General features: G+C 47.5%; 1 protein-coding gene across 1 annotated transcript; it reads left to right on the top strand.

Annotated features, from left to right (window-relative positions):
* The first annotated feature begins 58,736 nt into the window (after window positions 1-58,736).
* Window positions 58,737-60,587, top strand: LOC137304567 (uncharacterized). Its single transcript, XM_067973215.1, has one exon. The coding sequence runs from the start codon at window positions 58,737-58,739 to the stop codon at window positions 60,585-60,587; it is 1,851 nt and encodes a 616-aa protein (XP_067829316.1).
* Window positions 60,588-144,179: the final 83,592 nt, after the last annotated feature.

Genomic DNA, 144,179 nt, shown 5'->3' with positions numbered 1-144,179 from the left:
GGATGCACGTTAAGAATTTTGTACCCTCTAAGCCTTTTACACTCTGAGTATCCCAGTTAATATTGGGGAAGTTGAAATCCCCCACTATTATTACCCTATTATTTGCACAATTTTCTGAGATTTGCCTACATATCTGTTCCTCTATCTCCCCCTGACTGTTTGGGGGTCTATAGTACACTCCCATCAAAGTGCTTGCCCCCTTTTTGTTTTTAAGCTCCACCCATATGGCCTCATTAGAGGAACCTGCTAATATATCATCCCTCCTTATGGCAGTAATTGATTCTTTAATTAATATTGCGACCCCCCCTCCTCTTATACCTCCCCCTCTGTCTCGCCTGAAGATTCTGTACCCCGGAATATTGAGCTGCCAGTCTTGCCCCTCCCTCAACCATGTCTCTGTGACAGCAACAATATCATACTCCCATGTGTTTATCAACACCTTCAGTTCATCCACCTTATTCGCAAGACTCCTTGCATTAAAATAGATGCCATCCAGCCTTGCCCTCACATATTTGCCCTGTCTTCCAAGCTGACTTGTTTTTTTCTCTATATTTGGCTGCACATCACCCCCTATTGTAGCTCCACTCTGTATCCCATCCCCCTGCCAAGTTAGTTTAAACCCCCCCCCAACAGTGCTAGCAAACCTCCCCGCAAGGATATTTGTCCCGCTCTGGTTCAGGTGCAACCCGTCCGACTTGTACAAGTCCCACCTTCCCCAGAAGCAGGCCCAGTGATCCAGGAAACTGAAACCCTCCCTCCTGCACCAACTCTTTAGCCACGCATTCATCTGTTCTATCCTCCTATTTCTATACTCACTAGCCCGTGGCACCTCATCTTCTTGTTACTCTTTTTCTCTGTTTCCTGCAGGGCAACGCAGGTCACAGCGGTCAGCGGTAACCTTGGAGACCTAGGCTGGGCTGTTGTGTAGCGGTCCCCCTGGTCTGCCCAAGTATTGAGGATGTCGGAGGGATGTCCCACCATGGCCCAGGTGGGAGTGTGAGCCACATTGTCCCTCTCCTCGTGCCTTGTCCCCAGGTGATACATGATGCCATGAGGTGCGGCCACGGGCCATAATCCTGGCCTCCAACCGTCATTCCTGGGGACTTCTTGGTGCTTCAGTTGGAAGATGAGGGAATCATGGGAGCTGTCAGGGTAAGGAACATTGACATGCAGGCCAGCTGGAGATTCAGGGAGGGGGGTCTTTCTATTCCTAAGTGGGGTTGCAAGGGGTAGGTAGGGTTGTATGACTCCGTGCGTACAATGGCGCCATGTGCTGGTGGGATTCCTGCCACAGGAGGGCTCTTTCTGCTGTTGCCTGCTCTCAAAAGTTGGCAATGGCCCTGGAAAACAAGGCATCAGTTACCTGCTTGATACACGCGTGCACTGAAGGTTTGCAATGTGACCGAGATCACTTGCACTTTCCTGGAAAGAGGCTGCCTGAAGGTTGATTCTAGCTGTAATCTCACCAGCCACTGTCAGCCGCCCCTGGGCTAGAACAGGTTGCCGGGTCTATCTGCAGGATCATGTGTAGTTCTGTTAGTCTGTGCAGGACCCTGAGCCTGTACACAGGAGAGTGTGTGTGAAGACAGGTCTGAGCTGCTAACACACCTATCTGGATTTACTCCTCTGACCCTCCCTCCCTGAACCTACAGGTACCCAGGTATACAACGGGATAGTCACAGCTGCACACAAACCATTGCAGCTGTACAAAAAGGCACAGATAAAAGATGCTGTGTGTCTTTGAGGAGACATCAGGAAGGGTAGAAGGAGTCCCCCTAACTCCCTTTATCCAACAAACCCAAAATAGCACAGAAGTAGAGTGTTGCTAAGAGAGACAAGAACAGCAATGTACCTTTAACGACAAGGACCCAACTGAAGGGAGCAGGCTGCCCTTGTAGTGCCTGTTTAATACGGTCACTCATCAGGCACTGCTCAGACTATGAGACAGTATTATGGAGAAGACGCCTAATGTACATGATATTCAGCCCTTCAATGAAACATGTGCAGAGTGTGGAGACTCCTGATCACACTGACATGGACGGTGCACATTTGTCTCGGAGAAGGGCTCAGGCCCATTAATACGGGTGCCCAGCACTTTGAGCACCTCTGACTGCATTATCTGCCCCCTCGTGTCAGAGTGACAAGAACCCTTCCACCTGGTGACAGACGGTGTAAAAAGGAAGAGAATAGAGCAAGTTAATGTGGGTCCCTTAGAAATTATAATGGGGAACAAGGAAATGGCAGAGTCATCAAACAAATATTTTGTATCTGTCTTCACAACAGAAGACACAAAAAAATACCAGAAATAGTGGGGAACCAAGGGGCTTAAAGTCATTAATATTAGTAAAGAAAAAGTACTGGAGAAATTAATGGGACTAAAAGCCAATAAATCCCCTGGACCTGATGGCCGACATCCGAGGGCTCTAAAAGAGGTGGCTGCAGAGATAGTGGGTGCATTGGTTGTGATCTTCCAAAATTCCCTAAATTCGAGAACAGTCCCAGTAGATTGGAAGGTAGCAAATGTAACCCCGCTATTCAAGAAAGGAGGGAGAGAGAAAACAGGGAACTACAGGCCAGTTAGACTGACATCAGTCATCGGGAAAATGCTGGAATCCATTATTAAGGAAGTGGTAACAGGGCACTTAGAAAATGATAATATGATTAGGCAGAGTCAACATGGTTTTATGAAAGGGAAATCGTGTTTGACAAATCTACTGGAGTTTTTTGAGGGTGTAACTAGCAGGGTAGATAAAGGGGAACCAGTGGATGCCGTATATTTGGATTTTCAAAAGGCATTCGATAAGGTGCCACATAAAAGATTGTTACACAAGATAAGGACTCATGGGGTTGGGGGTAATATGGATTGGATTGGATTTAATATATTAGCATGAATTGAGGATTGGTTAATGGACAGAAAACAGAGAGTAGGGATAAATGGGTCATTTTCAGGTTGACAGGCTGTAACTAGTGGGGTACCTCAAGGATCAGTGCTTGGGCCTCAGCTATTTACAATCTATATTAATGACTTAGATGAGGGGACCGAGTGTAATGTATCCAGGTTTGCTGACAATACAAAGCTAGGTGGGAAAGTAAGCTGTGAGGAGGACACAAAGAGTCTGCAAAGGGATATAGACAGGTTAAGTGAGTGGGCAAGAAGGTGGCAGATGGAGCATAATGTGGGGAAATGTGAGGTTATTCACTTTGGTGGGAAGAATAGAAAAACAGAATATTTTTTAAATGGTGAGAAACTATTAAATGTTGGTGTTCAGAGAGATTTGGGTGTCCCTGTGCATGAAACACAGAAAGTTAACATGCAGGCACAGCAGGCAATTAGGAAAGCAAATGGTATGTTGGCCTTTATTGCAAGGGGTTTCATATCATAGAATCATAGATTGCAAGGGGTTTGGAGTACAAGAGTAGGGAAGTCTTGCTACAATTGTACAGGGCTTTGTTGAGACCACACCTGGAGTACTGTGTACAGTTTTGGTCTCTTTACCTAAGGAAGGATGTACATACCTTAGAGGGGATGCAATGATGGTTCACTGGGAGGAGAGGGTTGTCCTATGAGGAGAGATTGAGTAGAATGGACCTATACTCTCTGGAGTTTAGAAGAATGAGAGGTGATCTCATTGAAACATGTAAGATCCTGAGAGGGCTTGACAGGGTAGACGCTGAGAGGCTATTTCCCCTGGCTGGAGAGTCTAGAACTAGGGGGCATAGTCTCAGGATAGGGGTCGGCCATTTAGGACTGAGATAAGGAGGAATTTCTTCACTCAGAGGGTTGTGAATCTTTGGAATTCTCTACCCCAGAGGGCTGTGGATGCTGAGTCATTGAGTATGTTCAAGGCTGAGATCGGTAGATTTGGACTCTTAGGGAATCAAGGGATATGGGGATTGGGCGGGAAAGTGGAGTTGAGGTCAAAGATCAGCCATGATCTTATTGAATGGCGATACAGGCTCGAGGGACCCTGTGGCCTTCTCTGCTCCTATCTCTTATGTTCTTAGCACCACACGAGGCTGCAGGTTCTGATTGCTCTCTAACAGTATGGATAACAACAACTTGCATTTATATAGCGCCTTTAACATAGTAAACATCCCAATGTGCTTCACAGGAGCCATGTGAGGTGATATTAGGACAGGTGACCAAAAGCTTGGTCAAAGAGGTAGGTTTTACAGAACGTCTTAAAGCAGGAGAGAGAGGCGGAGAGGTTTAGGGAGAGAATTCCAGAGCTTAGGGCCTAGGCAGCTGAAGGCACGGCCGCCAATGGTGGAGCGATTAAAATCAGGGATGCCTAAGCGCAGAGATCTCGGAGGGTTGTAGGGCTGTAGGAGGTTCCAGAGAGAGGGAGGGAGCAAGGCCATGGAGGGATTTGAAAACAAGGATGAGAATTTTAAAATCGAGGCATTGCTGGACCGGGAGCCAATGTAGGTCAGCGAGCACAGGGGGTGATGGGAGAACGGGACTTGGTGCGAGTTAGGATAGTGATAACGTTCCATCCTCATGAGAGCAACGGAATCGGACAGGGAAGATGAAGCATGTCCTTCACTCGTCAAGAATGAATTTATTCACATCGTTCATCAGTGAATCAAGCAGCAGATCACAGAGGCAAACCCGGAGGATGTATTCAGCGAGTCGGAGGAGAGATGACCGTCTAGTGGTGAAATAGGAGCAGGATTAGGAGCCAGAGAAGGAAGGTCAGGTAATAGACCAAGGTCCACCATGTTGCCTGACCTGCTGCTTTCCTCCAGGTCCACCCTTCAAATAGTCTATGGGAAAGAACATGCATATCAGTGACCGGAAACCATGTTGCCAGGTGATCTGCCTTCATTGGAGGGCCCCTCCCCCTCCCGCCTCCCTCCACCCCATTCACTGCACCATTGGCGGCCGTGCCTTCAGCCGTTTCGGCCCCACGCTCTGGAATTCCCTCCCTAGACTCCAGCAGCCTGGTCCTGCCTTCTCCCAGGACAGCAACCCCTGCCGGGCCTCGCCTCCCCGTCAGAGCACCGGGCTAGTGGAAAATGAGAGGTTCGACCAGGATGCCCAGGGGCAAGCTCCAGAGATGCTGCCCTGCGGAGGCTCCCTGTCAGGAGCGAGCGGTCGACCACAGGAGGTCGACTCGGCCCCATGATCCCAATCACCCGCTATGGTCCTGGCCCGCAGGCCAGAAGAAACCTTGGATTAGGTTAAAGAAAGGGACATGTGACCACCTAGGGGAAGCGAGGTGTGAGGAAAGAGTCCATTTTCTTGTCTTCATGTTGTATTTTGTTGTAATAAAACAGAATGTGCACTGACGTCGCACTTTGTTACTCTTGGAGCTTCGAGTCAGACAGAAAGAGTCCACTTACTTGGTGCTGACTTAATCAGATGACGAGTAACTTTCAAAACGGAATTGGATAAATGCTTGAAGGGGAGAAGATTACAGGGCTCTGGGGAAAGAGCAGGGGAGTGGGACTAATTGGACAGTTCTTTCGGAGAGCCAGCACAGGCATAATGGGCTGAATGGACTCCTTCTGTGATGTCTGATTTTATGATTCTATTATTCTATTGGCCATGTAGAGCCAAAGGGAGCTGGTGTGTTGACATGTTGTAGACTGTCCCTTGGACTGAGGGCCCTTTATTTGAAAGTGGAGGAGAGGGAGGCTCAGGTGTTACACAGACGGGAGGAGGTGAGCTCAGATGCACCTTTTCAGCAGTTACTGAGGAGCATCTGAGAGAGGTCAGGGTGCAGCGAGAGGTCAGGGTGATGGGAGAGGTCAGGGTGATGGGAGAGATCACCGTGATGGGAAAGGTCAGGGTGATGGGAGAGGTCAGGGTGATGGGAGAGGTCAGGGTGATGGGAGAGGTCAGGGTGATGCGAGAGGTCAGGGTGATGGGAGAGATCACCGTGATGGGAAAGGTCAGTGTGATGCGAGAGGTCAGGGTGATGGGAGAGGTCAGGGTGATGCGAGAGGTCAGGGTGATGAGAGAGGTCAGGGTGCAGCGAGAGGTCAGGGTGATGGGAGAGGTCAGGGTGATGCGAGAGGTCAGGGTGATGGGAGAGATCAGGGTGCAGCGAGAGGTCAGCGTGGTGCGAGAGGTCAGGGTGATGAGAGAGGTCAGGGTGATGAGAGAGGTCAGGGTGATGCGAGAGGTCAGGGTGATGGGAGAGGTCAGGGTGATGGGAGAGGTCAGGGTGATGGGAGAGGTCAGGGTGATGGGAGAGGTCAGGGTGATGGGAGAGGTCAGGGTGATGCGAGAGGTCAGGGTGATGAGAGAGGTCAGTGTGATGCGAGAGGTCAGGGTGATGGGAGAGGTCAGGGTGATGCGAGAGGTCAGGGTGCAGCGAGAGGTCAGGGTGATGGGAGAGGTCAGGGTGATGCGAGAGGTCAGGGTGATGCGAGAGGTCAGGGTGAAGCGAGAGGTCAGGGTGATGGGAGAGGTCAGGGTGATGCGAGAGGTCAGGGTGATGGGAGAGGTCAGGGTGATGCGAGAGGTCAGGGTGATGCTCTCCACCCTGTAGTTCTGATGATGCCTCCCCGGGAATGTCCAAGCCAAGACCTCTTTGTACATTAAACGTGATGTGGAGATGCCGGTGATGGACTGGGGTTGACAATTGTAAACAATTTTACAACACCAAGTTATAGTCCAACAAATTTATTTTAAATTCCACAAGCTTTCGGAGGCTTCCTCCTTCCTCAGGTGAACGGTATAGAAAAAATACCGTTTTTTCCACATCGTTCACCTGAGGAAGGAGGAAGTCTCCGAAAGCTTGTGGAATTTAAAATAAATTTGTTGGACTATAACTTGGTGTTGTAAAATTGTTTACAATACATTAAATGTGTGCAGGATCAGCAGGCTAGAACTGTGTGTGACTCACGATCTGGAGCATACTGCAGGGTCCCTCCTGACCTGCGTCGGCAGCAAAAATGTATCTTTAAGACCCCGAGGGCCCTCTCAATGACCAATCTTGTATATTGCGTGCACCTCCTGATTCATAACACTTTCCTCATGATATTTTACTGATAACATTCCCATTACATTTTTGGTGGTTTGTACCTTTCTTACTTTACATTATCTTGGCACTTGTACCCCCAACTCTCCACACCTTCGAGGCTATCCTGATCTTAAGATCCTGGTAAGCTTTAAATAACATGCACAGGATAATAGAACAAGAAACAGCCCAGTCTGTTAATTGCTTTTAGCTCCAGGATTAATCTCTACCTCCATAGAGTCTGTCACATTGCTGATGAGCAAATAGAGCATCACACCTTTGGAGCTCATTTTAAGTTTAAAACCATTACATGAATTGCTTTGATAAAAATGAGTGAGGAAGTGACTAACTGTTATATAATATAGTGATATATTTACAGTGGAAAGTCTATCATCAAACTTCTCAAGTAGACAGAGTAACAAAAAGATCACAACATTAAGGACTGAACTAGTCTCTCGCATATTAACTTTGAAATGTTCACCCAGGGTGAATCCTGACACTGTTTTACACATTCAAGATCTACCTCGGGATTTATCACGGTGGAAGATTGTAATAAAGACAATTTTTCTCTTTCAGGAGTTTTGGACTTGCCTTCAAGATAACAAAGCACTCCTCGGAAAGAGTTTCTGGGACTTCCTGGAATCTGAATCTCTGATCATTCAATTCGAAAGGAACTGTCGGCCATATACAATCTGAATCAATCATACTGCTTTGTTTAAGATTGAACAATTCCTCTCTCTAGATTGGAACTAACAAAACATTCGATTGTATCAAAGTAAGTTTGGTACAGGGCTCTGCAGTTGTTTTTTTTATACTGTCACTAGATTCAAAATAAGCAGCTACTAAATTATACCTCGACAAAAGTGCCTCATTTTTGTCACCCTATTGTTCGAAACCAGCACATTCTCTCATTCACCATAAGTAACCCCCAAGGAGCCCAGCTGTATATATCGTTCTGTTTTGAGGACGTAACACTTAAATGTGACAAAAGCAAAAGAATCCATGAAAAAGGGGGGAAAGGCTAATAACTTCCACCCTTGTCGAACTCCGCCTGGCTTTTATCCCAATGAAATTAAAGGGAACCATTCTCTTCTCCCGGATTACCAACCAGACCATTGTGTTTCACACGGTGTAACGCTGCAGTCCTCATAGAGCAGCACTCTCTGTGAGTGTCTCCATTGGAGATCCACCAGTGAACAAAATAACATTAAGGAGAGGTTGAGTAGATTGGGACTCTACTCATTGGAGTTCAGAAGAATGAGAGGCGATCTTATTGAAACATATAAGATTGTGAAGGGTCTTGATCGGGTGGATGCGGTAAGGATGTTCCCAAGGATGGGTGAAACTAGAACGAGGGGGCATAATCTTAGAATAAGGGACTGCTCTTTCAAAACTGAGATGAGGAGAAACTTCTTCACTCAGAGGGTGGTAGGTCTGTGGAATTTGCTGCCCCAGGAAGCTGTGGAAGCTACATCATTAAATAAATTTAAAACAGAAATAGACAGTTTGCCTCTCTCTCCTCTCTCTCTCTCTGTGCCTCTCTCTCTCTCTTTGCCTCCCTCTCTCTCTAGAAGTAAAGGGAATTAGGGGTTACGGGGAGCGGGCAGGAAATTGGACATGAATTTAGATTTGAGGTTAGGATCAGATCAGCCATGATCTTATTGAATGGCGGAGCAGGCTCGAGGGGCCGATTGGCCCACTCCTGCTCCTATTTCTTATGTAACATTGGATTTATAATCATTTTTTTTTCAAAAAATATACTTTATTCATAAAATTTGCAGCAGTACATACAATACAGTTCTCATATCACATTCCAAACATACACAATACAGATTATACAATTTGCAGGTTACGTCAAGTACAGTTCAATGAACACATTGGACATAATTACAGTTCATGACACTCTAGGGTGTCTCATTGCATCATACTCAACACAGATTATTGCTTACAGATTCATTACAGATTCATTACAGGTACATTACAGCAATTTGAATTTTACATTCTGCCCGAGGGGGTTTTTCCCTGATTGCAGCCCCTCGGTATACAATAGCGGGAAGGCTCTAAACGGTTGCCTTTCCCCACAGAGCCTTTGCGGCAGCCACACCCATCCTCAGTGCATCCCTCAGCACGTAGTCCTGGACCTTGGAATGTGCCAGTCTGCAACACTTGGTCGAGGACAGCTCCTTGTACTGGAAGACCAGCAAGTTTCGGGCAGACCAAAGGGCGTCTTTCACCGAGTTGATGGTCTTCCAGCAGCAGCTGATGTCTGTCTCAGTGTGCGTCCCCGGGAACAGCCCGTAGAGCACAGAAACCTGTGTTACGGAACTGCTCGGGACGAACCTGGACAGATACCACTGCATCTCTCTCCAGACCTTCTTTGCAAAGGCACATTCCAGAAGGAGATGGGTGACGGTCTCGTCTCCACTGCAGCCTCCTCGGGGACAGTGTGCGATGGCGCTGAGAGTCCGGGAGTACATGAAGGATTTGACAGGAAGGGCCCTTCTCACCACCAGCCAAGCTAGGTCTTGGTGCTTGTTTGAAAGCTCTGGCGATGAGGCGTTCTGCCAAATGACATTGACAGTCTACTCGGGGAACCAACCGACAGGATCCACCATCTCCTTTTCCCGCAGGGTCTCGAGGACGTTACGTGCGGACCACTTGCTGATCGCCTTGTGGTCAAAGGTGTTTTTCTGCACAAACCTTTCCACGAAGGACAGGTGGGGCGGAACGGTCCAACTGGACAGAGCGTTCCGTGGCAGCGTGGCCAGGCCCATCCTTCTCAACACCGGGGACAGGTAAAACCTCAGCACGTAGTGACACTTTGTGTTTGCGTACCGAGGGTCTATGCACAGCTTGATGCAGCCGCACACAAAGGTGGCCATCAGGATGAGGGCCACGTTGGGCACGCCTTTCCCCCCTTTCTCTGGAGATTTGTTTTATAATCATAGCCCATGTGAGGAGTGGTATCTGCTACTTTTACTGCTGTTTGAACGTATTCACGTCCTGCTGTAGAGAGTTACACTGGAGGGCAGTACCGGTGAGGCTCAGGCCCACAGGGACCATTGCTACACACGAGTGGGAGCCATACCGATGCCCTGATTCCGCAGCTCATGCTGTGCCATCAATTCCTTAACATGTCTGCCTCTCGCCATCTGAAAGCTTCCTGTGTAATTACTATTAAAATATTCGGCATCTCATTACAGATAGGCGTGTCTTGTTGGTTTCAATGAATATAGTTAATTCCAGTCGAAAAAAATTATCCTGAACTACATTAATGCTCGAATCTCGACTACTTGTGCTGATCAGAAGGCAACTATTTAAACCCGTTTATGTTGGGTCCTTAATAGTTTAACATCCATAACAGGCCAAAGACTCTGACCTTCACAAACTAACTAAGCAGGAACAGGCAATGATGTGTACAAGGTTAGTGGCCACCAGACAAATGATGATAAAATATATCTCAACGCTGAAACAATAGCTGTACGTCTTGTGTGACATATTGCACCACATCCAGGCTTTGAATCACAGAGCAATTTATTTTGAATCTGCATTAAACTATGTTTTATTGTTATAATAAAACAACTGCCACACAGAGGGGGATTTTATAGTGTCCAATCTTGAAGTTGTTACATTATCTTCACAGCTCAGAAATCATGGTATTCAAATCCATCCTTATAATAACTGTCATTAAAATAATGAAATCAATCTGAAAGGTATGACAATAAAACCTTGTCATGAAAATTTACAGCTTGTGATCAGCCTGTCACTCACTCTTGATAACTCGGCTCAGCCCCTCGATCTCAGTGTGTCCATTTGGTTCAAAGTTCTCGGTGACTAACGCACAGATATTGCGTGGTGTAATCGGGGGACAGTGAGTCAGAGGGTGGTACCAGGAGAAGGGGACGGGAAGGGGGTCAGGATAACAAGCATCACCCAAACTCCTAAAGTCCGCAAAAAAAGGCCCCACAATTTTATTTGTCAGTGACACAGATACAGGTGTGTGTAAAGCTACTTGGAATGTCTCCATCAAAACACTTCATGGACATCAGTGTGATGGCAGTTTTATTTGTCTGGTCAAGCAATGTTTCGATCTGTGACCTCAAACGATGCATTTTTGCCGCCAGCACCATGGTGACAGTTTCACCATACTTGTGCAGCGCCAATGTGCAATGGCCCAGTTGTGTAAGGACAAACAAGGCCACCTTGGACAGGAGGTTTCTCACTGGTGGAAGTTTAACACCAGCTGAGTCTGCCAGTCGTAACTTCTGAAATATCGAGGCAGATTTTCAACACGGTGCCCAGGCCGAGAGCTGGATCTGCCACTCGTCAACGCAAGTGAAAACCGGACGGTTTCTATAACGGGTGGCAGATCTGTAACGCCAATTGGACACTGGGAATCTGCCCCGTTTTATTTATAGAAAGCTGTGGCAGTTTGGCTCTCTCGCCTGTGAGTCAGAAGGTCATGGGATCGAGCCCCCACTCCAGAGACCCGAGCACATAATCCAGGCTGACACTCCCAGTGCAGTACCGAGGGAACGCTGCACTGGCGGAGGGTCAGCACTGAGGGAACGCTGCACTGGCGGAGGGTCAGTACTGAGGGAGTGCTGCACTGTCGGAGAGTCAGCACTGAGGGAACGCTGCACTGGCGGAGGGTCAGTACTGAGGGAGTGCTGCACTGTCGGAGAGTCAGCACTGAGGGAACGCTGCACTGGCGGAGGGTCAGTACTGAGGGAGTGCTGCACTGTCGTAGGGTCAGTACTGAGGGAGTGCTGCACTGTCGGAGGGTCAGTACTGAGGGAACGCTGCAATGGCGGAGGGTCAGTACTGAGGGAACGCTGCACTGGCGGAGGGTCAGCACTGAGGGAACGCTGCAATGGCGGAGGGTCAGTACTGAGGGAATGCTGCACTGTCGGGGAGTCAGTACTGAGGGAGCGCTGCACTGTTGGAGGGTCAGTACTGAGGGAATGCTGCACTGTCGGGGAGTCAGTACTGAGGGAGCGCTGCACTGTTGGAGGGTCAGTACTGAGGGAGCGCTGCACTGTCGGAGGGTCAGTACTGAGGGAGCGCTGCACTGTCGGAGGGTCAGTACTGAGGGAGCGCTGCACTGTCGGAGGGTCAGTACTGAGGGAGCGCTGCACTGTCGGAGGGTCAGTACTGAGGGAATGCTGCACTGTCGGAGGGTCAGTACTGAGGGAGTGCTGCACTGTCGGAGGGTCAGTACTGAGGGAGCGCTGCACTGTCGGAGGGTCAGTACTGAGGGAGCGCTGCACTGTCGGAGGGTCAGTACTGAGGGAGCGCTGCACTGTCGGAGGGTCAGTACTGAGAGAGCGCTGCACTGTCGGAGGGTCAGCACTGAGGGAGCGCTGCACTGTCGGAGGGTCAGCACTGAGGGAGCGCTGCACTGTCGGAGGGTCAGTACTGAGGGAGCGCTGCACTGGTGGAGGTGACGTCTTTTAGATGAGACATTAAACCAAGGCCCTGTGTGCCTGTTCCAATGGATAGGTGGATGTTAAAGATCCCATGGCATCATTTAAAGGAAAGCAGGAGTCTCCTGAGGCACTGGTGAATTGGCCAAAATTCTTCCCTCACGAAGAATTAACTAATTGGTCATTCAAGTTATTGCTGTGTACAAAATGAGTCCTGCATTTACCTGTTTAAAAACAGCGACCGACTGAACTGAGAGATGTCATGAGCAGATATATAAATATATACCTTTCTACTCACTTTGTTTCCCAGACTGAGCATTGAATGGTGTTTGAGGGACTCGTCTGATCGTTGCATGCCTCACATTGTAAAGGGGTTTGAAGCTGGAGAAAGTTAATCTTTTCTGAGACCGGTGGGCCCCACATGAGCCCCCGTCTATTGTTTGCTCAGACGGCTGCTTTAACCATTTGGCTGCAGCAGCAAACTTTCCATCTCACTGATTGTCTTTGCAATGAAAAGGAGGCTGTGCACAGTGCTGATGGCGGTGGATTAATCACTGGTGCTGCTGCACTGCACTTTAGCTATGGGCAAATCTTCGAAAGGACACAGTGAGTTAAAGCCTTCCAGCCTCCCTGCTCTGAAATAATTACAAGGTTGATTCATAAGAAATGACAGAATGTGGCTTTTTAAATAGAGATTTGAACTCGAGTTTTCACTCAATATTTATCACTGCTCCTCTGTTAGTGACATGTTTAATAAAAGACTCTCTATTGTACATATTATTAATATTCTGAGTACATGAATTATTATCTCCCAGCGCAAGTGAGTGTTGGGTTCTGAGGAACAGATTTGAGCTGCCGCAGCTAATAATTTAATATTCACATCTTACCGTTAAACCCAGCGATGAGCACAGTGCAATCAGTGCCTCCGCAGCACTGTCGGACTTTGTTGGGTTTCGGTGTGCAGATGTCCAGCTGACAATATGCTCAGTGTCGTTAGGACATAATGTGCCACACTAAAGGATTCATAACTGTGATATCATTATTGACGGCTGTAGCTTGCAGTGAGAAGCTGCTAATTCTGCGGTCAGTGTATATCTGACCGTTATGCGACAACAACAGCTACTTGCATTTATATAGCCTCTCTAACGTCCCAAGGCGCTTCACAGGAGCGATTTTCAAACAAAATTTGACACCGAGCCACATAAGGAGATATTGGGCTCCATTTTAGCACCCGCTATCGGGTGCGTTCCTGGCGGGGGGGGCTCCGAAAATCGGGGAATCCCGGAGCGGGTCGGGAGCCCGGCTCCGACCCGCCCACTTCCGGGTTCCCCACAGACGCGCCAACGTGCGTGCGCAGCCCCCGCATGTGGGACTCCCGCAGGCAATTAAAGCCAGCGGGGGGCCACTTGAGAGTATTTACCTTGCTATTTCAGGTCATTAACAGACCTGATTAAGGGAATATGTCAGGAGGGGTGGGATTTTAGAAACAACTGGGACTGTTTCCCGTACTGGGGGAAACACTCCCAGTTCAAATGGACGTGTTGCAGCCATCAGCCTGTGGCAGCTGCAAAGGTCCATTTGACAGGTCGGGGGGAGACCCTCACTCATTGCAGGAGGCCACTCTGTCACTTGGGACAAAGTTTGGCCGCCTCCACCCTCCTCCTAACAATCAAATTCACCAACTTGCACACTTACCCCGGGGTCCGGAGACATGTACCTACCTTGCGGACCCCCTCAGATGTACATCTTCCGGATGGGGGCCGCCGTAGCTGCAGTCATGACCTCCTCGGAGGGCGAACAGCATCACCAGCCTCACCAGCCTCGCCGGCCACCTCTGACATGTGGAGCGCCATAACACAGTGCTGTGACACATCCACCTGCACAGCAGGAGGGAGGGCTACCGCAGAGAGAGATGCGTTACAGGGGGCACTACCCTCGCCACAGGGTCTACAGACCGAGGCTCAGCTTCCTGGACCTCTCTGAGCAGCAGCGCACACGGAGGCTCAGAGTCACTCAACATGTAGTCATGGACATCTGCAGCCTCCTTCATGCCGAGCTGCTCCCGGCTGGCCCGAGCACCATCTTCTTACCTGTCGCTGTCAAAGTCACCACTGCCCTCAACAACTTCTCCTCCGCATCCTTCCAGGGTGCCACCGGGGACATCGCCGACGTCTCTCAGTCGTCTGCACAAAAGAGCCCTGCAAATACACCTACACCCACTCTGCAGTGACACAATGGGTGGCATCAGTTGTGGGTCTTCATAGTGATCCTCAGGAAAGGGCATTATTGCACAAACCAGACAAGATTCGCAAAGACGTGGCAGTAGTGGTGCCAATATAATATGTGATGTGAGTTGGTCAGAAATTCAATATAAGTAAAAACCATAACAAACCCTCAAACACCCTTGTGCATCCCCTTCATGTTCACGACACGTTTGCCTTACGCTGCCTACTGCACATATGTGATGCATGCCCTGTGGCTGCAGCACAGGTAGTGGCAGGTTGAGTGAGGCTGACTGTGAAAGAGATGCACGAGAGGGTGAGTATGAGATAGAGCCATGAGATTGTATGAGGATTGGGTTGAGTGGTAGTGGCGGGATGAGTACTGGCGAGGTGAGTAAGTGCAGGTAAGATGAGGATGAGGTTTGAGTGGGTATGAGGGGTGATGTGACAGAGTAGTGTTGGCGGTGCAGAAGGAGATGTGGGGTGGGGGCGGTGATGTGGCAGACGGAGTGTAGGGGAATGAGTAAGTGTACTCACTTTGGCTGACCTACTGAGGTCATTGGAGCGCCTCCTGCACTGTATGCAGGTGGGCGATATGTTGGTGGTGCAGGTGACCTCCTCTGCCACCTCGAGCCAGGCCTTCCTGGTGGCAGAGGCAGGCCGCTTCCTCCCGCCCGCCGGGGAGAAGATCTCTGTCCTCCCCCTCCTCCTCACCCCATCTAATGATACCTGGAGTGAGGCATCATTAAACTGGGAGCAGCCTTCCCCCTGGGCTGCTCCATGCTTTAATTTTTTCTATTTGTTGCAGCATCTGTCAGTGGAGGACTGCCCCTTTAAATAGAGCTCCTCCAGCTGACAGACCTTACTGCGCATGCACAGCCCGCCCGACGCGCAGATCAGCAGTGGGGAACCCGGAAGACCAGATAAGTGGGGGGCAGACTGATTTCGCTGGGCGCGTGCAATCGTCCCCCCGCCGCGAACCCGCAGCCTTGGTAACATCGAGCCCATTAGGACAGGTGACCAAAAGCTTGGTCAAAGATCGGTTTTAAGGAGCGTCTTAAAAGGAGGAGAGAGAGGCAGAGAGGTTTAGGGAGGGAATTCCACAGCTTAGAGTCAAGGCAGCTGAAGGCACGGCCGCCAATGGTGGAGAGATGAAAATCAGGGATGCACGAGAGGCAAGAATTGGAGGAGCACAGAGATCTCGGAGGGTTGTAGGGCTGGAGGAGGTTACACAGATAGGGAGGGGCGAGGCCATAGAGGGAATTGAAAACAAGGATGAGAATTTTAAAATCGGACCAGGAGCCAATGTAGGTCAGCAAGCACAGGGGTTATGGGTGAACTGGACTTGGGTCGAGTTAGGATACAGGCAGCAGAGTTTTGGATGAGCTCAAGTTTATGGAGGGTGCAAGATGGGAGAGGAGATATCATCGGGTCCCCTGACCTCAACCAACTCTCCTGTTCCAGTTCCCTTTCTGTCGGTGATTTTTCCGTGCTTAAATTCATCTGGATGTGGAGAACGTCCAGGTTGTTTCCATGGCAGCCAGTGACATCCTGTGACCCACCAGGAGACCCCTATTTGTCTTTCTCCAGTGCACTGCTATCGCGAGGAGCCCCACCTGAACACCTGGTGAGAACGGCCAAACAGGTAGATTGAAGGGACAATACATAGAAACATAGAAACTTAGAAAATAGGAGCAGGAGTAGGATATTCGGCACTTCGAGCCTGCTCCGCCATTCAATATGATCATGGCTGATCCTCTATCTCAATACCAAATTCCCGCTCTCTCCCCATACCCCTTGATGCCTTTTGTGTCTAGAAATCTATCTAGCTCCTTCTTAAATATATTCAGTGACTTGGCCTCCACAGCCTTCTGTGGTAGAGAATTCCACAGGTTCACCGCCCTCTGAGTGAAGAAATTTCTCCTCATCTCAGTCCTAAATGTCCTACCCCGTATCCTGGGACTGTGACCCCTCGTTCTGGACCCCCCAGCCAGGGGAAACATCCTCCCTGCATCCAGTCTGTCTAGCCCTGACAGAATTTTATATGTTTCAATGAGATCCCCTCTCATTCTTCTAAACTCGAGTGAATACAGGCCGAGTCGACCCAATCTCTCCTCATACGACGGTCCTGCCATCCCATGAATCAGTCTGGTGAACCTTCCCTGCACTCCCTCTATGGCAAGTATATCCTTTCTTAGGTAAGGAGACCAAAACTGCACACAATACTCCAGGTATGGTCTCACTAAGGCCCTGTATAACTGCAGTAAGACATCCTTGCTCCTGTACTCAACTCCTCTTGCAATGAAGGCCAACATACCATTTGCCTTCCTAACTGCTTGCTGCACCTGCATGTTTGCTTTCAGTGACTGATGTACAAGGACACCCAGGTCCCTTTGTACATCAACATTTCCCAATCTATCACCATTTAAATAATACTCTGCCTTTCTGTTTTTCCTTCCGAAGTGGATAACTTCACATTTATCCACATTATACTGCATCTGCCATGTATTTTCTCACTCACTCAACTTGTCTAAATCGCCTTGAAGCCTCTTTGCATCCTCCTCACAACTCACGATCCCACCTAGTTTTGTGTCATCAGCAAACTTGGAAATATTACATTTGGTTCCCTCATCCAAATCATTGATAAATATTGTGAATAGCTGGGGCCCAAGCACTGATCCCTGCGGTACCCCACTAGTCACCGCCTGCCACCCCGAGAAAGACCCATTTATTCCTAGTCTCTGTTTCCTGTCTGTTAATCAATTTTCAATCCATGCTGGTATATTACTCCCAATCCCACGTGCTTTAATTTTGCACACTAACCTCTTATGTGGGACTTTATCAAAGGCCTTCTGACAATCCAAATAAACCACATCCACTGGTTCTCCCTTATCTATTCTACCAGTTACATCCTCAAAAAACTCCAGTAGGTTTGTCAAACATGATTTCCCTTTCATAATTCCATTGATTTTGTATAATCCCGTTGATATTTTCTAAGTGTCCTGTTATCACATCCTTTATAATAGACTCTAGCATTTTCCCTACTACTGATGTTCGGCTAACCGGTCTGTAGTTGCCTGTTTTCTCTCTCCCTCCTTTTTTAAATAGTGGGGTTGCATTTGCCACCCTCCAATCTGCAGGAACTGTTCCATACTCTATAGAATTTTGGAAGATGACAACCAATGCTTCCACTATTTCCATGGCTCCCTCTTTTAGTATTCTGGGATGCAGATTATCAGGCCCTGGGGATTTATCGGCTTTCAGTCCCATTAATTTCTCCAGCACTATTTTTTTACCAATACTAATTTCCTTTAATTCCTCCTTCTCACTAGTCCTTTGGTTCTATAGCATTTCTGGGAAGTTATTTGTGTCCTCTTCCATGAAGACAGAACCAAAGTATTTGTTTAATTGCTCTGTCATTTCCCTGTTCCCCATTATAAATTCTCCTGTTTCTGACTGTAAGGGACCTACATTTGTCTTCACTAATCTTTTTCGTTTTACATACTTATAGAAACTTTTACAGTCCACTTTTCTGTTCCTTACAAGTTTACTCTCATACTCTATTTTTCCCCTCTTAATCAATCTCTTGGTCCTTTTTTGCTGAATTCTAAACTGCTCCCAATCCTCAGGCTTGCTACTTTTTCTGGCAATTTTATATGACTCCTCTTTGGATCTAATACTATCCTTAATTTCTTTTGTTAGCCATGGTTGGGCCGCTTTTCCTTTTGTGTTTTTGTGTCAGAAAGGAATGTATAACTGTTGCAATTCATGCATTTGTTCCTTAAATGTTAGACCATTGCCTATCCATCGTCATGCCTTTTAATGAAGCTCCCCAATCTATCACAGCCAACTCACTCCTCATACCTCCATAGTTTCCTTTGTTTAGATTTAGGACCCTAGTTTCGGATTGGACTAATTCTCTTTCCATCTTAATGAAGAATTCTCTCATGTTATGGTCACTTCTGGAACCCAACTGTATGACTAACTGCTTGGGAAGACAGCATTGGAACTGTGAGGCTCGTGAGCTAGCAAAACACTGTTAATTGTTGTCCAAAACATATTAAAATATTTAGCGTTGCATACGAGCATAGGAACAGGAGGAGGCCATTCAGCCCCTCAACCTTTTCAATCTCAGTCTTTAAAATTTCAATTGACCCCCAGTGTCCACTTCCTTTTGGGGGAAAGAGTTCCAGATTCCCTTTGTGTGAGGAAGTGCTTCCTGATTTCGCTCCTGAACGGCCTGTCTCTAATTTTAAGGTTATGCCCTCTTGTTCTGGACTCCCCCACCAGAGGAAATAGTTTCTCTCTCTATCTACCCTATTGAATCCTTTAATCATCTTAAACATCTCAGTTAGATCACCCTTCAATCTCCTATACCCCAGGGAATACAAGCCCAGTCAATGCAATTATATTCAAGGGACAGTATACGATAGTTAGTCAGCATGTCAGCTTTGACACTTTTACCTGGGGGTTTATACAGGCCGATCATCTCTCCCACGTTTGGTGGGAGAGTCACAATGTCCGTCTGAGGAACACGGCCCTTCCTCTCCTGTATCTGAGGATTACAGTCGCTCTTCCTTTCTCCGGTTGGAGAGTAAGATGAAGCATGGTGGGAGCTATGGAGGAATCATACAATCATAGAAGGTTACGGCACAGAAGGAGGCCATTCAGACCATCGTGTCCATGCTGGCCGAGAAAGAGCTATCCAGCTGAATCTCACCTTCCAACACTTGCTCCGTAGCCCTGTGGGTTACAGCACTTCAGGTGCACATCCAAGTAATTTTTAAATGAGTTGAGGGTTTCTGCCTCTACCACCCTTTCAGGCAGTGAGTTCCAGACCCCCATCACCCTCTGGGTGAAAAACATTCTCCTCAACTCCCCCCTAATCCTGCTACCAATTACTTTAAATTTATGCCCCCTGGTCACTGACCCCTCTGCTTAGGGAAATAGGTCCTCCCTATTCACTCTATCTAGGCCCGTCATAATTTTATACACCTCAATTAAATCTCCTCTCAGCCTCCTTTGTTCCAAAGAGAACAACCCCAGCCTATCCAATCTTTTCTCATAGCTAAAATTCTCCAGTCCTGGCAACATCCTCGTAAATCTCCTCTGTACCCTCTCTAGTGCAATTACATCCTTCCTGTAATGTGGTGACCAGAACTGTACGCAGGACTCAAGCTGTGGCCTAACCAGTGTTTTATACAGTTCTAGCATAACCTCCCTGCTCTTATATTCAATGCCTCGGCTAATAAAGGAAAGTATTCCATATGCCTTTTTAACCACCTTATCTACCTGTCCTGCTACCTTCAGGGATCTGTGGACATGCACTCCAAGGTCCCTTTGTTCCTCTACACCTCTCAGTATCCTCCCATTTATTGTGTATTCCCTTGCCTTGTTTGCCCTCCCCAAATGCATTACCTCACACTTCTCTGGATTGAATTCCATTTGCCACTTTTCTGCCCACCTGACCAGTCCATTGATATCTTCCTGCAGTCTACAGCTTTCCTCCTCACTATCAACCACACGGCCAATTTTTGTATCATCTGCAAACTTCTTGATCAAGCCCCCTACATTCAAGAGAATTGGTTGACAGACAGGAAACAGAGAGTAGGAATAAACGGGTCTTTTTTGGGGTGACAGGCAGTGACTAGTGGGGTATCGCAGGGATCAGTGCTTGGGCCCCAGCTATTCACAATATATATCAATGATTTGGATGAGGGAACGAAATGTAACATTTCCAAGTTTGCAGACGACACAAAGCTGGGGTGGAATGTGAGCTGTGAGGAGGATGCAAAGAGGCTCCAATGTGATTTAGACAAGTTGGGTGAGTGGGCAAGAACATGGCAGATGCAGCATAACGTGGATAAATGTGAGGTTATCCATTTTGGTTGTAAAAACAGAAAGTCAGATTATTATCTGAATGGTGATAGATTGGGAAAAGGGGAGGTGCAACGAGACCTGGGTGTCCTTGTACACCAGTCACTGAAAGCGAGCATTCAGGTGCAGCAAGCAGTTAGGAAGGCGAATGGTCTGTTAGTCTTCACTGCAAGAGGATTTGAGTACAGGAACAGGGATGACTTACTGCAGTTGTACGGGGCCTTGGTGAGACCACATCTGGAGTATTGTGTGCAGTTTTGGTCTCCTTATCTGAGGAAGGAGTGAAGGGATTCGCAAAATTTCACATGTTCCCCCCACCCCGAAGATTTATTGGAGTTATTAAAGAAACCCTGGTGTGACTGTTTTAAAAATCCAAGGTCTCTCAAAATGGCTGCAGTCAGACACATGGCCGAGGACCGGCAGATTTGAAATTGCATTCTCAACAACTCGGCAGGCTTCGTGTCTCAGACAGGTTTCTTTAAACAATGCAGCTGCATTCTAGCCCTGAGGCAAGCTATCAACATGGCCGGCCAACACATCAAAATTCGAGCAGGAAGTGATCGGAGGACAAAAGGTGAACCATCAAGGTACATTCGGAAAAATGGTAAAGCAGTTAGCAAACAGATCGATACAGGAAACGGCCATAATGTAAATGGGCCAGAGATGGGGTCCTTTGTCTTACGTTTCGTGCTTAAATCAAACAATGAAGCAAGCTGATAAGGTATGAAAAAAACCTGTTACCAAGAGGGTATAACTGGGGCTGCCCAGTATATCTCTGGCTTAGAGCTTCTTCTCTCTTCGCCTCTTGGCCCTATCCTGTCTGTCTGCTAGCAACTAAGAAGGAAGCCATCCAGTAAACCTCGCAACCACATGTCGACGGCAGCAGCAGGCACAGGGGCCAGGCCTTTTCATCTGTTTTCACCGGTGAGCATTAATTTTCTGGCTGCCACAAGACAGCTTAGCATAGGTGTAAGGTTGGGGGTTAAAGGGGATATTGCTAAACTTGTGATTTTAGAATTTTCCCTCGATGTGTCCGTTTCTTTCAACCCGATAAGTGTAAGACTGTATTACATCCATAGCGATTTCTTTATCTTCTGTATTATACTGTTTACCTTGTAGTTTTAGTTTTCTTATTAATAAACATTGGTTTTCCTTGTACCAATCCACTGGTCTGTTTGTCTGTCTTTGTTACCACTCGATAAGTCCTCAGCTCAGAATCAGGAAGGGGTAAGCGGTTCGCAACCGCACTGCGGGCAGGGCAGCTCAGGAAAACATAACTGGCTGACCTATTATAAGCCCGAGAAACAGTAAAAAAAGAAACCCCTTACTGAAATGGCGAGTCAGGCAGGAGCTGAGGCGAAAGAACATAAGAACATAAGAACATCAGAAATTGGAGCAGGAGGATGCCAATCGGCCCCTCGAGCCTGCTCCGCCATTCAATAAGATCATGGCTGATCTGATCCCAACCACAAATCTAAAGAACACAAGAAGTCGGAGCAGGACCCGGCCACATAGCCCCTGGGCCCTCTCCGCCACCCACAGGGCATTGACCGATCCGAACTCAGCTTCATGTCCAATTTCCTGCCCGCTCCCCATAACCCCTAATTCCCTTTACTTCTAGGAAACTGTCTATTTCTGTTTTAAATTTATTTAATGATGTAGCTTCCACAGCTTCCTGGGGCAGCAAATTCCACAGACCCACCACCCTCTGAGTGAAGAAGTTTCTCCTCATCTCAGTTTTGAAAGAGCAGCCCCTTATTCTAAGATTATGCCCCCTAGTTCTAGTTTCACCCATCTTTGGGAACACCCGATCAAGACCCTTCACAATCTTATATGTTTCAATAAGATCGCCTCTCATTCTTCTGAACTCCAATGAGTAGAGTCCCAATCTACTCAACCTCTCCTCATATGTCCGCCCCCTCATCCCCGGGATTAACCGAGTGAACCTTCTTTGTACTGCCTCGAGAGCAAGTATGTCTTTTCTTAAGTATGGAGACCAAAACTGTATGCAGTATTCCAGGTGCGGTCTCACCAATACCTTATATAACTGCAGCAATACCTCCTTGTTTTTATATTCTATCCCCCTAGCAATAAAAGCCAACATTCCGTTGGCTTTCTTGATCACCTGCTGCACCTGCATACCAACTTTTTGATTTTCTTGCACTAGGACCCCCAGATCCCTTTGTACTGCAGTACTTTCCAGTCTCTCGCCATTAAGAAAATAACTTGCTCTCTGATTTTTCCTGCCAAAGTGCATAACCTCACATTTTCCAATATTATATTGCATCTGCCAAATCTCCGCCCACTCACCCAGCCTGTCTATATCCCCTTGCAGGTTTTTTATGTCCTCCTCACTCTCTACTTTCCCTCCCATCTTTGTATCATCTGCAAATTTTGATATGTTGCACTCGGTCCCCTCCTCCAAATCGTTAATATAGATTGTAAAGAGTTGGGGACCCAGCACCGACCCCTGTGGAACACCACTGGTTACTGGTTGCCAGTCCGAAAATGAACCATTTATCCCAACTCTCTGCTTCCTGTTCGATAACCAATCCTCCACCCATGCCAGAATATTACCCCAATCCCGTGATTTTTTATCTTAAGTAATAATCTTTTATGTGGCACCTTGTCGAATGCCTTCTGGAAGTCTAAATACACTACGTCCACTGGTTCCCCTTTATCCACCCTATACGTTATATCCTCGAAGAACTCAAGCAAATTTGTCAGACATGACTTCCCCTTCATAAAGCCATGCTGACTTTGTCCTATTAAATTATGCTTATCTAAATGTTCCGTTACTGTCTCCTTAATAATAGACTCCAAAATTTTACCCACCACAGATGTTAAGCTAACTGGCCTATAATTTCCAGCCTTCTGCCTACTACCCTTTTTAAATAACGGTGTTACATTAGCAGTTTTCCAATCTGCCGGGACCTCTCCTGAGTCCAGGGAATTTTGGAAAACTATCACCAAAGCATCCACAATCCCTACTGCCACTTCCCTCAAGACCCTAGGATGGAAGCCATCAGGTCCAGGGGATTTATCCGCCTTGAGTCCCATTATTTTACTGAGTACCATCTCTTGAGTGATGTTAATCGTATTTAGCACCTCCCCCCCCAGAGCCCCCTGTTTGTCCAGTGTTGGGATATTCTTAGTGTCCTCTACTGTAAAGACTGAAACAAAATATTTGTTCAGCATTTTTGCCATCTCCATGTTTCCCACCATTAATTTCCTGGTCTCATCCTCTAAGGGACCTATGTTTGCCTTAGCCACCCTTTTTCTTTTTATATAACTATAGAAACTCTTGCTATCTGTTTTTATATTTTTTGCTAGTTTCTTTTCATAATCTAACTTCCCTTTCTTAATCAATCCTTTAGTTACTTTTTGCTGTCTTTTGAAGAATTCCCAATCTTCTATCCTCCCACTAAGTTTGGCTACCTTATATGTCCTTGTTTTTAGTCGGATACTATCCTTGATTTCTTTACTTAGCCACGGATGGCTGTCATTTCTTTTACACCCTTTTTTCCTCAGTGGAATATATTTATTTTGAAAGTTGTAAAATAACTCCCTAAATGAACACCACTGCTCATGTACCGTCTTACCCTTTAATCTATTTTCCCAGTCCACTTTAATCAATTCCGCTCTCATACCATCATAGTCTCCTTTATTCAAGCTCAGTACGCTTGTTTGAGAATCAACCTTCTCACCCTCTAATTGGATATGGAATTCAACCATGTTGTGGTCACTCGTTCCAAGGGGATCCTTAACTAGGACATTATTAATTAATCCTGACTCATTACACAGGACCAGGTCCAAGGTTGCCTGCCCCCTTGTAGGATCAGTTACATACTGCTCAAGAAATCCATCCCTGATGCACTCAATGAACTCGTCCTCAAGGCTGCTCTGCCCAATTTGATTTGTCCAGTTAATATGATAATTAAAATCCCCCATAATTATGGCTGTTCCCTTATTACATGCCCCGACTATCTCCTGATTAATACTTCTTCCAGCAGAGTTGCAACTATTAGGAGGCCTATATACTACGCCCACTAATGTTTTTTTTCCCTTATTATTCCTTATCTCCACCCAAACTGTTTCATTATCTTGATGCTTTGTCCCAACATCATTTCTCTGTATTACAGTGATTCCTTCCTTTATTAACATAGCCACCCCACCTCCCCTTCCTTCCTGCCTGTCCTTCCTGATTGTTAAATACCCTGGCATATTTAATTCCCAGTCGTTGTCACCCTGCAGCCATGTTTCTGTAATGGCCACAAGATCATACCCATACGTAGTTATTTGTGCCGTTAACTCGTCCATTTTATTACGAATGCTACGTGCATTCAGATAAAGAACTTTCAAATCTGTTTTGTGACGCTTAGTTCCTGCTTTTTCCTTTTTTAACACTTTACCTATTACTCCATACCTTCTGTCCCTTCCTGTTACGCTTTCCTCTCTCTCCCTGCTCAGGTTCCCAACCCTCTGCCACTTTAGTTTAAAAGTGTGTATCAAGACAGACAGTGGTGCGGAGGAGGAATCCGCAATGGAGATAAGGTTGTCTGCCTATGTGTGCGGCAAGGTAAATATCGCGAAAAAGTGGGTGGGCGATATGTTAAAGGCCGAGCGTCCCATAGATGCAGCCATCCAGTGGACAGCAAGTAAACAGTATAAGAAAAGTATTGAGAAGGCGGTCTGGCTCTTGTGTTTTAAAAAGCAGGTCTTTGTACTAGACCATGCTGTAGCAGTACAAGCAGCCAAGATTAAACAGTTGACCCTAGAGCTGCAGGAAAAGACAGCAGCCGAAGAGCAAGGGGTAGCAGCGCTCCAGGCAATTAGCCAAGAAAGGGCGCAGATGGCAAGGGACCACCAGGCAAAGGTAGAGCGCCTGGAATACCAGATCGCTGAGCTCAAAAGTAGCACTAGAGGTAGAATGGAACACCTGGAATACCAGGTCAGAGAGGCGAGAGGCAGTGAGGTTAGGTTAATGGATAAGATCCACAGCCTCACGCAAGAATTAAAAGAGCAGGAGGAGAAAGTAGGCGAGGTAAAGGCAGCATATAAGCTGGCCTGCGCCCAGGGGTTTGAGGACGCAGATCATCGCCCCTGCAGGCAAGAAATAGAACGTTTGGGCATGGCCTTAGCGAGGGCGAAGGGCATGGTATGCCTCCTTAGCCCGAAGGCGGGCCAGTCGGATTTTACCGGCAACCCAAGCAGGGAAGTCCCACAGGCAGCTCCCAGAACGACACTGGTTAGGGAACCAGAGGCTTCACGGCCATCACCCATAGCCCCGAGTTTTCAGGAGGTCTGGCAGCAAGGGAGGGTGGAGGATGAAGCATTAGGGGAGACCCAGCAAGCCCTGGTAGATAGACCAGGACCGGGACCAGTGTACCCCCTCCGACAACGGAGGTAGGGCCCGCCCGCCGATGGCGAGGACCTAGGGGCCATCCAGAACCAGTTTGTAGTGCCGCATGGCACCCCACAGCTCAGGGCCATGGTTAGCCATATCCCTAAGCTTACAGTGAGGGGAGACTCCTCTTTACACTTCCGTGAGATAGAGCAGGCAGCGTGCGTTAATGACTGCGATGAAGCAGAACAAGCAAAAATGCTGCTGTTTTCTCTGGGGGGTGACCTCCTCCAAACCTTATCAGATGAGTGCAAAATGGGGCAGAAAGATTACGAGGAGTTAAGGGATGAGATATTGGAGGCCATGGGACTAAATGATGGGAGTCCGTTCGCCCGGGTGGGAAGAACGGTACAGCTTCCCAGGGAGTCCCCACAGGCGTTCGCAGACAGGCTGTGGCCAGTCTACCGGAGCGCATGCCCGGGAATGCCAAGGCGGACACTCCTGAACAGAGATCAATTAGCCCACTGGCTCTGCTGTCTCATGACAAACTGCCTGCCCCAAATTCGAACACGAGCTGCGGCTTGGTTTGACCCCCGTAGCCCCCAGACCACCGAGGAAACGGTGATCCGCCAGCTCACGATAGCATTTAAAAATATCAGGGGTATCGAGACGCCCCAACCCAAGGGGAAAGTCCACGAGGTTAAACCAGGGGCCCAGCATAAAAGGGAATGGCACCAGGAAGGGAATCGTCCCGCCCAGGCTAAGTTAAACTGCTTTGGGTGCGGGAAGGATGGCCACTTGCGCAAAGATTGTAAAAACCCCTGGAAGGATACTAAGGGAAAGAATCCCACCGCCCCAGCCCAAAAGGCAGCGACGGGGGAGGCAGAGACAGGAATTGCCCCCGCTGCCATGGAGTAATTTTTTGAGGCCATGCGATCTTTTATGGCCAGCCAGGGAAGAATAGCAGCCACTACTGGTGTGGTAGCTCCCTCAGCCCCCCCTGACGATGCCCCGCTATGACTAGAGAAGAAAGCGCAGATCGGTCAGCAGGAGGTGAAATTCCTGGGCCTGACCGTCCGCGCAGGGGAAAGAGCCATAGACAAGGCTCGGAGGGAAGCGGTCCAAGAGCTACCGGTTCCCCAGTACTGTGGAGGCGAAAAAGCAGGCAGCTGGGATCGAACCCGAGGTTAGAAACCCCCAGCTCCCAGCAGGTCACAGCTCACAGGCAGCACCTGCAGGAGCAGTCACCCAGACCCCTGTCCAAACTACTCCCCCTCTCTTCTGGGACTCAGGTGGGGAGGAGGAGGAGCCCGAGGCAGGTCGTCCCGTCCCCGACCCAGGTTTTGAACCTGGAGAGGAAGACTCTCAGCCTCCGGCAGCAGGCAGCGAGGGGTTGCCTGTCCCCAGCTCAGACTTGGGAAGGGAGGAGCCACAGGGGAAAAGCCCCCAGCCAGCGAGGGCTGCGACCCACAGCAAGGGTCCGCTCGCCAGGGTAGCCCCACCAACAGCACTTCCTAGGAGGTCCCCTCGGACACCCCAGCCTAGGAAGGCATGGTCGCCGGCTCCCCAGTTTAAAAGGGCTACCTCCCGTGCTAAAGTTAAGTCGAAAGACAAAGGTCCTCAGCCAGCAGTCGCGGGCTGTGAGGGACCGGAAGTAAAGCTCAGTACAGCCAAGCCGCAGGGAGCAGCCTGCAGCAGTCCTGACAGAATTTGAGCTGGCCGCTCGGAGACGGGCGGCGGATGTATATAACTTTAGCAGTTAAGTTTGTAGTTTTAAGTTAAGATGTATAGGTTTATTATAAGGTGTGGAACCGTAATGTAATTTTAAGATGGAACCGTTCCAGTATTGTCTACGTGAGCCGAGGTCGAGGGACCCGCTCACACTTCACCCGAGCCAGGCAGCCTATACGGGGCCCGGCCTGATGTTAAATTTTATCAGTTTGATTTTTCAGATGGTGACAGAACCAGACGAAACACCCACGAGCTTTTGGACAGGATTGGGAGACAAAGAAGGGGTGTTTTTAACGATGTCTTAACTGGTTTTAACACGGGGTCTTCTGTCATCAACAGCTTAGATGACATCGAGCTGCAGACCCAGATTAATGGTTTAAAAATGCAATTGTACAGGGTGGAGAACATTGGTGTCATTCAGGGGGGTGCGCACGTTCGTTTCACAGCGGTCCCGCCCTACGCCATAAAGTGGGAGCATGGTATGACGGGTACTGACCTCTCGGGGTGCCAGAGCCGGGGATCACACATAATCCTGTGTCCCCAGCACTTGAACGCCTATTCAAAACCGCAGTGCGGGTTCAGAGCTGCTGACGTGAAGCCCATAAACTGCACCATGGAAGCCATGGCACAAGGCCATGTTCCCCCACAGGTGGCGTATATAGGAGGTGGGACATATTGCATCACCACAGCAGCGTCTCACTACCAGCACGGTCAGCACAGCTGGTGTGCGGTGAGTGACAGCAGTTTCTGCTTTAAACCCGAGGCAGAAGTTCAAGTGGCACAGACACGAGTTGTCCCCATCCCTGAACCATCCACTGTTCACCTCACTGTGAAAGAGAATTTCACCAACCTCCAAAAGTATGTAGCCCACTTTGGCTATCAGATCCCCCTCTCCCAGAACACCTCGTTAAATTATTAAAAGCAGTAGGGGTGTCCCAAAAACACTTTTACATGCTGGAACAGAAGACTGTCCAGATAGGGGCCGATATTCTGAGTATTACGACCCCACCCTGGTGGGACATCTTTGAGAATATAGAGGTCCCCTCCTGGATTCGTCTGGCATCACACGTGCTAGTAATCTGTCAGCTCGGGATCATCCTCTACCTGGTTTGCGTCCAGTATAGGAATAGGGGTCTCGAGGTAGTAGTTAGAACACAAAGGGTATGGAAGGACCAGGATGCTCGGGTAGACGAAACACCCGTGTGAGTTCGGGGACGCATCCCTTGCGAGTGATGGCAGCCTGTTTCATTATTTTAATAAAGATGGTCCCTTCCGTTTGTTGTTTTCAATAAAGTAATGTTTACGTTTTGATGTTATTTTGAATAAAGATTGTTCATTGTTGTGTTGTATAGTATGCGAAATACTGTTTCATCCCAAGTGGTGCAGGGGTATTTGGACCCCTCCGTGCTGGGATTGTTGTAATTCAACCTTGTTTTCTATCCGAATGCCTGCCATACACTGGGGTTCTCTCCAAGTAAGGGAATGTATGTGTCGAGGGATTAGGGATAGGTAAATAAAGGGGAAGGTTGTTTGCGACAGTCAGAAATCTTTGCTCACCTTGCATGGACACTTCAAGCAAGTTTAAGTATCCACAGGGGGGAGTGAAGGGATTCGCAAAATTTCACATGTTCCCCCCACCCCGAAGATTTATTGGAGTTATTAAAGAAACCCTGGTGTGACTGTTTTAAAAATCCAAGGTCTCTCAAAATGGCTGCAGTCAGACACATGGCCGAGGACCGGCAGATTTGAAATTGCATTCTCAACAACTTGGCAGGCTTCGTGTCTCAGACAGGTTTCTTTAAACAATGCAGCTGCATTCTAGCCCTGAGGCAAGCTATCAACATGGCCGGCCAACACATCAAAATTCGAGCAGGAAGTGATCGCAGGACAAAAGGTGAACCATCAAGGTACATTCGGAACAATGGTAAAGCAGTTAGCAAACAGATCGATACAGGAAACGGCCATAATGTAAATGGGCCAGAGATGGGGTCCTTTGTCTTACGTTTCGTGCTTAAATCAAACAATGAAGCAAGCTGATAAGGTATGAAAAAAACCTGTTACCAAGAGGGTATAACTGGGGCTGCCCAGTATATCTCTCTCTGGAGCTGCTCTCTTCGCCTCTTGGCCCTGTCCTGTCTGTCTGCTAGCAACTAAGAAGGAAGCCATCCAGTAAACCTCGCAACCACATGTCGACGGCAGCAGCAGGCACAGGGGCCAGGCCTTTTCATCTGTTTTCACCGGTGAGCATTAATTTTCTGGCTGCCACAAGACAGCTTAGCATAGGTGTAAGGTTGGGGGTTAAAGGGGATATTGCTAAACTTGTGATTTTAGAATTTTCCCTCGATGTGTCCGTTTCTTTCAACCCGATAAGTGTAAGACTGTATTACATCCATAGCGATTTCTTTATCTTCTGTATTATACTGTTTACCTTGTAGTTTTAGTTTTCTTATTAATAAACATTGGTTTTCCTTGTACCAATCCACTGGTCTGTTTGTCTGTCTTTGTTACCACTCGATAAGTCCTCAGCTCAGAATCAGGAAGGGGTAAGCGGTTCGCAACCGCACTGCGGGCAGGGCAGCTCAGGAAAAACATAACTGGCTGACCTATTATAAGCCCAAGAAACAGTAAAAAAAGAAACCCCTTACAAAGGATGTCCTTGCCATGGAGGGAGTGCAACAAAGGTTTACCAGACTGATTCCTGGGATGGTAGGACTGACGTATGAGGAGAGATTGGGTCGACTAGGCCTATATTCACTAGAGTTTAGAAGAATGAGAGGTGATCTCATCGAAACAAAGAAAATTCTAACAGGACTAGACAGACTAGATGCTCCCGATGGCTGGGGAGTCCAGAACCAGGGGTCACAGTCTCAGGATATGGGGTATGACATTTAGAACCGAGATGAGGAGAAACTTCTTCACTCAGAGGGTGGTGAACCTGTGGAATTCTCTACCACAGAAGGCAGTGGAGGCCAAGTCATTAGATGTATTCAAGAAGGAGATAGATATATTTCTTAATGCTAAAGGGATCAAGGGATATGGGGAAAAAGCGGGAACAGGGTACAGAGTTAGACGATCAGCCATGATCATTTTGAATGGCGGAGCAGGCCCGAAGGGCCGAATGAACTACTCTTGCTCCTATTATCTATGTTTCTATGTTTCTAAATCCAAATCATTAATATATACCACTAAAAACAAGGGACCTAGTACTGAGCCTTGTGGGACCCCACTGGAAACAGCCTTTCAGTCACAAAAACACCCATCCACCATTACCCTTTGCTTCCTGTCACTGGCCAATTTTGGATCCAACTTGCCACTCTCCCTTGGATTCCATGGACTTTTACTTTTTTGACCAGTCTGCCATGTGGGACCTTGTCAACAGCCTTGCTAAAATCCATGTAGACTACATCAAACATGTTACCTTCATCGACCCTCATTGTTATCTGCTCAAAAAATTCAATCAAGTTAGTCAGACACAACCTTCCCTTAACAAATCCATGCTGACTGTCCTTGATTACTCTGTGCTTTTCTAAGTGACAGTTTATCTTGTCCCTCAGAATTGATTCCAATAATTTGCCCACCACCGATGTTAGACTGACTGGCCTGTAATTACTTGGTCTTTTTAAACAACCGTACAATGTTAGCAGTCCTCCAATCCTCCTGCACCACGCCTGCATCCAGTGAGGATTGGAAAATGATGGTCAGAGCCTCGGCTATTTCCTCCCTTGCTTCTTTTAACAGCCTGGGATACATTTCATCCGGGCCTGGCGATTTATCTACTTTTAAAGATGCTAAACCCCTTAATACTTCCTCTCTCACTAAGTTTATCTCATCCAATATTTCACACTCCTCCTTAACTCACTCCTTAATGTCTGCGTCGTCCCCCTCTTCTGTGAAGACAGACACAAAGTATTCATTAAGAACCAAACCCACATCTTCCACCTCCACACATAGGTTACCTTTTTGGTCTCTAATAGGCCCTACTCTTTCCTTAGTTATCCTCTTGCTCTTTATGCATTTATAAAACATCTTTGGGTTTTCCTTGATTTTACTTGCCAGTATTTTTTCCTGCCCTCTCTTTGCTTTCCTAATTTCCTTTTTAATTTCACCCCTGCACTTTCTATAGTCCTCTAGGCTTTCTGTAGTATTGAGCTCTCGGTGTGTGACATAAACTTCCCTTTTTTTGCCTTATCTTACCCTGTTTGCTCCTTGTCATCCAGGGGGCTCTAGATTTGTCAGTCCCACCCTTTTTCTTTGTGGGAACATGTTTACTCTGAACCCCTTGAATCTCCCCCTTGAATGCCTCCCACTGCTCTGACACTGATTTACCATCAAGTAGCTGTTTCCAGTCCACTTTTGCTAAATCACTTCTCAGCTTAGTAAAATTGGCCGTTCCCCAATTTAGAACTTTTACTCCTGTTCTATCTTTGTCCTTTTCCATAACTATGTTAAATCGAACTGAATTATGATCACTACCACCAAAATGCTCTCCCACTGATACTCCTTCCACCTGCCCAGCTTCATTCCCTAAAACTAAATCCAGAACTGCCCCCCTCTTGTTGGGCTTGCTATGTACTTGCTAAAAAAGTTCTCCTGAATGCATTTTAACAATTCTGTGACCTCTTTACCTTTTGCACTGATTGTATCCCAGTTAGAACCAGAGGACACAGATTTAAGGTGATTGGCAAAAGAACCAAAGGTGATATGAGGAAAAACTTTTATACACAGCGAGTGGTTAGGATCTGGAATGCACTGCCCGAGGGGGTGGTGGAGGCAGATTCAATCATGGCCTTCAAAAGGGAACTGGATAAATACCTGAAAGGAAAAAATTTGCAGGGCTTCGGGGATAGGGCGGGGGAGTGGGACTAGCTGGATTGCTCTTGCATAGAGCTGGTATAGACTCGATGGGCCAAATGGCCTCCTTACGCGCTGTAACCTTTATATGATTCTATGATTCGAATATATTGAAATCCCCTGCTATTACTGCCCTATTGTTTTTGCACTTCTCAGAAATTTGCCTACATATTTGCTCTTCTATCTCCCTCTGACTGTTTCGGGGTCTACAGTACATTCCTGGTAATGTGATTGCCCCTTTTTTGTTCTTCAGTTCAACCCCTATGGCCTCATTTGATGATCCTTCTAACATATCATCCCTCCTCACAGCCGTAATTGTTTCTTTAACCAATATTGCCCCCCCCCCTCCTTTTTTATCTCCTCTATCGAGTCTGAAAACCCTGTAACCAGGAACGTTGAGCTGCCATTCCTGCCCCTCGTTAAGCCGTGTTTCTGTAATAGCTAAGATATCGTACTGCCACGTGTCTATCTGTGCTCTCAGCTCATCTGCCTCATTCACTGTACTCCCTGCCTTGAGGTTTATAGCATTAAACACCGCCAAACTCCTTTGTTGTTTATTTTCTAACATTTGTTTTTTCTGCCTTCCAAACTCACCAACTGATTTTCTGCCTTCCATTTCCAGTTCTGATTCTGTCCTATCTGAATCTCCTCTCAGGTTCCCATCTCCCTGCCAAGTTAGTTTAAACCCTCCCCAACAGCACTAGCAAACCTCCCCGCGAGGATATTGGTCCCGGCCCTGTTGAGGTGCAACCCGTCTCGCTTGTACAGGTCCCACCTCCCCCAGAACCGGTCCCAATACCCCAGGAAACTAAAGCCCTCCCTCCTGCACCATCTCCCCAGCCACACATTCATCTTCTCTATCCTCCTATTTCTGTACTCACTACCACGTGGCACTGGGAGTAATCCAGAGATTACTATCTTTGAGGTCCTGCTTCTTAATCTCTTTCCTAACTCCTTGAAATCTTCCTGCAGGACCTCATCCCTCTTTCTACCTATGTCGTTGGTACCGATATGGACCATGACCTCTGACTGTTCACCTTCGCCTCCCAGAATGTTCTGCAGCCGCTCAGTGACATCCTTGACCCTGGCACCAGGGAGGCAACATACCATCCTGGAATCACGTTTGCGGCTGCCGAATTGAATCATAGAAAGGTTACAGCACAGAAGGAGGCCATTCGGCCCATCAAGTCTGCGCTGGCTCTATACAAGAGCAAGAGTCCCACTCCCCTGCCCTATCCCTGTAGCCCTGCAAATTTTTTCCTTTCAAGTACTTATCCAGTTCCCTTTTGAAGGCCATGATTGAATCTGCCTCCACCACCCCCTCGGGCAGTGCATTCCAGATCCTAACCACTCACTGTGTAAAAAAGTTTTTCCTCATGTCATCTTTGGGTCTTTCGCCTGTCTGTTCCCCTAACTATAGAATCCCCTATCACTATCACTCTCCTGACCTCTCTCTTCTCTCCCTGTACAGCTGAGCCACCCATGGTGCTGTGGACTTGGCTCTGGCTGCACTCCCCAGAGGAACCCTCTCCCTCACCAGTATTCAGAACTGAATACTGGTTAGAGAGTGAGATGCCCCCAGGGGACTCCTGCATTACCTGCCTGGTCCTCCTTGTCTATCTGGCGGTCACCCAGTCCCTCTCTGCCTGCACTCTCTTAAGCTGCGGGGTGACCACCTCCTGAAACGTGCTATCCACGAAACTCTCAGTGACTCCAGCTGCTGCTCAAGCTCCGAAACCCGGAGCTCGGGCTCCTCCAGCTGATGACACTTCCTGCTCCTGTGGTTGTCCAGGACAGGGGAAGTGTCCTGGAGTTCCCACATGGTACAGGATGGGCATTCGATGGGACTGAGCTGCCCTGCCAGGCGTCGATTCATTTGTTTAACTAAACTTAACAAAAATAAACTTAAAGACTTAAAAAAAGCACTCACCAGAAAAAGTAACACTCCCCAGCTGCTCACCAATCAGCTCCTTCCCTTGTGCTGATGGTGATGCCTGGGGCAACTTTAATGCCTGGGCCTCATTTCCATTTTACTGATGGACATCCCTTCGACCCCGAGCAGCCCGAATCCCTGCTACGCGCAATCCCTGGCACCGCTCTCCAGGCCTATTTAAAGCAGGGATCCTCCTCAAGCCAGGTTACATCCCTTGATTAGATTTCTCACTGAACGATACTGCAAGATATCCTGGCTACCGCTGGTTCCCTGGAGATCCTAGTGGATGAAGTGAGGGCCAGGTGAGAGGTCCTGTTCCCCAACAGCCAAGGAGCCTTCCCCAGGCCAGGGTGAAGTGGTCAGGGTCACCAGCATCACCCCCAGGACATGGCTTCAATGTACGAAGAAGTTCAATGACCTCACCAGAGCAGTGAAGGTGAGTACCGCTCTTCATCTCTCCATCTCTTCATCTCTTCAACAACACTTTCACCCCCTCCTCACTCCCCCACCACAGTGAGATGGGGGAGGAGCGAGACGGGGAGGACTGAGGCGGGGAGAGGAGGGAGAGACGGGGGGAGGAGCGAGACGGGGAGGGAGGAGTGAGACGGGGGGAGGAGTCAGATGGGCAGGAGTGAGACGGGGGGAGGAGCGATACGGGGGGAGGAGTCTCTGACATCATCGCCCTCAGCCAATTGGAGCAGGACACCCTGGAGATGAGTGGCCCAGGCAGGGTCATGAGTATCGGGGAAGGTGAGGCTGCGGCCTAGCTCAGCAGCGCATTTGTAAATCACTCCTATCCCTTCATTCACCTCAGCATATACACAGCAAGCTGCACATCTCCAGGCCGCTGTCTCCAGGCCTCTGTCTCCAGGCCGCTCGCTCCAGGCCGCTGTCTCCAGGCCTCTGTCTCCAGGCCTCTGTCTACAGGCCGCTCGCTCCAGACCGCTGTCTCCAGGCCGCTGTCTCCAGGCCGCTCTCTCCAGGCCGCTCTCTCCAGGCCGCTGTCTCCAGGCCTCTGTCTCCAGGCCTCTGCCTCCAGGCCACTGTCTGCAGGCCGCTCTCTCCAGGCCGCTGTCCTCAGGCCTCTCTCTCCAGGCCGCTCTCTCCAGGCCGCTGTCCTCAGGCCTCTGTCTCCAGGCCGCTCTCTCCAGGCCGCCGTCTCCAGGCCGCTCTCTCCAGGCTGCTCTCTCCAGGCCTCTGTCTCCAGGCCTCTGTCTCCAGGCTGCTCTCTCCAGGCCGCTGTCTGCAGGCCGCTCTCTCCAGGCCGCTCTCTCCAGGCCGCTGTCCTCAGGCCTCTGTCTCCAGGCCGCTCTCTCCAGGCCGCTGTCCTCAGGCCTCTCTCTCCAGGCTGCTCTCTCCAGGCCTCTGTCTCCAGGCCGCCGTCTCCAGGCCGCTGTCTCCAGGCCTCTGTCTCCAGACCGCTGTCTCCAGGCTGCTGTCTCCAGGCCGCCGTCTCCAGGCGTTCTCCTGCTGTATCTGCCAATCTAACTCTGCGTCCTTTTCTCTTTCATTCTCGGCCATTCTGAGCTGCGAGAGGCTAATGCGGAAGACACCGCGAGAAGGACAATCCATCCTGAAGCTGCACCGTCATTGCTCCACCTGGCACCAGCTCAGGCGCTGGCTCTCCACGTGGGTTAGACGGTGAGGGCTAGAGGGGTCTGCACGTGGTGGGAACACTCAGTGCCCGTTGGCAGCAGCAGGTACTGTCGGCGGGGACAGCCCAGGAGAGAGCTCACCGGAGGGTGAGACCCTTTGCCGTCTCTGCAGGACACATGGGACGGACGAGGTATTGGAAACCCTGCCCAGGAGTTTCTGCACTACGGTTGAGCGTGTGCAGCCTCTGTGACGTTGCCTCGCGGGGTATCAGCGCCCCGGAGAGTGAGGGGAGTATCACTTGTCCCCCAGAAACGTTCTGCCAAGTTGCTGGGAGAGTCGAATATTGAGGGAATGATCGACTGGTGCAGGTTAAACGCATTGTGACAGCGGCCTGGGTGCCTGGCACAAACCTGCCTGATTCTCTTTGTGAGACCGGACTCCAGCTGCGGGTCTGATGGAATGTGGTGGCTTCTCCTACTCACCAATTCTGCTGGCTGGTGATCTGGTGCCCTGATGGCAACGTGTGCACAGTCAATGGCGCCCTGGACACAGGAGGAGCTGAGGGCCCCCGAGCTCTCGCCTGTTGTCAGATGCCAGTTGTGGATTGGATTTAATTGAGGCGTCCATTAGAGCTTGTCCTCAAACAGCCATGGAGCGGGGTGGGGTTTGGTTGTGGACGTGACTCCTGGATCTTGGTCATGGTTGTGTTCTGTCACTCTACTTAAAAACAGGGGATGTCCAAAGGGACTTAGGGGTTCAGGTACATAGATCATTGAAGTGTCATGAACAGGTGCAGAAAATAATCAAGAAGGCTAATGGAATGCTGGCCTTTATATCTAGAGGACTAGAGTACAAGGGGGGCAGAAGTTATGCTGCAGCTATACAAAACCCTGGTTAGACTGCACCTGGAGTACTGTGAGCAGTTCTGGGCACCGCACCTTCGGAAGGACATATTGGCCTTGGAGGGAGTGCAGCGTAGGTTTACTAGAATGATACCCGGACTTCAAGGGTTAAGTTACGAGGAGAGATTACACAAATTGGGGTTGTATTCTCTAGAGTTTCGAAGGTTAAGGGGTGATCTGATCGAAGTTTATAAGATATTAAGGGGAACGGATAGGGCGGATAGAGAGAAACTATTTCCGCTGGTTGGGGATTCTAGGAGTAGGGGGCACAGTCTAAAAATTAGAGCCAGACCTTTCAGGGGCGAGATTAGAAAACATTTCTGCACACAAAGGGTGGTAGAAGTTTGGAACTCTCTTCCGCAAACAGCAATTGATACTAGCTCAATTGCTAAATTTAAATCTGCGATAGATAGCTTTTTGTCAACCAAAGGTATTAAGGGATATGGGCCAAAGGCAGGTATATGGAGTTAGATCACAGATCAGCCATGATCTTATCAAATGGCGGAGCAGGCACGAGGGGCTGAATGGCCTCCTCCTGTTCCTCTGTTCCTATGTTACTCCCACCGGCTCCAATACACGGCCTCTTTGCGAGGCAGCGTCATGTTGCCTTGTGTTTTCTATGGAGAAGTCGATGCATTGGCTTCCTCAGGCAAACAAGGCATGTGTGTCCTGGATGCTGCAACCGTGCACCGCAGGAGATATCTCCTGTTCTTGCTTGGAAGGAACTAATGGCATCAAAGGACAAAGAGACAGTTACTGTAAGAGCCAGAGTCAGAGCCAGTATCAGGGCCAGTGTCAGGGCCAGTATCAGAGCCAGTATCAGGGCCAGAGTCAGAGCCAGTGTCAGGGCCAGTATCAGAGCCAGTATCAGGGCCAGAGTCAGGGCCAGTGTCAGGGCCAGTATCAGGGCCAGAGTCAGAGCCAGTGTCAGGGCCAGTATCAGGGCCAGTATCAGGGCCAGTGTCAGGGCCAGAGTCAGGGCCAGCTTCAGAGCCAGAGTCAGGGCCAGTGTCAGGGCCAGTATCAGAGCCAGTGTCAGGGCCAGTGTCAGAGCCAGTGTCAGGGCCAGTGTCAGAGCCAGTAACAGAGCCAGTGTCAGAGCCAGTAACAGAGCCAGTGTCAGGGCCAGTTTCAGAGCCAGTGTCAGGGCCAGTATCAGAGCCAGTGTCAGAGCCAGTCAGGGCCAGTGTCAGAGCCAGTGTCAGAGCCAGTCAGGGCCAGTGTCAGAGCCAGTGTCAGTGTCAGGGCCAGTGTCAGGGCCAGAGTCAGGGCCAGTGTCAGGGCCAGTGTCAGGGCCAGAGTCAGGGCCAGTGTCAGGGCCTGTGTCAGAGCCAGTGTCAGGGCCAGTGTCAGAGCCAGTGTCAGGGCCAGAGTCAGGGCCAGTGTCAGGGCCAGAGTCAGGGCCAGTGTCAGGGCCAGAGTCAGGGCCAGTGTCAGGGCCTGTGTCAGAGCCAGTGTCAGGGCCAGCGTCAGAGCCAGTGTCAGGGCCAGTGTCAGAGCCAGTAACAGAGCCAGTGTCAGAGCCAGTGTCAGGACGTCCCTGTTCTGGGTTGAGTACCAGAGCAGGTACTGTTCTGTGACTGCCTTTGTACAGTCTCCATCTCCTCGTGCAAGTTTCTTTGTATGTGTCCAGGTGTGGCCCACAAACACTGGCAGTGGTGTAAAGCCAAAGCACCTGGTTGGCCTCTCCCTTCTGATCCTCCTGCTCCACGGCCAGCCCAGAGAGACACCTGTACAGGCAGCACACAAGACATATCCCCTGGGAATCAGGCACAGGGGGATCATGGGCTCCAGTGTTCAGCCGTTCTCAGTAAGTTTGTTTCTGGCAAAATAGCAAAGTTGCTAAAGCAGGTTAACAGTACAGAAACCCCGAGATAGATGGAAACAAGCAGAGTAGCTACAGGTAGCAAGTCAGTCCTGTTTACAGTGCAGCGGTGTAGTGGTTATGTTACTGGACTGGTAATATAGAGGCCTGGACTGGTAATATAGAGGCCTGGGCTGGTAATGTAGAGACCTGGGCTGGTAATGTAGAGACCTGGGCTGGTAATGTAGAGACCTGGGCTGGTAATGTAGAGACCTGGACTGGTAATGTAGAGGCCTGGACTGGTAATATTGAGGCCTGGGCTGGTAATATAGAGGCCTGGACTGGTAATGTAGAGGCCTGGGCTGGTAATATAGAGGCCTGGACTGGTAATGTAGAGGCCTGGGCTGGTAATATAGAGGCCTGGGCTGGTAATGTAGAGGCCTGGGCTGGTAATATAGAGGCCTGGACTGGTAATGTAGAGGCCTGGGCTGAAATGCCTACATGGCAGTTTGAGATTTTGAATTCAGTTTCAATATGTTTGTTCTCCCCGCTGTTGCCATCAGAACTCCAGTGTGTGTACCCAGTCTGTGCTCCAGTGTGTGTACCCAGTCTGTGCTCCAGTGTGTGTACCCAGTCTGTGCTCCAGTGTGTGTACCCAGTCTGTGCTCCAGTGTGTGTACCCAGTCTGTGCTCCAGTGTGTGTACCCAGTCTGTGCTCCAGTGTGTGTACCCAGTCTGACCTCCAGTGTGTGTACCCAGTCTGTGCTCCAGTGTGTGTACCCAGTCTGTGCTCCAGTGTGTGTACCCAGTCTGTGCTCCAGTGTGTGTACCCAGTCTGACCTCCAGTGTGTGTACCCAGTCTGTGCTCCAGTGTGTGTACCCAGTCTGACCTCCAGTGTGTGTACCCAGTCTGTGCTCCAGTGTGTGTACCCAGTCTGTGCTCCAGTGTGTGTACCCAGTCTGTGCTCCAGTGTGTGTACCCAGTCTGTGCTCCAGTGTGTGTACCCAGTCTGTGCTCCAGTGTGTGTACCCAGTCTGTGCTCCAGTGTGTGTACCCAGTCTGTGCTCCAGTGTGTGTACCCAGTCTGTGCTCCAGTCTGTGCCCAGTCTGTACCCAATCTGTGCCCAGTCTGTACCCAGTCTGTGCCCAGTCTGTGCCCAGTCTGAGCCCAGTCTGTGCTCCAGTCTGTGCCCAGTCTGTGCTCCAGTCTGTGCCCAGTCTGAGCCCAGTCTGTGCTCCAGTCTGTACCCAGTCTGTGCTCCAGTCTGTGCCCAGTCTGTGCTCCAGTCTGTGCCCAGTCTGAGCCCAGTCTGTGCTCCAGTCTGTGCCCAGTCTGTGCCCAGTCTGTGCTCCAGTCTGTGCTTCCGTGGGGGTGGAGGGTCCGACTGGTTCTCAGCCGTTTCTTAGGTTGTGATCTGCTGCGGTTTCACGTGATGTTGTAACTCATTCCGTCTGTTCTACTCCGAAGAGTTGAACCTTCCGATATGTTGCCTCAAATGAGAGCTGTAGATGTCGCTGCACGTCCTCGCGATTGACCTCCGAACCTGCAGGTGTTCAGTCAGTAACCTGGGGCCAACAATATGGCCCCAACATTGCCATCTCCCTCAGCAAGAGCAGGGTGTCTCCCCAGGAGCTCCAGGGCCTTCTCCTCCTGGGGAGTGAGGGGTTTAAAGGGGAGATGTCCCCTCCAGTGGACCGTGGGCCATTGTTCTGCTTATTCTCTAGCACGAGGATAGAGTGAATGAGGGGAAGGCAGGCAGTGGAGGAATGTGGGGACAAGTGCCACTGGAGAACTGAGGTAAAAAATGTGGCGCTTTCAGTTTGTTAAATGGAGGAAGGGATTTTACAGATGTGCATGTTGTTACCGTAATCATAAAGCAACATTTGCATAACTAACCCTTCACAATGCACTCTGGGAGCCCCCCTCAACCGGAGTGCATTGTGAAGGGTTAAGAACATAAGAACATAAGAACATAAGAAATAGGAGCAGGAGTAGGCCAATCGGCCCCTCGAGCCTGCTCCGCCATTCAATAAGATCATGGCTGATCTGATCCTAACCTCAAATCTAAATTCATGTCCAATTTCCTGCCCGCTCCCCGTAACCCCTAATTCCCTTTACTTCCAGGAAACTGTCTGTTTCTGTTTTAAATTTATTTAATGATGTAGCTTCCACAGCTTCCTGGGGCAGCAAATTCCACAGACCTACTACCCTCTGAGTGAAGAAGTTTCTCCTCATCTCAGTTTGGAAAGAGCAGCCTCTTATTCTAAGATTATGCCCCCTAGTTCTAGTTTCACCCATCCTTGGGAACATCCTTACCGCATCCACCCGATCAAGCCCCATCACAATCTTATATGTTTCAATAAGATCGCCTCTCATTCTTCTGAACTCCAATGAGTAGAGTCCCAATCTACTCAACCTCTCCTCATATGTCCGCCCCCTCATCCCCGGGATTAACCGAGTGAACCTTCTTTGTACTGCCTCGAGAGCAAGTATGTCTTTTCTTAAGTATGGAGACCAAAACTGTATGCAGTATTCCAGGTGCGGTCTCACCAATACCTTATATAACTGCAGCAATACCTCCCTGTTTTTATATTCTATCCCCCTAGCAATAAAAGCCAACAGTGTGAGGAGCACTCAGTGCTGTGGTTAGTTATGCAAGTGTTGCTTTATGAAGGAGAAGAGTGTAATGGTGCCCAGAGTGGACAAGAAAGAAAAGGAGTGTCTAGTGTGTTACCTTGCCTGCCCTGGTGAGGTCGTTGAACTTCTTGCGGAAGTGGTCTGAAGGGCAGGGGTGTGAGGACGTTGCCACTCAGTGCCAGTGCGGTCCCGTGTGCTACTCTGGCTTGGTGCCCTGCCCTGCTGTACACATTCTTGCAACGAATGAGGAAAGGATCAATGGGACAGACAACGACGTTATCTGTGAGTCGAGTGAGTGAGCTGAACACTGCTCCTTCCGAACTCACCCAGTCTGCTGCTCCAGGGCACAGGCTCAACTGGCTTTGTAAAGGCTGCTCCACAGTTTCCCTGCACCGCAGCAGTTTGCACCCATTTTACACGGGATTTACACCAACGAGTACTCCAAATGGGTTTTTTTTTTATTCGTTCATGGGATGTGGGCGTCGCTGGTGAGGCCGGCATTTATTGCCCATCCCTAATTGCCCTTGAGAAGGTGGTGGTGAGCCGCCTTCTTGAAACGCTGCAGTCCGTGTGGTGAAGGTTCTCCCACAGTGCTGTTAGGAAGGGAGTTCCAGGATTTTGACCCAGCGACGATGAAGGAACGGCGATATATTTCCAAGTCGGGATGGTGTGTGACTTGGAGGGGAACGTGCAGGTGGTGTTGTTCCCATGTGCCTGCTGCCCTTGTCCTTCTAGGTGGTAGAGGTCGGGGTTTGGCTAATTCACCTGAAGTTTTGTTGATATGGTATGCAAATGAGCTGAGCCCATAAACTCTGTGTAAAACTCATTTCCTCATCACTATTGGGCGTGAATTTTGTTTCATTGCCTTAACAGCAGTGAGAACTCACTGCGCGAAATTCGAAGGCAGGGTGGCAGTAATTGGGAGAGGCAAACTGAAGGAGATCAACTCAACTGACAACATTAACTTTAAAACTATAGTTACATCAAATGGGGGCTGTCTGCGGGGAAATTTAATGCTGTGAATCAGTGTGAGGAGCTCTCAGTGCTGTTGTCCTCACTGTCACCAGAACTTGTCGTCTGTTGCAACTTTCCAACTCTCTCCCCTATCTGTAAGGACCTCACCTTACCTGAGGCTCACTCACGTGGGTGAGATAGTTGCTGAAACGCAAAGTAATATTATGTATAACCAACACAGAGGCGTTCAGACTGTTTGTAATTAAAACAGGAGGTGAAAAATGTCAAAGGCAAGAAAAGTACCATTTGTTTCTGGATGTGAAAATTGCAAGAATATTTATTATTCGGCAGGCAATGAAACTGGAATTGAAGTGGTTAAAAATAAGATAAGGGAATGTGTGTGATATCCTCCCAGGGGGTGACAGTCATTATCTCACATGATGTGGGCAGCACATCCTCTGGGGAAAATGATAGCCAAAGTTGGACATTTCAAGTCACATCTGGCTGTGAAATAAACAGAACATCAGCTTCGGGAGCCTCGTTCTCAGTCTGATCCAAGGTGACATTCTCCAGTTTTTAATTGGGATTTGGCTGCTTTACCTGAAGTATTTTTTTATCATCTTTTTGCTGATGAAAGCACATCAGGCCTGGTGTTTATTGTCTGCCGTGACTCGGCCTTGTTGATGTAGTGCCTTTGAGCACTGAACAAAGCATGTAATATTTTTACCTTTATTATGCCCTGCACTTTCAGACGGTGCTAACGCTCAGCTTTTGCTAATTAGGATAGAGTTGACCTGTTTCTCATTAAAGTGACCAGTGGCATCTGCTGCAACCTCAATAACGCAGCAATGCTCGATACTAATTCTTACATAAGAACATAAGAAATAGGAGCAGGAGTAGGCCAATCGGCCCCTCGAGCCTGCTCCGCCATTCAATAAGATCATGGCTGATCTGATCCTAACCTCAAATCTAAAGAACGCAAGAACTAGGAGCAGGACCTAGAATCTGTCTATATTTATATAAAAGTCAAGTCACACTTTGGAGAAAATGGAATTAAAAATCACAACAGCACAATCTTAAACTAACAGCCCTGATAGGGTGAGATGAAGAGGGGAGGGAGGATGCTGGTTTGGAGCATAAACGCTGGCATGGACCAGTTGGGCCCAATGGCCTGCTTCTGTGCTGCACATTGTAAACCGAAAGAGATGTGTCTTCGCCTCTCCCCAAGGAGAGGAGCTGAACAATTACCAAGTCGAGAAATTTACGACAGCAAAGTAGCCTTGAATTGATGCCACCTTTCCCCCGATCAGTACCCGGGCAGAGCAGGCTTGTCTTTCACCCAGGAAACCTATCAGCAGTGGCATGGAACGTCAGCTGAGAAACCGCTGATCGTATGTTTTGAACAAAGGGACTTGCGATCAATCAGTGCCTTTGTTGCCACTACGATGTCCCAAAGTCTTACACTTACTTTTGATGTGTGGTTAAGCTGTTATTCAAGAATATTGTTTAAAGTCTATAAGCAGGTTTGTTAACCCCTGCCAGAAGATGCACTACACGTACTGTAACACCACACGCACTGGGTCGTCCCACGGAGCGATTGGCAGGATCAATAAATTTAGTCAGCACCTGTCAACAGCACTAAGCAGCCGTTCAAACCTGGCAGGGCAGGGGTGCCCAGTGTAGGGATTTACTGGGCAAGTTTACTGCCAGAGTTAATGCAAGGGGCCACATCCCTCCCCCAGAACTGTCCTGGTGCAGCGAAGATGGGTGGGGTGAGCAGACACTGGTGTCTCCTGAACAAACGGGACCTGGAAGGTGTCAGAGTTGGAGAGTGCTGGGAAGGTAAGACAACCCGACTGCCTCGAGTAGACCCCAGGAAGTGGAGACATCAGCCTCTGTGCACAGCAACATTTCTCAACACAAGGAGCACTGGACAATCGACCGAGCAGGATGGTACCCGTTCATGTCCTGTGTCCTTGAAGAGCAGCGGCTGCAAGTTATTATGGGCTGGATTTTGCTCCAGGTGGGGCAGGTTAGGAGCATCAAGGCCACTTCTCATTGGGTTACCACCACTGAGAGGGAGGGATGGAAACAGAGGGCAGCTGTTGTGTATAAAATGCTAATTAAAGGGGCCCACAACTTTCGGGAGAGGAGGAGCCACAGAGTCAAGGGAGTCTTGGGCAGAAGAGCCAGCAGCCTTGGGTTGAGGGGTCAGCAGTCTTGGGTTGAGGGGTCAGCAGTCTTGGGGGAGTGGTCAGCAGTTTTGGTTTGAAGGGTCAGCAGTCTTGGGTTGAGGGGTCAGCAGTCTTGGTTTGAGGGGTCAGCAGCCTTGGGTTGAGGGGTCAGCAGCCTTGGGTTGAGGCGTCAGCAGCCTTGGGTTGAGGGGTCAGCAGCCTTGGGTTGAGGGGTCAGCAGCCTTGGGTTGAGGGGTCAGCAGTCTTGGGTTGAGGGGTCAGCAGTCTTGGGGGAGTGGTCAGCAGTTTTGGTTTGAAGGGTCAGCAGTCTTGGGTTGAGGGGTCAGCAGTCTTGGTTTGAGGGGTCAGCAGCCTTGGGTTGAGGGGTCAGCAGCCTTGGGTTGAGGGGTCAGCAGCCTTGGGTTGAGGGGTCAGCAGCCTTGGGTTGAAGGGTCAGCAGCCTTGGGTTGAGGGGTCAGCAGCAGGAAGGGCTTCAAGATTCAGACATATATCCATGGATATTTTACTGGCTAAAGTAAGAGTCAGAAGGGAAGAACTGCTGGAGTCTGAAGGCTGGAGGCCCCATCAGATGGGGGGGTTCAGGCCGATGAGAGGGGGTTTGCTGAATACAGTTTCCAAACACCTAAGAACTGTCACACAGGGTTCAAGAGGTTTCATGACCTCACAAGTTTGTCAAATGTAACTGATGATATTGTTGTCAATCCATATCCTGCACCAATAATCAAAGCTTTCACTCACCTCCTGTCCCCTCATACTCTGTTTCTGTCAACATCTGAGTGTCAGGGAAAGACACAAAGTGCAAACTCTGCAAACACTGAAGCAGCAGCCTTACCCATGCCCACTCCGTCAACTCACACAGTCTGCCACGAGGGCTTGTGCTAGTTTTGAAGGACAATTGATTTAAAGGGACAATGTACCTTTCACAATCATGGACACAGACATTCATCTCAGGGCGGGGGGAAACAAGTCTCCAGGCCATTCACATCGCTTTAGGCGTTTGATAAAGTGCCCCATAATAGGCTTGTCATCAAAGTTGAAGCCCATGGAATGAAAGGGGGCAGTGGCAGCATGGATAGGAAATTGGCTAAGTGACAGGAAACAGAGAGTAGTGGTGAACGGTTGTTTTTCGGACTGGAGGGAGGTGTACAGTGGTGTTCCCCAGGGGTCGGTGCTGGGACCACTGCTTTTCTTGATATATATTAATGACTTGGACTTGGGTGTACAGGGCACAATTTCAAAATTTGCAGATGACACAAAACTTGGAAGTGTAGTGAACAGTGGGGAGGATAGTGATAGACTTCAAGAGGATATAGACAGGCTGGTGGCATGGGCGGACACGTGGCAGATGAAATTTAACGCAGAGAAGTGTTAAGTGATACATTTTGGTAGGAAGAAATGAGGAGACACAATATAAACTGAAGGGTACAACTCTAAAAGAGGTGCAGCAACAGAGAGATCTGGGGGTATTTGTGCACAAATCGTTGAAGATGTCAGGGCAGGTTGAGAAAGCAGTTAAAAAAGCATTGGGGATCCTGAGTTTTATAAATAATGGAATAGAGTACAAAAGTAAGGAAGTCATGATGAACCTTTATAAAACACTGGTTTGGCCACAACTGGAGTATTGTGTCCAATTCTGGGCACCGCACTTTAGGAAAGATGTGAAGGTCTTAGAGAGGGTGCAGAAGAGATTTACTAGAATGATTCCAGGGATGAGGGACTTCAGTTACGTGGATAGACTGGAGAAGCTGGGGTTGTTCTCCTTGGAACAGAGAAGGTTGCGAGGAGATTTGATAGAGGTATTCAAAATCGTGAAGGGTCTAGACAGAGTAGATAGAGAGAAACTGTTCCCATTGGCGGAAGGGTCAAGAATCAGAGGACAGAGATTTAAGGTGATTGGCAAAAGAACCAAAGGTGATATGAGGAAAAACCTTTTTACACAGCGAGTGGTTAGGATCTGGAATGCACTGCCCGAGGGGGTGGTGGAGGCAGATTCAATCATGGCCTTCAAAAGGGAACTGGATAAGTACTTGAAGGGAAAAAATTTGCAGGGCTACAGGGAAAGGACGGGGGAGTGGGACGAGCTGGATTGCTCTTGCAGAGAGCCGGCACAGACTCGACGGGCCGAATGGCCTCCTTCTGTGCTGTAACCATTCTACGATTCATTCTATGATTCTATCTAACATTGAACTGCCTCCCAACAGAGGAAAGTTGCCATGGAACCACCGACAGAGAACTGTAACTGGGACAGGAACACCAATACTGAAAACCCAGAGTCCACAACAGACGGCAGCTCAGAGTCAACCATGTTGTACGCAGCTCTGGTCAGCTCCCCATCTGGAGATACTGCATTTAGTTCTGGGCAGCGCACCTCAGGAAGGCTATATTGGCCTTGGAGCGGGTGCAGTGCAGATTCACCAGAATAATACCAGGACTTAAAGGATTAAATTATGAAGGCAGGTTTCATAGACCAGACTTGTATTCCCTTGAGTTTAGAAGATTAAGGGGTGATCTAATTGAGCCATTTAAAATGATAAAAAGATTTGAGAGAAACTATTTCCTCTGGTGGGGGAGTCCAGAAGAAGACGTAACCTTAAAATTAGAGCTAGGCCCTTCAGGGGTGAAATCAGGAGGCATTTTTTCACACAAAGGGTAGTGGAAATCTGGAACTCTCTCCCCAAAAAGGCTGTGGATGCTGGGGGTTAATTGAAATTTTCAAGATTGAGATTGATAGAGTTTTGTTGGGTGAGGGTATTGAGGGATATGGAGAATGGAGTTGAGATACGGATTAGCCATGATCTGATTGAATGCCCCTGCTCTCAATCCTATGTTCCTATGCTGGTGTGGGACCGGAGTCACATTTAGGATAGACCAGGAAAGAGCAGCAGGTTTCCTTCCCTAAATTATGACAATCCGAAAGCTTCACCTTTTTCCTTCCAGAATTTTAAAACTGAATTTAAATGCTCAACCTGCCATGGTGGGATTTGAACTCACGTTCTCTGGATTATTAGTCCAGACCGTGGCCACTGCAAGAGAAAGACTGGTCCTTCTGGGACACTTAGTTCATTGAGACAAGGGTCAGCTAAGGTCTCTAAGGCTCATGGGGAATCTTCCCAGCCACTCATCCCTCAGCATTGTCTCACTTAGGGAGCATTGTGCAGAAGGAGTAGATTAGCAGCTAGACTGAGGTGGATGGGCCAAAGGGTAGATATAGTGGCAAGAAATAATAGCAGTTAGGATGTACGGATTTATTGCCGTTTGGTGAATTATTAGAATCTTAGAATCACACAGCTCAGGGGGAGGCCATTCAGCCCATCGTGCCTGTGCCAGCTCTTTGAAAGAGCTATCCAATTAGTCCCACTCTCCCCCCTGCTCTTTCCCTATAGTTCTGTAAATTTTTCCTTTTCAAGTATTTATCGAATTCCCTTTTGAAAGTTATTATTGAATCTGCTTCCACCGCCCTTTCAGGCAGCACATTCCAGATCATCACAACTCGCTGCGTAAAAAAATTCTCCTCATCTCCCCTCTGGTTCTTTTGCCGATCGCCTTAAATTTGTGACCTGTGGTTACCGAACCCTCCTGTCCCTGGAAGCAGTTTCTTCCCATCTTACGAAGGAAATGAGCAGAAGTCTTTACAGTGAATGATTTTGTGAGAGTGGAGGAGGAGGACGAACGGGAAGGTGTGAAGAGACTTTATTTGGTATGTCAACTATTATTCAGTGAAAGCACTGGGCTACAAGTTGTCTACTTCTTTCTCTGGCTGTCCTGTTCCATGTCCTCTCTTTCCTTCCCCCTGACCCATCTTTGTCATTATCATCCCCTTCTGCCTCTGAAAGCAGTCTTTTTTCATTGCAATGTTATGTAAGACGCATAAGCCACATTTCTGGAGACTCCCAGTGACTGTCTTGCAGGACTCCAGCAGATCTATTCAGATACCTAAAACAGGACTTCAGTTTGCTCTATCACAGTTCTTGGAGTGGCATTGCTATCATTATGTCCCCACCTTGTGTGCGAAGGCAGCAATGGAATCACCAGCCATGACTACATGATCAGCATTCAAGGGATCTGGGGGTCCTACTGCAAGAAAATCAAAAAGTTAGTATGCAGGTGCAGCAGGCGATCAAGAAGGCCAACGGAATGTTGGCTTTTATTGCTAGGGGGATAGAATATAAAAACAGGGAGGTATTGCTGCAGTTATATAAGGTATTGGTGAGACCGCACCTGGAATACTGCATACAGTTTTGGTCTCCATACTTAAGAAAAGACATACTTGCTCTCGAGGCAGTACAAAGAAGGTTCACTCGGTTAATCCCGGGGATGAGGGGGCGGACATATGAGGAGAGGTTGAGTAGATTGGGACTCTACTCATTAGAGTTTTGAAGAATGAGAGGCGATCTTATTGAAACATATAAGATTGTGAAGGGGCTTGATCAGGTGGATGCGGTAAGGATGTTCCCAAGGATGGGTGAAACTAGAACTAGGGGGCATAATCTTAGAATAAGGGGCTGCTCTTTCCAAACTGAGATGAGGAGAAACTTCTTCACTCAGAGGGTAGGAGGTCTGTGGAATTTGCTGCCCCAGGAAGCTGTGGAAGCTACATCATTAAATAAATTTAAAACAGAAATAGACAGTTTCCGAGAATTAAAGGGAATTAGGGGTTACGGGGAGTGGGCAGGAAATTGGACACGAAGCTGAGTTCGGATCGGTCAAGGCCCTGTGGGTGGCGGAGAGGGCCCAGGGTCTGAGTGGCCGGGTCCTGCTCCTACTTCTTGTGTTCTTTAGATTTGAGGTTGGATCAGATCAGCCATGATCTTATTGAATGGCGGAGCAGGCACGAGGGGCCGATTGGCCTACTCCTGCTCCTATTTCTTATGTTCTTATGTTCTTATCCTAATAGATGGCCTTGAGTCATTAGGGCTGGCATTGCTCAGGATCAGAAAGGACCATTTGGTTTATCTGGCCTGCCCTATTTCATTTTCTATCCATGAGCTGCTTCTCTGGACCCAACAGGATATTGTTGACTCTGTGTTCAGTGTGAAGCCATGACAACTCCCTCTTTCTCGCTGCTGCCTCCGCCTCTGAGCTGTGACAGTGACAGTCTCCCGTAGGAGGTCACAGTGTCCACTGCCCCAACCACAGCGTGTGTGAGACGAACTATGGTCGGGCCTGGTCACCCCGTCCTCTGGGTCTCCTGCAGATGGACTTAAAGCCGGCACGTGCTCCAAGGTGCACTGAAGGTGTGTGAACCCTTCATGGATTGCTGCGGACAGATCTGGGAAGCACTGTCGCCCATTTCATGCATAGTGGCCAGCACAGTTCCATCAGATGTCATCAAGGTCTTTTGCTCATCTCCGTTATGAGGGCAGGTCCAATAGGAGAGAGTCTAACCACCTCCCCTTGACATTCAACGGCATTACCATCGCCAAATCCCCCACCATCAACATCCTGGGGGTCACCATTGACCAGAAACTTAACTGGACCAGCCATATAAATACTGTGGCTACAAGAGCAGGTCAGAGGCTGGGTATTCTGCAGCGAGTGACTCACCTCCTGATTCCCCAAAGTCTTTCCACCATCTACAAGGCACAAGTCAGGAGTGTGATGGAATACTCTCCACTTGCCTGGATGAGTGCAGCTCCAACAACACTCAAGAAGCTCGACACCATCCAGGACAAAGCAGCCCGCTTGATTGGCACCCCATCCATCACCCTAAACATTCGCTCCCTTCACCACCGGCGCACTGTGGCTGCAGTGTGTAGCATCTACAGGATGCACTGCAGCAACTCGCCAAGGCTTCTTCGACAGCACCTCCCAAACCCGCGACCTCTACCACCTAGAAGGACAAGAGCAGCAGGTACATGGGAACAACACCACCTGCACGTTCCCCTCCAAGTCACACACCATCCCAACTTGGAAATATATCGGCCGTTCCTTCATCGTCGCTGGGTCAAAATCCTGGAACTCCCTTCCTAACAGCACTGTGGGAGAACCTTCACCAGACGGACTGCAGCGGTTCAAGAAGGCGGCTCACCACCACCTTCTCAAGGGCAATTAGGGATGGGCAAGAAATGCCGGCCTCGCCAGCGATGCCCACATCCCATGAACGAATAATAAAATAAAATTCCTGGCCCATCCTGCAGAGGAACACCTCAGGCTGTGACCCTGGGCATGCTATTCCTCTCGAGCACTTCATTGGGCGTGAAGCAATTTGAGATGTCCTGAGGCCATGAAAGGTGTTATATAAATGCAAACTCTTTCCTTTATGTCTTTAAATGTGGCAGGGGCCAGGATCTGTGCTGGTCCTTGCACAGTGTGGAGCCTGCTCGATAGTCTGATACACGCTCCCATCTCCATGATGTTCCAGCAGAAAATTTACCCTCAAATCTGAACCAAACACAGGACCAATTGGACATGGGCGGCCCAAAGACACTAGAAAAATAGAAAAGTTGAAAAGTTATACAAAAAGTCTGAGGCGATGCAACAAATCCACAGTATGGGTGTATCGGGGAACAGGAGTATGAGGAGATCAATGCAGATAATGGGGCCCTCAGTCCATCGAACCCAATGCAACCGATGCATCAGGTCCCAGTGCACTGAGCTGAGAGGCTCAAAAACAGGAGGAGGCCATTTGGCCCATCGTGCCTGTGCTGGCTCTTTGAAAGAACTATCCAATTAGTCCCATCCCCCTGCTCTCTGCCCATAACCCTGTGAATACTTTCCCTTCAATTCCTTTTTGAAAGTTATTATTGAATCTGCTTCCACCGCCCTTTCAGGCAGTGCATTCCAGATCATCACAACTCGCTGCGTAAAAAAATGTTTCCTCATGTCACCTCTTTTGCCGATCAGGAGTGACGACGAGGTGACTGATGCATATCACATTCCTGGGATTGGCCCAGATATCTTTGAGACTTTTGACCGAAGAGCAGTGGACTCGCCCAGCCCAGTTACACTTGTATCAGAGAGAGGTATTAAGGATGGCTGGGAAGATATGCAAGGTTGAAAGGGAGGGTGAGGATGGAAAAGGTCTTGCAGATATTAGTACATTATATTTGGGAAACCTCGTCATGGAGTATTGCCAGAAGATTCCACATGATATCATTGCTATAACGGAAACCTGGCTTAAAGAGGGGGATAATTGGCAGCTCAATGTCCCTGGATATAGAGTTTTCAGGCAGGATAGAATGGGTGATAAAAAAAGAGGGGTAGCATTATTGGTTAAAGAATCAATTACAGTTGTGAGAAGGGATGATATGCTAAATGGATCATCAATCAAGGCCATATGGGTTGAGCTAAGAAATAAAAAAGGGGCAGTCACATTACTAGGAGTGTACTATAGACCCCTGAATAGTGAAAGGGAGATAGAAGAACAAATATGTAGGCAAATTTCTGAGTGCAAAAATAAGAGGGCAATAATAGTAGGGGACTTCAACTATCCTAACATCAACTGGGATTCAAATAGTGTGAGGGGCACAGAGGGGGCAAAATTCTTGATTGGTGTCCAGGAGAACTTTTTTAGCCAGTACGTGACAGGCCCAACAAGAGAGGATGCAATTCTGGGAAATGAAGATGGGCCTGTCACGTACTGGCTAAAAAAGTTCTGGGAACTGAAGTGACAGTGGGTGACCATATTGGGGATAGTGACCACAATTCAGTTAGTTTTAGTATTATTATGGAAAAGGACAGAGTTGGATCAGGAGTAAAGGTTTTAAATTGGGGGAAGGCAAATTTTACAGAACTAAGAGGTGATTTGGCAGAAGTGGACTGGACACAACTACTTGAGGAGAAATCAGTGGCAAGCCAGTGGGAGGCACTAAAAAGTGAAATTCTACGGGTACAATGCAGACACATCCCCTCTAAGAAAAAGGGTGGCACTGCTAAATTTAGAGCCCACTGGTTGTCTAGAAGTATACAGGGCAAGATAAAGCAGAAAAAGAAAGCTTATGACTGTCACAGAAAACTATACTGCAGAAAGCCGAGAGGAGTATAGAAAGTACAGGGATGACATAAAAAAGGAAATAAGGAAAGCAGAGAGAGCATGAAAAATATTAGCCAGTAAGATTAAAGAAAACCCAAAGATATTTTATCAGTACATTAAGAACAAGAGGATAGCTAAGGAAAAGGTGGGACCTATCAGGGATGATAAGGGTAACTTGTGTGTCGAAGCAGAGGATGTGGGTAGGGTTTTAAATGAACATTTTGTCTCCGTATTCACAAAGGAATGGGATGATCCGGACATAGTAGTTAAAGAGGAGAGGTGTGAAATATTGGATAAGGTAAACATAACGAGAGAGGAAGTACTAGAGGGACTGGAATCCCTGAAAGTTGATAAGTCACCAGGGCCGGATGGATTGTTTCCTAGGCTATTGAAGGAAGCCAGGGAGGAAATAGCGGATGCTCTGAGGATCATTTTCCAATCCTCACTAGATACAGGGGAGGTACCGGAGGACTGGAAGACTGCAAACATAGTACCATTGCTTAAAAAGGGTACGAGGGAAAGGCCGAACAATTATAGGCCGGTCAGTCTTACCTCGGTGGTGGGCAAACTATTAGAATCAATACTGAGAGATAGGATAAAGTGTCACTTGGAAAGGCATGATTTAATCAGGGATAGTCAGCATGGATTACAAATCTGATTGAATTCTTTGAGGAAGTGACAAGGAGGATTGATGAGGGTAGTGCAGTGGATGTTGTCTACATGGATGTTAGTAAGGCATTTAACAAGGTCCCACATGGCAGACTGGTCAGAAAGGTAAAAGCCCATGTTTGTGGTATATATTAATGATTTGGTCTTGAATGTAGGGGGCATGATTGGCAAATTTGCAGACGACACAAAAATTGGCCGTGTAGTTGATAGTGAAGAGGATAGCTGTAGACTCCAAGAAGATATCAATGGGTTGGTGGAGTGGGCGGAAAAGTGGCAAATGGAGTTCAACCCGGAGAAGTGTGAGGTAATGCACTTAGGGAGGGCAAACAGTAAAAGGGAATACACAGTAAATGGGAATATATTGAGAGGGGTAGAGGAAGTGAGATACCTTGGAGTACATGCGCACAGGTCCCTGAAGGTAGCAGTACAGGATGAAAAAGTGGTTAAAAAAGCATATGGGATCCTGGGCTTTATAAATAGAGGCATAGAGTACAAAAACAAGGAAGTTATGTTGAACCTTTATAAAACACTTGTTCATCCACAGATGGAGTATTGTGTCCAATTCTGGGCACTGCACTTTAGGAAAGATGTGAAGGCCTTAGTGAGGGTGCAGAAAAGATTTACTGGAATGATTCCAGGGATGAGGGACTTCAGTTACGTGGATAGACTGGAGAAGCTGGGGTTGTTCTCTTTAGAGCAGAGAAGGTTGAGAGGAGATTTGATAGAGGTGTCCAAAATCATGAAGGGTTTAGATAAAATAAAGAGAAACTGTTCCCATTTGCGGAAAGTTTGAGAACCAGAGGGCACAGATTTAAGATGATTGGCACAAGAGCTAAAGGCAACATGAGGAAAAACATTTTTAAGCAGCGAGTGGTTATGATCTGGATTGTGCTGCCTGTAGGATGATGGAAGCAGATTCAACCATGAATTGGATAAATACTTGAAGGTAACAAATTTGCAGGGCTACGGGGAAAGAGCGGGGGAATGGGACTAACACGATTGCTCTTACAAAGAGCCAGCACAGGCTCGATGGGCTGAATGGCCTTCTTCTGTGCTGTATCCATTCTATGATTCGAAGTTTCTCCTGAATTCCCTATTGGATTTATTAATGACTATTTTATATTTATGTCCTCTAGTTTTTACTCCCCTACAAGTGGAAACATTTTCTCCATATCTACCCCATCAAACCCTATCATTATCTTAAAGATCTCCATCAGGTCACCCCTCAGACCTTTGTTTCCTAGAGAAATGAGCTGCACCCTGTTCAACCTTTCCTGATAAGGATATCTCCTCAGTTCTGGTATCATCCTTGTGAATCTTTTTTGCACCCTCCCCAATGCATCTCTATCCTTCCTATCCTCTGGAGACCAGAACTGTGCACAGTACTCCAAATGTGGTCTAACCAAGCTTCTATACAAGTTTAACATAACTTCCCTGCTTTTCAATGAAGCCCAGTGCTTGATTAGCTTTTTTAATGGCCTTATTAACCTGCGTCGCTACTTTTAGTGATTTGTGTATCTGTACCCTGAGATCCCTCTGCTCCTCTACCCCTTTTAGACTCTTATTATCCAAGCAGTGTGTGACCTCCTTATTCTTCCTACCAAAATGCACCATCTCACACTTATCTATATTGAAATTCATTTGCCAACTACACGCCCATTCTGCAAGTTTATTGATGTCTTCTTGCAATTTGTCGCATTCCTCCTTTGTATTCACTAAACCCCCCATTTTGGTTTTGTCCATAAATTTTGAAATTGTACTTCCAATTCCCGAATGCAAATTATTTATGTAAATTGTGAACAACAGTGGTCCCAGCACCGATCCCTGTGGAACACCACTTCCCACCTTTCATCAGTCTGAGTAACTATCTTTAACCCCTACTCTCTGTTCTCTGTTTTGTAGCCAGCTTGCTCTCCACTCTGCTACCTGTCCCCTGACTCCACATGCTCTGACATTAGTCATGAGTCTATTATGCGGTACCTTATCGAAGGCCTTCTGAAAATCCAAATATATTACATCTACCGCATTACCCTTGTCTACTCTTACTGATGCTTCTTCAAAGAATTCAATAAGATTGGTCAAACATGACTTTCCCTTTTGAAATCTTTATTCTTTATTATATTTTTGTTATTAAAGGTACATTGCTGTTCTTGTCTCTCTTAGCAACACTCTACTTCTGTGCTATTTTGGGTTTGTTGGATAAAGGGAGTTAGGGGGACTCCTTCTACCCTTCCTGATGTCTCCTCAAAGACACACAGCATCTTTTATCTGTGCCTTTTTGTACAGCTGAAATGGTTTGTATGCAGCTGTGACTATCCCGTTGTATACCTGTGTACCTGTAGGTTCAGGGAGGGAGGGTCAGAGGAGTAAATCCAGATAGGTGTGTTAGCAGCTCAGACCTGTCTTCACACACACTCTCCTGTGTACAGGCTCAGGGTCCTGCACAGACTAACAGAACTACACATGCTGCTGCAGACAGACCTGGCAACCTGTTCTAGCCCAGGGGCGGCTGACAGTGGCTGGTGAGATTACAGCTAGAATCAACCTTCAGGCAGCCTCCTTCCAGGAAAGTGCAAGTGATCTCGGTCACATTGCAAACCTTCAGTGCAGGCGTGTATCAAGCAGGTAACTGATGCCTTGTTTTCCAGGGCCATTGTCAACTTTTGAGAGCAGGCAACAGCAGAAAGAGCCCTCCTGTGGCAGGAATCCCACCAGCACATGGCACCATTGTGCACATGGAGTCATATGGCCCTACCTCCCTGTGAAACATGGCTCAAGATCTGGGAGACAACAGTGCAATGAACAGCAGTGAGTTTATGGACGTCCTGCTCGATGCCCATCTCCATCTGATTCCCCAATCGGATAAATCTAGACCAAGCTGCCTGCTGTAGATTGGAGCTCTGATCTGTGGAGCTTCACAGAGATGATGGTGGTTATAACCTCGGGTTATCGAGCCTCCCCTTTCGAGGTCCCTGGTGCAGTCAAATGCTCCATGATGTTCTGTAGTTCAGTCAGGTGGTCTCACAGCCTGTGGGCGGTGAAGTCAGTGGCAAAGGCCCCAAACTGCCCTGGTTGCTCGGCACATTTTCAAATGACATAAGAACATAAGAAATAGGAGCAGGAGCAGGCCATTCGGCCCGTCGAGCCTGCTCCATCATTCAACAAGATCATGGCTGATCTTCTACCTCAACCCCATTTTCCTGCACTATCCCAATATCCCTTGATGCCTTTAATATCTAGAAATCTATCAATCTCTGTTTTGAATGTACTCAATGACTGAGCCTCCACAGCCCTCTGGGGTAGAGAATTCCAAAGATTCACCACCCTCTGAGTGAAGAAATTTCTCCTCATCTCCGTCCTAAATGGCCTACCCCTTATTCTGAGACTGTGACCCCTGGTTCTAGACTCCCCTGCCAGGGGAAACATCCTCCCAGCATCTTCCCTGTCGAGCCCTGTAAGAATTTTGCATATTTCAATGAGATCACCTCTCACTCTTCTAAATTCTAGAGAATACAGGCCTAGTCTACTCAATCTCTCTTCATACGACAATCCCATCATCCCAGGAATCAGTCTGGTGAACCTTCACTGCGCTCTCTCTATGGCAAGTATATCCTTTCTTAGGCAAGGAGATCAAAATTGTACACAATACTCCAGGTGCGTCTCACCAAGGCCCTAAAAATTGCAGCAAGACATCTTTACTCCTGTACTCAAATCCTCCTTGTAATAATGGCCAACATACCATTTGCCTTCCTAATTGCTTGCTGCACCTGCATGTTAACTTTCAGTGACTCATGTACAAGGACACCCAGGTCCCTTTGAACATCAACATTCCCCAATCTCTTACCATTTAAAAAATACTCTGCATTTCTGTTTTTTCTACCAAAGTGGAAAACTTCACATTTTTCCACATTATATTCCATCTGCCACAATCTTACCCACTCACTTAGCCTGTCTACATCCCCTTGAAGCCTCTTTGCATCGTCCTCACAACTCACATTCCCACCTAGTTTTGTGTCATCAGCAAACTTGGAAATATTACATTTGGTCCCCTCAGCCAAATCATTGGTATAGATTATGAATAGCTGGGGCCCAAGCACTGATCCCTGCGATACCCCACTAGTCACAGTCTGCCAACCTGAAAAAGACCCGTTTATTCCTACTCTCTGTTTTCTTTCTGTTAACCAATTCTCAATCCATGCCAGTATATTCCCCCCAATTCCATGTGCTCTAACTTTGTTCACCAACCTCCTGTGTGGGACCTTATCGAAAGCCTTCTGAAAATCCAAATCCACCAAATCCACTGGTTCCCCTCGATCTATTCTATTAGTTATATCCTCAAATAAGTTTGTCAAACATGATTTCCCTTTCATAAACTCATGTTGACTCTGCCAAATCCTATTATTATTTTCTAAGTGTCCTGTTATCACATCCTTTATAACAGATTCTAGCATTTTCCCTACTACTGATGTCAGGCTAACAAGTCTGTAGTTCCCTGTTTTCTCTCTCCCTCCTTTCTTAAATAGTGGGGTTACATTTGCTACCCTCCAATCTGCAGGAACCATTCCAGAATCGATAGAATTTTGGAAGATTTCAACCAATGCATCCACTATCTCTATAGCCACCTCTTTCAAAACCCTGGGATGTAGATCATCAGGTCCTTGGGATTTATTGGCTTTCAGTCCCATTAATTTCTCTAGTACTACTTTTTTAGTAATACTAATTTCTTTCAGTTCCTCATTCTCACCAGACCCTTGGTTCTCTAGTATTTCTGGGAGTTTTTTGAGTATTCATGGAAGAAGACACAAAAGAAGGCACAAGAGGGCTGATAGTGAGTCACCACAGTTCACATATAGGCAGAAAGTGGGAGATCCAGTTCCCTGGTTCAGCAGTAGCAGGAGCCCTCGAGCTGACACTTTAATCGTAACCCTAACCCTAACTCTCTAACCCTAACCTGACCCTAACCCTCTAACCCTAATCCTAACCCTAACCCGCTAACACTAACCTGACAATAACCCTCTAACCCTAACCTAACCCTAACCCTCTATCCCTAACCCTAACCCTCTATCCCTAACCCTAACCCTCTATCCCTAACCCTAACTCTCTAACCCTAACCCTAACCCTAACCCGCTAACCCTAACCTGACCCTAACCCTCTAACCCTAATCCTAACCCTAACCCGCTAACCCTAACCTGACCCTAACCCTCTAACCCTAATCCTAACCCTAACCCTCTAACCCTAACCCTAACCCTAACCCTAACCCGCTAACCCTAACCTGACCCTAACTCTCTAACCCTAACCCTAACCCTAACCCTCTAACCCTAACCTGACCCTAACCCTCTAACCCTAATCCTAACCCTAACCCTCTAACCCTAATCCTAACCCTAACCCTCTAACCCTAATCCTAACCCTAACCCTCTAACCCTAATCCTAACCCAACCCTCTAACCCTCTGCCCATAGAGCTGACTGGAAGTCAGAGATTCCTGGCTCAATGGAGAGCGTCAGCCTGAGGGGGAGATCCTGCAGGTTGCGGAAAGTGAGGTCTGGTGTGGATGGTGTGTCCTTGGGGTCACAGAAAGGTCATGAGGACAAAGAAACTGCAGCAGCAGCGAGTGGGGCAACTGTGGGCCACTAACCCCGGTGAACCCCAGCATGGAGATTCGGCCACTAACCCTGGTGAACCCCAGCATGGAGATTCGAACACTAACCCTAATGAACCCCAGCATGGAGATTCGGACACTAACCCTGGTGAACCCCAGCATGGAGATTCGAACACTAACTCCGGAGAACCCCAGCATGGAGATTCGAACACTAACCCTGGTGAACCCCAGCATGGAGATTCGGACACTAACCCTGGTGAACCCCAGCATGGAGATTCGGCCACTAACCCTGGTGAACCCCAGCATGGAGATTCGAACACTAACCCTAATGAACCCCAGCATGGAGATTCGGACACTAACCCTGGTGAACCCGAGCATGGAGATTCGGACACTAACCCTGGTGAACCCCAGCATGGAGATTCGGACACTAACCCTGGTGAACCCCAGCATGGAGATTCGGCCACTAACCCTGGTGAACCCCAGCATGGAGATTCGAACACTAACCCTAATGAACCCCAGCATGGAGATTCGAACACTAACCCTGGTGAACCCCAGCATGGAGATTCGGACACTAACCCTAATGAACCCCAGCATGGAGATTCGAACACTAACCCTGGTGAACCCCAGCATGGAGATTCGGACACTAACACTGGTGAACCCCAGCATGGAGATTCGAACACTAACCCTGGTGAACCCCAGCATGGAGATTCGGACACTAACCCTAATGAACCCCAGCATGGAGATTCGAACACAAACCCCGGTGAACCCCAGCATGGAGATTCGGACACTAACCCTGGTGAACCCCAGCATGGAGATTCGGACACTAACCCTGGTGAACCCCAGCATGGAGGTTCGGCCACTAACCCTGGTGAACCCCAGCATGGAGGTTCGGCCACTAACCCTGGTGAACCCCAGCATGGAGATTCGAACACTAAGCCTGGTGAACCCCAGCATGGAGGTTCGGCCACTAACCCTGGTGAACCCCAGCATGGAGATTCGAACACTAACACTGGTGAACCCCAGCATGGAGGTTCGGCCACTAACCCTAATGAACCCCAGCATGGAGATTCGGACACTCACCCTGGTGAACCCCAGCATGGAGATTCGGACACAAACCCCGGTGAACCCCAGCATGGAGATTCGGACACTAACCCTGGTGAACCCCAGCATGGAGGTTCGGACACTAACCCTAATGAACCCCAGCATGGAGATTCGGCCACTAACCCTGGTGAACCCCAGCATGGAGATTCGGACACTAACTCCGGAGAACCCCAGCATGGAGATTCGAACACTAACCCTGGTGAACCCCAGCATGGAGATTCGGACACTAACCCTGGTGAACCCCAGCATGGAGATTCGGACACTAACCCTGGTGAACCCCAGCATGGAGATTCGGACACAAACCCCGGTGAACCCCAGCATGGAGATTCGGACACTAACCCCGGTGAACCCCAGCATGGAGATTCGAACACTAACCCTGGTGAACCCCAGCATGGAGATTCGGCCACTAACCCTAATGAACCCCAGCATGGAGATTCGAACACTAACCCTAATGAACCCCAGCATGGAGATTCGAACACTAACCCTGGTGAACCCCAGCATGGAGATTCGGACACTAACCCCGGTGAACCCCAGCATGGAGGTTCGGCCACTAACCCTGGTGAACCCCAGCATGGAGATTCGGACACTAACCCTGGTGAACCCCAGCATGGAGATTCGAACACTAACCCTGGTGAACCCCAGCATGGAGATTCGGCCACTAACCCTGGTGAACCCCAGCATGGAGATTCAGACACAAACCCCGGTGAACCCCAGCATGGAGGTTCGGACACGAACCCTGGTGAACCCCAGCACGGAGGTTCGGGCCGTTGAGGTGAGCTGGTGCAGTGACTGGGAGCCCTGACCATTGGTGCTTGCACTGAGAAGGAAGGGGATCTGCAGCACAGCACTGGGTGTGGGACTGAGTGTGGGAGTGACGGGACTCTCAGTGTTGGGTAATCCATGGACAGCCTGAAGATGAGTGACAACTCGCAGAAATAGGGAGCTACCGGCTCTGGAAAGAGTTGGTTTCTCGGCTGTGCTGAATGTGCAGAATACCAGATCTGTTCCTTGTACAATTGTACATTTCAGCAGCTTAATACGTCCAAATGCCTGACTCTACTTAATTAAGCAGAAAATCCTCGGGAAATGGTCTGATATAGATTGACAAAACACTGTCTGGTTTGCACTGAGTTCTTGATGCAGGTAACACCTGACATTTCAGAGACAGCAGCAGTTGTTTATCATACAGGGCGAGAAATGGATGATTATTTGTACAGCTGAGGGCTGCATTAAGATACAGAAAAGCTTGTGTAGTGAGTACTTCAGCAGTAGGAGTGAACACAGTGGGTGCTGTGAGAAGGCACACTCTGCTCTCAGGCTCTGGGGGAGCACAGTGTACTGTTCAATCTCACCGTCACCACGATGAGCATTGCCCTGGATTTGCAAACGGCTCGTGCTGTCTAACCTTTGATTTGTCCGACAATGCCCATCGAGCCACAGAGGCCAAACACAAAGCCACGAGACTGACCCTCCCCAGTCTGCACCCAGATAGCTGATTTCAGCCAGTGCATCTGCGGCCCAAGGCTGGAGAGGGGAACCTGCTCCTGACCGCTGGCCAGTGACTCCAGAAGATAGCCATGTCTGGACATCAGTATCCGGGATGAGATCCTCGCCCGGTCGGGCCACCCGTCCCAAACTAGTGCCCATGATTTCCCAGAATTAATATCAAGGGACAGAAGACCACAGACAGCTTGTGCCAGGACTGCCCCTGCAGGCGGACCCATGTAAAGAAAGGGTGGGCTTTGCAGTGATGCCCCTCCATGTTAAATAGCCGGATGACACTCAAGCCTGATTTTCACACCAGCACTCCGAATGCAGGCTGGGAGCAGCTATCGGGAAATTCCATATCCCCAACCCGGGACTTTCCGACTGTGACAACGAAAGGTCAGAAACCTACTTAGTTACCCGATGTCCAGTCCGTGAGTGGGCGAGATTCACCAGCCTGCCAGGATTGTCCTTGGAGTCTCCAGAGATTAAGGACGATTCTCCTGGACACTGCTGCGAGCAACACCCAGGAGAAATATCATAGGGACACGAAACAAATTGTGTTTTATAAAATGTTCTTTGAACACTTTTGTTTATTAGTTATAAAAATATTGGACGAAGTGAAGAAAAGGCCGTTTGACTGACAGTCAAGAATCATCCAATCAGGTAATAAGAACATAAGAACATAAGAAATTGGAGCAGGAGTAGGCCAATCGGCCCCTCGAGCCTGCTCTGCCATTCAATAAGATCATGGCTGATCTGATCCCAACCACAAATCTAAAGAACACAAGAAGTCGGAGCAGGACCCGGCCACATAGCCCCTGGGCCCTCTCCGCCACCCACAGGGCATTGACCGATCCGAACTCAGCTTCATGTCCAATTTCCTGCCCGCTCCCCATAACCCCTAATTCCCTTTACTTCTAGGAAACTGTCTATTTCTGTTTTAAATTTATCTAATGATGTAGCTTCCACAGCTTCCTGGGGCAGCAAATTCCACAGACCCACCACCCTCTGAGTGAAGAAGTTTCTCCTCATCTCAGTTTTGAAAGAGCAGCCCCTTATTCTAAGATTATGCCCCCTAGTTCTAGTTTCACCCATCTTTGGGAACATCCTTACTGCATCCACCCGATCAAGACCCTTCACAATCTTATATGTTTCAATAAGATCGCCTCTCATTCTTCTGAACTCCAATGAGTAGAGTCCCAATCTACTCAACCTCTCCTCATATGTCCGCCCCCTCATCCCCGGGATTAACCGAGTGAACCTTCTTTGTTCTGCCTCGAGAGCAAGTATGTCTTTTCTTAAGTATGGAGACCAAAACTGTATGCAGTATTCCAGGTGCGGTCTCACCAATACCTTATATAACTGCAGCAATACCTCCTTGTTTTTATATTCTATCCCCCTAGCAATAAAAGCCAACATTCCGTTGGCCTTCTTGATCACCTGCTGCACCTGCATACCAGTCTGTTCACTTTCCGATTGGCCATCGGAAGGTGGGGCATTGCGAGGATGGATGTGTCGGGGCGACCAATGGTGGGAGAGTGAGGGCGGGACAGCACAAGGATGGACATGTTGGGCGACCAATGGTGGGAGAGTGGAGGGGGGGGGCTGGACACCGCAAGGATGGACATGTTGGGCGACCAATAGTGGGAGAGTGGGGGTGGGACAGCACAAGGATGGACATGTTGGGCGACCAATGGTGGGAGAGTGGGGGCGGTTGGAGCCTAGAGGTCATGTGATGAAACCTCCAGGAAGATGTCCGACCAGAGTTGGCGACACGAGTGTGGGCTCGGCTGTGGTGCCTCATGTGTCAGCACCTTCTGAAAAGGAGGAGAATTAGAGAAAAGTGCAGCTGGAGACGAGAACAGAAATGGGCAATTTGCTGGGCCCGTTGCAGGCCAGCTATTGGAGGCCTCAGACAGCAGTGCTCCTGGGGCCTGCTCTCTGGTACCTACCCACCTTTTAGCTCTTGCCTCTGTGACAGAAAGTGCATGAACTCGATGCCCTGTTCAGACCTGTTGGATCCTAAATTCCATGTGAGTAAATCTGGAGAAAGGTGGCCTCTTTCAGACCAAAACTAAACTGAAAGAAAAGTCTTTATAATCCCTCAAAAATAAACAGAAGGAAAAAGTTCAATTGGAGCTTGTCCAGATTTCATTTATTCGTTTTATTTTGTTAGTTTCTTTTCTCACAGATTCCATTTTGTACATCGGTCCAAATTCTGAATTAAACAGTGATATTGGCCCCGTTTCATCATCTCCCCTGCACAATGTTAGAATATTCACACCATACTTGAGATCTGAGTGCATTACGTTATAAAAAATGTCCCTACACGTGTTATAGAGACAATCCCTACACGTGTTATAGAGACTGTCACTACACGTGTTATAGAGACTGTCCCTACACGTGTTACGGAGAATGTCCCTACACATGTTATAGAGATTGTTCCTACATGTGTTATAGAGACAGTCCCTACACGTGTTACGGAGAATGTCCCTACACATGTTACCGAGACTGTCCCTACACGTGTTACCGAGACTGTCCCTACACGTGTTACCGAGACTGTCCCTACACGTGTTACAGAGACTGTCCCTACACGTGTTATAGCGACTGCCCCTGCATGTGTCATAGAGACTGTCCCTACACGTGTTACAGAGACTGTCCCTACAGGTGTTACAGAGACTGTTCCGACACGTGTTACAGAGACTGTCCATACACGTGTTACCAAAACGGTCCCTACACGTGTTGTAGAGACTATCCCTACATGTGTTGCAGAGACTGTCCCTACAAATACTACAGAGACTGTCCGTAAACGTGTTACAAAGACTGTCCCTACACGTGTTACAGAGACTGTCCCTACACGTGTTACAGAGACTGTCCCTACACATGTTACAGAGACTGTCCCTACATGTGTTACCAAGACTGTCCCTACACATGTTACAGAGACTGTCCTTACACGTGTTATAGAGAGTGTCCCTACATGTGTTACAGAGACTGTCCCTAAAGGTGTTACGGAAACTGTCCCTACTCGTGTTATAGAGACTGTCCCTACACGTGTTACAGAGACTGTCCCTACACATGTTGTGGAGACTGTCCCTACACATGTTACTGAGACTGTCCCTAAACATGTCAGAGAGAATGTCCCTAAACGTGTTACAGAGACTGTCTCTACACATGCTCCGGGTATGGTAGCATAGTGGTTATGTTACTGGGCTAGTAATCCAGAGGCCTGGACTAAAATCCAGAGTCATGAGTTCAAATCCCGCCACGGCAGCTGGCGAATTTAAATTTAATTAAAATTCAATTAATGAAATAAAAATCTGGAATTAAAATACTAGTATCAGTAATGATGGCCATGAAACGACCGGATTGTCGTAAAAACCCATCTGGTTCACTAATGTCCTTTAGGGAAGGAAGCCTGCCGTCCTGACCCGGTCTGGCCGAAATGTGACTCCAGACCCACAGCAATGTGGTTGATTCTTAATTGCCCTCTGAAATGGCCCAGCAAGCCACTCAGTTGTAAAATCTCGCTACGAAAAGTCATAACAAGAATAAAACCGGACGGACCACCCGGCATCGGACCACTAGGCACCGGACACGACAACGGCAAAACACCAAGCCCAGTCGACCCTGCAAGGTCCTCCTTACTAACATCTGGGGACTTGTGCCAAAATTGGGAGAGCTGTCCCACAGACCAGTCAAGCAACAGCCTGACATAGCCAGACTCACAGAATCATATCTTTCAGCCAACGTCCCAGACTCTTCCATCACCATCCCTGGGTGGGTCTGTCCCACCGGCAGGACAGACCCACCAGAGGTGGCGGTACAGTGATATACAGTCAGGAGGGAGTGGCCCTGGGAGTCCTCAACATTGACTCTGGACCCCATGAAATCTCATGGCATCAGGTCAAACATGGGCAAGGAAACCTCCTGCTGATTACCACCTACCGTCCTCCCTCAGCTGATGAATCAGTCCTCCTCCATGTTGAACACCACTTGGAGGAAGCACTGAGGGTAGCAAGGGCACAAAATGTACTCTGGGTGGGGGACTTCAATGTCCATCACCAAGAGTGGCTCGGTAGCACTACCACTGACCGAGCTGGCCGAGTCCTGAAGGACATAGCTGCTAGACTGGGCCTGCGGCAGGTGGTGAGCGAACCAACACGAGGGAAAAACTTACTTGACCTCATCCTCACCAATCCACCTGTCGCAAATGCATCTGTCCATGACAGTATTGGTAGGAGTGACCACCGCACAGTCCTCGTGGAGATGAAATCCCGTCTTCGCACTGAGGACACCATCCAACGTGTTGTGTGGCACTACCACCGTGCTAAATGGGATAGATTCAGAACAGATCTAGCAGCTCAAAACTGGGCATCCAAGAGGCGCTGTGGGCCATCAGCAGCAGCAGAATTGTATTCCAGCACAATCTGTAACCTCATGGCCCGGCATATTCCTCACTCTACCATTACCAACAAGCCAGGGGATCAACCCTGGTTCAATGAGGAGTGTAGAAGAGCATGCCAGGAGCAGCACCAGGCATACCTAAAAATGAGGTGCCAACCTGGTGAAGCTACAACTCAGGACTACATGCATGCTAAACAGCGGAAGCAACATGCTATAGACAGAGCTAAGCGATTCCACAACCAACGGATCAGATCAAAGCTCTGCAGTCCTGCCACATCCAGTCGTGAATGGTGGTGGACAATTAAACAACTAACGGGAGGAGGAGGCTCTGCAAACATCCCCATTCTCAATGATGGCGGAGTCCAGCACGTGAGCGCAAAAGACAAGGCTGAAGCGTTTGCAACCATCTTCAGCCAGAAGTGCCGAGTGGATAATCCATCTCAGCCTCCTCCCGATATCCCCACCATCATGGAAGCCAGTCTTCGGCCAATTCGATTCACTCCACGTGATATCAAGAAACGGCTGAGTGCACTGGATACAGCAAAGGCTATGGGCCCTGACAACATCCCAGCTGTAGTGCTGAAGACTTGTGCTCCAGAACTAGCTGCGCCTCTAGCCAAGCTGTTCCAGTATAGCTACAACACTGGCATCCAACCGACAATGTGGAAAATTGCCCAGGTATGTCCTGTCCACAAAAAGCAGGACAAATCCAATCCGGCCAATTACCGCCCCATCAGTCTACTCTCAATCATCAGCAAAGTGATGGAAGGTGTCGTCGACAGTGCTATCAAGCGGCACTTACTCACCAATAACCTGCTCACCGATGCTCAGTTTGGGATCCGCCAGGACCACTCGGCTCCAGACCCCATTACAGCCTTGGTCCAAACATGGACAAAAGAGCTGAATTCCAGAGGTGAGGTGAGAGTGACTGCCCTTGACATCAAGGCAGCATTTGACCGAGTGTGGCACCAAGGAGCCCAAGTAAAATTGAAGTCAATGGGAATCAGGGGGAAAACTCTCCAGTGGCTGGAGTCATACCTAGCACAAAGGAAGATGGTAGTGGTTGTTGGAGGCCAATCATCTCAGCCCCAGGACATTGCTGCAGGAGTTCCTCAGGGCAGTGTCCTAGGCCCAACCATCTTCAGCTGCTTCATCAATGACCTTCCCTCCATCATAAGGTCAGAAATGGGGATGTTCACTGATGACTGCACAGTGTTCAGTTCCATTCGCAACCCCTCAGTTAATGAAGCAGTCCGAGCCTGCATGCAGCAAGACCTGGACAACATCCAGGCTTGGGCTGATAAGTGGCAAGTAACATTCGTGCCAGGTAAGTGCCAGGCAATGACCATCTCCAACAAGAGAGAGTCTAACCACCTCCCCTTGACATTCAACGGCATTACCATCGCCGAATCCCCCACCATCAACATCCTGGGGGTCACCATTGACCAGAAACTTAACAGGACCAGCCATATAAATACTGTGGCTACGAGAGCAGGTCAGAGGCTGGGTATTCTGTGGCGAGTGACTCACCTCCTGACTCCCCAAAGCCTTTCCACCATCTACAAGGCACAAGTCAGGAGTGTGATGGAATACTCTCCACTTGCCTGGATGAGTGCAGCTCCAACAACACTCAAGAAACTCGACACCATCCAAGATAAAGCAGCCCGCTGATTGGCACCTCATCCACCACCCTAAACATTCACTCCCTTCACCACCGGCGCACTGTGGCTGCAGTGTGCACCATCCACAGGATGCACTGCAGCAACTCGCCAAGGCTTCTTCGACAGCACCTCCCAAACCCGCGACCTCTACCACCTAGAAGGACAAGGGCAGCAGACGCATGGGAACAACACCACCTGCACGTTCCCCTCCAAGACAAACACCATCCCGACTTGGAAATATATCGCCGTTCCTTCATCGTCGCTGGGTCAAAATCCTGGAACTCCCTTCCTAACAGCACTGTGGGAGAACCTTCACCACACGGACTGCAGCGGATCAAGAAGGCGGCTCATCACCACCTTCTCGAGGGCAATTGGGGATGGGAAATAAAAGCCGGCCTTGCCAGCGACGCCCACATCCCGTGAACGAATAAAAAAAAAAGTGTTACAGAGACTGTCCCTAAACGTGTTACGGAGACTGTCCCGACATGTGTTACAGAGACTGTCCCTACATGTGTTGTAGAGACTGTCCCTACACGTGTCACAGAGACTGTACCTACACGTGTTGGAGAGACTGTCCCTACACGTGTTACAGAGATTGTCCGTAAAAGTGTTACGGAGACTGTCCCTACACATGTTGTGGAGACTGTCCCTACACATGTTACTGAGACTGTCCCTAAACATGTTAGAGAGAATGTCCCTAAACGTGTTACAGAGACTGTCCCTAAACGTGTTACAGAGACTGTCCCTACATGTGTTGCAGAGACTGTCTCTACACGTGTTATAGAGACGGTCCCTACAGGTGTTACAGAGACTGTCCCTACACGTGTTACATAGACTGTCCCTACACGTGTTACAGAGACTGTCCCTACATGTGTTATAGAGACTGTCCCTACATGTGTTACAGAGACTGTCCCTACACGTGTTAAATAGACTGTCCCTACACGTGTTACAGAGACTGTCCCTACACCTGTTACATAGAATGTCCCTACACGTGTTACAGAGACTGTCCCTACACGTGTTACAGAGACTGTCCCTACACGTGTTACAGAGACTGTCCCTACAGGTGTTACAGAGACTGTCCCCACACGTGTTACAGAGACTGTCCCTACACATGTTACAGAGACTGTCCCTAAACGTGTTATAGAGAGTGTCCCTACATGTGTTACAGAGACTGTCCCTACATGTGTTACAGAGACTGTCCCTGCACGTGTTACAGAGACTGTCCCTAAACATGTTACAGAGACTGTCACTACACGTGTTACAGAGACTGTCCCTGCACGTGTTATAGAGACTGTCCGTAAACGTCTTACAGAGACCATCACTAAACGTGTTACAGAGACTGTCCCTACACGTGTTACAGAGACTGTCCCTACACGTGTTACAGAGACTGTCCCTACATGTGTTATAGAGACTGTCCCTACACGTGTTACAGAGACTGTCCCTACACGTGTTACATAGACTGTCCCTACACATGTTACAGAGACTGTCCTTACACATGTTACATAGACTGTCCCTACACGTGTTACAGAGACTGTCCCTACACGTGTTACAGAGACTGTCCCTACACGTGTTACAGAGACTGTCCCTACAGGTGTTACAGAGACTGTCCCCACACGTGTTACAGAGACTGTCCCTACACGTGTTACAGAGACTGTCCCTAAACGTGTTATAGAGAGTGTCCCTACATGTGTTACAGAGACTGTCCCTACATGTGTTACAGAGACTGTCCCTGCACGTGTTACAGAGACTGTCCCTAAACATGTTACAGAGACTGTCACTACACGTGTTACAGAGACTGTCCCTGCACGTGTTATAGAGACTGTCCGTAAACGTCTTACAGAGACCATCACTAAACGTGTTACAGAGACTGTCCCTACACGTGTTACAGAGACTGTCCATACACATATTATAGAGACTGTCCCTACACGTGTTACAGAGACTGTCCCTACACGTGTTACAGAGACTGTCCCTAAACGTGTTACAGAGACTGTCCCTACATTTGTTACAGAGACTGTCCCTGCACGTGTTATAGAGACTGTCTGTAAACGTGTTACAGAGACCGTCACTAAACGTGTTACATAGACTGTCCCTACACGTGTTACAGAGACTGTCCCTACATGTGTTATAGAGACTGTCCCTACACGTGTTACAGAGACTGTCCCTACACGTGTTACATAGACTGTCCCTACACGTGTTACAGAGACTGTCCCTACACCTGTTACATAGACTGTCCCTACACGTGTTACAGAGACTGTCCCTACACGTGTTACAGAGACTGTCCCTACACGTGTTACAGAGACTGTCCCTACAGGTGTTACAGAGACTGTCCCCACACGTGTTACAGAGACTGTCCCTACACATGTTACAGAGACTGTCCCTAAACGTGTTATAGAGAGTGTCCCTACATGTGTTACAGAGACTGTCCCTACATGTGTTACAGAGACTGTCCCTGCACGTGTTACAGAGACTGTCCCTAATCATGTTACAGAGACTGTCACTACACGTGTTACAGAGACTGTCCCTGCACGTGTTATAGAGACTGTCCGTAAACGTCTTACAGAGACCATCACTAAACGTGTTACAGAGACTGTCCCTACACGTGTTACAGAGACTGTCCCTACACGTGTTACAGAGACTGTCCCTACATGTGTTATAGAGACTGTCCCTACACGTGTTACAGAGACTGTCCCTACACGTGTTACATAGACTGTCCCTACACATGTTACAGAGACTGTCCTTACACGTGTTACATTGACTGTCCCTACACGTGTTACAGAGACTGTCCCTACACGTGTTACAGAGACTGTCCCTACACGTGTTACAGAGACTGTCGCTACAGGTGTTACAGAGACTGTCCCCACACGTGTTACAGAGACTGTCCCTACACGTGTTACAGAGACTGTCCCTAAACGTGTTATAGAGACTGTCCCTACATGTGTTACAGAGACTGTCCCTACATGTGTTACAGAGACTGTCCCTGCACGTGTTACAGAGACTGTCCCTAAACATGTTACAGAGACTGTCACTACACGTGTTACAGAGACTGTCCCTGCACGTGTTATAGAGACTGTCCGTAAACGTCTTACAGAGACCATCACTAAACGTGTTACAGAGACTGTCCCTACACGTGTTACAGAGACTGTCCATACACATATTATAGAGACTGTCCCTACACGTGTTACAGAGACTGTCCCTGCACGTGTTACAGAGACTGTCCCTAAACGTGTTACAGAGACTGTCCCTACATTTGTTACAGAGACTGTCCCTGCACGTGTTATAGAGACTGTCTGTAAACGTGTTACAGAGACCGTCACTAAACGTGTTACAGAGTCTATCCCGAAACGTGTTACAGAGACTGTCCCTACACGTGTTATACAGACTGTCCCTGAACGTGTTACAGAGACTATCCCTAAACGTGTTACAGAGACTGACCCTACACGTGTTACAGAGACTGTCCCTACATGTGTTACAGAGACTGTCCCTACACGTGTTATAGAGACTGTCCCTACATGTGTTACATATAGAGACTGTCCCTACACGTGTGACAGAGACTGTCCCTACACATGTTACATAGACTGTCTCTACACGTGTTACATATAGAGACTGTCCCTACACGTGTGACAGAGACTGTCCCTACATGTGTTACAGAGACTGTCCCTAAACGTGTTACAGAGACTGTCTCTACACGTGTTACATATAGAGACTGTCCCTACACGTGTGACAGAGACTGTCCCTACACATGTTACAGAGACTGTCTCTACACGTGTTATAGAGACTGTCCCTGAACGTGTTACAGAGACTATCCCTAAACGTGTTACAGAGACTGTCCCTACACGTGTTACAGAGACTGTCCCTACACGTGTTATAGAGACTGTCCCTACATGTGCTTTAGAGACTGTCCCTACACGTGTTATAGAGACTGTCCCTACATGTGTTACATATAGAGACTGTCCCTACACGTGTGACAGAGACTGTCCCTACATGTGTTACAGAGACTGTCCCTAAACGTGTTACAGAGACTGTCCCTACACGTGTTACAGAGACTGTCCATACACATATTATAGAGACTGTCCCTACATGTGTTATAGAGACTGTCCCTACACGTGTTACAGAGACTGTCCCTAAACGTGTTACAGAGACTGTCCCTACACGTGTTACACAGACTGTCCCTGAACGTGTTACAGAGACTATCCCTAAACGTGTTACAGAGACTGTCCCTACACATGTTACAGAGACTGTCCCTACATGTGTTACAGAGACTGTCCCTGCACGTGTCATAGAAACTGTCCCTACACGTGTTGCAGACTGTTCCTACACGTGTTACAGAGACTGTCCCTACACGTGTAACCAAGAATGCCCCTACACGTGTTGTAGAGACTATCCAGACATGTGTTACAGAGACTGTCCTTACATGTGTTGCAGAGACTGTCCCTACACGTGTTATAGAGACTGTCCCTACATGTGTTACGGACACTGTCCCTACATGTGTTACAGAGGCTGTCCCTACACATATTACAGAGACTGTCTCTACACGTGTTATAGAGAGTGTCCCTACACGTGTTATAGAGACTGTCCCTGCACGTGTTATAGAGACTGGCCCTACACCTTTTGTAGAGACTGTCCCTACATGTGTTACAGAGACTGTCCCTACACATGTCATAGTGATGTCCCTAAATGTGTCATAGAGAATGTCCCTACACGTGTCATAGAGACTGTCCCTACACGTATTACAGACACTGTCCCTGCATGTTTTATAGAGGCTGTCCCTAGACATGTTACGGAGACTGTCCCCACACGTGTTACATAGACTGTCTCTACACGTGTTACAGAGACTGTCCCTACACGTGTTACAGAGACTGTCCCTAAATGTGTTACAGAGACTGTCCCTACACGTGTTATAGAGGCTGTCCCTAGACATGTTACAGAGACTGTCCCGAAACGTGTTACAGAGACTGTCCCTAAACGTGTTACAGAGACTGTCCCTACATGTGTTGTAGAGATTGTTTCTACACGTGTTACAGAGACTGTCCCTAAACATGTTACACAGACTGTCCCTAGACATGGTACAGAGACTGTCCCTAAACGTGTTACAGAGACTGTCCCTAAACGTGTTACAGAGACTGTCCCTACATGTGTTACAGAGACTGTCCATACATGTGTTACAGAGACTGTCCCTAAACGTGTCACAGAGACTGTCCCTAAACGTGTTACAGAGACTGTCCCTAAACGTGTTACAGAGACTGTCCCTAGACATGGTACAGAGACTGTCCCTAAACGTGTTACAGAGACTGTCCCTAAACGTGTTACAGAGACTGTCCCTACATGTGTTGTAGAGACTGTCTCTACACGTGTTACAGAGACTGTCCCTAAACGTGTTACACAGACTGTCCCTAGACATGGTACAGAGACTGTCCCTAAACGTGTTACAGAGACTGTCCCTAAACGTGTTACAGAGACTGTCCCTACATGTGTTACAGAGACTGTCCTTACATGTGTTGCAGAGACTGTCCCTACACGTGTTATAGAGAGTGTCCCTACATGTGTTACAGAGATTGTCCCTACATGTGTTACAGACACTGTCCCAACACTTGTTTTAGAGACTGTCCGTACACATGTTATAGAGACTGTCCCTACATGTGTTATAGAGACTGTCCCTACATGTGTTACAGAGACTGTCCCTACACATGTCATAGTGACTGACCCTGCATGTGTCATAGAGAATGTCCCTACACGTGTTATAGAGACTGTCCCTATGCATGTTACATAGACTGTTCCTACACGTGTTACATAGACTGTCCCTACACGTGTTACCAAGACTGTCCCTACACGTGTTGTAGAGACTATCACTACACGTGTTGCACAGACTGTCCTTACATGTATTACAGACACTGTCCCTGCATGTTTTATAGTGTCACTACAGGTGTTACAGAGAATGTCCCTAGACGTGTTACGGAGACTGTCCCTACACGTGTTACAGAGACGGTCCCTACAAATGTTGCAGAGACTGTCCCTAAACGTGTTATAGAGACTGTCCCTACATGTGTTACAGAGACTGTCCCTACATGTGTTACAGAGACTGTCCCGAGACATGTTACAGAGACTGTCCCTAAACGTGTTACAGAGACTGTCCCTACATGTGTTACAGAGACTGCCCCTACATGTGTTACAAACACTGTCCCTACACGTGTTACAGAGACTGTCCCTACATGTGTTACAGAGACTGTCCCTACACGTGTTACAGACACTGTCCCTACACGTGTTATAGAGACTATCCCTAAACGTGTTACAGAGACTGTCCCTACACGTGTTATTGAGACTGTCCCTACATGTGTTACAGAGACTGTCCCTACACGTGTTATGGAGACTGTCCCGACACGTGTTACAGAGACTGTCCCTACACGTGTTATGGAGACTGTCCCTACACATGTTACAGAGACTGTCCCTACACGTGTTACAGAGACTGTCCCTAAACATGTTATGGAGACTGTCCCTACACGTGTTACAGAGACTGTCCCTACACGTGTTACAGAGACTGTCCCTAAACGTGTTACAGAGACTGTCCCTACATGTGTTACAGAGACTGTCCCTAAACGTGTTACAGAGACTGTCCCTACATGTATTACAGACACTGTCCCTGCATGTTTAATAGTGTCACTACAGGTGTTACAGAGTCTGTCCCTAAACGTGTTACAGAGACTGTCCCTACACGTGTTACAGAGACGGTCCCTACACATGTTGTAGAGACTGTCCCTAAACGTGTTACAGAGACTGTCTCTACACGTGTTACAGAGACTGTCACTAAACGTGTTACAGAGACTGTCCCTACACGTGTGACAGAGACTGTCCCTACACATGTTGTAGATACTGTCCCTACACGTGTTACAGAGACGGTCCCTACACATGTTACAGAGACTGTCCCTAAACGTGTTACAGAGACTGTCCATAAACGTGTTACAGAGACTGTCCCTACACGTGTTACAGAGACGATCCCTACACATGTTGTAGAGACTGTCCCTACACGTGTTGCAGAGACTGTCCCGACACGTTTTATAGAGACTGTCCCTACACGTGTTATAGAGGCTGTCCCTAGACATGTTACAGAGACTGTCCCTACACGTGTTACAGAGACTGTCCCTACACGTGTTGTAGAGACTGTCCCTACACGTGTTACAGAGACTGTCCCTACAAGTTTTATAGAGACTGTCCCTACACGTGTTATAGAGGCTGTCCCTAGACATGTTACAGAGACTGTCCCGACACGTGTTACAGAGACTGTCCCGACACGTTTTATAGAGACTGTCCCTACACGTGTTATAGAGGCTGTCCCTAGACATGTTACAGAGACTGTCCCTAAACGTGTTACAGAGACTGTCTCTACATGTGTTACAGAGACGGTCCCTACAAATGTTGCAGAGACTGTCCGTACACATGTTACACAGACTGTCCCTGAACGTGTTACAGAGACTGTCCCTAAATGTGTTACAGAGACTGTCCCTACACGTGTTACACAGACTGTCCCTGAACGTGTTACAGAGACTGTCCCTACACGTGTTATAGAGACTGTCCCTACACGTGTTATAGAGGCTGTCCCTAGACATGTTACAGAGACTGTCCCTACACGTGTTACAGAGACTGTCCCTAAATGTGTTACAGAGACTGTCCCTACACGTGTTACACAGACTGTCCCTGAACGTGTTACAGAGACTATCCCTAAACGTGTTACAGAGACTGTCCCTAAACGTGTTACAGAGGCTGTCCCTACACATATTACAGAGACTGTCCCTACACGTGTTACAGAGACTATCCCTAAACGTGTTACAGAGACTGTCCTTACATGTGTTGCAGAGTCTGTCCCTACACGTGTTATAGAGAGTGTCCCTACATGTGTTACAGAGACTGTCCCTACACGTGTTACAGAGACTGTCCCTACATGTGTTACAGACACTGTCCCAACACTTGTTTTAGAGACTGTCCCTACACATGTTATAGAGACTGTCCCTACATGTTTTATAGAGACTGTCCCTACATGTGTAACAGAGACTGTCCCTACACATGTCATAGTGACTGACCCTGCATGTGTCATAGAGAATGTCCCTACACGTGTTATAGAGACTGTCCCTACGCATGTTACATAGACTGTTCCTACACGTGTTACATAGACTGTCCCTACACGTGTTACCAAGACTGTCCCTACACGTGTTGTAGAGACTATCACTACAGGTGTTACAGAGACTGTCCCTAGACGTGTTACGGAGACTGTCCCTACACATGTTGCAGAGACTGTCCCTAAATGTGTTACAGAGACTGTCCCTACACGTGTTACAGAGACGGTCCCTACACATGTTGCAGAGACTGTCTGTGCATATGTTACAGAGACTGTCCCTACATGTGTTACAGAGACTGTCCCTAAACGTGTTACAGAGACTGTCCGTACATGTGTTACAGAGACTGTCCCTACATGTGTTACAAACACTGTCCCTACTCATGTTACAGAGACTGTCCCTAAACGTGTTACAGAGACTGTCCCTAAACGTGTTACAGAGACTGTCCCTAAACGTGTTACAGAGACGGTCCCTACACATGTTGTAGAGACTGTCCCTACACGTGTTACAGACACTGTCCCTGCATGTTTAATAGTGTCACTACAGGTGTTACAGAGACTGTCCCTAAACGTGTTACAGAGACTGTCCCTACACGTGTTACAGAGACGGTCCCTACACGTGTTACAGAGACTGTCCCTAAACGTGTTATAGAGACTGTCCCTACATGTGTTACAGAGACTGTCCCTACATGTGTTACAGAGACTGTCCCTAAATGTGTTACAGAGACTGTCCCTACATGTGTTACAGAGACTGTCCCTACACGTGTTACAGACACTGTCCCTACACGTGTTATAGAGACTGTCCCTAAACGTGTTACAGAGACTGTCACTACACGTGTTATTGAGACTGTCCCTACACATGTTACAGAGACTGTCCCTACACGTGTTATGGAGACTGTCCCTACACGTGTTACAGAGACTGTCCCTACACGTGTTATGGAGGCTGTCCCTACACGTGTTACAGAGACTGTCCCTACACTTGTTACAGAGACTGTCCCTAAACATGTTATGGAGACTGTCCCTACACGTGTTATGGAGACTGTCCCTACACGTGTTACAGAGACTGTCCCTACACGTGTTATTGAGACTGTCCCTACACATGTTACAGAGACTGTCCCTACAAGTTTTATAGAGACTGTCCCTACACGTGTTATAGAGGCTGTCCCTAGACATGTTACAGAGACTGTCCCGACACGTGTTACAGAGACTGTCCCGACACGTTTTATAGAGACTGTCCCTACACGTGTTATAGAGGCTGTCCCTAGACATGTTACAGAGACTGTCCCTAAACATGTTATGGAGACTGTCCCTACACGTGTTACATAGACTGTCCCTACACGTGTTGTAGAGACTATCACTACAGGTGTTACAGAGACTGTCCCTAGACGTGTTACAGAGACTGTCTCTACACGTGTTACAGAGACTGTCCCTAAACGTGTTACAGAGACTGTCCCTAAACGTGTTACAGAGACTGTACCTAAACGTGTTACAGAGACTGTCCCAAATGTTTAATAGTGTCACTACAGGTGTTACAGAGACTGTCCCTAAACGTGTTACAGAGACTGTCCCTACACGTGTTACAGAGACGGTCCCTACACATGTTGTAGAGACTGTCTCTACACGTGTTACAGAGACTGTCCCTAAACGTGTTACAGAGACTGTCCCTACACGTGTTACAGAGACAGTCCCTACACATGTTGTAGAGACTGTCCCTACACGTGTTACAGAGACTGTCCCTACACGTTTTATAAAGACTGTCCCTACACGTGTTATAGAGGCTGTCCCTAGACATGTTACAGAGACTGTCCCTACACGTGTTACAGAGACTGTCCCTACACGTGTTGTAGAGACTGTCCCTCCACGTCTTACAGAGACTGTCCCTACAAGTTTTATAGAGACTGTCCCTACACGTGTTATAGAGGCTGTCCCTAGACATGTTACAGAGACTGTCCCTACACGTGTTACAGAGACTGTCCCTACACGTTTTATAGAGACTGTCCCTACACGTGTTATAGAGGCTGTCCCTAGACATGTTACAGAGACTGTCCCTAAACGTGTTACAGAGACTGTCTCTACACGTGTTACAGAGACGGTCCCTACACATGTTGCAGAGACTGTCCGTACACATGTTACACAGACTGTCCCTGAACGTGTTACAGAGACTGTCCCTAAATGTGTTACAGAGACTGTCCCTACACGTGTTACAGAGACTGTCCCTACACATGTTACACAGACTGTCCCTGAACGTGTTACAGAGACTATCCCTAAACGTGTTACAGAGACTGTCCCTAAACGTGTTACAGAGACTGTCCCTAAACGTGTTACAGAGACTGTCCCTACAAGTGTTATAGAGACTGTCCCTACATGTGTTGCCGAGACTGTCCATACACGTGTTATAGAGAGTGTCCCTACATGTGTTACAGAGACTGTCCTTACATGTGTTGCAGAGACTGTCCCTACACGTGTTATAGAGAATGTCCCTACATGTGTTACAGACACTGTCCCTACACATGTTGTAGAGACTGTCCCTACACGTGTTACAGAGACTGTCCCGACACGTGTTACAGAGACGGTCCCTACACATGTTGTAGAGACTGTCCCTACACGTGTTACAGACACTGTCCCTGCATGTTTAACAGTGTCACTACAGGTGTTACAGAGACTGTCCCTAAACGTGTTACAGAGACTGTCTCTACACGTGTTACAGAGACTGTCCCTAAACGTGTTACAGAGACTGTCCCTACACGTGTTACAGAGACTGTCCCTACACGTGTTGCAGAGACTGTCTCTGCATGTTTTATAGTGTCACTACAGGTGTTACAGAGACTGTCCCTAGACGTGTTACGGAGACTGTCTCTACACGTGTTACAGAGACGGTCCCTACACATGTTACAGAGACTGTCCCTAAACGTGTTACAGAGACTGTCCCTACGCATGTTACATAGACTGTTCCTACACGTGTTACATAGACTGTCCGTACACGTGTTACCAAGACTGTCCCTACACGTGTTGCAGAGACTGTCTCTGCATGTTTTATAGTGTCACGACAGTTGTTACAGAGACTGTCCCTAGACGTGTTACGGAGACTGTCCCTACACGTGTTACGGAGACTGTCTCTACACGTGTTACAGAGACGGTCCCTACACATGTTGCAGAGACTGTCCCTAAACGTGTTACAGAGACTGTCCCTAAACGTGTTACAGAGACTGTCCCTAAACGTGTTACAGAGACTGTCCCGCCACATGTTGTAGAGACTGTCCCTACACGTGTTACAGAGACTGTCCCTGCACGTGTTACAGAGACTGTACCTACACGTGTTGTAGAGGCTGTCCCTACACATGTTACAGAGACTGTCCCTACATGTGTTACAAACACTCTCCCTACACGTGTTACAGAGGCTGACCCTACACATATTACAGAGACTGTCTCTACACGTGTTATAGAGAGTGTCCCTACACATGTTACAGAGACTGTCCCTACACGTGTTATGTAGACTGTCCCTACACGTGTTACATAGACTGTCCCGACACGTGTTATGGAGACTGTCCCTACACGTGTTACCGAGGCTGTCCCTAGACATGTTACAGAGAATGTCCCTACACGTGTTACAGAGACTGTCCCTACACGTTTTATAGAGACTGTCCCTACACGTGTTATAGAGGCTGTCCCTAGACATGTTACAGAGACTGTCCCTAAACGTGTTACAGAGACTGTCTCTACACGTGTTACAGAGACGGTCCCTACACATGTTGCAGAGACTGTCCGTACACATGTTACACCGACTGTCCCTGAACGTGTTACAGAGACTGTCCCTAAATGTGTTACAGAGACTGTCCCTACACGTGTTACAGAGACTGTCCCTACACGTGTTACACAGACGGTCCCTGAACGTGTTACAGAGACTATCCCTAAATGTGTTACAGAGAATGTCCCTAAACGTGTTACAGAGACTGTCCCTAAACGTGTTACAGAGACTGTCCCTACACGGGTTACAGAGACTGTCCCTAAACGTGTTACAGAGACTGTCCCTACAAGTTTTATAGAGACTGTCCCTACACGTGTTATAGAGGCTGTCCCTAGACATGTTACAGAGACTGTCCCTACACGTGTTGTAGAGACTGTCCCTACACGTGTTACAGAGACTGTCCCTACAAGTTTTATAGAGACTGTCCCTACACGTGTTATAGAGACTGTCCCTAGACATGTTACAGAGACTGTCCCTACACGTGTTACAGAGACTGTCCCTACACGTTTTATAGAGACTGTCCCTACACGTGTTATAGAGGCTGTCCCTAGACATGTTACAGAGACTGTCCCTAAATGTGTTACAGAGACTGTCTCTACACGTGTTACAGAGACGGTCCCTACACATGTTGCAGAGACTATCCGTACACATGTTACACAGACTGTCCCTGAACGTGTTACAGAGACTGTCCCTAAATGTGTTACAGAGACTGTCCCTACACGTGTTACACAGACTGTCCCTGAACGTGTTACAGAGACTGTCCCTAAACGTGTTACAGAGACTGTCCCTAAACGTGTTACAGAGACTGTCCCTACACGTGTTACAGAGACTGTCCCGACACGTTTTATAGAGACTGTCCCTACACGTGTTACAGAGACGGTCCCTACACATGTTACAGAGACTGTCCCTAAATGTGTTACAGAGACTGTCCCTAACCGTGTTACAGAGACTGTCCCTACACGTGTTACAGAGACGGTCCCTACACATGTTGTAGAGACTGTCCCTAAACGTGTTACAGAGACTGTCCCTACACGTTTTATAAATACTGTCCCTACACGTGTTATAGAGGCAGTCCCTAGACATGTTACAGAGACTGTCCCTACACGTGTTACAGAGACTGTCCCTACACGTGTTGTAGAGACTGTCCCTACACGTGTTACAGAGACTGTCCCTACAAGTTTTATAGAGACTGTTCCTACACGTGTTATAGAGGCTGTCCCTAGACATGTTACAGAGACTGTCCCTAAACGTGTTACAGAGACTGTCCCTACACGTGTTGCAGACTGTTCCTACACGTGTTACAGAGACTGTCCCTACACGTGTAACCAAGACTGCCCCTACACGTGTTGTAGAGACTATCCATACATGTGTTACAGAGACTGTCTCTACACGTGTTATAGAGATTGTCCCTACAGGTGTTACAGAGACTGTCCCTGCACGTGTGACAGAGACTGTCCCTACACGTGTTGTAGAGACTGTCCCTACACGTGTTACAGAGACTGTCCCTAAATGTGTTACAGAGACTGTCCCTACACATGTCATAGTGACTGACCCTGCATGTGTCATAGAGAATGTCCCTACACGTGTTATAGAGACTGTCCCTACACGTGTTACCGAGACTGTCCCTACGCATGTTACAGAGACTGTCCCTAAACGTGTTACAGAGACTGTCCCTACGCATGTTACATAGACTGTTCCTACACGTGTTACATAGACTGTCCCTACACGTGTTACCAAGACTGTCCCTACACGTGTTGCAGAGACTGTCTCTGCATGTTTTATAGTGTCACGACAGTTGTTACAGAGACTGTCCCTAGACGTGTTACGGAGACTGTCCCTACACGTGTTACGGAGACTGTCTCTACACGTGTTACAGAGACGGTCCCTACACATGTTGCAGAGACTGTCCCTAAACGTGTTACAGAGACTGTCCCTAAACGTGTTACAGAGACTGTCCCTAAACGTGTTACAGAGACTGTCCCGCCACATGTTGTAGAGACTGTCCCTACACGTGTTACAGAGACTGTCCCTGCACGTGTTACAGAGACTGTACCTACACGTGTTGTAGAGGCTGTCCCTACACATGTTACAGAGACTGTCCCTACATGTGTTACAAACACTCTCCCTACACGTGTTACAGAGGCTGTCCCTACACATATTACAGAGACTGTCTCTACACGTGTTATAGAGAGTGTCCCTACATGTGTTACAGAGACTGTCCCTACACGTGTTACAGACACTGTCCCTACACGTGTTATAGAGACTGTCCCTAAACGTGTTACAGAGACTGTCCCTACACGTGTTATTGAGACTGTCCCTACACATGTTACAGAGACTGTCCCTACACGTGTTATGTAGACTGTCCCTACACGTGTTACATAGACTGTCCCGACACGTGTTATGGAGACTGTCCCTACACGTGTTACCGAGGCTGTCCCTAGACATGTTACAGAGAATGTCCCTACACGTGTTACAGAGACTGTCCCTACACGTGTTACAGAGACTGTCCCTAAACGTGTTACAGAGACTGTCCCTACACGTGTTACAGAGACTGTCCCTACAAGTGTTATAGAGACTGTCCCTACATGTGTTGCCGAGACTGTCCATACACGTGTTATAGAGTGTGTCCCTACATGTGTTACAGAGACTGTCCTTACATGTGTTGCAGAGACTGTCCCTACACGTGTTATAGAGAGTGTCCCTACATGTGTTACAGAGACTGTCCCTACATGTGTTACAGACACTGTCCCTACACATGTTGTAGAGACTGTCCCTACACGTGTTACAGAGTCTGTCCCGACACGTGTTACAGAGACGGTCCCTACAAATGTTGTAGAGACTGTCCCTACACGTGTTACAGACACTGTCCCTGCATGTTTAATAGTGTCACAACAGGTGTTACAGAGACTGTCCCTAAACATGTTACAGAGACTGTCTCTACACGTGTTACAGATACTGTCCCTAAACGTGTTACAGAGACTGTCCCTACACGTGTTACAGAGACTGTCCCTACACATGTTGTAGAGACTGTCCCTACACGTGTTACAGAGACTGTCCCGACACGTTTTATAGAGACTGTCCCTACACGTGTTACAGAGACGGTCCCTACACATGTTACAGAGACTGTCCCTAAATGTGTTACAGAGACTGTCCCTAACCGTGTTACAGAGACTGTCCCGACACGTGTTACAGAGATGGTCCCTACACATGTTGTAGAGACTGTCCCTACACGTGTTACAGAGACTGTCCCTACACGTTTTATAAAGACTGTCCCGACACGTGTTATAGAGGCAGTCCCTAGACATGTTACAGAGACTGTCCCTACACGTGTTACAGAGACTGTCCCTACACGTGTTACAGAGACTGTCCCTACACGTGTTACAGAGACTGTCCCTACACATGTTGTAGAGACTGTCCCTACATGTGTTACAGAGACTGTCCCGACACGTTTTATAGAGACTGTCCCTACACGTGTTACAGAGACGGTCCCTACACATGTTACAGAGACTGTCCCTAAATGTGTTACAGAGACTGTCCCTAACCGTGTTACAGAGACTGTCCCTACACGTGTTACAGAGACGGTCCCTACACATGTTGTAGAGACTGTCCCTACACGTGTTACAGAGACTGTCCCTACACGTTTTATAAAGACTGTCCCGACACGTGTTATAGAGGCAGTCCCTAGACATGTTACAGAGACTGTCCCTACACGTGTTACAGAGACTGTCCCTACACGTGTTGTAGAGACTGTCCCTACACGTGTTACAGAGACTGTCCCTACAAGTTTTATAGAGACTGTCCCTACACGTGTTATAGAGGCTGTCCCTAGACATGTTACAGAGACTGTCCCTACATGTTTTATAGAGACTGTCCCTACACGTGTTATAGAGGCTGTCCCTACACGTGTTACAGAGACTGTCCCTACATGTTTTATAGAGACTGTTCCTACACGTGTTATAGAGGCTGTCCCTAGACATGTTACAGAGACTGTCCCTAAACGTGTTACAGAGACTGTCCCTACACGTGTTGCAGACTGTTCCTACACGTGTTACAGAGACTGTCCCTACACGTGTAACCAAGACTGCCCCTACACGTGTTGTAGAGACTATCCATACATGTGTTACAGAGACTGTCCTTACATGTGTTGCAGAGACTGTCCCTACACGTGTTATAGAGATTGTCCCTACATGTGTTACGGACACTGTTCCTACACGTGTTACAGAGGCTGTCCCTACACATATTACAGAGACTGTCTCTACACGTGTTATAGAGATTGTCCCTACAGGTGTTACAGAGACTGTCCCTGCACGTGTTACACAGACTGTCCCTACACGTGTTGTAGAGACTGTCCCTACACGTGTTACAGAGACTGTCCCTAAATGTGTTACAGAGACTGTCCCTACACATGTCATAGTGACTGACCCTGCATGTGTCATAGAGAATGTCCCTACACGTGTTATAGAGACTGTCCCTACACGTGTTACCGAGACTGTCCCTACGCATGTTACATAGACTGTTCCTACACGTGTTACATAGACTGTCCCTACACGTGTTACCAAGACTGTCCCTACACGTGTTGCTGAGACTGTCTCTGCATGTTTTATAGTGTCACTACAGGTGTTACAGAGACTGTCCCTAGACGTGTTACGGAGACTGTCCCTAGACGTGTTACGGAGACTGTCTCTACACGTGTTACAGAGACGGTCCCTACACATGTTGCAGAGACTGTCCCTAAACGTGTTACAGAGACTGTCCCTAAACGTGTTACAGAGACTGTCCCGACACATGTTGTAGAGACTGTCCCTACACGTGTTACAGAGACTGTCCCTACACATGTTGTAGAGACTGTCCCTACACATGTTACAGAGACTGTCCCTAAACGTGTTACAGAGACTGTCCCTAAACGTGTTACAGAGACTGTCCATAAACGTGTTACAGAGACTGTCCCGACACATGTTGTAGAGACTGTCCCTACACGTGTTACAGAGACTGTCCCTACACGTGTTGTAGAGGCTGTCCCTACACATGTTACAGAGACTGTCCCTACATGTGTTTCAAACACTCTCCCTACACGTGTTACAGAGGCTGTCCCTACACATATTACAGAGACTGTCTCTACACGTGTTATAGAGAGTGTCCCTACATGTGTTACAGAGACTGTCCCTACACGTGTTACAGACACTGTCCCTACACGTGTTATAGAGACTGTCCCTAAACGTGTTACAGAGACTGTCCCTACACGTGTTATTGAGACTGTCCCAACACATGTTACAGAGACTGTCCCTACACGTGTTATGTAGACTGTCCCTACACGTGTTACATAGACTGTCCCGACACGTGTTATGGAGACTGTCCCTACACGTGTTACCGAGACTGTCCCTACGCATGTTACAGAGACTGTCCCTACACGTGCTGTAGAGACTATCACTACAGGTGTTACAGAGACTGTCCCTAAACGTGTTACAGAGACTGTCCCTAGACGTGTTACAGAGACTGTGCCTAAACGTGTTACAGAGACTGTCTCTACACGTGTTACAGAGACGGTCCCTAAACGTGTTACACAGACTGTCCCTACAAGTTTTATAGAGGCTGTCCCTAGACATGTTACAGAGACTGTCCCTAAACGTGTTACAGAGACTGTCTCTACACGTGTTACAGAGACGGTCCCTACACATGTTGTAGAGACTGTCCCTACACGTGTTGTAGAGACTGTCCCTACACGTGTTACAGAGACTGTCCCTACAAGTTTTATTGAGGCTGTCCCTAGACATGTTACAGAGACTGTCCCTAAACGTGTTACAGAGACTGTCTCTACACGTGTTACAGAGACGGTCCCTACACATGTTGCAGAGACTGTCCGTACACATGTTACACAGACTGTCCCTGAACGTGTTGCAGAGACTGTCCCTAAACGTGTTACAGAGACTGTCCCTACACATGTTATAGAGACTGTCCCTACACATGTTACAGAGACTGTCCCTAAACGTGTTACATAGACTGTCCCTACAAGTGTTACAGAGACTGTCCCTAAACGTGTTACAGAGACTGTCCCTACAAGTGTTACAGAGACTGTCCCTAAACGTGTTACAGAGACTGTCCCTAAACGTGTTACAGAGACTGTCCCTACAAGTGTTACAGAGACTGTCCCTAAACGTGTTACACAGACTGTCCCTAAACGTGTTACAGAGACTGTCCTTACATGTGTTGCAGAGACTGTCCCTACACGTGTTATAGAGAGTGTCCCTACATGTGTTACAGAGACTGTCCCTACATGTGTTACAGACACTGTCCCTACACGTGTTACAGAGACTGTCCCTACATGTGTTACAGAGACTGTCCCTACACATATTACAGAGACTGTCTCTACACATATTACAGAGACTAGCCCTAAACGTGTTACAGAGACTGTCCCTAAACGTGTTACAGAGACTGTCCATACACGTGTTACACAGACTGTCCCTGAATGTGTTACAGAGACTATCCCTACACATGTTACAGAGACTGTCCCTACACGTGTTACAGAGACTGTCCCTAAACGTGTTACAGAGACTGTCCCTACAAGTGTTATAGAGACTGTCCCTACACGTGTTACAGAGACTGTCTCTACACGTGTTACACAGACTGTCCCTGAACGTGTTACAGAGACTATCCCTAAACGTGTTACAGACACTGTCCCTACACGTGTTACAGAGGCTGACCCTACATGTGTTACAGACACTGTCTCTACACGTGTTACAGACACTGTCCCTACATGTGTTATAGAGACTATCCCTAAACGTGTTACAGAGACTGTCCCTACATGTGTTATAGAGACTGTCCTTACTGATATTACCAGGGAGTTGGGATGGCAGCGGGGGGGGGTGACTGGGCCCGTGGGTAACCCGCCCAGTAAAATCGGTCCATTCCCCACCCGATTGCGGGTAAATTGAAGGCAATTAACGTGGCTTCCGGGTTTCCCGTCGTCAACCTGCGCAGTGGGCGGACTGCGCACCCACATCACAGGCTATCAGCTGGAGGAGCCCTATTAAAGGGGCAGTCCTCCAATGCTGCTCCTGCAGCAAACAACGACACAGAACCATGGAGCAGCGCAGGGGAAAGGCTGCCCCAGGTTTACTGATGCCTCACTCCAGGTCTTACTGGATGGGGTGAGGAGGAGGAGGGAGATCTTCTACCCGGCGGACAGGAGGAAGTGGCCTGTCTTTGCCACCAAGAAGGCCTGGCTCGAGGTGGCAGAGGAGGTCACCAGCAGCAGCAACATCTCCTGCACCTGGATCTAGTGCAGGAAGCGCTTCAATGACCTAACTAGGTCAGCCAAAGTGAGTACACTTACTCATTCCCTGACACTCCGTCTGCCACATCACTGCCCCCACCCCACATCTCCTCCTGCACTGCCAACACTACTCTATCACATCACTCCTCACACCCACTCAAAGCTCATCCTCAACTTACCTGCACTTACTCACCTCCCCAGTACTCAACCCATCACTACCACTCAACCCAATCCTCATACAATCTCATGGCTCCATCTCATACTCACCCTCTGATGCATCTCTGTCACGGTCAGACTCACCCAAACCAATGCATTCAGTGTTTGGCCACGTCACCATCCCTCAGTCACGCCTCTCTATTTTCTCCCCTTAGAGGAGAAGAGAGCCCAGAATGCACAGGAGATGGCGAAGACCGGAGGGGGGGCCACAACATCAGGTCGTCCTCACGGACGCGGAGCAGGAGGCTCTTGAAGTGAGCCGCACCCTCGAGTGCCTGTCCATTGGGGACGCCGAGACTGCCACCCGACAAACGGCTGGTGACAGAACTTTAGCATTCAGCACTCACAATAGCAAATGATGTTAACACACCTTGCCATCTTCAGCACCTCAACATCTGTCATCATGCTTAATATCACCTTCTGTTCTCTTACAGGGTTTTCAGGGACCGCCGTGACGGTGGAGGGTGATTCCTCGGAGGACCTGCCGGCCTCTGAGGGGGCACCGTCACATCTGAGTGAGCCATCCACCAGCGCAGATACTCACACCTTGGTGGGTCCCAGTCCTCAGTTAGTTGGGGTCGCACATGGTGAGTTACCACACACATGTGAGCATGAGCAGACACTGGTGGCAGGGGCAGCTGTGGAGAGTCCGGGTTGGTGGGAGCACTCCTCTCCAGGCTCTGCTCAGCTGGACACAGATGCTGAACCCTGGGGGCCATCCTTTAAAAGGAGAATGATCGAGGGACAGCAGCACATTTGCGAGGTGCTGGAACAGGTGCCACGCGCACTCTCCACAATCGCACAGAGGATGGAGGAGTCCAACTCCTGCATGAGTGGAATGGTGGCACAGGTGCAGGAGGGAATCTCTGAGATACTGTCACAGGGACGTGAGGGCATCTCTGAGATAGTGTTGCGGGTAAGTGCAGGAATGTCTGCGATGGAGGGAAGGCTAGCCTCCAACGAGCTTCAAGCACGGCTCACCAATGAGTCCATTGAGGCCCTGACAAGGGCCCTTCGGACTCAGGGTGAGCAACTTTCTGCCACCTTAAACAGGCAGACAGATACACTAGCACTGGCCTTACAAGGCTTCACACATGTCCTCCAAACTGTGGTCCAGCAGAGTGGTAGGAGTGGTGTGGGACTGGCCAAGGGGAGGGATGATGACGAAAGGGGACATGGAAGTGGGGACGCCACTCAAAGCGCTCCCACGTCTCACTCGTTGCCCTTCTCTCAACCAGTACCCACAATGCTGCCTCCTCTCCAGGTGGTCGAGTCTGCCCCTGCACAGGTGCAGGTGGAGCAGTGTTTGGAGGGGCTCTCACGGGCACCGAAACCCAGATGGTGAGGCCCAAAGCATCTAATCGGTCAGGGCATGAACAAGAGCAACCTGCCACTACCTCTGCTGCAGCCACAGGGGAAGCACCATGTAGGAGTAGTCGTAAACGTAAGGCAAAGGTTTTGTAAGTACAAAGGGGATGCACAAGGGTGTTTGACGGTTTGTCATGTTTTTTATTTATATTGATTTTTGTTAATGACACATTAAATATTATTATTGTCACCACTACTGCCACGTCTTGGCCATTCTTGACTGGCTTGTGTAATAAGTCCCTTTCCTGAGGTTCACCATGAACACCCACACTTGATGCCACCCATTGGGTCACCCTACAGTGGGTGCATGTGTAGTTGCACGACTATTTTGTGTAGTTGCCTGTAGCGCAGCACTGTGCTGTGGAGCTCCACGTGGCGGAGGTGGACGGCATGCCTGGCAAGGCTGGTGATGTTGCTCGTCCTCGGATGAAGTGATGAATGCAGCTATGGCGCCCCCCCCATCCTGACGGTGTGAGTTTGAGGGGGTCCGCAAAGTAGGTAAATGTGTTTGCATAGCAGAGTTTAGGGTATTAATTTGAGTGAAAACACAAAGGTGTTGCAGCCAAAACTTTGTCTGAAGTGACAGAGTGCCCTGCTGTAATAAATGAGGTTTTCCCCCCAACTGTCAAATAATCCTTTGCATCTCCCACTGGCTGCTGGTGAAACACGTCTGCTCCAACATGGAGTGTTTCCCACAGGACGGGAAACACACTGAGGATCCTTCAAAATTGCACCCCTGCCAAAATCTCCAGTCAATGAGGTCTCTCAAGTACCTCAAATAGCTAAATAAATATCTAAATTATCATCCCGCCGGCTTTAATTGCCGGTGGGAGTCCCGCATGCGGGAGCTGTGCGCACACCCGAGTGCGTCATTGGGGAACCCGGAAGTCAGCGGGCTGGAACCGGGCTCTGAACCCACTCCGGGATTCCGCCATTTTAGAAGCCCCCTCGCCCCCAATGCACCCGCTCGGCCATCCGAAAAACGGCCCCATTGAGCTGGAGATCAGTGTGTCAGGTAGAGCTCTGATTCACCAGAGGAGAGTGTGAATACCCCATGGGGGGGGGCGCCCAGGCCCCGCTCCAGATCAAGGGCTCAGGGAGGGTGAGGTCAATCAGCAGATACTGCCCCCATTCACCATCGGGTAGGGCACTGCCCCCATTCACCATGGGATCAGAGACTGCCCCCATTCACCATGGGGTAGGGCACTGCCCCCATTCACCCTGGGATCAGAGACTGCCCCCATTCACCCTGGGATCAGAGACTGCCCCCATTCACCCCGGGGTCGGAGACTGCCCCCATTCACCGTGGGATCAGAGACTGCCCCCATTCACCGTGGGATCAGAGACTGCCCCCATTCACCCTGGGATCAGAGACTGCCCCCATTCACCCTGGGGTCGGAGACTGCCCCCATTCACCCTGGGGTCGGAGACTGACCCCATTCACCCTGGGATCAGAGACTGCCCCCATTCACCCTGGGATCAGAGACTGCCCCCATTCACTCTGGGATCAGAGACTGCCCCCATTCACCCTGGGGTCGGAGACTGCCCCCATTCACCATGGGATCTGAGACTGCCCCCATTCACCCTGGGATCAGAGACTGCCCCCATTCACTGTGGGATCAGAGACTGCCCCCATTCACTGTGGGATCAGAGACTGCCCCCATTCACCCTGGGGTCGGAGACTGCCCTCATTCACCATGGGATCTGAGACTGCCCCCATTCACCCTGGGATCAGAGACTGCCCCCATTCACCCCGGGATCAGAGACTGCCCCCATTCACTGTGGGATCAGAGACTGCCCCCATTCACTGTGGGATCAGAGACTGCCCCCATTCACCATGGGATCAGAGACTGCCCCCATTCACTGTGGGATCAGAGTCTGCCCCCATTCACCCTGGGGTCGTAGACTGCCCCCATTCACCCTGGGATCAGAGACTGCCCCCATTCACCCCGGGGTCGGAGACTGCCCCCATTCACCATGGGATCAGAGACTGCCCCCATTCACCCTGGGATCAGAGACTGCCCCCATTCACCCCGGGGTCGGAGACTGCCCCCATTCACCCTGGGATCAGATACTTCCCCCATTCACCCTGGGATCAGAGACTGCCCCCATTCACCCTGGGATCTGAGACTGCCCCCATTCACCCTGGGATCAGATACTTCCCCCATTCACCCTGGGGTCGGAGACTGCCCCCATTCACCATGGGATCTGAGACTGCCCCCATTCACCCCGGGATCAGAGACTGCCCCCATTCACCCTGGGGTCGGAGACTGCCCCCATTCACCGTGGGATCAGAGACTGCCCCCATTCACCCTGGGATCAGAGATTGCCCCATTCACCGAGCAGCCCTACCTGGGGCAAAGGATGCTGGGAAGGGTCCATCAAAAAGGGTTTGTTTTCAATCTTCAGCTCCCAAGTGAGCCTGAGGTGCATTTTCTGAAGGCTATCGATCCCCTTAGGACCCCCTCTGAGATCCCATCCACAATCGATCTCCTGTAGGACCCCCTCTGAGATCCCATCCACAATCGATCCCCTGTAGGACCCCCTCTGAGATCCCATCCAGAGTCGATCCCCTCCATCATTCCCTCCATGATTGATTCCCTCCAGGTTCTCTTTGAATCGCACTCTGAGCTCACTTTGCCCAGGATCCCCTCTGCGATCGACTACCTTTGGTTGGAAGAGTTTTGGGGCCTTTTCTGGGCCTGAACAGGACTGAAACCAGCTCTTAGTGTGGGTTCCACTAAGGCCTTTATAGGGAATACTGGGCAGAATGCACTGGGAAGCCAAGGAACACTCCCAGCCATGGATGTAGAGGCAGGTGGAAGATTCACCCACATTATCCCCACTGGAATATCCCCGAGGTGCCGAAATGGGTGGAATTCCAATGGAGTCGGGTTCAGTCCCATTTTCCAGTCTTCCGATCAGGAATCTGATTCACTTACAGTGGACTTGAGTTAGAAGGTTGTAGGTTCATGTCCCACTCCAGAGACTTGAACATATAATCTAAGCTGACACTCCAGTGCAGTACTGAGGGAGTGCTGCACTGTTGAAGGTGCCGTCTTTCAGATGAGACATTAAACTGAGGCCCTGACTGTCCCCCCGGCCCCCCCGCCCTCGGTGGATGTTAAAGATCCCATGGCACTATTTCAAAGAAGAGCAGGGGACTTTTCCCCAGTCGGCTGGCCCATATTTATCCCTCAACCAACAACACGAAAACAGATGATCTGGTCATCATCTCATTGCTGTTTGTGGGATCTTGCTGTGCGCAAATTGGCTGCTGCGTTTCCTACATTACAACAGCGACTACACTTCAAAAGTACTTCATTGGCTGTAAAGCGCTTTGGGACGTCCTGAGGTGGTAAAAGGCGCTATATAAATGCAATCCTTTTCTTATGGCCTCGATCGGAATTTCAGGACCTCAGTGTCATTCTATGCTACGACACGGTGGTGAGAGTCAGCGAAAAGACCAGGAAATGATAAGTCATTCGTAAATGGCATGGTGAAACGTCTAAAATAAGATGGTGTGGTCTGTCTCCTGTCAGTCTCTGTCAGGCCCATCGATTGGGTCCCACTGCATGTCCTACAAGAATATCCTTAATCCTGATGCAACAGTCTCCAATTTCCAATGGGAGTTTGACAGTTGGACATTCAGTGTGTTCATTGAATATTTAAGAACAGGATTTGTTTTTCGGGACTGTTCATCATGGGGTGTTTAAGTGAACGAAACGTTGTGCACACAATTGGCAGATGGTCAAGGTAGGTTCTCAATCTGCTCATCACAGAACACAGGGAAGAAGGGACCTAGAGGTCAATGGAAGAATTGATCAGGGAACTAGCCAAGGCCCAAATTATTCATGTGTCACTGCTAAAGAATGTTTCGGAGAAGGAATGATTGATTTGTTCCTGTGCTGACTCCTTTGCCTTGTAAAATATTTGATGAGTGAACTAGTGGAATCAATGCTGAATTCGCACTGTGAGTAGATGAGATTCACTCCATCTCTGCTTTCACTTTCTCTGTTTCAGAGAAGGGTTTCGTGGCATTTGACCAAGGAGAACATTCTGTAGCTGCTGTAAACAAACATGAAGCACAGGTTTTGTGCAAGTCTAAATATTTGTCATGGATAAGAGCTGCAAAAAGAAATTGAAATTCTGACGCACAAAACTAACAAACGAAAGCTCTTAAGATCCAACCCCTACTGGATTGAACCTAGCGGAAGGAGAGGGTCTTTACATATGTTTTGACGATTGAACTGTTTTGTTCTGTTAGCTGTAGCAGTGTCAGAATGCTACACATCCACTCGTTATCACGCTCGTGGTCTTGCGGTGAGCAGAGGTCCTTTGCCCACCTGGTAATACACAGTCTAACTGTCGAAGTGGCCTCACAGTTGATGCCTTTCGATTATTCGCTCAAAGCAACCCGCAATTAAAAGTTGCAAACACGGCATTCGAGAGTGAAGTCAGAATAATTCCAACGTTTGATGAGTGAACTAGTGGAATCAATGCTGAATTCGCACTGTCTCTGCTTTCACTTTCTCTGTTTCAGAGTAGGGTTTTGTGGCCTGGATGATCTCACTGAATCTGTCTAATCTTCTGCTTGTACTTTCAAATGTCTCTTGGCGCTTGAGAGATCATCCCTCTTTCTACATAATGGCCCAGGTGCAAAAACATACCCGTGTCTAACACATTCTCGAAGGGATGTCGTAAATCACTTTCAGCGCCTCCCTTTGAAGATGCAATGCCTAGTTTCACTTGTGATTTGTAGCACTCGGGAAATTTTACAGCCCCACGGACAAGGTACTAGCAGACAAGGAGTGAGAGTCGGTGATAGGAGCATAGGAACAGGAGGAGGCCATTCAGCCCCTTGTGCCTGCTCTGCCATTTGATAAGATCATGACTGATCTGTGATCTAACTCCATATACCTGCCTTTGGCCCATATCCCTTAATACCTTTGGTTGCCAAAAAGCTATCTATCTCACATTTAAATTTAGCAATTGAGCTGGTATCAATTGCCGTTTGCGGAAGAGAGTTCCAAACTTCTACCACCCTTTGTGTGCAGAAATGTTTTCTAATCTCGCTCCTGAAAGGTCTGGCTCTAATTTTTAGACTGTGCCCCCTACTCCTAGAATCCCCAACCAGCGGAAATAGTTTCTCTCTATCCACCCTATCCGTTCCCCTTAATATCTTATAAACTTCGATCAGATCACCCCTTAACCTTCGAAACTCTAGAGAATACAACCCCAATTTGTGTAATCTCTCCTCGTAACTTAACCCTTGAAGTCCGGGTATCATTCTAGTAAACCTACGCTGCACTCCCTCCAAGGCCAATATGTCGTTCCGAAGGTGCGGTGCCCAGAACTGCTCACAGTACTCCAGGTGCGGTCTAACCAGGGTTTTGTATAGCTGCAGCATAACTTCTGCCCCCTTGTACTCCAGTCCTCCAGATATAAAGGCCAGCATTCCATTAGCCTTCTTGATTATTTTCTGCACCTGTCCATGACACTTCAATGATCTATGTACCTGCATTGGCCTCTGCCACTGGAGGAATTATATCTGCTGTAACCACTGGTCGCAGCTGGTCCCTGAGGACAGTTCCTTGCTGTGGTTATTTGGGTCCAATATTGACCATTTTAACATTGTCACCGCCTCTGCACTCAGTAGCTGTGGTTATGGCAAACACAAACTTTTGCCTCCTGCAGGATTGTTAAAATTGCTCTCATTTTCTGAAGCCCCTCAGCAATCTCGGCACAAACAACAAGAACAATCTTCAACCTGAGGGACATCACTGAAGAAGTGTCGTTTGGACTCTTAAAGGGACATCACCACCTTCCGGTAGCAAAAGAAGCCGGGGGGGGGGTGGGGGGTGATGAGGAAGATTGTCTTTTACGCAGCGAGTTGTTGTGAGCTGGAATGAATTATCTGAAAGGGCGGTGGAAGCAGATTCAATAGTGACTTTCAAAAAATGAATCGGATAAATACTGGAAAAGAAAACATTTGTAGGGCTGTGGGGAAAGAGCAGGGGAGTGGGACTAATTGGATAGCTCTTTCAAAGAGCCGGCACAGGCACGATGGGCCGAATGGCCTCCTCCTGAGCTGTAAGATTCCATGATATTTTCAGGCAGGTTTGATCTTTAGAATGACAGGAAGCCCGGGGGGGAGAGGGGATCGTTTAATGGCCGATAGAAACCGTACATTTGGCGAGCCTGTTGTAGATCATGCGCCAATGTTACAGGCGTGACTTGGAGCCCAATATTGAGGCACTGCCACCAGCTCGCCTGGCTTCATCTGAATATTAAGATGCATTGGAAAAGTTTTGGCGAGTTGGGACAAGGCTCCACCCACAGAATGCGCGAGGCTCCTGATTGGCCAGCTGAAACAAGGCCCCGCCCACAACATGTACAAGGACCCTGATTGGCCAGCTGAAGCAAGGCGCCCAGCCTTCGCAAAAGTTTTTTTGACGTTTTTCTGCTACGTTCATTGCGTTTTGCTCCATTTTTTGCTTCACTGTTTTCCCACCAATACTGTGCTTCGTTGTTCTGCCGACTTTGACATTGCATCTTCCAAGGAGGGGAGGGTGGACGTCCCATTTGAGGGCTCCAAATCCACCACAGGAGGATGTGACATCAGCCAATGCCTCAGGTTTCATGTCCAGCTCCTTCCAGGATTGCATTGGAGACATCTGCAGTGTCACCCAGTTCGTTGGCCACAGATCTGTCAAGGTGGTGTAGTGGTTATATTACTGGACTAATAATTCAGAGAACCTGAGTTCAAGTCCCACGATGGCATTTTGAGAATTTAAATTCAGTTGAAAAAAAAATGGAAATAATAAAAAGCTGATATCAGTAAAAGTGACCATGAAGATTGTCACAAAAACCCAACTGGTTCACTAATGTCCTTTAGGGAAGGGAACCTGCCCTTCTTACCTGGTCTGGCCCACACCACCGCAGGACTGGATTCACATATAGCGAGGTACTCAGCTTTCAGGGCATCGAGAGATTGGCCGTAATTCCGACCTTGCCAGTAACATCCACACCCCGCGAATGAATTTTTAAAATGGTGAATTGTTCAACATGGCCGACAACTTCAAAGGTGTGATAAGACAGCAGGGCTCCACACAAGAGAGTTATTGAGTGAACTGATCCAGGTCCCTCTCACCACGCTGTGCCCTCTCAATGTCCAATGTTTGGAAGGTGGGATTGCTTTGGCAAAGGACTGAAAATTGAGTGAAGCAGAGGGTGGTTGTGAATGGAGATGGATTGAATGGAAGGAAGTAACTAGTGAGATTCCTCCAGGATGTGCTGGAACGCTGATTATTTTTTCTCTACAGAAATGACTTGGAAGTCGGGACAGACACAAAACCTTCCAGGTCTGCCAAAACAGGAGGGACTTCAAACAACAACAGGCTGATCTAGTATAGAAAGGAGCTGAGTTGATGAATGCAGGGGTCATTGAATGTGGAGCAAAATTGAAGAGTTTGGGAAGAGCTAATAACCAGGGGTAACATAAGCTAAATGAGATTATCCTGGAGGACACGACGCAGAAGTGGGATTTGGGGGTCCTGGTGCAATGAATGCCATCAGCACAATGAGTGGGGGGAGTACAGAGAGTAAATAATATGTAGGGCTTTTTAACCAGAGGAATTGAGTGCAGAGGTCAGGAGTGATTGTGAGTCTGTACAGAGGCTCTGGTCTGGCTCCATCCTGGAGTTCTGGTCACCACATTCTGAGAGATCTAGGTATTGGAGAGGGAGCAGCGAGGGGTAACTGAACTGAGGGCTGGGTTAACCTGAGTTATGAGAAGAGGCTGTCGAGGTTTGGGAATGTTTACAGCGAAAAACAGAAGACTCAGGGATGATCTTAGAGAAAGGTTCAAGACCAAATGAGATTGAGAAGATAAACATTCATTCGTTTAACATAGTCACAAACTCAGAAACAAGAAGGCACAGCCTCAAACATAGGAGAGAGAGAGAGAGGGCGCGAAAGGACATTTTACCCAGAGAGTGGACGATATATCGAATGGAGGGTCCAGGGAGATAGTGAGGGCAGCTTGTATCAGTGCATTCAACAGCAACATGAAAAATGTGATAGTGGGGTGTGAGGGGGGGTTTAATAGTTGCTGGACATTGGGACCAGCCAGATGGACCCCACTTTACTTTTCTGGACCTGTACATCCTATGTTCCCATCTGTGTTCTACTTTTCAGTAGGCATGTGACCACCAACAGGTGAATCCTGAGATCCCGACAAGTTCTCACATCTTCGTTTAACACAGTCACCTGTGGAAGGGTTGGAAGAGTGGAACGCTGTCCTCTCAGAGCCCAGGCATGGCTAATAACATCCTTTGGCCGTCAATGGACTGAAGTAGAGTGAAGTTACGGTGAAACTGATTCTCTAACCAGAGCGCAGGTACGGTGAAACTGATACTGTAACCAGAGCGCAGGTACGGTGGAAATGATTCTATAACCAGAGCGCAGGTACGGTGAAACTGATACTGTAACCAGAGCGCAGGTACGGTGAAACTGATACTGTAACCAGAGCGCAGGTACGGTGGAAATGATTCTATAACCAGAGCGCAGGTACGGTGAAACTGTTACAATAACCAGAGCGCAGGTACGGTGAAACTGATACTGTAACCAGAGCGCAGGTACGTTGAAACTGATACTGTAACCAGAGCGCAGGTACGGTGAAACTGATACTATAACCAGAGCGCAGGTACAATGGAACTGATTCTATAACCAGAGCGCAGGTACGGTGAAACTGATACTGTAACCAGAGCGCAGGTACGGTGACAATAAGTGTCAGTTAGCTGCTGAATATGCAGTGCAGCGAGGAGACAGTTGAGCCGGGTAATAATTTAAGGTCCCCTCCAATGAGTACCACACCTATACCGTTTCTTAAAGCTACAGTCCACATCTACGAATTATCGGTGCCCGAACCACCTCCTCCTACACTGTCTTCAAATCCCATCTATCCTCATCTTCTGCTGGGGTCCGGCATTTTTCTAACCCCTGACACATAAATACTCAGCACAGTGTTCAGATCACAGCCAGGGCACTTATTCCGCCTGTTGTGTGGTGTATGACTGTTGTTAGTCTGACTTGCCTCAATGCTGCCTCTTGAGCTGGTGCTTTGCGTGAACCCAATCTTTTTCTAACTGATTGCCTGGGCACGCTGGCTGCCTGGTCCATGCCACTGCTGCTGGGCTCGTGCTCAACAAGCCTGCTGATCTGTCCAAGGGTTGGACTTTGGACAGCTATGTAATCTGTTAATTACTCACTCAAGGTTGTCTGACTCTGATCTCCAAGCATATTGAAGCTCGCCAAGAGACTAAGACAACAACAACTTGCATTTATATAGCACCTTTAATGTAGTAAAATTACCCCAAGGTGCTTCACAGGACAGATGACCAAAAGTTTGGTCAAGGAGGTGGTTTTGAGCGTCTTAAAGGAGGAGAGAGGTAGAGAGGCGCAGAGATTTAGGGAGGGAATTCCAGAGTTTAGGGCCTAGGCAGCTGAAGGCACGGCCGCCAATGGTGGAGCGATTAAAATTGGGGATGTGCAAGAGGCAAGAATTGGAGGAGCACAGAGATCTCGGAGGGTTGTAGGGGCTGGAGGAGGTTACAGAGATAGGGAGGGGGCGAGTCCATGGAGGGATTTGAAAACAAGGATGAGAATTTTAAAATCGAGGTGTTCCTGGACCATGTCGGTCAGTGAGCACAGGGGTGATGGGTGAACGGGACTTGGTGTGAGTTAGAATACGGGCAGCAGAGTTTTGGATGAGCTCAAGTTTATGGAGGAAGGAAGATGGGAGGCCGGCCAGAAGAGCATTGGAATAGTCGAGTCTGGAGGTAACAAAGGCACGGGTGAGGGTTTCAGCAGTAGATGAGCTGAGGCAGGGACAGAGATGGGCGATGTTATAGAATAGAGACCAAGGCCACTATAGCAGCCAGTTGAACGTTTTTGAGAGATGCTCCTAGTGCGCTGAGCAACTGTGCCAGTCAGGGCTTTCCTGCAGATATCATGGAGGCCAATGTTCAGACCATGGGAAGCAGTGCAGGCAGCTATTCATCCGCACCTTCACAGATCAGATAAAGAGTTCCTCCCTACGCCTACCGTGACCTTGTCCAGAAAAGACAATATCCACCAATCACAATGTCCAGAAATGACAATGCCCAGTAATGACCATGCTCAATAATGACCATGTCCAGAAATGACCATGTCCAGTAATGACACTGTCCAGTAACAACACTGTCCAGTAATGACCATGTCCAAAAATTACACTGTCCAAAAATGACCTTGCCCATCAATGACCTTGCCCATCAATGACCATGTCCATCAATGACCATGTCCAGCAATGACCATATCCAGTAATGACCATGCCCAATAATGACCATGTCCAGTAATGACACTGTCCAGTAATGACCATGCCCAGTAATTACCATGTCCAATAATGACCACCTCCAGTAATGACACTGTCCAGTAATGACCATATCCAGTAATGACCATGTGCAGTAATGATATTGTCCAGTAATGACCATGTCCAGTAATGACCATGTGCAGTAATGATACTGTCCAGTAATGACCATATCCAGTAATGATCATGCCCAGTAATGACCATATCCAGTAATGACCATGCCCAGTAATGACCATATCCAGTAATGACCATGCCCAATAAAGACCATGCCCAGTAATGACCATATCCAGTAATGACCATGCCCAATAATGACCATGTCCAGTAATGACCATGTCCGGTAATGACACTGTCGATTTATGTCACTGTCCAACAGTGTCTATGACCAATAAAGAAACTGTCCGTTAATGTCAATGTCCAAAATTGACAACGTCCAGCAATTACTATGTTCAGCAATGACACTGTCCAACTAGGACAATTATGATAACGGCCATATCCAGTAATAGCAAAGTCTAACAATTATAATGTCCAATAATGACCATGTCCAGTAATGACACTGTCCAGTAATGACTATATCCAGTAATGACCATATCCAGTAATGACCAGGCCCAATGGTGACCATGTCCAGTAATGACCATATCCAGTAATGATCATATCCAGTAATGACCAAGCCCAATAATGACCATGTCCAGCGATGACACTGTCCAGTAATGACCATATCCAGTAATGACCATATCCAGTAATGACCAAGGCCAATAATGACACTGTCCAGTAATGACCATATCCAGTAATGACCATGTCCAGCAATGACCATATCCAGTAATGACCAAGCCCAATAATGACCATGTCCAGTAATGACCATGTCCAGTAATGACCATATCCAGTAATGACCATGTCCAGCAATGACCATATCCAGTAATGACCAAGCCCAATAATGACCATGTCCAGTAATGACCATGTCCAGTAATGACCATGTCCAGTAATGACACTGTCGATTTATGTCACTGTCCAACAGTGTCTATGACCAATAAAGAAACTGTCCATTAATGTCAATGTCCAAAATTGACAATATCCAGCAATTACTATGTCCAGTAATGACACTGTCCAATAATGACCATGTCCAGTAATGACACTGTCCAGTAATGACCATGTTCAGTAATGACACTGTCCAATAATGACCATGTCCAGTAATGACCATGTCCAGTAATGACACTGTCCAATAATGACCATGCCCAATAATGACCATGTCCAGTAATGACACTGTCCAGTAATGACCATGTTCAGTAATGACCGTATCCAGTAATGACCATGTCCAGTAATGACCATGTCCAGTAATGACCATATCCAGTAATGACCATGCCCAATAATGACACTGTCCAGTAATGACCATGTCCAGTAATGACCATATCCAGTAATGACCATGCCCAATAATGACCATGTCCAGTAATGACCATATCCAGTAATGACACTGTCCAGTAATGACCATGTCCAGTAATGACACTGTCCAGTAATGACCATGCCCAGTAATGACCATGTACAGTAATGGCCATATCCAGTAATGACCATGCCAAGTAATGACCATGACCAGTAATGACACTGTCCAGTAATGACCATGTCCAGTAATGACCATTTCCAAAAATTACACTGTCCATAAATGACCTTGCCCATCAATGACCATATCCAGGAATGACCATATCCAGCACTGACCATGTCCAACAATGACCATATACAGGAATGACCATATCCAGTAATGGCACTGCCCAGTAATGACACTGTCCACTAATGACACTGTTCAGAAATGACCATGTCCAGTAATGACCATGTCCACTAATGACACTGTCCAGTAATGACCATGTCCACTAATGACACTGTCCAGTAATGACCATGTCCACTAATGACCATGTCCAGTAATAACCACATCCAATGATGACCATCCCCAGTAATGACTATCCCCAGTAATGACCATGTCCAGTAATGACACTGTCCAGTAATGACCATGTCCAGTAATGACACTGTCCAGTAATGACCATGCCCAGTAATGACCATGTACAGTAATGGCCATATCCAGTAATGACCATGCCAAGTAATGACCATGACCAGTAATGACACTGTCCAGTAATGACCATGTCCAGTAATGACCATTTCCAAAAATTACACTGTCCATAAATGACCTTGCCCATCAATGACCATATCCAGGAATGACCATATCCAGCACTGACCATGTCCAACAATGACCATATACAGGAATGACCATATCCAGTAATGGCACTGCCCAGTAATGACACTGTCCACTAATGACACTGTTCAGAAATGACCATGTCCAGTAATGACCATGTCCACTAATGACACTGTCCAGTAATGACCATGTCCACTAATGACACTGTCCAGTAATGACCATGTCCACTAATGACCATGTCCAGTAATAACCACATCCAATGATGACCATCCCCAGTAATGACTATCCCCAGTAATGACCATGTCCAGTAATGAAACTGTCCAGTAATGACCATATCCAATGATGACCATCCCCAGTAATGACCATGTCCAGTAATGACCATGTCCAGTAATGGCCATATTCAACAATGATAATGGCTAACAGTGATTGAAGCGATTATGAATAAGGAGATTGGTGTTTAGATTTGCTCAGTTTACATTTTTTAATATAAAAACAGAAAATGCTGGAAACACTGAGCAGGTCAGGCAGCATTTGTGGAGAGAGAAAAAGAGTTCATGCTTCAGGTCGAAGACCTTTGATCAGAACTGGAAGAGGTTAGAGATTTAACAGTCTATAAGCTGGTACAGAGTCAGAGGAAGGAGTTGGGGGGAAGGAAAGAACAAATGGGAAGGTCTGTGATAGGGAGCAGGCCACGACTCATTAAACGATAAAAGGAGGCTGGTGATGGGACAAGTAAAGAAACAAAAGATGGGTCTAGATGAGCTATAAACGGCAACATCAGAACCATTCGCAGCACCTGCTGTCTGAAAAAATAGGAGCAGTGGTTACAATCTGAATTTTTAATTGTCCTTAAATATTTCTCTCTGTTTGTCTTGGTCTAACTCACTGACCATGTCCAATTTTACACACAGTTTTCCAGCAGTACAGCACAGCACCTCACCAACCATGTAAACACCGGGAATCCCCCCGGAGACTGGGAATCCCCCACAGTGGCCGGGAATCCCCCCAGCAACTGGGAATCCCCCCACAGTGGCCGGGATATAACGGAGAGTGGAGTGAAAGAGAGACACAGGACAGCAGGCAGTGATTGGTTGGTGAGTATTACTTTTTTGCTGTCTAAGATAGGGCAGTGGGTCAAACTAAGAGCTGGGAAAATATAACTATTACTTTATTAGGAACATAGGAACATAGGAACAGGAGTAGGCCATTCAGCCCCTCGTGCCTGCTCCGCCATTTGATAAGATCATGGCTGATCTGTGATCTAACTCCATATACCTGCCTTTGGCCCATATCCCTTAATACCTTTGGTTGCCAAAATGCTATCTATCTCACATTTAAATTTAGCAATTGAGCTAGCATCAATTGCCATTTGCGGAAGAGAGTTCCAAACTTCTACCACCCTTTGTGTGTAGAAATGTTTTCTAATCTCACTCCTGAAAGGTCTGGCTCTAATTTTTAGACTGTGCCCCCTACTCCTAAAGTCCCCAACCAGCGGAAATAGTTTCTCTCTATCCACCCTATCTGTTCCCCTTAATATCTTATAAACTTCGATCAGATCACCCCTTAACCTTCGAAACTCCAGAGAATACAACCCCAATTTGTGTAATCTCTCCTCGTAACTTAACCCTTGAAGTTCGGGTATCATTCTAGTAAACCTACGCTGCACTCCCTCCAAGGCCAATATGTCCTTCCGAAGATGCGGTGCCCAGAACTGCTCACAGTACTCCAGGTGCGGTCTAACTAGGGTTTTGTATAGCTGCAGCATAACTTCTGCCCCCTTGTACTCCAGTCCTCTAGATATAAAGGCCAGCATTCCATTAGCCTTCTTGATTATTTTCTGCACCTGTTCATGACACTTCAGTGATCTATGTACCTGAACCCTTAAGTCCCTTTGGACATCCACTGTTTTTAACTTTTTACCATTTAGAAAGTACCCTGTTCTATCCTTTTTTGATCCAAAGTGGATGACCTCACATTTGTCTACATTGAATTCCATTTGCCACAGTTTTGCCCATTCACCTAATCGATCAATATCGCTTTGTAATTTTATGTTTTCATCTACACTGCTTACAATGCCACCAATCTTTGTGTCATCGGCAAACTTAGATATGAGACTTTAAATCAATAACTTAAACTAGATAAACTAATTAGTTAATAAAACTGAAAATATTGAGTGAATAAAAATTTTAACTAATTAAATATACAAAACAAGGTTAGATTGGGGTGGTAGGGCATGTGGTGTCGTAACTGCAGCTTGTGGGAGTTGGTGGAGACCAGCGAGATCCTGAGCAACCACATCTGGAGTAAGTGTCTGCAATTTGAGGAACTTCGGCTCAGAGTTGTTGAGCTGGAGTCCGAGCTGGGACATTGCGACACATCAGGGAGCGGGAGTGTTCTTGGGACACTTTGGTCCAGGAGGTAGTAGTTAGTACGTGAGGTAGTAGTTTAGATTTTGGTCAGGGACAGGAGGATGTGACTGTGAGTCAGGCAGGTATGGGGACCCAGGATGCAGTGATGGAGGAGCCTCAGCCTTTGACCTTGTCCAACAGGTACGAGGTACTTGCTTCCTGTGTGGATGAGAACAAGGGCTGCAAGGAGGATGGGCAAACTGACCATGGCACCGTGGTACAGGAGGCCATTCAAGTGGAGGGAGTAAAAAGGAATGTGGTAGTGGTAGGGGACATTATGGTCAGGGGGATAGATACTGTTGTCTGCAGCCGCGACCGAGAGTCCCGAAGGCTGTGTTGCCTGCCTGGTGCCAGGGTTAAGGACATCTCCTCGCAGCTGGAAAAGAACTTGGAGCATGAGGGAGAGGATCCAGTTGTCGTGGTCCATGGAGGAACAACGATATAGGTAGAACTAAGAATGAGGTACTGCTGAGACAGTTTGAGGAGCTAGGGTCTAAATTAATAAGCAGAGCCGCAAAGATAATAATCTCTAGATTACTACCTGAGCCACATGCAAATTGGCATAGGGACAAACAGATCAGAGAATTAAATCTGTGGCTCAAAGAGTGGTGTGGGAGACAGGGGTTTCAATTCATGGGGCACTGGAGAGAGAAAACAGGGAACTACAGGCCAGTTAGCCTGACATCAGTCGTCGATAAATGCTGAAATCCATTATTAAGGACGTGGTAACAGGGCACTTAGAAAATCATAATATGATTAGGCAGAGTCTGATTAGGTATGGTTTTACAAATGGGAAATCGTGTTTGACAAATTTATTAGAGTTTTTTGAGGATGTAACTAGCAGGGTAGATAAAGGGGAACCAGTGGATGGAGTACATTTGGATTTTCAAAAGGCATTCGATAAGGTGCCGCATAAAAGGTTATTACACAAGGTAAGGGCTCATGGGGTTGGGGGTAATATATTAGCATGGAGAGAGGATTGGTTAATGGACAGAAAACAGAGAGTAGGAACAAACGGGTCATTCTCAGGTTGGCAGGCTGTAACTAGTGGGGTGCTGCAGGGATCGGTGCTTGGGCCTCAGCTATTTACAATCTATATTAATGACTTAGATGAAGGGACCAAGTGTAATGTATCCAAGTTTGCTGACAGTACAAAGCTAGATGGGTAAGTAAGCTGTGAGGAGGACACAAAGAGTCAGCAAAGGGATATAGACAGGTTAAGTGAGTGGGCAAGAAGGTGGCAGATGGAGTATAATGTGGGGAAATGTGAGGTTATTCACTTTGGTAGGAAAAATAGAAAAACAGAGTATTTTTTAAATGGTGAGAAACTATTAAATATTGATGTTCAGAGGGATTTGGGTGTCCTCGTGCAAGAAACACAAAAAGTTAACATGCAGGTACAGCAGGCAATAATGAAGGTAAAGGGCATGTTGGCCTTTATTACAAGGGGGTTGGAGTACAAGAGTAAGGAAGTCTTGCTACAATTGTACAGGGCTTTGGTGAGACCTCACCTGGACTATTGTGTACAGTTTTGGTCTCCTTGTTGAAGGAAGAATATACTTGCCTTGGAGGTGGTGCAATGAAGGTTCACTAGATTAATTCCCAGGATGAGAGGGTTGTCCTATGAGGAGAGATTGAGTAGAATGGGCCTATACTCTGTGGAGTTTAGAAGAATGAGAGGTGATCTCATTGAAATGTATAAAATTCTTAGAGGGCTTGACAGGGTAGATGCCGAGATGATGTTTCCTCTGGCTGGAGAGTCTAGAACGAGGGGGCATAGTCTCAGGATAAGGGGTCGGGCATTTAGGACTGAGATAAAGAGAAATTTCTTCACTCAGAGGGTTGTGAATCTTTGGAATTCTCTACCCCAGAGGGCTGTGGATGCTCAGTCATTGAGTATATTCAAGACTGAGATCGATAGATTTTCGGACTCAAGGGATATGGGGATCGGGCGGGAAAGTGGAGTTGAGGTCGAAGATCAGCCATGATCTTATTGAATGGCGGAGCAGTCTCGAGGGGCCGAATGGCCTACTCCTGCTCCTATTTCTTATGTTCTCATGTTCACCGATTATATCTCTTCATCTGTTATATTATCTTAACAGGGAATAAAATAGCTAAGAATGCTGTACCTGGCTACTACATTTTAGTGATCTGTGTACATGGACTCCTAAATTTCTTTGGACCTCCTCTGTTCCTAGCTTTTCACCATTTAAAAAATACTCGGATCGATCCTTTTTTGGTCCAAAATGGATGACCTCACATTTACCTGTGTTGAAATCCATCTGCCACAGTTTTGCCCACTCACTTAATCTATCAATTTCTCTTTGTAATTTTATGTTCCCCTCTGCACTACTTGCTACCAATCTTTGTGTCATTGGCAAACTTGGATATGTGGCTCTCTATTGTATTATCTAAGTCATTAATAAATATAGTGAATAGTTGAGGCCCAGCACAGATCCTTGTGGGACACCACTAGTCACTTCCTTCCAATTTGAGTACATACCCTACTCTCTGTCTTCTACCGCCTAACCAATCTCCTAACCAGGTCAATAATTTGCCTTCAATTCCATGAGCTTTAATTTTAGCTAACAGTCTCTTATGTGGAAAATGATCAAATGCCTTCTAGAAGTCCATATAAACTCTATCTATAGACATTCCCCTGTCTATTACTTAAATTACTTTCTCAAAAAATTCAATTAGGTTCATTACTCATGACCTATCCTTTACAAATCCACGTTGGCTCTTTCTAATCAGTTCGAATCTCTCTAAGTGCTCATTCACTCTGTCCTTAATTAAAGATTGCTATAACTTTCCCACAACAGATGTTAGACTAATAGATCTATGATTTCTTGGTTTCTCCCTCTCACCATTCTTAAATAATTCGTGTTGTAATGTAGGAAACGCAGCAGTCAATTTATACACAAGGTCCCACAAACAGCAATCACAGAATCGTAGAACCATGGAATGATAGAATGATATAGCACAGAAGAGATACATTCGGCCCATCGTGCTTGTGCTGGCTCTTCGGGAAGAGTTATTCAATTAGTCCCATTCCCCTGCTCTTTCCCCGCAGCCCTGCAATTTTCTCCTCTTCAAGTATTTATCCAATTCCCTTTTGAAAGTTACTATTGAATCTGCTTCCACCGCCCTTTCAGGCAGCGCATTCCAGATCATAACAACTCGCTGCGTAAAAAAATTCTCCTCATCTCACCTCTGGCTCTTTAACCAATTACCTTAAATCTGTGTCCTCTGGTTACCGACCCTCCTGCCACTGGAAACAGTTTCTCCTTATTCGCTCTATCAAAACCCTGCATGATTTTGAATGCTCCCCTTAACCTTCTCTGCTCTAGTCTCTGGAGTGGGGCCCAAACCCACACCTTCTGACTCAGAGGCGAGATTGCTACCAACTGAGCCACAGGATTTAGTCGGCCCTGTTACGCATGTCAATCTTTAGGGTGATGGGCAAGGCTCTTCCAGCCGACGAGGGCAGTGTGTCTATGTTGGCCAGAATGAGAAGTTTTCTCTTATTGTTGCGTTTGGCCATTACTTTTACCCCATGGTATTTAAAACCAAATCCCAACCTCACAAAGGGATAGGTCTTGTTGAAATATTTGGAGATGTTCTGTGACAGCGTTACCCCCCACTGTTTTGGAGAAGTTAGCCTAAGAGTTGGACACAGCCCTCGATAATTTAGAAGATGTTTGGAAGGGTTCGAAACTTCCAGCCGCCAATCTGTGGATCTCTGAGCTTACCCGAAGGTTTTACCCAGAGGATCTGAGAGGAAGGGATGGGGCCACTCTCGGCCTAGCACTGAGGGAATGCTGCACTGTCGGAGGGTCAGTACTGAGGGAGCGCCGCACTGTCGGAGGGTCAGTACTGAGGGAGCGCCGCACTGTCGGAGGGTCAGTACTGAGGGAGCGCTGCACTGTCGGAGGGTCAGTACTGAGAGAGCGCTGCACTGTCGGAGGGTCAGTACCGAGGGAGCGCTGCACTGTCGGAGGGTCAGTACCGAGGGAGCGCTGCACTGTCGGAGGGTCAGTACCGAGGGAGCGCTGCACTGTCGGAGGGTCAGTACCGAGGGAGCGCTGCACTGTCGGAGGGTCAGTACCGAGGGAGCGCTGCACTGTCGGAGGGTCAGTACCGAGGGAGCGCTGCACTGTCGGAGGGTCAGTACCGAGGGAGCGCTGCACTGTCGGAGGGTCAGTACTGAGGGAGCGCTGCACTGTCGGAGGGTCAGTACTGAGGGAGCGCTGCACTGTCGGAGGGTCAGTACTGAGGGAGCGCTGCACTGTTGGAGGGTCAGTACTGAGGGAGCGCTGCACTGTCGGAGGGTCAGTACTGAGAGAGCGCTGCACTGTCGGAGGGTCAGTACTGAGGGAGCGCTGCACTGTCGGAGGGTCAGTACTGAGGGAGCGCTGCACTGTCGGAGGGTCAGTACTGAGGGAGCGCTGCACTGTCGGAGGGTCAGTACTGAGGGAGCGCTGCACTGCTTCGATAGATACGGGGATGGTGCCAGAGGACTGGAGAATTGCAAATGTTACACCTTTTTTCAAAAAAGGGTGTAAGGATAAACCCAGCAACTACAGGCCAGTGAATTTAACCTCAGTGGTGGGGAAACTTTTAGAAACGATAATCCGAGACAGAATTAACATTCATTTGGACAAGTGTGGATTGATTAGGGAAAGCCAGCACGGATTTGTTAAAGGCAAATCATGTTTAACTAACTTGATAGAGTTTTTTGATGAGATAACAGAGAGGGTCGATGAGGGCAATGCAGTTGATGTGGTGTATATGGACTTTCAAAAGGCATTTGATAAAGTGCCGCATGGTAAGCTTATCATCAAGATTGCGGCCCATGGAATAAAGGGGGCAGTAGTAACATGGATACAGAGTTGGCTAAGGGACTGGAAACAGAGAGTAGTGGTGAACGGTTGTTTGTCAGACTGGAGGGAGGTGTACAGTGGTGTTCCCCAGGGGTCGGTGCTGGGACCACTGCTTTTCTTGATATATATTAATGACTTGGACTTGGGTGTACAGGGCACAATTTCAAAATTTGCAGTTGACACAAAACTTAGAAGTGTAGTGAACAGTGGGGAGGATAGTGATAGACTTCAAGAGGATATAGACAGGCTGGTGGAATGGGCGGGCACGTGGCAGATGAAATTTAACTCAGAAAAATGCAAAGTGATACATTTTGTTCGGAAGAATGAGGAGAGGCAATATAAACTAGAGGGCACAACTCTAAAAGGGGTGCAGGAACAGAGAGATCTGGGTCATATGGGCACAAATCATTGAGGGTGGCAGGGCAGGTTGAGAAAGTGGTTAAAAAAGCATCCAGGATCCTGGGCTTTATAAATAGAGGCATTGAGTACAAAAGCAAGGAAGTCATGATGAACCTTTATAAAACACTGGTTCGGCCACAACTGGAGTATTGTGTCCAATTCTGGGCACCACACTTTCGGAAAGATGTGAAGGCCTTGGAGAGGGTGCAGAAGAGATTTACTAGAATGATTCCAGGGATGAGGGACTTTAGTTACGTGGATAGACCGGAGAAGCTGGGGTTGTTCTCCTCAGAACAGAGAAGGTTGCGGAGATTTGATAGAGGTATTCAAAATCATGAAGGGTCTGGACAGAGTAGATAGAGAGAAACTGTTCCCATTGGCGGAAGGGTCAAGAACCAGAGGACATAGATTTAAGGTGATTGGCAAAAGAATCAAAGGTGACATGAGGAAAAACTTTTTTACACAGCGAGTGGTTAGGATCTGGAATGCACTGCCCGAGGGGGTGGTGGAGGCAGATTCAATCATGGCCTTCAAAAGGGAACTGGATAAATACTTGAAAGGAAAAAATTTGCAGGGCTATGGAGATAGGGCGGAGGAGTGGGACTCGCTGGATTGCTCTTGCACAGAACTGGCGCAGACTCGATGGGCTGAATGGCCTCCTTCTGTGCTGTAACCTTCTATGACTCTTTGATTCTATGATTAAAAGCTGGTGGACAGGTACAAAAGGCAATCATAAACGGCTAATGGAATGTTGGCCTTTATCTCAAGGGAGCCAGAATACAAAAGGGAGGAAGTTATGCTTCAGTTGCATAAAGCCTTGGTCAAACCCCACCTGGAGATACTGTGTTCAGTTCTGGGCACCGCACCTCAGGAAGGATATATTGGCCTTGGAGGGGGTGCAGCGCAGATTCACCAGAATGATACCGGGACTGAAAAGGGTTAAATTTCTTGTATTCCCCTGAGTTTCGAAGGTTGAGGGGGCGCCCTGATCGAGGTGTTTAAAATGTTAAAAGGATTTGATAGGGTAGATACCCAGACTTCAAGGGTTAAGTTTCGAGGAGAGATTACACAAATTGGGGTTGTATTCTCTAAAGTTGAGAAGGTTAAGGGGTGATCTGATCGAAGTTTATAAGATATTAAGGGGAACGGATAGGGTGAATAGAGAGAAACTATTTCCGCTGGTTGGGGATTTTAGGAGTAGGGGGCACAGTCTAAAAATTAGAGCCAGACCTTTCAGGAGTGAGATTAGAAAACATTTCTACACACAAAGGGTGGTAGAAGTTTGGAACTCTCTTCCGCAAATGGCAATTGATACTAGCTCAATTGCTAAATTTAAATGTGAGATAGATAGCTTTTTGGCAACCAAAGGTATTAAGGGATATGGGCCAAAGGCAGGTATATGGAGTTAGATCACAGATCAGTCATGATCTTATCAAACGGCGGAGCAGGCACGAGGGGCTGAATGGCCTCCTCCTGTTCCTATGTTCCTATGTTCCTAGATACAGAGAAACTATTTCCTCTGGTGGGGGAATCAAGAACAAGGAGACAGAATCTTAAAATTAGAGACAGGTTGTTCAGGAGTGAAATCAGGAAGCACTTTTTCACACAAAGGGGAGTGGAAATCTAGAACTCTCTCCCCCAAATGTCTGTGGATGGTGGGGGTCCATCAGAGCTTTCAAGACTGAGACCGATTGTTTTTTGTTGGGTGAGGGTATCGAGGGATACGGAGCAAAGGCGGAAAAATGGAGCTAAGATACAGATCGTCCATGATCTCATTGAATGACGGAGCAGGCCTGAGGCCCTGAATGGCCCTCTCCTGTTTCTGATGCTGCCAGTCGTTGACACCATAAGGTGAATGTTCAGAGTCAGTGCCAGCTGTGAGACAGGCGCCTCGTCCGCCAATAACACGTAGCAGGAAATTGCAGCCATTTCCCATCCATTGAGGAGAATTGAGGAGAATTGTCAGCCAGGAATCTCCAAAACTCCCAAATAAAGTAGTGACGGGCGAGGTATTGACTGGAGCTCAGGAAATCTACCCCATGTTCAATCTTTCAGGGGCAAACCACCACACTTATTACCTATGCATCGCTCCACCAAACAGCTGATAGTGATGGCCTAGCTCAGAGGTTATCTATCCTCGTGGCTCGTGGCCACTAAATGTGACTTTTCACATTTGTCTTTGGACTATTGTCTGCAGATATTGTGCACTCTACAGATACATTAATGAACATTCAACATTTACACTGGCTCGTTAAGTGGCTCATTAATTGGTTCGTTAGTTGCTTGCGAAGCATTAAAGGGTCATTACTAAAGGTGCGTCAGGATTGGCTGCTGCTTTTCCATTATCTCGAACCAAAGCACATTCTCAAGAAACGCATGTTTCAAAATTTTTGCGATTCCACAATTTTGTCACTGCGACATAAATTAAGATGAAAATCCAGCCTGTGGAGACAGCAGTTCGACAGGCTGACTGAATCTCCCTCCAACAATTGTCCACGTCTCTCTGATCAAACCTGGCGGAGCGTATGGAGGTTCATTGATTTGTCCTCAGTCAGATTGATGGCAGCAGCTGCACAGTCTCGTACACCAATGCCTGGAGATCAAAACATTGAGTTTCAAGTCAGCAAAGTAACCACAGTGTTGGAGTGTCCAGGTCACCTGACCGAACTAACCCCATAGAAAGGGCATTGAGCCCGCCATGATTGTATCTCAGGGCACTCCTCAACTTAAATACATACTACATGGGGAGTGCCTCTGATCTCTTTATTATATCCATGTGCCAAATTGTATGACCCTTGCTGTGTGTCCATGACCCTTGCGGTGTGTCTGTGACCCTTGCTGTGTGTCTGTGACCCTTGTTGTGTGTCTGTGACCCTTGCTGTGTGTCTATGACCCCTGCTGTGTGTCTATGACCCTTGTTGTGTGTCTGTGACCCTTGCTGTGTGTCTGTGACCCTTGCGGTATGCCTATGACCCTTGCTGTGTGTCTGTGACCCTTGTGGTATGTCTATGACCCTTGCTGTGTGTCTGTGACCCTTGCTGTGTGTCTATGACCCTTGCGGTATGTCTATGACCCTTGCTGTGTGTCTATGACCCTTGCTGTGTGTCTATGACCCTTGTGGTATGTCTATGACCCCTCCTGTGTGTCTGTGACCCTTGCTCTATGAACCTTGCTGTATTTGTACGATCTTTGCTCCGCCTTATTCCGATTCAATAGGCACAATTTCTGCTCAATGTGCAGTACGTGAACCTCATCGATTAAAGCAAAAAAAACAAAGGAAGTCCCGAAATACGCCATGTCTTTCAGAAATAAACCACTTGAAGCAGACGGCACGGGGCACTCTGCTCTGTTCATTGATGTGCATTTAATCAATGACCAGCATGGTCACATTACACAGAACGGATCGAATTATTGGGGGATGGATTCTCGGTGGAAGATCACCATTTCAGATATGTCACAACCACTGTTTAGACTGAGTGACTGGTCAGTGGGATCGGTGGATAATTGGAATCATGCTGGCACCACCAGTGTTGAAATGGGTACAGATGTGGTAACAACACTCCTGTGCCAGTGCTGGCCCATCCCCAGCTGGCACAGACTGTTCAGGCTCCTCCTTATCCACGAGCATTGTTGATACACCAGGCTGTTTGTCCGACATCCAGAACTTCCTCCAACTAAATATTGGGAAGACTGAAGCCATTGTCTTCGGTCCCTGCCACAAACTCCGTTCCCTAGCCACCGACTCCATCTCTTTTCCTGGCCACTGTCTGAGGCTGAACCAGACCGTTCACAACCTTGGCGTCCTATTTGACCCTGAGATGAGCTTCCGACCACATATCCGCTCCATCACCAAGACCGCCTACTTCCACCTCCGTAACATCGCCCGACTCCGCCCCTATCTCAGCCCAGAGGAGAGGTGTGAAATATTGGATAAGGTAAACATAACGAGAGAGGAAGTACCAGAGGGACTGGAATCCCTGAAAGTTGATAAGTCACCAGGGCCGGATGGATTGTTTCCTAGGCTATTGAAGGAAGCCAGGGAGGAAATAGCGGATGCTCTGAGGATCATTTTCCAATCCTCACTAGATACAGGGGAGGTACCGGAGGACTGGAAGACTGCAAACATAGTACCATTGCTTAAAAAGGGTACGAGGGAAAGGCCGAACAATTATAGGCCGGTCAGTCTTACCTCGGTGGTGGGCAAACTATTAGAATCAAAACTGAGAGATAGGATAAACTGTCACTTGGAAAGGCATGGTTTAATCAGGGATAGTCAGCATGGATTTGTTCAGGGAAGGTCATGCCTTACAAATCTGATTGAATTCTTTGAGGAAGTGACAAGGAGGATTGATGAGGGTAGTGCAGTGGATGTTGTCTACATGGATTTTAGTAAGGCATTTAACAAGGTCCCACATGGCAGACTGGTCAGAAAGGTAAAAGCCCATGGGATACAGGGAAATGTGGTGAATTGGATCCAAAATTGGCTCAGTAACAGGAAACAAAGGGTAAAAGTCGATGGATGTTTTTGCGAATGGAAATCCGTTTCCAGTGGTGCGCCACAGGGCTCAGTGTTGGGTCCCTTGCTGTTTGTGGTGTATATTAATGATTTGGACTTGAATGTAGGGGGCATGATTGGCAAATTTGCAGATGACACAAAAATTGGCCGTGTAGTTGATAGTGAAGAGGATAGCTGTAGACTCCAAGAAGATATCAATATGTTGGTGGAGTGGGCGGAAAAGTGGCAAATGGAGTTCAACCCAGAGAAGTGTGAGGTAATGCACTTAGGGAGGGCAAACAGTAAAAGGGAATACACAGTAAACGGGAATATATTGAGAGGGGTAGAGGAAGTGAGAGACCTTGGAGTGCATGTGCACAGGTCCCTGAAGGTGGCAGTACAGGTAGATAAGGTTGTGAAGAAGGCATACGGAATGCTCTCTGTTATTAGCCGAGGTATAGAATACAAAAGCAGGGATGTAATGATGGAACTGTATAAAACGCTGGTAAGGCCACAGCTGGAGTATTGTGCGCAGTTCTGGTCACTACATTACAGGAAGGACGTAATTGCTCTGGAGAGAGTGCAGAGTGCAGAGAAGATTTACAAGAATGTTGCCAGGGCTTAAAAATTGCAGCTACGAGGAGAGATTGGATAGATTGGGGTTGTTTTCCTTGGAGCAGAGGAGGTTGAGGGGAGACATGATTGAGGTGTACAAAATTATGAGGGGCCTCGATAGAGTGGACAGGAATTACCTGTTTCCCCTATTGGAGAATTCAAGAACTAGAGGACATAGATTTAAGCTGATTGGTGGAAGGATTAGAGGGGACATGAGGAGAAACTTTTTTACCCGGAGGGTGGTGGGTGTATGGAGTTCGCTGCCCGAATTGGTGGTAGAGGCAGGGACCCTCGACTCTTTTAAAAAGTACCTGGACCTGCAGCTAAAGTGCTGTAAGCTGCAGGGCTACGGACCGGGTGCTGGAAGGTGGGATTAGAAGGGGCACCTGGTTGTTCTTCGAGCCGGCGCGGACACGATGGGCCGAATGGCCCCCTACTGTGCTGTATCATTTCTATGATTCTATGGTTCTATCTGCTGCTGAAACCCTCATCCATGCCTTTGTTACTTCCAGACTGGACTATTCCAATGCTCTCCTGCCCGGCCTCCCATCTTCCACCCTCCATAAACTTGAGCTCATCCAAAACTCTGCTGCCCCGTATCCTAACTCACACCAAGTCCCACTCACCCTTCACCCCTGGCTCCCGGTCCAGCAAGGCCTCGATTTTAAAATTATCATCCTTGTTTTCAAATCCCTCCATGGCCTCGCCCCTCCCAACTCTGTACCCTCATCCAGCCCCACAACCCTCCGAGATCTCTGCGCTCCTCCAATTCTTGCCTCTTGCGCATCCCCGATTTTAATCGCTCCACCATTGGCGGCCGTGCCTTCAGCTGCCTCGACCCTAAGCTCTGGAATTCCCTCCCTAAATCTCTCCGCCTCTCCACCTCTCTCTCCTCCTTTAAGACGCTCCTTAAAACCTACCTCTTTGACCAAGCTTTTGGTCACTTGTCCTGGGTGTCGTTTCCTTGAAAATCGCTTCTGTGAAGTGCCTTGAGACGTTTTGCTGTGTTAAAGGCACTATATAAATGCAAGTTTTTATTGTCAAAGTGCAGGATGCTCGGCAGTCCAAGACGTTCGTACAATTTGAATGCTGCAAGTGCACAGTTTGGAAGCACTGGACGTTGTTATTTAATGACCGTATGTGCCTGTTATATTTGTACTTCAGTCAATATTTCTGAGCTATTTATGAGGTCGCGATGGGCACACCAAGCACACATGGTGCCTCTGGTTATCTGCTCAAACAATTGCATCAAGATCAAAAGCTAGAGCCTTGGTTTTCGAATGCTCCACTCATGGTGAGTCTGACTTCCCAACAGGAAATTCTGGGGGGCAAACAACAAGGCTGCACTGTCAAGAAGCGCCAGACTCAATTAAATTGAAGAATTATTTAAATTGGGTCCCTCGATTAATTCACCACCCAAAGCCGACACGTCGCCCACATGAACTGAGAGCGCTGAGAGTCCAGGAGCCTAGTCCCTTCCCGCAGGTTTCTGAACGGTAAGTCAGTGCCGTACAGATGCATTTGTTTCTTGCGTTTTCTGGTGAATTTTGCTGGGTGTTTTTCCCGAGATTAGTTGGATATCGCGGGTTGTCCATGATTTTTGCATCTTCCCTTTGAAATGAAAATTGCTGTCTTTGCTGCCTCTGCTTCAGAGATGTGGAGATGCCGGTGATGGACTGGGGTGGACAAATGTAAGGAATCGTACAACACCAGGTTATGGTCCAACGGTTTTATTTGAAAATCACAAGCTTTCGGAGGCTACCTCCTTCGTCAGGTGAGTTGACGAGGTGAGGTGAGGTCACCTGACGAAGGAGAAAGCCTCCGAAAGCTTGTGATTTTCAAATAAAACTGTTGGACTATCACCTGGTGCTGTAAGATTCCTTACATCTGCTTCAGAGAACTGTGCTGTCTGCTGCAGAATGACCTGCAGACAACATCTGGGCAGGGACAGCTGTTGCCGAAGGAGGGAAGGTTACATAAGCATCGAGCGTTTGCGCCATTGTCCTTCCACAGGGAACATCTGCCACCTCAGCCAGTCTACCGCGCACATCTGTATGCAGCAAGTGACAAATGCCAGATTTGTAACAGGCAGCGACTTCATCACCGTTCCCATGGAAAGGGGGCATCAGCTGGGCAGGGCAGGCAGCGTGGACTGGGTGTCGGGCATCGCAGATGGCACCCATGTGGGTGTCAGGGTTCTTCATATGAATGCCGTTGCCCAGGGAGCAGCAATCACTGTGCAGGATCCCACAGTGCTCATAACATTTGCCTGAGGAAGGAGAAAATCTCCGAAAGCTTGTGAATTTAAAATAAAATTGCTGGACTATAACTTGGTGTTGTAAAATTGTTTACAATATTATTTGAAGAGGGAGAAAGAAGGAACGAGGAAGAGAGAAAGCAGATTGAATTCCAATGGCGCCTTTCACGACCTCAGGATGTCCCAAAACGCTTTACAGCCAATGAAATGTAGTCACTGTTGTAATGTAGGAAACGCAGCAACCAATTTGCGCACAGCAAGATCCCACAAACAGCAATGTGATAATGACCAGATAATCTGTATCTTAGATGCTGGCAGTGGGATAAATATTGGCCAGGACATCGCAGGCACTGGGTGGATGGGCCTTTTATCCACTTCCCTTTTAGGAGCTATTATATATTCTGCTTCTCCCACTGATCCTGGTCAGGCATTCCATGTTCCAGCTCCCCTCTGTGTAAAAAAACTCTCTCTCAACCCGCCCCTTTGTTCTTTTGGTGACCTTAAACTTATGCCCTCTGGTTACTAACTCATGGATCAATAGAAATAGTTTATCCTGATTTACCTTATCAAAATCCCTCAGAATATGATTATCTCCAGCACATTTCCTCTTAACCCGAGACCCAGTTACTAAAGCCTCCCATCCCTGGTAACATCTTAGTGAATCTCTTCTGCATCCTCTCCATGGCCTTGACATCCTTCCTAAAGTAGGGCGCATCAAACTGGATACAGTATTGTAACCGTGACCTCTACCACCTAGAAGGACAAGAGCAGCAGGCGCATGGGAACAACACCACCTGCACGTTCCCCTCCAAGTCACACACCATCCCGACTTGGAAATATATCACCGTTCCTTCATTGTCGCTGGGTCAAAATCCTGGAACTCCCTTCCTAACAGCACTGTGGGAGAACCGTCACCACACGGACTGCAGCGGTTCAAGAAGGCGGCTCACCAACACCTTCTCAAGGGCAATTAGGGATGGGCAAGAAATGCTGGCCTCGCCAGCGACGCCCACATCCCATGAACGAATTTAAAAAAAAGGTTTAATAACTTCTTTGCTTTTGTACCTGGTGGCCCTATTTCGAAAGCCCAGGGTCCCATAAGGGTGGGGGGAGAGGTGGTAAGTCCGCACATTCGTTGACTGGAGGGAAGGGGCCGGCCAGTGACCTCCTCCCTCCATAAAGGCCCCTGTCGCTCACCTCTTGAAGGGCTTGGCCCAGTCCAAAGCTCTCAGTGAAAAGCGTAATGCCCTTTTTGGGTTGTGTTTGCCTCCCTTTAAATGGGCTCCCTCCTCTCCTGGTGCTGCCGCAGGAGCCCACATCTCCGTCCTTGGCAGTGAGGAGCTCCCTGCCGGGGGGAGGCGGTCCCACTGGGATAAGTAATGAGGCTCGAGGATGAGAGTGCGCCGGGTCACAGTGGGGTTAGGGCAGGGGGCTGAAGCCCCATCCCCTATGCTCTTTGTACTATTATAAAAAGCAGGAAATGAGAAGTCCGGGTTTGACCCTGGTGTTATGGTTCGATGGGCAGTGAACCGCAGAGAACCCAACCCACGAAGCCCTGCTCACTCAGGCCTATTTGTGGTTTGTTCTGTTTACATTTTGTGGGCCTGGAGGTTTGCAAAGGTCCTTAGATCTTCTACAACAACAATTTGCATTTATATAGCACCTTTAACATCCCAAGGCCTTTCCACTTTAGCGTAACCAGACAAAATTTGACACCGAGCCACATAAGGAGATATTAGGACAGGTGACCAAAAGCTTGGTCAAAGAGGTAGGTTTTAAGGAGCGTCTTAAAGGAGGAGAGAGAGGTAGAGAGGTTTAGGGAGGGAATTCCAGAGTTTAGGGCTTAGACAGTTATAAAAGACCATAAGAGATAGGAGCAGGAGTAGGCCATTCAGCCCCTCGAGACTGCTCCGCCATTTAATGGTGGAGCAAAGGAAATCAGGGATGCACAAGAGACCAGAATTGGAAGAGCGTAGAGATCTCGGAGGGTTGTAGGGCAGGAGGAGGTTACAGAGATAGGGAGGGGCGAGGCCATGGAGGGATTTGAAAACAAGGATGAGAATTGTAAGATCGAGGTGTTCCCGGACCGGGAGCTAGTGTAGGTCAGCGATCACAGGGGTGATGGGTGAATGGGACTTGGTGCGAGTTTGGATACGGGCAGCAGAGTTTTGGATGAGCTCAAGTTTATGGAGGGTGGAAGATGGGAGGCCGGCCAGGAGAGCATTGGAATAGTCAAGTCTGGAAGTAACAAAGGCATGGATGAGGGTTTCAGCAGCAGATGAGCTGAGACAGGGGCGGAGATGGCCAATTTTACAGAAGTGTAAATTGGCGGTCTTGGTGATGGAGCGGATATGTGGTCAGAAGAACAGGTCAGGGTCAAATAGGACGCTGAGGTTGCGAACGATCTGGTTCAGTCTCAGACAGTGGCCGGGGAGGGGGATGGAGTCAGTGGCTGGGGCACGGAGTTTGTGGTGGGGACCAAAGACAATGGCTTCAGTCTACCCAATGTATAATTGGAGGAAATGTCTGCTCAGTACTGTATGTCAGACAAGCAGCATGACAACACAAGGGCAGTGGAGGGGTCGAGCTGCTGCCTCATTGGTGGATTAATCCTAAATCAGAGCAGCAAAATTCATTAGTTTCAGCAGTGTGAGATATCTGGGAATTAATGGGACCAGGGAACTAACGTTTATATGTAGATACCTCGGCAGCCCGTAGACTAGAAGATTGGACATCCCAAATCCATTGTACGGGTACCAGTGAAGAGCCAGAAAATTACCCATGGAACGTCCCATCCTTTGGCCCCCTGGTCCGAGAGTTACCTTAGTGTCTGTGATTTCGGGGGGTAGGTTCTCCTCACCCATTGGTGTAACTTTGGCGGGAATTGTCCAAATGGCTGAAACATCTCCAGCGAGAGATTGGGAGACACTCCACGTTTGTCCTGTTGCCCCGTGAGAGACAGGAGCAGAGAATCCATGGCATTTTAATAATTGTAGCAACTGCACATATTGTCTGAACCATGGAGCTGGGTCCGCAGATAATTCAATGATATCGGAGAGCAGATCATGGGCTATTTGTTCCAGTCCAGAAGTACTATTCTCTGTCACTGTCTTCATGTCAGGCAGGTTTCCACAGTTATCAGTGTGCTGACATTGTTAATGTAAGGAGTCTTACAACACCAGGTTATAGTCCAACAGCTTTATTTAAAATCACAAGCTTTCGGAGGCTTCCTCCTTCGTCAGGTGAGTGTGGGATTCCATGAAAGGTACCGCATATATAGTCAGAGAACAATGCCTGATGATTACAGATAATCTTTCCAACTGCCCGTTATCAAGGCAATCAAAGGAGTTGATAGTGTTCAGAGAGCCCTGGAGCATGGTACATCGGCGAGACCATGCAGACACTGCGACAACGGATGAACGGACACCACTACAGTCAAGGACATTCAGCCACAGATCTTCAGGTAAGCGTTCTCCAAGGCAGCCTTCGAGACACACGACAACGCAAAATCGTCGAGCAGAAATTGATAGCCAAGTTCCGCACCCATGAGGACGGCCTCAACCGGGATCTTGGGTTCATGTCACGCTACACGTAACCCCACCAACGAAAAAAGAGTTATCTGTTTTTAATACAACTGATCATTCTCTCTCTTTCTCTTCCTTTCGGATGTTTCTCTCTCTCTCTCTCTCTCTGTCTTTGGGTTCTGACCGTTTGTATATTCAGTAGTCTTGTATGTAATGTCTCTCTGTCTGAACACTATTCAACTCCTTTGATTGCCTTGACAACGGGCAGTTGGAAAGATTATCTGTAATCACCAGGCATTGTTCTCTGACTATATATGCTGTACCTTTCATGGAATCCCACACTCACCTGACGAAGGAGGAAGCCTCCGAAAGCTTGTGATTTTAAATAAAGCTGTTGGATGATAACCTGGTGTTGTAAGATTCCTTACATTTGTCCACCCCAGTCCATCACCGGCATCTCCACATCATTGTTAAAGCCAGTCTAGGATCATCCAAATGCTGTCACTTCACATTCTGCTGTTTCTTATTTAGATTGTCAGTTCTCTAAATCACCCGGCAATTTCCTACTCCGATTGTATGACAATTAGACATGGGGTGGGAGTGAGTGACATTGGAGTGGCTCCCATTTCCCCATGAGCTTTGTCCAGCACCACAGTGCACCCTAGGGGCACAGGGCACTGAGGGATGATATGGTAAACGCTGGGGAATTCAAAAAGTAACATTTTGAGTTTGTCTCAGTTAATCCGATTTTGACCAATTAGTTCTGTGGTTCACTGCCATTCACTCATGTCAGTAACTCTAGTCCCTGGCTTGCAATCCCTGGACAGACCGTTCGAAGGGCTTTTTAGGGACTGTTGGGTTCAACAAGGACGTGGCAAACACTCAGGGCATGGAATACCTGGCTGCCAATCAGCCTTGACCCTAACTCTGTTACAAGCCGATATTCCCGGTGTATCCGCCCTGGACAGGGGATTTCACACTGGTCCTGGGTTACCCCCACTGAACGTTTCGGCCAAAGAAGTTTCAGAATTGTCAAGATATTTGCAAATTTAAAGCTGCTGCTTGGAGTTGTACCAGGAGGGGGCCTTTGGGAGCCCCACTTGCACCAGGATTTGGGTCCGTCCCCTCTGGTCTGCTGGGATCCTGCTGGTGAATTTATGCTGGGGCCGGGGTGGTGTATCTGATAAAACAGGTGACATTGTTCCACCAGTGATGTCTACACGGAGAGGGGCCCAAAATGCTGGCAGTATCTACCAACGTTCTGCCCACCTCAATCCTGCTGCCCTCAATTCCAATTCCAGGAATTCCAGGCCTTGTTGGAGGTTTGGAAATGAATTGACTGAATCAACGTTAAATATGATTAATTGGTAAATATTTAAAGTCTGGGTGAGGATTTTATATTTAATGCTTTGTGTAGACGAACAATCATTAGTAAATCAGTGTGTCACCAATCTGCAGTGCTGTTTACAATTAACTGTATAAACCACAATACACTCAGGGTGATTCATTCAGACCAGGGACGCAGTTCCAGTGTTCCGTACTGGGTACAGTTCCAGTGTTCCGTACTGGGTAAAGTCCCAGTGTCCCGTACTGTGTACAGTTCCAGTGTCCCATATTGGGTACAGTTCCAGTGTCCAGTGCTGTGTACAGTTCCAGTGTCCCGTACTGGGTACAGTTCCAGTGTCCCGTGCTGGGTACAGTTCCAGTGTCCAGTGCTGGGTACAGTTCCAGTGTCCCGTGCTGGGTACAGTTCCAATGTCCTGTGTTGGGTACAGTTCCAGTGTCCCGTACTGGGTACAGTTCCAGTGTCCAGTGCTGGGTACCGTTCCAGTGTCCAGTGCTGGGTACAGTTCCAGTGTCCCGTACTGGGTACAGTTCCAGTAAGTGAGTGTACTATACAGAGTGGTAGATGCACCAGATGCTGCCATCAGTTTACATTAATGCGCCTGCTGTCGTCAAAATTGAGTTCCAAACTGATCTTCTCAAACATGTGATCATTGGAACAAATAATTTGTTGAGAATAACTGGCCTGATCAGGAGGGCAGACCCAGCACTGCCCTGGATTAGGGAGAATAACCAGGCATTACTTTAATGCAAATTTGGAATATAAAGTTTCTTTTTCACCAGCCTGGTTTCAAATTGACTGCCGCATAAATGGAGCCAAAATCATACGGGAATACACAGATTTATCTAAAGCCTCACTGGGTTTGTGCCCAACTGTGTCGACTAATACATCTCAAACTGCTAACAGGAAACGATACAATGCCGCCCTGGTTTAATACACTGTTATAGCTTGTTTAAACTATAAGACCCAGGTAATTGCATTGAGTTTGGGGTGGGATTGCCTGGGCTAAATTTGATCCTTCAGGATTTATACTGAGAGCTGCCCTGAATCAGTTCAATGATGAGGCGAATGATTTGAGCAATCTGACCAAGCCGACAGAGTTTCTCAGTTAAATCTGGTCTGTGCTTATTCCAGACATTGCACTGCAGAAAGGGAAGGTTTGTTGGGAGCGAGATCACGGAGAAAGTTCAAACCATCTGCACTGCGCTCTGTGGACTGGTATCAGCTCTGCATTCAATGCAGGAGTCAATATACAAAACAACACAGAATATTGACTTTAGTTCAGCCAGTAACTCTAGTTAAACCTGACGTTAACTTTATTAACTTACCTGCTTCTGCCGTTGTGAACGGGTTTGGGGGGAGGGTGCAGGGGGGCACAGTGGGGTGCAGGAAGGAACGGGAGGTACACGGGGGCGCAGGGGATGTAAATGGGGAATGGGGGCAGGGGGCACAGGGGGGTTCATTGGGGGGCACAGGGGTGGTGAAGGGCAGCACACTGCAAGCACCTGTTACTAGTGACTCAGGCAGCACATACTATTCATGCTGCCTGCTGATTATAATGATTCAGGCCTGCAGCCAGCTCTACTCGTTGGCTGCCGCCTCACTGGAAGGCCGGATATTAAAGGCAGCTCGCACCTCTTAAAGGGGAGGTGCACTCTGGCTGCAGAAGGAAGGAAACACTTTACAGGAGTGAGATGGCTGCACCAAGCACTCAGGTTCTCTGATGCTGCCTTGGAGGCCCTGGTGTGGGCAGTGGACAGGAGGAGGGAGATCCTCCATCCCCCAGGGGGCAGAAAGCCCTCCAGGCATCATACAATCATAGAACAATCATAGAATCATACAATCATACAATCATAGAACAATCATAGAATCATACAATCATACAATCATAGAACAATCATAGAATCATACAATCATAGCACAATCATAGTACCATACTATCAGAGAATCATAGAATCAGGGGCAATCATAGAACAATCATAGAATCATAGAATCATACAATCATAGAACAATCATAGAATCATAGAATCATACAATCATAGAACAATCATAGAATCATACAATCATACAATCATAGAACAATCATAGAATCATAGAATCATACAATCATAGAACAATCATAGAATCATAGAATCATAGAACAATCATAGAATCATACAATCATACAATCATAGAACAATCATAGAATCATAGAATCATACAATCATGGAACAATCATAGAATCATACAATCATACAATCATAGAACAATCATAGAATCATAGAATCATACAATCATGGAACAATCATAGAATCATACAATCATACAATCATAGAACAATCATAGAATCATACAATCATAGAACAATCATAGAATCATACAATCATAGAATCATAGAATCATACAATCATAGAACAATCATAGAATCATACAATCATACAATCATAGAACAATCATAGAATCATACAATCATACAATCATAGCACAATCATAGTACCATACTATCAGAGAATCATAGAATCAGGCAATCATAGAATCATATGATCATACAGTCGTAGAATCACACAATCATAGAATCAATCATAGAATCATAGAATAATCATAGAATCATACAATGATAGTATCATAGAATCATAGAATCATGGAATCATACAATAATAGAATCATACAATCATAGAATCATAAAATCATACAATCATTAAATCATACAGTCATAGAATCTTAGAAAATCATAGAATAAAATATACAATCATAGAACCATAGAATCACACAATCATAGAATACTCATAGAATCATATAATCATACAATTATAGAATTATAAAATCATACAATCATACAATCATAGAATCATACAATCATAGAACAATCATAGAATAAAATATCAAACAATCATAATCATACAATCATGGATTAATCATATAATCATAGAATCATAAAATCATACAATAATAAAATCATAAAATCATTCAATAATAGAACTAATAAAGCATACAATCATGATCATACAATCAAAGAATCTTACAGCACAGGGGGAGGCCATTTGTGCTGTGCTGGCTCTTTGAAAGAGCTGTCCAATTAGTCTCACTCCCCAGCTTTTTCCCTATAACGCTGCAAATTAATCCTCTTCAAGTACATGTCTTTTGAAAGTCCCTATGGAATCTGTTTCTCCACCCCTTCAGGTGGTGCCTTCCAGATCTTAACAGCCCTCTGTGTGGAAACATTTCTCCTTATTTCCCCTCTAGTTTTTTTGCAAATTATTTTAAATCTGTGACCTCTGGTTACCGACCCACTTGCCAGAGGAACAGTTTCTCCCTATTTGCTCTATCAAAATCTCTCATAATTTTGAAAACCTCTGCTGGGTCTCCTCTTAACCTTCTCTGTTCTAAGGAGAACAATCCCAGCTTCTCCAGTCTCTCCACGTAACTGAAGTCCCTCATCCCTGGGACCATTCTAGTAAATCTCTTCTGCACCCTCTCTAAGGCCTTGACATCCTTCCTAAAGTGTGGTGTCCAGAATTGGACACAATACTCCAGCTGAGGCCTAACCAGTGATTTGTAAAGGTTTAGCATAACTGCCTTGCTTTTGTATTCAATGCTCCTATTTGTAAAGACAAATATTCCATACACTTTCTTAACCACTTGAGCTGCCTTTCCCTCAGGAAAAGTGATGAAGGTGTTTGGCCTGGTCAACTAAACCTCAGTAACCTTCGTAGTGCATTTGTGAATTGCTGATTGACTGATAATGTTGCAAAAGTCATCGTGACAAAAAAGAAACAGATTGCCCTGCCACTTTCAAAGATTTGTGAATATGCACCCCAGGTCCCTCTGCTCTTGCCCCCTCCTCAAAATAGGACCATTTAGATTATACTGCTTCTCCATGTTGGTCCTCCCAAAGTGCATCACTTCACACTTACCCACATTAAATTGTATCTGCCACGTGTCTGCCCATTTCACCAGTCTGAATCTGTCCTCCTGAAGTCTGATACTATCCCCCTCATTATTCACTACATTACCAAGTTTTGTATCATCCGCAAACTTCGAAATTTTACTCCCTATACCCAAGTCCAGGTCATTTATATAGAACAAGAAAAGCAACGGTCCTAATGCGGACCCTGGGGGACCCCACTGCGTGCTTGTCTCCAGTCAGAAAAAGATCTGTTCAGCACTACTCTCTGCCTCCTATCCCTTAGCCAATTATATACCCAAGTTACCACCGTCCCTTTAATACTATGTGTTTCTATTTTCCGTATGTTGTCTGATACTTTATCAAATGCCTTTTGAAAGTCCATATATACTACATCTACTACACTACCCTCATCACCCCTCTCTGTTACTTCATTTAAGAACCCAATCAGGTTAGTCAGACACAATTTGCTGTTAACAAATCCGTGCTGGCCGTCCCTTATTAACCCATGCTTCTCCAAGTGAGAATTCATTTTGTCCTTGACAGTGGTCTCTAGTAGTTTTCCCTCCACTGACCTTAGACTGACTGGCCTGTAGTTACCAGATTTATCCCTCTCCCCTTTTTTGAACAGGGGTGTAACATTTACAATCCTCCAGTCCTCCAGCAATATCTAAGGAGATCCATACTGACTATTCCTTATGATATTTTCAGTTTCTGGTTGTTTTTCTATTACATCTTTGAGTAAAGATTCCATTATCTTTCTTATTACCAATGTTAAGCTAACTGGTCTATAGTTCCCTGGACTTGTTCTATCTCCCTTTATAAATATGGGAATCACATTAGCTGTCTGCCAATCCTCTGGCACTATTGCATTTTGTAATGGATTTTTAAATATACATCAAAGTGCCTCTACTATCTCTTCCCTAACTTCTTTTAGTATGTGTGGATGTAAGCCATCAGGAGCAGAGATGTTATCCTCTCTAAGGATATACCAGGAAATGCCAGGTGCACTGGGCATCCTGCCAGCGAGCATGTGCACAGTGGCTCAGAGCATGGAGGTGTCCAGCTCCAACTTGTCTCAAGGCTTCGCACAGAGCACGGAGCATTCTGTCCAAACATGGAGCGAGCAGTCAGCTCCATCAACAGGATAGTGCAGCCCAGTGTCACGGAGCCTCTCCAGACACCTCTCACTGCTGCCATGGAAGCTCAGACGGCTGCCATCTTAGCTTTGGGGGCAAGTGTTGACAGCTGCTTCCAGGGCGTCACATCACTCCTGCACTCTGTTCTCGCACAGACCCCTAGGCACCGAGGCACAGTCCCAGGAGAGTTGCCTTGGCGGCATGGGAGAGGCGCCTGCTCTCCTCTCTCAGGATGACAGAACTCCTGCTCCCCCGCCATCCACTCCGCCAATGCCCTTGTTAGTGCCATACAGCCAGCTGGGTCAGACTGCCCCAGCCCCAGACTACCCCGGCCCCAGACTGTCCTGGCCCCAGGCTGCCCTGGCCCCAGACTGTCCTGGCCTAGGCCAAGAGGCTGTAGTCTCCAGCCAGGCCCTCGTGGCCCAGAGCTGCTCCAGGTCACCCACCACGGCTGTCTGAAGGGTCCTCAATGGAAGCTCAGTAGCCTCCACTTCCCGAGCTGTAGCCCTGCGGAAACACCCTGTAGGAGCAGGATAGGGAAAGGAGCACAGAGCACTGGCAATCAGGGCCTGCACGAGGAGGATTCGTAATTGTTCCCATTAACTATTAGATTCAGATGGAATTGAGTTGATGGATGAATTTGATTTTTTGTTCTCGATTTGCTGTTGGTGTTTATATTTGTGGGGAAGTGAGAGACGACCCAAGAGGTGGGGCTGAGGGAAGGAATCGATTGGTGGGAGTAAGGACAGTGGTGAGGAGGATTGTGGGACTGTTGGTGTATTGAGGATGGTTCACGTGAAACACTCTGGGATGAGCTGCTCCCTGAGAGCTCTGGTGGGCGATCCTCCTCCTCCTCATCTTCCTCCTCCTCCTCCTCCTTCTCCTCCTTCTCCTCTTCCTTCTCCTCCTCCTCCTTCTCCTCCTCCTCTTCCTCCTCCTCCTCTTCCTTCTCCTCCTCCTCCTTCTCCTCCTCCTCTTCCTTCTCCTCCTCCTCCTCTTCCTCCTCCTCCTCTTCCTTCTCCTCCTCCTCCTCTTCCTTCTCCTCCTCCTCCTCATCTTCCTCCTCCTCCTCCTCCTTCTCCTCCTTCTCCTCTTCCTTCTCCTCCTCCTCCTTCTCCTCCTCCTCTTCCTCCTCCTCCTCTTCCTTCTCCTCCTCCTCCTTCTCCTCCTCCTCTTCCTTCTCCTCCTTCTCCTCCTTCTCCTCTTCCTTCTCCTCCTCCTCCTTCTCCTCCTCCTCTTCCTCCTCCTCCTCTTCCTTCTCCTCCTCCTCCTTCTCCTCCTCCTCTTCCTTCTCCTCCTCCTCCTCTTCCTCCTCCTCCTCTTCCTTCTCCTCCTCCTCCTTCTCCTCCTCCTCTTCCTTCTCCTCCTCCTCCTCTTCCTCCTCCTCCTCTTCCTTCTCCTCCTCCTCCTCTTCCTTCTCCTCCTCCTCCTCCTTCTCCTCCTCCTCTTCCTTCTCCTCCTCCTCCTTCTCCTCCTCCTCTTCCTTCTCCTCCTCCTCCTCTTCCTTCTCCTCCTCCTCCTCCTCTTCCTCCTCCTCCTTCTCCTTCTCCTCCTCCTCCTCCTCTTCCTCCTCCTCCTCATCCTTCTCCCCTTCCTCCTCCTTCTCCTCCTCCACTTCTTGTTGTCAAGGTAGTGGTAAGGGCTGGCCCCTCATGATAATGGTGTTATGGAGCATGCAGCAGATGACCACAAACCTCGATACTCTCTCAGCGATGTATTGTAAAGCTCCTCTGGAACAGTCCAGGTAGAGGAAGGGTTTCTTGAGCCCGTTGATTGTTTGCTCGATGATGTTTCTTGTGGCAGCGTGGCTCTTGTTGTAGGCCTGCTCTGCAGCTGTGCCCGGGTTCCTGACAGGGGTCAAGGGCCATGTCTGAAGGAGATAGCCCTTGTCGGCCAACAGCCAGCCTGTAACTTGCTGGTCTGGTTGGAATAAAGGCGGCACAGAGGACTGGCTCAGGATGAAAGTCATGGCTGCTGTGAAGATAGCAGGCACAGACCTGCCTGATGCACTGCCAGTGGTCACAAACCAGCTGGATATTGAGGGAGTGGAGTCCCTTTCAATTGATAAAGATGTCAGGTTGGTGATGGAGAATGTTGGATATCATAACTTAATACCGGCATGGGCTCGATGGGCCGAATGCCCTCCTTCTGTGCTGTAACCAGTCTATGATAATAGGAGGGCTCTGTAGGGAAGCAGGAGCTGTCTGGTTTAAGCAGCAAGTCTTAATGACTGCCAAATAACTAAAAATTAACCTTTAAAAGTGTGGAGTCTCATTACTCCTTATTTTAATAGTTTTTGATCATTAAAAAAAATAATTAAAAAATGTATTTCTTTTCAACTTTTCCCTTCTGTCTCTTTTATTTCATTCAATTATTTCTTATCCTTTTTTTTTTCTGTCTATAGCTGTTTTTACGTTGATTTTAATGTTGTAGATTTCACTTCCTGGTTTAACAATTCAAGCCTGCAGAGACAGTGAACGCAGCTGCGATCTGATAGTCTGAGGGGAGAGAGCGATCCTGTCGCATCACCTGAACTGACGCTGGGCTCTTCGCTTCCTATTCGAGGAAGTGGCCGACGAGAAGACCGCAGTAAGTTAGTGGGTTAGTATAAATCTAAGGAGCGGCGAGCACTGTTGGTTTTCTGCTCTGAGCAATTTCTGCCCCAATCTGTTAAGGTGTGAAGTTTATAACCATGCAAAAGTGTCTTATCTCCCACATAAACAAATCTCACATTCCAGTGAGAATGGAGGGCATGTGGTGCGACGTTCCCATCTGCTGGTGATGTAGCATATGACACATAAAGATCACATGACTATCTCAGGATCGATAGTTTTGGAGCAGGCATCTGATATTGTCCATCTCGATGTATAATTAGGCTCACTTTCAGTCATTCTTTGGTATTCTGTGCTGAGCATTCATGGTATCATGGTAGGTACAGCATTGGAGGAGGCCATTCGGCCCATTGTGCCTTTAATTATCCTGGATTGGTTAGTAGTTCACACACCCCGATGGATATCCTAAATAGTAAGTATATAGACGTATAACTTGCTTGCACTTTCTGTTGATGGTCATAAAACCAACAAGTTGATTTATCTCTGGCCTCCAAACCTGTAAACTTTGGATTAATCTTCTCGGTTGATTTAACAACCCCAGGCAGTGAATTCCAGATCATAACATCTCGCTGCATAAAATAATTTCTCCTCATCTTCCGTCGGGTTCTTTTGCCAATTATCTTAACTCTGTGTCCTCTGGTTACGGACCTTCCAGCCTCCTTATTTACTCTATCTTCATAATTTTGAACTCCTCTAACAAATCTCCCCTTAACCTTCTCTGTTCTAAGGAGAACAACCCCAGCTTCTCCAGTCTCTCCACATAACTGAAGTCCCTCATCCCTGGTACCATTCTAGAAATCTGCAAGGCCTTGACATCCTTCCTAAAGTGCGGTGCCCAGAATTGGCCACAATACTCCAACTGAGGCCTAACCATTGATTTATAAAGGTGCAGCATAACTTCCTCGCTTTTGTACCCCATGGGGATGAAATATGGCCATGTAGCACCCTCTTTGTGGGCGCTATGGGGACACCTAAGCCCCAAAAATGGCAACTGGGATGTGCTTCCGGTGTGAAGTGTGCAGGATAACGAACGTCGGCAGCATGTCGAGTCGGGAGATCGTGCTGTAGATCAGTGTGCAACGCTGATTTAAAGGGGTAGCTGCTATTTTGGAACTCCTCACTCCAGCTAACGCACTGTCTTAACCTCGTACAGCTGAACACAACAGCTGGAGGACCCCCCACCAGCACTATTTAAAGGGATCATGCAGGAGTTACAGGTTAGTTGCTGGAATATTTCTGCTAGCTGCTGATGAGTTTGTACCTGTTTGTGGATGTTTCCTATACTTGGATCAAGTTTCAATACTCTACAGGGAGTGGGCTGGCCAGCTGACAGGCAACAGCAAGGGCACTGGCACAGTGGCAGGGGTAGGACAGGAATACTGTCATCCTGAGAGAGGACAGCAGGTTCATGCTCCATGGAGCCACTGCCTCTTGCTGCCTCTTGTTATGCATCACCTTCTCCTGCACGAAAGCGGGACGTGTGTCGGTGAGTGTCCTGGAAGATGTTTGGGGGATGTGGCTGTCCTGGTTGAATAGCTGCCAGTATGTGTGACCTGTGAGTTGTGGGAGTGCAGCTTGCAACAGTGGTAATGTGAGAGGGTGAGAGGAAGCCTCTGATTTGAAGATTTGAGTCCTGATTGAAAGAGTTTGTTGGTAGGTGGGTGATGGGAGGTGTAGTGTGTGGAGCAGCTGGTAGGAGACGCCACTTGACAGTTGACCTCACTCACCTTGACCACTCGTATCAAAGCATTGAACTTCTCACTGCACTGCATCCATATTCATGGAACTATATTGACCTCTGCCACTACTTCCTTCCACTGCCTCCTGAGCATATGTCTGGAGGGCCTCCTGCCCCACTGCAGACACAGGATGTCCCTCCTTCTCCCCACCTCTTGCACCAAGGCCTCCAGTTCATTATCAGAAAACCTTAGTGCACGCTCTCTCGCAGGTTGAGACACCTTCACAAAACATCTTACAAAGCAATCCTCTTCCTGACACCAGTTCCATCAGCCACAGTGCACCTCCCCTTTAAGAGGTGCAGGCTGCCTTTAAGCAGCGGTGGCTTTGTATATTCCAGGTATTTTTGGAAAGATCTAGAAGCACAGCCTATTTGCTTCTTCCTCAGTCGTACTCATAAATGATCATAAAGTGAGCAGATTTGATTTTAAGCACTGATTTCTTTGTGTTGTTCAGCGATATGTTCATGCATTAAGTGGAGACGTGGACATGCCTCTTGATTCAAACTGCACATCCATCATTCATAGTGAAATGCAGTGATCAGCAACTGATGGGACAGGTTTAGAAAAGATAGGCAAAATGGAAAAGTGGGGGGAGTGGGATTGTAGCCCTGAGAAAGGATTAGATAAAGGACAATAGTGAGAAAGGACCTTAGCTCAGAAGATCAGGAAGTAGAATCAGTCTGGGTTGAGATAAGAAATAACAAGGGGCAGAAAACACTGATGGGAGTAATTTATAGGCCCCCGAATAGTTATAGTGTTGCACAGAGTATAAATCAGGAAATTAGAGGAGCTTGTAACAAGGCAATAATGTGAGGACTTTAATCTTCATATAGACTGGGCAAACCAAATTGGCAAAAGTAGTTTGGAGGACGAGTTCATGGAATGCATTCGAGACAGTTTTCTAGAACAATATGTCGAGGAACCAACTAGGGAACAGGCTATTTTAGATCTAGTATTGTGTAATTATTAGTAATCTTATAGTTAAGGGTCCACTGGGGAAGAGTGATCATAATATGATAGAATTTCATATTGAGTTTGAGAGTGATGTATTTAAGTCCGAAACTAGGGTCTTAAATTTAAACAAATTATGTAGGTATGAGGGGCGAGTTGGATAAAGTAGATTGGGAAATTAGATTAAAAGATATGACAGTAGATAAGCAATGGTGAACATTTAAAGAAATAATTCATCATTCTCAATATACATTCCCTTGAGGAATAAAAACTCCACGGGAAAAGTGATCCAATCGTGGCTAACTAAAGAAGTTAAGGATAGTATTAGATTAAAAGAAGAGGCTTACAATGTTGCCAGGAAGAGTAGTAAGCCTGAGGATTGGGAGAGTTTTACAAATCAGTAAAGGATGACCAAGAAATTGATAAAGAGGGAGAAAATAGAATATGAGAGTAAACGAGCAAGAAATATATAAACAGATCGTAAGAACTTTGACGAGTATGTAAAAAAGAAGAGATTAGCAGAATTAAATGTGCGTCCCTTAGAGGCAGAGACAGGATGAATCATAACAGGGAATAAGGAAATGGCAGAGACGTTAAACAAATAGTTCATCTTCACAGTTGAAGTCACATAAAACATGCCAGGAATAATGGGGAACCAAGGGTCTAATGAAAGGGGGGAACTTAAAGTAATTAACATTAGTAAAGAAAAAATACTGGAGAAATTAATGGGACTAAAAGCCAACAAATCCCCTGAACCTGATGGCCTACATCCTAAGGTTTTAAAAGAGGTGGCTGCAGAGATAGTGGATGCATTGGTTGTGATCTTCCAGAATTCCCTAGATTCTAGAACAGTCCCAGTGGATTGGAAGGTAGCAAATGTAACCCCGCTATTCAAGAAAGGAGAGAGAGAGAAAACAGGGAACTACAGGCCAGTTAGCCTGACATCAGTCGTTGGGAAAATGCTGGAATCTATTATTAAGGAAGTGGTAACAGGGCACTTAGAAAATCATAATATGATTAGGCAGAGTCAACATGGTTTTATGGAAGACAAATTTATGAGAGTTTTTTGAGGAAGTAACTAGCAGGGTAGATAAGAGGGAACCAGTGGGTGTAGTATATTTGGATTTTCAAAAGGCATTCGATAAGGTGCCACACAAGAGGTTGTTACACAAGGTAAGGGCTCATGGGATTGGGGGTAATATATTAGCATGGATAGAGGATTGGTTAACGGACAGAAAACAGAGAGTAGGGATAAATGGGTCATTATCAGGTTGGCAAACTGTAACTAGTGGGGTGCCACAAGGATCAGTGCTTGGGCCTCAGCTATTTACAATCTATATTAATGACTTCGATGGAGGGACCAAGTGTAATGTATCCAAGTTTGCTGATGTTAAAAAGCTAGGTGGGAAAGTAAGCTGTGAGGAGGATGCAAAGAAGCTGCAAAGGGATATAGGGTAAGTGAATGGTTGAGAAGTTGGCAGATGGAGTATAATGTGGGGAAATGTGAAATTATCCACTTTGGTAGGAAGAATAGAAAAGCAGAATATTTTTTAAAAGGTGAGAGACTAAGAAATGTTGGTCATCAGAGGGATTTGGGTGTCCTTGTACACGAATCACAGAAAGTTAACATGCAGGTACAACAAGCAATTAGGAAGGCCAATGGTCTGTTAGCCTTCATTGCAAGGGGGTTGGAGTATAAGAGTAAGGAGGTCTCTGGTGAGATGACACCAGGAGTACTATGTACAGTTTTGGTCTCCTTATTTAAGGAATGATATAGTTGCCTTAGAAGGGGTGCAATGAATGTTCACTGGATTGATTCCTGGGATGAGAGGGTTAGGAACATAGGAACATAGGAACAGGAGGAGGCCATTCAGCCCCTCGTGCCTGCTCCACCATTTGATAACATCATGGCTGATCTGTGATCTAACTCCATATACCTGCCTTTGGCCCATATCCCTTAATACCTTTGGTTGCCAAAAAGCTATCTATCTCACATTTAAATTTAGCAATTGAGCTAGCATCAATTGCCGTTTGCGGAAGAGAGTTCCAAACTTCTACCACCCTTTGTGTGTAGAAATGTTTTCTAATCTCACTCCTGAAAGGTCTGGCTCTAATTTTTAGACTGTGCCCCCTACTCCTAGAATCCCCAACCAGCGGAAATAGTTTCTCTCTATCCACCCTATCCGTTCCCCTTAATATCTTATAAACTTCAATCAGATCACCCCTTAACCTTCGAAACTCTAGAGAATACAACCCCAATTTGTGTAATCTCTCCTCGTAACTTAACCCTTGAAGTCCGGGTATCATTCTAGTAAACCTACGCTGCATTCCCTTCAAGGCCAATATGTCCTTCCGAAGGTGCGGTGCCCAGAACTGCTCACAGTACTCCAGGTGCGGTCTAACCAGGGTTTTGTATAGCTGCAGCATAACTTCTGCCCCCTTGTACTCTAGTCCTCCAGATATAAAGGCCAGAATTCCATTAGCCTTCTTGATTATTTTCTGCACCTGTTCATGACACTTCAATGATCTATGTACCTGAACCTCTAAGTCCCTTTGGACATCCATTGGGTTGTCCCATGAGAAGAGATTGAGTAGAATGGGTCTATACACTGTGGAGTTTAGAAGAATGAGAGTGATCTCATTGAGATGTATAAAATTCTTAGAGGGCTTGACAGGGTAGATGATGAGAGACTGTTACCCTTGGCTGGAGAGTCCAGAACTAGGGGTTATTCTCAAATTAAGATGTCGGCCATTTAGGGCTGAGATGAGGAGGAATTTCTTCACTCAGAGGGTTGTGAATCTTTGGAATTCTCTACCCCAGAGGGCTGTGGATGCTCAGTCACTGAGTATAGTCAAGATTGAGATCGATAGATTTTTGGACACTAAGGGAATCAAGGGCTATGGGGATCGGGCGGGAAAGTGGAGTTGAGGTGAAAGATCGGCCACGATCTGATTGAATGGTGGAGCAGGCTCGAGGGGCCTTTTGAAACGCACCATATGTAGGGACCCCTGCTGATGCGTGCAGGCAATGAACAGTGCAGGTAACGCTGGCTGCGCACAGCAATCATTTAAATCAGCAGGCAGCATGGAACTTAGGTGCTACCTGCATCGCAACGAATGGGCGTGGTTTAATCACGCACAGCAATCTCAGCACCCGTTTTCGGGGGTTATCCATAACCCCCTATGCCTCTATTTATAAAGCCCAAGATCCAGTATGCTTTTCTCACAGCCTTCTCAATTTGTCCTGTCACCTTGAAACAATTGTGGACATACACCCCCTTGCACGCCCTTTAAATTTAAACCGTTTTGTTTTATTCGTCATTTTTCTTACCAAAGTGCAGCACTTCACACTTCGCATCTTCCACGTGTCTGTCAGTTTCGTTAGTCTGTCCGTGCTCTCCTGAAGTCTGTTACTATCGTCCTTATTGTTTACTACTTATCCAAGCTTTGTGTCATCTTCAGGCTTTGAAATTGTGCCCTGTATACCCAACCCCAGGTCATTAATATATATCAAAACAGCAGAGGTCCTAATACTGATCCCTGGGGGGTATAACACTGTATAATTCCCTCCAGTCTGAAAAACAACCGTTCATCACTACTCTCTGCTTTCTGTCCCTTAGCCAATTTTGTACCCACGCTGCCACTGTCCCTTTAATCCCATGGGCTTCAATTTAGCTAACAAGTCTATCATGTGGCGTTTTATCAAACGCCTTTTAAAAGTCCATATACAGAACATCAACCGCACTGCCCTCAAGAACCCTCTCCGTGACTTCATCAAAAAACACTCAATCCCAGTGAGAACGGAAGGTATGTGTTGCGATATTGCCATCTTCTGGTGTAGCAGCATATGACACAAAGATCACATGACAATCTCAGGATTGATCGTTTCGGAGCAAGACATCTGACATTGTCCATCTTGGAGTATAAACAGGCTCACTTTCAGTAATCCTTTGGTATTCCGTACTGAGAATTATCCTGGATTGGTTAGTAGTTCACAGGCCCTGATGGATATCCTCCTATAGTAAACGCATAAATGTATAACTTTCCTGTACTGTCAATATTAATAAAACCAAGGAGTTGATTTATGTCTGGCGTCTGAGCTAATATTCTCGGTTGATTTAACAATCCCCCCGCTCCAATTTTCCTTCTCTATCCCTCCTGAATACGTTGCAGCCAGGAATGTTCCGTTCACATTTCTGCCTTCTTAATTTTATTATTACAGGGACAGATGATTTAATATTTCAACAACTACAACATGCATTTATATAGCGCCTTTAACGTAGTAAAACATCCCAAAAGCTTGGTCTTAGAAGTAGGTTTTAAGGAACATCTTAAAGGAGAGGAAGGTAGAGAGGCGGAGGTTTAGGGAGGGAATTCCAGAGCTTAGGGCCGAGGCAGCTGAAGGCACGGCCGCCAATGGTGGAGCGATTAAAATCGGGGATACGCAATAGACCAGAATTGGAGGAGCGCAGAGATCTTGGAGGGTTGTGGGGCTGCAGGAGGTTACAGAGAGAGGGAGGGGAGAGACCATGGAGGGATTTGAAAACAGGGATGAGAATTTTAAGATTGAGGCATTTGCAGACCGGGAGCCGATGTAGGTCAGCGAGCGCAGGGGGGCTGGGAGAACGTGACTTGGTAAGAATTAGGATACGGGCAGCAGAGTTTTCGATGAGCACAAGTTTATGGAAGGTGCGAGGTGGGAGGCCGGTCAGGAGAGCATTGAAATAGTCGAGGTTACAAAGGTATGGATGAGGGTTTCAGCAGAGATGTTCTGAGGCAGGAGTGGAGACAGGGGCTGATGAAATAGGCAGTCTTGCTGATGGAAAGGATATGATGTTGGAAGAACAGCCCAGGGTCAAATCGGATGCCCAAGTTGCTAACGGCCTGGTTCAGCCTCAGACAGTGGTCAGGGCGAGGGTTGAGTCAGTGGCTAGGGAACGGAGTTTGAGATGGGCACCGAGGACAATGGATTCCCAATATTGAGTTGAGGAAATTTCTGCTCATCCAATACTGAATGTCAGGCAAGACAAATCAGAGATAGGTCCAGGTGATTTTATTATTCCACAGACAGTCATAGAATCATAGAATCAGAGAAAGTTATGGCACAGAAGAAGGCCATTTGGCCCATCGTGTCAGTGCCGGCCGATAAAGAGCTATCCAGCCTAATCCCACTTTCCAGCACTTGGTCTGTAGCCCTGTAGGTTACAGCACTTCAGGTGCACATCCAAGTACTTTTTAAATGAGTTGAGGGTTTCTGCCTCCAACACCCTCTCAGGCAGTGAGTTCCAGACCCCCACCACCCTCTGGGTGAAAAAATTTCTCCTCAGCTCCCCTCTAATCCTTCTACCAATCACTTTAAATCTATGCCCCCTGGTCACTGACCCCTCTGCTAAGGGAAATAGGTCCTTCCTATCCACTCTATCTAGGCCCCTCATAATTTTATACACCTCAATTAAATCACGCTTCAGCCTCCTCTGTTCCAAAGAGAACAACTCCAGCCTATCCAATCTTTTCTCATAGCTAAAATTCTCCAGCCCTGGCAACTTCCTCGTAAATCTCCTCTGTACCCTCTCTAGTGCAATTACATCTTTCCTGTAATGTGGTGACCAGAACTATACACAGTACTCAAGCTGTGGCCTAACCAGTGTTTTATACAGTTCTAGCATAACCTCCCTGCTCTTATATTCTATGCCTTGGCTAATAAAGGAAAGTATCCCGTATGCCTTTTTAACCACCTTATCTACCTGTCCTGCTACCTTCAGGGATCTGTGGACATGCACTCCAAGGTCCCTCACTTCCTCTACACCTCTCAGAATCCTCCCATTTATTGTGTATTCCCTTGCCTTGTTTGCTCTCCCCAAATGCATTACCTCACACTTCTCTGGATTGAACTCCATTTGCCACTTTTCTGCCCACCCGACCAGTCCATTGATATCTTCCTGCAGTCTACAGCTTTCCTCCTCACTATCAACCACATGGCCAATTTTTGTATCATCTGCAAACTTCTTGATCAAGCCCCCTACATTCAAGTCCAAATCATTAATATGTACCACAAAAAGCTAGGAACCTAGTACTGAGCCCTGTGGAACCCCACTGGAAACAGCCTTTCAGTCGCAAAAACACCCGTCGACCATTCCCCTTTGCTTCCTGCCACTGAGCCAATTTTGGATCCAATTTGCCACTTTCCCTTGGATCCCATGGGCTTTTACTTTTTTGACCAGTCTGCCATGTGGGACCTTGTCAAAAGCCTTGCTAAATCCATGTAGACTACATCAAACGTGTTACCCTCATCGACCCTCCTTGATACCTGCTCAAAAAATTGAATCAAGTTAGTCAGACATGACCTTCCCTTAACAAATCCATGCTGACTGTCCTTGATTAACCCGTGCCTTTCTAAGTGACAGTTTATTTTGTCCCTCAGAGATGATTCCAATAATTTGCCCACCACCGATGTTAGACTGACTGGCCTATAATTACTCGGTCTATCTCTTTCTCCCTTTTTAAACAATGGTACAACGTTAGCAGTCCTCCAATCCTCCTGCACCACGCCTGTATCCAGTGAGGATTGGAAAATGATGGTCAGAGCCTCCGCTATTTCCTCCCTTGCTTCTTTTAACAGCCTGGGATACATTTCATCCAGGCCTGGCGATTTATCTACTTTCAAAGATACTAATCCCCTTAATATTTCCTCTCTCACTATATTTATCCCATCCAATATTTCACACTCCTCCTCCTTAACTACGATCTCTGCATCGTCCCTCTCTTTTGTGAAGACAGACGCAAAGTATTCATTAAGAACCATACCCACATATTCCGCCTCCACACATAGGTTACCTTTTTGGTCTCTAATAGGCCCTACTCTTTCCTTAGTTATCCTCTTGCTCTTAATGTATTTATAAAACATTTTTGGGTTTTCCTTAATTTTACTTGCCAGTATTTTTTCATGCCCTCTCTTTGCTTTCCTAATTTCCTTTTTAATTTCACCCCTGCATTTTCTATACTCCTCTAGGCTTTCTGCAGTATTGAGCTCTCGGTGTCTGACATAAGCTTCCCTTTTCTGCCTTATCTTACCCTGTATTCTCCTGGTCATCCAGAGGGCTCTAGATTTGACAGTCCCACCCTTTTTCTTTGTGGGAACATGTTTACTCTGAACCCCTTGAATCTCCCCCTTGAATGCCTCCCACTGCTCTGACATTGATTTACCTTCAAGCAGCTGTTTCCAGTCCATTTTTGCTAAATCACTTCTTAGCTTAGTAAAATTGGCCTTTCCCCAATTTAGAACTTTTACTCCTGTTCTATCTTTGTCCTTTTCCATAACTATGCTAAATCTAACTGAATTATGATCACTACCACCAAAATGCTCTCCCACTGATACTCCTTCCACCTGCCCAGCTTCATTCCCTAAAACTAAGTCCAGAACTGCCCCCCTCTTGTTGGGCTTGCCACGTACTGGCTAAAAATGTTCTCCTGAATGCATTTTAACAATTCTGCACCCTCTATACCTTTTACACTGATTCTATTCCAGTTAATATTAGGATAGTTGAAATCCCCTTCTATTTCTGCCCTATTGTTTTTGCACTTCTCAGAAATTTGCCTACATATTTGCTCTTCTATCTCCCTCTGACTGTTTGGGGATCTATAGTCCAATCCCAGCAGTGTGACTGCCCCTTCTTTGTTCTTTAGCTCAACCCCTATGGCCTCATTTAATGATCCTTCTAACATATCATCCCTCCTCACAGCCGTAATTGTTTCTTTAACCAAAATTGCCACCCCCCCCTCCTTTTTTATCCCCCTCTCCATCTTGTCTGAAAACCCTGTAACCAGGAACGTTGAGCTGCCATTCCTGCCCCTCTTTAAGCCATGTTTCTGTAATAGCTAAGATATCGTACTGCCACGTGTCTATCTGTGCCATCAGCTCATCTGCCTTATTCACTATACTCCTTGCATTGAGGTTTATACCATTAAACACCGCCAAACTCCTTTGTTGTCTAGATTGGAACCTTAAAACCTAATAAAATCACTAGTCCAGGTGATTTTATTACTTCACAGACAGGTCCATAGAATTACAGAATGGTTACAGCACAGAAGGAGACCATTCAGCCCATCGAGCCCGTGCTGGCTCTTTGTAAGAGCAATCCAGTTAGTCCCATTCCCCTGCTCTTTCCCCGTAGCCCTGCAAATTTTTTCCCTTCAAGTATTTATCCAATTCCTTTTTGAAAGCCATGATTGAATTTGCTTCCACCACCCTTTCAGGCAGTGCATTCCAGATCCACTCACTGCATAAGGAAGTTTTTCCTCATGTCGCCTTTGGTTCTTTTAACAATCACCTTAAATCTGTGTCTTCTGGTTCTCGACCCTTCCGCCAATGGGAACAGTTTCTCTTTATTTACTTTATCAAAACCCTTCATGATTTTGGACACCTATATCAAATCTCCTCTCAATCTTCTCTGTTCTAAGGAGAACAACCCCAGCTTCTCCAGTCTCTCCACATAATTGAAGTCGCTCATCCCTGGAATCATTCTAGTAAATCTCTTCTGCACCCTCTCTTAGGCCTTCACATCTTTCCTAAAGTCTGGTGCCCAGAATTGAAGTCAATACTCCAGCTGAGGCCCAATCAGTGTTTTATAAAGGATAAGTATAACTTCCTTGCTTTTGTACTCTATGCCTCTATTTATAAAGCCAGGATCCAGTATGCTTTTTTAACCACTTTCACAACCTGTCCTGCCACCTTCAAAGATTTGTGTACATATACCCCAAGGTGTCTCTGTTCCTGCACCCCCTTTTGAATTGTACCATTTAGTTTATATTGCCTCTCCTCATTCTTCCTGCCAAAATGTATCACTTTGCACTTCTCTGCATTAAATTTAATCTGCCACGTGTCCGCCCATTCCACCAGCCTGTCTATATCCTCTTGAAGTCTATCACTATCCTCCTCACTGTTCACTACCCTTCCAAGTTTTGTGGCATCTGCACATTTTGAAATTGTGCCCTGTACACCCAAGTCCAAGTCATTAATATATATCAAGAAAAGCAGTGGTCCCAGCACTGACCCCTGGGGAACACCACTGTATACCTCCCTCCAGTCCGAAAAACAACCGTTCACCACTACTCTCTGTTTCCTGTCACTTAACCAATTCTGTATCCATGCTGCCACTGCCCCATTTATTCCATGGGCTTCAATTTTAATGGCCATCCTATTATGCGGCACTTTATCAAATGCCTTTTGAAAGTCCATATACACAACATCAACCACATTACCCTCATTAACCCTCTGTTACCTCATCAAAAAAATCAATCAAGTTAGTTAAACACTCTTTGCCTTTTAACAAATCCGTGCTGACTTTCCTTTATTAATCCACACTTGTCCAAGTGACGATTAATTTTGTCCCAGATTTTCATTTTTAAAAGTTTCCCCACCACAGAGGTTAAACTGGCTGGCCTGTAGTTGTTGGGTTTATCCTTACACCCTTTTTTTGAACAAGGGTGTAACATTTGCAATTCTCCAATCCTCTGGCACCACCCCCATATCTACAGATGATTGGAAGATTATGGCCAGTACCTCCGCAATTTCCACCCTTACTTCCCTCAGCAACCTAGGATGCATCCCATTCGGACCGGGTGACTTATCTACTTTAAGTACAGCCAGTCTTTCTAGTACATCTTCTTTATCAATTTTTAGCCCATTGAGTATCTCAACTACCTCCCCTTTTACTGTGACTTTGGCAGCATCTTCTTCCTTGGTAAAGACAGATGCAAAGTGCTCATTTAGTACCTCGGCCATGCCCTCTGCCTCCATGAGTAGATCTCCTTTTTGGTCCCGAATAGTTCCACCCCTCCTCTTACTACCCGTTTACTGTTTACATGCCTGTAGAAGGCTTTTGGATTCCCTCTTATGTTGGCCGCCAGTCTATTCTCATATTCTCTCTTTGCCCCTCTTATTTCCTTTTTCACTTCTCCTCTGTACTTTCAATATTCAGCCTGGTTCTCACTTGTGTTATCAACCTGGCATCTGTCATACACCCCCTTTTTTTGCTTCATCTTACTCTCTATCTCTTTCGTCAACCAGTGAGCTCTGTCTTTAGTTGCCCTACCTTTCTCCCTTGTGGGAATGTATCTAGACTGTACCCGAACCATCTCCTCTTTAAAGGCCACCCATTGTTTAATTACAGTTTTGCCTTCCAATCTTTGATTCCAATTTACCCGGGCCAGATCCGCTCTCAACCCACTGAAATTGGCCCTCCTCCAATTAAATATTTTTACTCTTGTTTGCTCCTTGTCCTTTTCAATAACTAATCTAAACCTTATGATATTATGATCACTGTTCCCTAAATGTTTCCCCACTGACACTTGCTCCATTTGACCCACCTCATTCCCCAGAACCAGATCCAGCAATGCCTCCTTCCTCGTTGGGCTGGAAACAGACTGATCAAGAAAGTTCTCCTGAACACACTTCAGAAATTCCTCCCCCCTCTTTGCCCTTTACACTATTACTATCCCAGTCTATATTAGGATAATTGAAGTCCCCCATTATCACTACTCTATAGTTCTTGCACCTCTCTGTAATTTCCCTGCAAATTTACTCCTCTATATCCTTCCCACTAGTTGGTGGCCTATAGAATACACCTAGTAATGTAATGGTGCCTCTATTGTTTCTTAACTCTAACCAAATAGATTCTGTCCTTGACCCCTCAAGGACATCCTCTCTCTCCAGCACTGCAATATTCTCCTTATTCAATACTGCCATCCTCCATCTTTTTTTCCTTCTTTATCTTTCCTAAACACCTTGTATTCAGGAATATTTAGTACCCAATCCTGCCCTCCTTTGAGCCAATTTTCCGTTATCGCCACTACATCATATTCCAATGTGGCTATTTGCGCCTGCAGCTCACTAACCTTATTTACCATGCTTTGTGCATTTACATACATGCACTCTAAACCTATCTTAGATCTTCTTGTATTCTCTCTTAGTCTGATCCCACCTAATACTGTACTATTTCTTACTGTAGGGCTATCTGTTTCTCCCAATCCTTTGTGCATCTTGTTTCTCCTTTCTAATGCTACGTCCTGGTGTCCATCCCCCTGGTAAATTAGTTTAAACTCTCCCCACAGCATGAGTGAATCTTCCTGGTCCTAGCTCTGTTGAGGTGCAACCCATCTGTCTTGAACAGGTCTCTCCTGCCCCATAACTGGTCCCAATGCCCCAACAATCTGAAGCTCTCCATCTTGCACCGAGTCTCTAGACACGCATTAACCTGCCTTATCTTCCTATTTCTACACCCACTAGCTTGTGGCACTGGGAGTAATCTAGAAATTACTACCCTTGAGGTCCTGCTTTTTAACTTCCTCTCTAGCTCCTGAAACTCTAACTGCTGGACCTCATCCCTTTTCTTTCCTATTTCGTTGGTACCCACATGGACCACAACTTCTGGCTATTCTCTTTGCTCCCGTGGAATGTTCTGCACCCTCTCCATGATGTCCTTTACCCTGGCACCAGGGAGGCAACACACCATGGGGACTCATGTCGGCAGTCACAGAAATGTCTGTCTGTCCCCCTGACTATCGAATCCCCAATGACATTTCTACACTTCACTGTGCCCCCCTGTGCGGTCCGTTGCCCCACGGTGCCATTCTCAGGACTGCACTCCTTCAAGGTGTTGTCACCCTCAGAGTGCCACACACCCGGAAGATTCCTGCACTGCCTGCCCTCTTCCTACCCTTTCCGATGGCCACCCACTCGCTATCCTGAACTCTCTGTGGCTGCGGAGTGACCATCTCCTGGAACGTACGATCCAGGAAACCTACAGCCTCCCTTATTCTCTGCAGTGACTCCAGCTGCCCCTCAAGCTCAGAAACCCCCAGTTTGTGGTCGAGCAACTGGAGGCATTTCCTGCACTCGTGGTCCTCCAGGACACATGAAGCATCCTGAATTTCCCACATGGCGCAGGATGTGCTGGCAATGGGTCCACAGCTGCCCATCCGTTATATTTAGAAACCTTTTTTTTCTAAACTCCCTTTAGGTACTCAAGATAAAGAATCACTGGATTGGGGGTAATATTCTGGCATGGGTGGAGGATTGGTTATCTAACAGGAAGCAGAGAATTAGGATAAATGGTTCATTCTCGGACTGGCAACCAGTAGGCAGTGGTGTTCCGCAGGGGTCGGTGCTGGGTCCCCAACTCTTTACAATCTATATTAACGATTTGGAGGAGGGGACCGAGTGTAATATGTCAAAGTTTGCAGATGATACAAAGATGGAAGGGAAAGTAGAGAGTGAGGAGGACATAAAAAACCTACAAGGGGATATAGACAGGCTGGGTGAGTGGGCGGAGATTTGGCAGATGCAATACAATATTGGAAAATGTGAGGTTATGCACTTTGGCAGGAAAAATCAGAGAGCAAGTTATTATCTTAATGGCGAGAAACTGGAAAGTACTGCAGTACAAAGGGATCTGGGGGTCCTAGTGCAAGAAAATCAAAAAGTTAGTATGCAGGTGCAGCAGGTGATCAAGAAGGCCAATGGAATGTTGGCTTTTATTGCTCGGGGGATAGAATATAAAAACAAGGAGGTATTGCTGCAGTTATATAAGGTATTGGTGAGACCGCACCTGGAATACTGCATACAGTTTTGGTGTCCATACTTAAGAAAAGACATACTTGCTCTCGAGGCAGTACAAAGAAGGTTCACTCGGTTAATCCCGGGGATGAGGGGGCGGACATATGAGGAGAGGTTGAGTAGATTGGGACTCTACTCATTGGAGTTCAGAAGAATGAGAGGCGATCTTATTGAAACATATAAGATTGTGAAGGGGCTTGATCGGGTGGATGCGGTAAGGATGTTCCCAAGGATGGGTGAAACTAGAACTAGGGGGCATAATCTTAGAATAAGGGGCTGCTCTTTCAAAACTGAGATGAGGAGAAATTTCTTCACTCAGAGGGTAGTAGGTCTGTGGAATTTGCTGCCCCGGGAAGCTGTGGAAGCTACATCATTAAATAAATTTAAAACAGAAATAGACAGTTTCCTAGAAGTAAAGGGAATTAGGGGTTACGGGGAGCGGGCAGGAAATTGGACATGAATTTAGATTTGAGGTTAGGATCAGGTCAGCCATGATCTTATTGAATGGCGGAGCAGGCTCGAGGGGCCGATTGGCCTACTCCTGCTCCTATTTCTTACGTTCTTATGTACTCGATTATTATGAATTTATTTCCTGTTCACTTACCTCGATTAACCTACCCTTTTATTCCGGGTCTCTCAGAGCTCCTCCTCTCTGTTCACTGTGACGTTACCATGATGCTTCTCTCTCTATTCTTAG

Source organism: Heptranchias perlo, chromosome 38 (genome assembly GCF_035084215.1).
Source record: "Heptranchias perlo isolate sHepPer1 chromosome 38, sHepPer1.hap1, whole genome shotgun sequence".
Taxonomy (NCBI): Eukaryota; Metazoa; Chordata; class Chondrichthyes; order Hexanchiformes; family Hexanchidae; genus Heptranchias; species Heptranchias perlo.
The sequence above is the reverse complement of the archived record's forward strand: the minus strand, read 5'-3'. Positions and strand labels throughout refer to the sequence as shown.

Bases quoted from the DNA above. Each gene is read 5' to 3' on its own strand.
- LOC137304567 (XM_067973215.1), top strand. From the start codon at position 58,737: ATGGAGATTCGGCCACTAACCCTGGTGAACCCCAGCATGGAGATTCGA.